Raw genomic sequence first — 144179 nt, forward strand, 5'->3', positions numbered from 1 at the left:
TAGACTGACCTAAAACATGTGAACTTACATATAACGAAGAACGCACGAACAGGTACACGACTACAAACAAACGATACAGTCCCGTGTGGTAACATATACGGACACAGGAGACAACCACCCACAACAAACAATGTGAAACAACCTCCCTATATATGGTTCTCAATCAGAGAAAAACGTACAACACCTGCCTCTGATTGAGAGCCATAGCCATAGGTCAATTAAACCTAACACTTAACATAGAACAAACAACACAGACTGCCCACCCAGCTCACGTCCTGACCCAGTAAACACAACTATACAAAAGGAAAACAAGGTCAGGAACGTGACAGTCAGGTAACATAGACTAAACAGAAAATAACTACCCACAAAACACAGGTGGGAAAAAGGCTGCCTAAGTATGATTCCCAATCAGAGACAACGATATACAGCTGCCTCTGATTGGGAAAAACACTCGGCCAAAAACAAAGAAATAGAAAACATAGAAATAAAGAAACTAGAATGCCCACCCTAGTCACAGCCGTGCCTAACCAAAATAGAGAATAAAAGCCTCTCTATGGCCAGGGTGTGACAGCACAGCAGTTTTCAGCTGTGCTAACATAATTGCAAAAAGGGTTTTCTAATGATCAATTAGCCTTTTAAAATGATACATTTGGATTAGCTAACACAACATGCCATTGGAACACAGGAGTGATGGTTGCTGATAATGGGCCTCTGTATGCCTATGTAGATATTCCATAAAAAATCTGCCGTTTACAGCTACAATAGTAATTTACAACACTTTCTAATCAATTTGATGTTATTTTAATGGACAACAAATGTGCTTTTCTTTCAAAAACAAGGACATTTCTCAGTGTCCCCAAACTTTTGAACGGTAGTGTATGTCGAGAGCAGTTCTTCCCAGGAGAACATGATTAAAAATCAAACAAGGGGCCTATGAGCGACGCTAAGGATACATAAATGTTTGTGCCCAATGTGTGATTTGTTTGAGAGATTTATTTATCTGGTTCTTGTTTGCTCTCTGTGCTTGTTTAATATATGAGCCTCTACTTTCTGCTTCATCATGTTTCAGTGCCTTGTCATGGGAATGTTATAAACTGTGGGTAACCCTTCCCCCTTTCGTTACCACCACAGCCCCTAGCACTAGCTGTTAAGGTCACATGACCTCATATTTCTGCTCACCAGTCGCTATTAAATGACCTTCGACCTTCGACAGCCGTAAGATACAACAATAGTTTAATTTCAGGGTTGATTTCATACATTTCTGAGAAAAAGTTTACATTTTTCTCCCATATTGTGTGTTAAAGTTAGCCTAAGGACTCTGCACCCCGGAGCGTACCAGAAGATATGTATGTATGGGTATATCAACTTTCCCTTTTTTAATTTTAACCAGCCCATGCTAGACTGTTAATAAGCTTTTTATCATAGTTTATTATGTCTGCGTCTAACTCAAAACATGTTTCTTCATCAGCTGACACAGTTGAGTGGCATTCACGTTGGGACCTTGTTTTGCCTTTTGGAATTGCCGTCTCGGACTGCCTGGAGACTGTCTTTTCCAAACTCTGAGAATGACCAATGATACACGATCCCATTCCAGGCGCTTCACGATCTTCCCAGCCAAAATTAAGCTCTTGTTTTATGGATAAATAAGGGCCAGGCTCGCTCTGCGGGATCACAGGAAACATGTTTTGAGTTAGTTCTCCGCAGGAAAAAACGTCAGATACTCCCGGGGAAATATGATAAGAGTAGTAATAACATTTATGAGGAAAAGCTAACCATATTGTGCATAGTCAAAACCCTGCTTAATTCAAGACAGATAAACGATGTGTATTTGAATTAAATGAAGAATGATTCTTTGTAGTACTAAAAACATGACAGTAATATCATATTATTACCTAAAGTATTATAAGTAATGAATAATTATGGATCTACAGGGAAATGCATATTCATCATAAATAGAGTAAACTCTGTCAGCGATTCAGATTGAGTTATTTTCTTTACTATTCCTATGTGAACAAGGCCCCCCAGGGTCCTATACCCCCAGACCTGTGAGGGTTCCATTGTCATGACCTTTTACCGTGACCCTCATCGCTTTCCACTTCCTATCAGATATTTTCCCACCACACATGACCAGCTCCCCCTGCCAGGACAGCCTCTGTGGCCATTTTGCACCCCACTTTATCAAAATCTAATCTTAGTTCAAAGGTCAAAGACATTTTCATGATTTCCTCTTTCATGGTATTCTGAATATAAACACTTTCCCTGCCGTCCTCGTGACGGCAGAAGACGATATACAGATGATTAAATGGAAATGGAACACACATCTTGTGAAAATGGTAATTTGCAGATAAGGATCGAGTGTTAAAGTGTGAACATTGTTCAGATTATAGGTGAAGTGTGTGTTTACAGGCCATGTTGTGGTGTGCACAGTGACACCTTGTCAAGTAAGCCTCAAGTTAAGTGTGACCATTTTACCCTAATTTCCTCATTGACCACCAGTCAAACATGCACTAGACATATTTCCTGGTTCCAGTATGCACTTCCCTTGTGAGTTTCGTATAGACATGCATACTTGTGCAACTACATTTTAATAACTACGAGTGATGAATAGTTCCTGAAAGGAAGGCTGTATAAGAACCCTCATATAACGAGGCACTGTGTGCTTTAAGTGTCTGACAAATCACATCTCTGACCGTCCACCAAAGAGAAGGAGACTCAGGAGATGTATGTACAAACAGGCTCACACGTACTGTAGGTCTTTTAAATGGTGTGCTTTTACTTGTATTCAACTGTTTCCATGTTCAAGCTACATGACAGCTATTGATTCACAACACGACTTGTTCTGCAATATTAATAGGCATAGGTTGGGCTTTATTAAAATATGTTATTGGTTTTTGAAAGGCCATTACAAGACCCATATTCACCTCAGCAGCATCAATCAAACCTAACATTGAGTTTAGGAGCCCACGTGCTGATGGAGTTTGTTTTTGTGCGTGCATAAGGTCATTTGAAATGCTATAATCAAGCGACTATGACCATATCTGGAATTGCTGTTATTGTTGTTGGCAGGCAGAGCTCTCCACTTTAGCAGACCTGAGCAGCCTATATTTAGAGGAACAGCAATGTGGTAATGGAGTGATAAATGGTGGTAGCAGGGACTAATTTCATGAGGCAGGAAATCACAGGAGAAAAGCTAAACCATGGAGACTGTAATTATCCTTGGGGATAGATCTCTCAAGAACTCCAGGACTGGAAATGGACGGCACATGAATCATGGAAAAGCAACATGTTGAATTATAAAGTCTATATTTCACGTAGTTACAACTCTAATGTGCTTATGCCTGCTCTTGAATGCCTCCCTGGACAGACGTTGGGTTTAGAATATTTGCTCTGAAGTTTGTGATTTATCCTCATACAATGCTATGTAAGCTCTATTTTAGTTCTATTGGGGTCATGTAGCCATCTTTGGTCTGATGTCAGCTGCAGACAGAGATTATTATTTTATAGCAGTGGAGACTCCTTGGGGAGGAAGGGGAGGACTATCCTCATAAGTGAATTTCATAAAAATAAAAATAGTGAAACATTTGAAAAGTTATCCTTTTTAGATAAAACTATACAAAATATATTCACCTCACTAAATAATTGATTAAAGCACACTGTTTTGCGATGAAGGTCTACAGTATCCTCAGCAGCACTCTGTAGGGTAGCACCATGGTGTAGCCGGAGGACAGCTAGCTTCTGTCCTCCTCTGGGTACATTGACTTCAATACAAAACCAAGGAGGCTCACGGTTCTCACCCCTTCCATAGACTTAAACAGTAACTATGACAACTTCCGGAAGACGTCATCCAACCTATCAGAGCTCTTGTAGCATGAACTGACATGTTGTCAACCCTGACATGTCTGTCACCTCAAATCTTATTCTCGACCTGTGTGCACCTATGTTGTAAACTTTAATTTGTGGTCTAGGTTGTAGCAACCTCATGATGGGTATATTGAAAATTTGAGTATAGTAGCCTAAACCTATCGATGTTACATTGAACTGGGTGATTGGAATAGTCATCCAATATGCTGTAATAGAAATAAGGCCATGCTTATTAAAACAAGTATCGTACTCCCTCATCTTAAACGGCACCAACTGGCACTGTTTTGTGTGATCTACAGTGGAGGACGTGATGTATCACTCAGCCAGGAGAGGGCGCCATTCTTTGCAAATTAGAATTATCCCAAATACCCCTGTTTCCCAACTGTACTACTCCCCTTCTCAGACTGTAGGTCAGTGTTTCCCAACTGTACTACTCCCCTTCTCAGACTGTAGGTCAGTGTTTCCCAACTGTACTACTCCCCTTCTCAGACTGTAGGTCAGTGTTTCCCAACTGTACTACTCCCCTTCTCAGACTGTAGGTCAGTGTTTCCCAACTGTACTACTCCCCTTCTCAGACTGTAGGTCAGTGTTTCCCAACTGTACTACTCCCCTTCTCAGACTGTAGGTCAGTGTTTCCCAACTGTACTACTCCCCTTCTCAGACTGTAGGTCAGTGTTTCCCAACTGTACTACTCCCCTTCTCAGACTGTAGGTCAGTGTTTCCCAACTCCAGGCCTCGAGTACCCCCAACAGCACACATTTTTGTTGCAGCCCCGGACAAGCACAGCTGATTCAAACCCCCAATGAGTTGAATAAGGTGAGTATGTCAGGGACTACAACAAACATGTGTGTTGATGGGGGAACTCAAGGACTGGAGTTGAGAAACACTGGCCTACAGTCTGAGAAGGGGAAGTAGTGCACGTTTTGTTAAGTGGTAATATAAAGCTTGTGCCCTGTAATTGTTATTTCCAAAGGCCATAAGGGGTATTTTCTCAGGATATCTGTTGATCTGTGTGTGTGTGTGCGTGCGTGCGTGCGTGCGTGCGTGCGTGCGTGCATGCGTGTGCGTGTGAGCAGCCTAAGTAATGCGAGCTGTTAGGGTTAGCTTGGTGTTTAGCCTTTGTCGCTCTAGAGTAAATATGAAAATAAAGCTCCTCACAGGAAGGCCCTAATTAGTCTGTCACTCTCTGCTCACCGTTTTTTTTTCCTGCTTAGTTTTTCCCCTGACAGGCACGGTCATGAGGGCAAGATTTAATCTGGCACAGGGTCGACTGAGCCCCGGGGTGTGGAAAAACCCATCCTTTTTAGGCACTTTTGTGTGTGTGTGTGTGTGTGTGTGTGTGTGTGTGTGTGTGTGTGTGTGTGTGTGTGTGTGTGTGTGTGTGTGTGTGTGTGTGTGTGTGTGTGTGTGTGTGTGTGTGTGTGTTTGATGGATAGAGCAGATAGAGTGAGGGATGTGGCGGGGGGGGGGGGGGGGGGGGGCTAAAAGAAAACAACCCGATAAATTCAATAAAACACCTCAGAGGAACACAGTCCTCATCTCCTTCCCAGAATAAATATGAGTTGGCCTAAATCTGCTGCAGAGTGCATTACCATTGTATATAATTGTCTCATTCTTTCTGGATAGTTTCTAGCCTGTTGTTTCACAGACTGAATCCAATTACAGGTGTCACCATCAGTCAGGGCCCCAGACAGGCCAGATGATGTAGGGATCTGGGGGATTGATTAGTTGTTTGCAGTGAGATCACATTGATTAGGGCTGGGAATTGCCAAGGACCTCACGATACGATATTGTCACGATATGTAGGTGGTAATAGCCTAGCGATTTGATGTTCCAAACATATTTCTCACTATATGTCTGCTACAGGGAGAGGAGAGAGCATGAGAAAATGAGTTTTGATCAGCCACAGAAATAGGAGTGCTGAAAACATGTTGGTTCACTATTTAGAAAGAAGATGGAAAACAAGCTATTGGATGAAAAATACAAGTTTTGGCGCATGCACAGCCGACTAACGCTACCTAACAAATCGATACTTGGAGTCAAAGTACCGATATTATATCCTCAAAAATAATATTGTGTTATGTAACTGTACCGATTCCCCCCATCACTATTATCCATAAGACAGCCAGACCAACAGCATCCATCACTCACTCCCCAAATGAGGCACCCCATCCCCATATCCTGCTCAAAGATACACTTAAAGCCTTAAAGGCACACTACAGGGGAAATGAGGCTTCATCACCGACCGGATTGCACCTCAGGCAATTTAGAACTGTAATTATAAGGTGGAGGGTCGGGCCAGGACAGGAGTTTGCAGGGTGGGATACTATGACATTAGCAGCATGAGAAACAACCCTTTGTGTAAGACACAGAGGTCCAATAATAAAAAAAGATGAAACTCCATTTTTGGTGATACATGCTGAGTCCCACTCCAGAGCCTTGTTGATCTCCCCTGGGGAAAGAGGTAAATGATGGGGGTAAAGCTGTAAGGGGTTGGGAGCAATGGCTCCCTCTCAACCCCCAACCAGTCCCATACTGAGGTGGGATGGGTGAAAAGGTGTGGACCCAAAAATCTGCTACATTCTTTTTTGTAGGCCTGGCTCAAATTGTAATCAGTGATCTAACCATGCTGGATAAAAGAAAAGTATCCTTGTTGTTGATCAAACACAATGTGCTATTTAGATCAGCCCTTGTTGCTCTTAAGATAGTCTCCAGACTATTCATTTTTGTTGTAATAATCAACGTTTTGATGTTGAATCTTTTCACATGAGACTTCATCCATCCTGTACCAGTAAGATAGCTGCATGAGCATAAACTATACTGAACTGTCCATCCCATCACAACAGCAGATATTTGATTTAACCTTTATTTAACCAGGAAGGGCTCATTGAGATTTGTAATCTCTTTTTCAAGAGCGTCCTGGCCAAGATAGTCAGCACCAAGTCATTACACAATTACAGACAGACAACAAGATGTATACAGATCTATTTGGTGATGTGTCTTATTTATGATATTCAGTATGCATGCAGAGATGTGTCTTATTTATGATATTCAGTATGCATGCAGAGATGTGTCTTATTTATGATATTCAGTATGCATGCAGAGATGTGTCTTATTATGATATTCAGTATGCATGCAGAGATGTGTCTTATTTATGATATTCAGTATGCATGCAGAGATGTGTCTTATTTATGATATTCAGTATGCATGCAGAGATGTGTCTTATTTATGATATTCAGTATGCATGCAGAGATGTGTCTTATTTATGATATTCAGTATGCATGCAGAGATGTGTCTTATTTATGATATTCAGTATGCATGCAGAGATGTGTCTTATTTATGATATTCAGTATGCATGCAGAGATGTGTCTTATTTATGATATTCAGTATGCATGCAGAGATGTGTCTTATTTATGATATTCAGTATGCATGCAGAGATGTGTCTTATTTATGATATTCAGTATGCATGCAGAGATGTGTCTTATTTATGATATTCAGTATGCATGCAGAGATGTGCTTGCGCTGGTCCTGGGGGGGACCAGTAATCGTCTGAAATAACTTCCAATTAATGAACCAGATGGAATTTTCACAGTAACACCTGGGATGTCCTGGCACTCACAGCCCAAAAAAATGTATTTCACTTACAGTAATATTTCAGTGTTTTAGCCCCTACATCACAGTGTCTTGTTTTTGTAAGCCAGCTGTATGAAAGCTGATAGAAATACCCTTGCACCTATCTAATACAGTATGTCTGACCTGGCTGGCCTCGTTGTTTTCTGGTCTGGCTGAGGGCGTTTTAGTCCCCTGTAATCGTGCTGAAAGACATAACTTCCTGGGATGACTTCCAGAAAAGCATAGGGGCAGAAAAATGGAAACCGCCAAATTCCGTGTGTTGGGCGGTTATAACTTAATATGCAGCTGGAGCCCTGCAGTGACTGGCCCAGTGCACAGGGTAAATCGTGTTAGCTGGGCAAACACAGCAACATGACGGGATTAGGCTGGAATGCAGGTGGAGTTAGGACCAAATTTGAGTTGTATGTCCTCTACTCATGTTCATTATTATGTCTCTTGTAAAATGAGCAATTACTCAACTTGTTGATTCCATTGGTATGTACCTATGAGAACGGACATGTCGTATGTTACATTCAGGTCATTTGATACATCGAATGTATTTAAGAGCAAAGTTAAGGTATGTTTGTTCTAGAAAACAGGAGACCACTAACTGGCCTTAATTTCATTGAGGCTTGACACAATGTGTATGTTCCAGGCTGTTAGATTGATTGGAGATAGGGGCAGCTAGCTACTTCAGGAAATTACCTCAGTATGGGTGGTATGTCAAAAACATTATAGACCAGAGAATATGGTGGAGCAAACCACAGAATTGAGGTCAGCCACTTCACTGAAGTCTAGGGAGCCCTGCTTGATGTTCACCCACCCATAGTGATTTAACATCCTCTGGCAGAGCACTGTGGGACAATTTAGGAGGATACTATGGGAGAGTCTGGGAAAACAATGTAACATCTTTCCATGTGAAAGGTCCTCCCAGGAGGTTTCAGCAGGAAATGGAGAGGGAGCTGGGTTCTATGACAAGAACATCCTGGCTTCTTCTCCTCTCAGAAAATAAATAAACCTCTCCTTTGATATGAATCTCAGTCTGGGTCACCCAGCACTGTCAATTTAATTGTCTGATACCAGCCCTTATAGAGATGGCCTTAAGTATGCCTGTAATGGAACAGGGTGGGGGAAGGGGATGACTAGCCTGACATTTCAGTAATTGGGTCGTGTAGTAATGTCTGACTGGAATCAGCCCATTTTCACCACAGCAACAGGATAGAAAGTTGGAACAGATGACTTACCTAAAGGTGATAATGGTGTAATCAGAAGTCTTATGAGAAATGATCTCCCCAAAAAAGATAATAGCTCACTCTTAAGTGGATGATAGGCTGAATGAGTGCATAACTTTTATCTCACACCCACAGGCTTTTGAATTTAATACACTTAAATAGCATGATTACTGTCTCCATGGGCTTTTCTATGATTTAAAAAAAATGTGGGGGCAGAAGGAGGACCATGCACCAGTCAGGGGTGGCCATGGGAAATCAGTAAATTGTATCACAAATAGCATTGAAAAAATATCTTGAAGTATGATGCATTGTATTGACAAAGCGTTTCAACTGTTAATTTATATCTGTCCCTAATCTATAGAAAAAAATCTATACAAAGATGAACACAGGGAAAATTTTCAAGTTAGATACATGTTAACCATGCTGGTTAAGTGTGCCTTGAATTCTAAATAAATCACTGACAGTGTCACCAGCAAAGCACCCCCACACCATCACACCTCTTCCTCCATGCTTCACGGTGGGAACCACACATGCGGAGTTCATCCGTTCACCTACTCTGCGTCTCACAAAGACACAGCGGTTGGAACCAAAAATCTCAATTTGGACTCATTAGACCAAAGGACAGATTTACACCAGTCTAATTTCCATTGCTCATGTTTCTTGACCCAAGCAAGTCTGTTCTTCTCATTGGTGTCCTTTAATGGTGGTTTCTTTGCAGCAATTTGACCATGAAGGCAGCAGGTTGTTAGCCAGCCTGCCAGCTTAGTGGAGTCTGCCACTAGCACAGTCAGTGTAGTCAGCTCAGCTATCCCCATTGAGACCGTGTCTGTGCCTCGACCTAGGTTGGGCAAAACTAAACATGGCGGTGTTCGCCTTAGCAATCTCACTAGAATAAAGACCTCCTACATTCCTGCCATTATTGAAAGAGATCGTGATACCTCACATCTCAAAATATGGCTACTTAATGTTAGATCCCTCTTTTCAAAGGCAGTTATAGTCAATGAACTTATCACTGATCATAATCTTGATGTGATTGGCCTGACTGAAACATGGCTTAAGCCTGATGAATTTACTGTGTTAAATGAGGCCTCACCCCCTGGTTACACTAGTGACCATATCCCCCGTGCTAACATTTAGGATAGCAAATTTAAATTAACCAAAAATAAAATTACGTTTTCGTCTTTTGAGCTTCTAGTCATGAAATCTATGCAGCCTACTCAATCACTTTTTATAGCTACTGTTTACAGACCTCCTGGGCCATATACAACGTTACTCACTGAGTTCCCTGAATTCCTATCGGACATTGTAGTCATAGCAGATAATATTCTAATTTTTGGTGATTTTAATATTCACATGGAAAAGTCCACAGACCCACTCCAAAAGGCTTTCGGAGCCATCATCGACTCAGTGGGTTTTGTCCAACATGTCTCTGGACCTACTCACTGTCACAGTCATACTCTGGACCTAGTCTTGTCCCATGGAATAAATGTTGTGGATCTTAATGTTTTTCCTCATAATCCCAGACTATCGGACCACGATTTTATTACGTTTGCAATTGCAACAAATAATCTGCTCAGACCCCAACCAAGGAGCATCAAAAGTCGTGCTATAAATTCTCAGACAACCCAAAGATTCCTTGATGCCCATCCAGACTCCCTCTGCCTACCCAAGGACGTCAGAGGACAAAAATCAGTTAACCACCTAACTGAGGAACTCAATTTAACCTTGTGCAATACCCTAGATGCAGTTGCACCTAAAAACTAAAAACATTTGTCATAAGAAACTAGCTCCCTGGTATACAGAAAATACCCGAGCTCGGAAGCAAACATCTAGAAAATTGGAACGGAAATGGCGCCACACCAAACTGGAAGTCTTCCGACTAGCTTGGAAAGACAGTACCGTGCAGTATCGAAGAGCCCTCATTGCTGCTCGATCATCCTATTTTTCCAACTTAATTGAGGAAAATAAGAACAATCCGAAATTTATTTTTGATACTGTCGCAAAGCTAACTAAAAAGCAGCATTCCCCAAGAGAGGATGGCTTTCACTTCAGCAGTAATAAATTCATGAACTTCTTTGAGGAAAAGATCATGATCATTAGAAAGCAAATTACGGACTCCTCTTTAAATCTGCATATTCCTCCAAAGCTCAGCTGTCCTGAGTCTGCACAACTCTGCCAGGACCTAGGATCAAGAGAGACACTCAAGTGTTTTAGTACTATATCTCTTGACACAATGATGAAAATAATCATGGCCTCTAAACCTTCAAGCTGCATACTGGGCCCTATTCAAATTAAACTACTGAAAGAGCTGCTTCATGTGCTTGGCCCTCCTATGTTGAACATAATAAATGGCTCTCTATCCACCGCATGTGTACCAAACTCCCTAAAAGTGGCAGTAATGTAGCCTCTCTTGAAAAAGCCAAACCTTGACCCAGAAAATATAAAAAACTATCGGCCTATATCGAATCTTCCATTCCTCTCAAAAAAAAATGAAAAAGCTGTTGTTCTGCAACTCACTGCCTTCCTGAAGACAAACAATGTATACGAAATGCTTCAGTCTGGTTTTAAACCCCATTATAGCACTGAGACTGCACTTGTGAAGGTGGTAAATTACCTTTTAATGGCATCAGACTGAGGCTCTGCATCTGTCCTCGTGCTCCTAGACCGTAGTGCTGCTTTTGATACCATCGATCACCACATTCTTTTGGAGAGATTGGAAACCCAAATTGGTCTGCACGTACAAGTTCTGGCCTGGTTAAGATCTTATCTGTCGGAAAGATATCAGTTTGTCTCTGTGAATGGTTTGTTCTCTGACAAATCAACTGTACATTTCGGTGTTCCTCAAGGATCCGTTTTAGGACCGCTATTGTTTTCACTATATATTTTACTTCTTGGGGATGTCATTCGAAAACATAATGTTAACTTTCACTGCTATGCGGATGACACACAGCTGTACATTTCAATGAAACATGGTGAAGCCCCAAAATTGCCCTCGCTAGAAGCCTGTGTTTCAGACATAAGGAAGTGGATGGCTGCAAACTTTCTACTTTTAAACTCGGACAAAACAGAGATGCTTGTTCTAGGTCCCAAGAAACAAAGAGATCTTCTGTTGAATCTGACAATTAATCTTGATGGTTGTACAATCGTCTCAAATAAAACTGTGAAGGACCTCGGTGTCACTATGAACGCTGATCTCTCTTTTGACGAACATATCAAGACTGTTTCAAGGACAGCTTTTTTCCATCTACGTAACATTGCAAAAATCTGAAACTTTCTGTCCAAAAATGATGAAGAAAAATATATCCATGCTTTTGTTACGGCTAGGTTAGACTACTGCAATGCTCTACTTCCCGGCTACCCGAATAGAGCACTAAATAAACTTCAGTTAGTGCTAAATAGAATCCTGACTAGAACCAAAAAATTTGATCATATTACTCCAGTGCTAGCCTCCCTACACTGGCTTCCAGTTAAGGCAAGGGCTGATTTCAAGGTTTTACTGCTAACCTACAAAGCATTACATGGGCTTGCTCCTACCTATCTTTCTGATTTGGTCCTGTCGTACACTACGGTCACAAGATGCAGGCCTCCTAATTGTCCCTAGAATTTCTAAGCAAACAGCTGGAGGCAGGGCTTTCTCCTACAGATCTCCATTTTTATGGAATGGTCTGCCTACCCATGTGAGAGACGCAGACTCGGTCTCAACCTTTAAGTCTATACTGAAGACTCATCTCTTCAGTGGGTCATATGATTGAGTGTAGTCTGGCCCAGGAGTGTGAAGGTGAACGGAAAGGCTCTGGAGCAACGAACCCCCCTTGCTGTCTCTGCCCGGCCGGTTCCCCTCTCTCCACTGGGATTCTTTGCCTCTAACCCTATTAGAGGTGCTGAGTCACTGGCTTACTGATGCTCTTCCATGCCGTCCCTAGGAGGGGTGCGTCACTTGAGTGGGTTGAGTCACTGACGTGGTCTTCCTGTCTGGGTTGGTGCCCCCCCTTGGGTTGTGTCGTGGTGGAGATCTTTGTGGGCTATACTCGGCCTTGTCTCAGGATGGTAAGTTGGTGGTTGTTGGTATCCCTCTAGTGGTGTGGGGGCTGTGCTTTGGCAAAGTGGGTGGGGTTATATCCTGCCTGTTTGGCCCTGTCCGGGGGTAACATCGGATGGGGCCACAGTGTCTCCTGACCCCTCCTGTCTCAGCCTCCAGTATTTATGCTGCAGTAGTTTGTGTCGGGGGGCTAGGGTCAATTTGTTATATCTGGAGTATTTCTCCTGTCTTATCCGGTGTCCTGCGTGAATTTAAGTATGCTCTCTCTACTTCTCTTTCTCTCTTTCTTTCTTTCTCTCTCTCGGAGGACCTGAGCCCTAGGACCATGCCTCAGGACTACTTGGCATGATGACTCCTTGCTGTCCCCAGTCCACCTGGCCATGCTGCTACTCCAGTTTCAACTGTTCTGCCTGCAGCTATGGAACCCTGACCTGTTCACCGGACGTGCTACCTGTGACAACTACTGTGATTATTATTATTTGACCATGCTGGTCATTTATGAACATTTGAACATCTTGGCCATGTTCTGTTATAATCTCCACCCGGCACAGCCAGAAGAGGACTGGCCACCCCTCATAGCCTGGTTCCTCTCTAGGTTTCTTCCTAGGTTTTGGCCTTTCTAGGGAGTTTTTCCTGGCCACCGTGCTTCTACACCTGCATTGCTTGCTGTTTGGGGTTTTAGGCTGGGTTTCTGTATTGCACTTTGAGATATCAGCTGATGTAAGAAGGGCTATATAAATACATTTGATTTGATTTGATTCACTCTGTCTCCTCTGAACAGTTGATGTCGAGATGTATCTGTTTCTTATACTCTGTGAAGCATTTATTTGGGCTGCAATTTCTGAGGCTGGTAACTCTAATAAACTTATCCTCTGCAGCAGAGGTAACTCTGGGTCTTCCTTTCCTGTGGTGGTCCTTATGAGAGCCAGATTCATCATAGCACTTGATCGTTTTTGCGACTGCATTCGAAGAAAAGTTCTTGAAATCTTCCAGATTGACTGACCTTCATGTCTTAAAGTAATGATGGACTGTCATTTCTCTTTGCTTTTTTGAGCTGTTCTTGCCATAATATGGACTTGGTCTTTTACCAAATAGGGCTATCTTTTATATACCAACCCTACCTTGTCACAACATAATTGATTAGCTCAAATGAGTTAAGAAGGAAATAAATTCCACAAATTAACTTTTAACAAGGCACACCTGTTAATTTAAATGTATTCCAGGCGACTACCTCATGAAGCTTGTTGAGAGAATGCCAAGAGTGTGCAAAGCTGTCATCAAGGCAAAGGGTGGCTACTTTGAAGAATCTCAAATACAAAAAAAATATTTGTTTAACACTTTTTTGGTTACTACATGATTTCATATGTGTTATTTCATAGTTTTCATGTCTTCACTATTATTCTACCATGTAGAAAATAGTCAAAATAGATAAAAACCCTTGAATTAGTATTTTGACTGGTACTATATATGGAGATGTTTAGTGCCTAAAATAAGTGGTTAAATACATGTAAAATATATGTATATATGTTTCCTGGTCTTTCTTATATTGCTCAGATATAGAACAGACATTTCAGAACAAACTTCATTACATTTTTTGGGGGGGACTATCTATTGTTCCATATAGTGAATCTGTTATTCAATGCGTTTGTATGAATAACAGATTCACACACACACCTTTGAACTGTTATGGGTTAAGCCTCCTTTTGTTTTATTGAAATTAGAAGATAAAAAATGCATCTCTTGGTACCATCTTTTTCAATGTCTCATGTTATGTACTTACTACATTTGTGTGACTCTGAAGGAGACTCTGAGGAAGTCCCAGTCTGTCTTCTGGGTCCCCAAGTGGTCCTTAGTGTGCCAGAACGTCTGACTCTATAGGCACCATGCAGTGATTCATGCTGGGAGCCTGAGGCATGGAGATATTGCTTAGATCATGGGAAACAATATTTTGCTTCAAACAACTTACTGAGACTGATTGAGTGGGTTGATTTCAACTTTTTCATTTTGATGATGATAAGGGAAGTTGACATCTTAGAAGACATTTGCATAATTTTGTAATTAAAGATGCTCCGGAACTTTGGCAACTACGAAGTATTTTTAAACCTCCCGCTTTGGGCAGGATGTGTCAATGTGTAGTTCATACATACACCATCTATAAGCATAATTACAGTATTACCTCAATTAGCTACGAAATCCTAGGCTAAAAAGTATACAAAAGTACCAGAGAATCTCTTTAAGATGTAAGATGAGTATTTGTCTAATGAAGCAAGAAGCTCTGAATTGGAAGTTGATACATGGACCTTGAGAAAACAAACTGCCGTATTTGCAGAGCACGGAAAAGGCACGCATGTGCTCCAGAGATTGTTCTGAAATTATTTAGCTAAATAATCAAACTGAAGCCCCACAATATAGTCCTCTCAGCATTTTGTGTCACAGCACATTTCTCCCATTGTCACTAATTTCTCATCAATTTATGGAAATGCGAGGCAAATCAGCACGGAAGAATGACTCAGAGTTAGGCTATTTATGGAAATGCTTTTCAGAGAGACCATTTGTATTTTATATGGATGGCCATTTATTAGAGGGCTTTTGTTTGCAGTGCATTCTCCACGACACTGAATATTTTCTGAATGATTCACTGCCAAGGCTGTATCTGTAAAGGTAGTCATTGTTGTTCTCCTCCTCAAACGAGGAGGAGCATGGATAGGACCAAGATGCGGATTGAGGGAAATAAGCCATCTTTTAATAAAAACAGCAAAACAAGACACTACAAAACTACAAAACAACAAAATGAGACTAACCTTCAACTGTCCTGTGAGGACACAGGAACAAACACCCACAAAAGCCTACTGCCTATGGCTACCTTAAATCTGTCTCCCAATCAGAGACAAATGAATGACAGCTGTCTCTGATTGAGACCCAATCTAGGCAGCCATAGACATAACTAGACAACCTAACAAACACTATCCCATACACATACAACACCCATGGACTAACCAAACACACACAACATACAATGCCCACCCCAACTCACGCCCTGACCAACTAAACATAATCAAAATAACATAAAAATAGGTCAGGAACGTTACAGTATCATAAAATGCCTACTAAGTATAAAGGATGTCACGCTGCTTGCCTAGCGAGGATTGCTTCCTCCTGATTCGGCTCACACCGAGGCTTAAACCCAGGACCTCTGCCTTGCTAGCACACGTGACCCCTGTCCCGAAGTGTCTTACCAGTAGGCTCCACTGAAAAGTTAACAGGTGGCGCAAGTGGCAACCCTTCAGGCGAGAGAGTAAGCTTCACACATCCCCATGTGCTTAATAAGCACATTATTTCTTGAAGACTGGAGTGTTCATTTATTATTTGTGAACTCCAATTGCAAGCACAAGGCTTTCTCAGAAATCAAAGCTTCATTGTGCTCTGAAGAGTTGAGGCACCATCATTCTCTTGAAACTTTTACTGGCATAGGCCTATAAATTTAGAAATGATTCATGCTTTAGTTCACATAATCCGTAAATCCATAGATTTTAGCAAAAATGTATCTAATCTAATCTATGAGATTCCTCTACTTCACACCTCGTTGTTAGTGTTTTGTTCCTGCCTGCTCCTTTTGAGCCTGTGGAACCAATGATTCAAGCACCAGACCTCTGCTCTATGACACACTAAAAACGGGCAGGCTGAATAGAGAGTGGCTTTGGATTACAGTATAACCCTGCCTTATAAACTGTCCGGGTGAACAGTCAAAGTGATATGCTGCCTCCACTGCTGACTAATTGCCACATTCATGGATCTTTAGATTGAAGGGTTCAGCCACATCCTGTCAATAATGCAGTCAGTAACACAGGCTTCCGTTCTGCAGCAGAGCACTTCAGCAGGTTCGGTGGGTCTAAATGGCAAGGCAGAATGAACGTTTAGCACAATGGGATTCTTAAAGCCTCAGTTCCCCATGTGGGTTACTTTGTGGTGATTAAGATGCTGATAGCTGGAGTTTAGACAGCAACACAGTGCTCAGTAGACTCAGTAATACGTCTACATTTCTATAAACAATGTTGACACCTGCAGTCAGCGGCTGGCTATTTAGAAACGTGATTTACCATCCCTCTAAAAACTCAAAGGGCTGTGGAAGCAGGAAGAGAATGGAGCCAGTGCATTTCTGTGCCGAGGTGAGAGCAGTTCTCATGAGATGGCATAATGAGCTGCGGCTGCCTGCGACCGTAGCGGCGATATCCGCCCATTAAACAGAAACCCCAGGTTTGTGTCGTTAAAAAGCAGCTGTTTTTGCGTGGGTCAGGACTGACAGAGTGCTGGCTGGCTTCTGATAGTGGCTATAAGCTAATTGTGAAAAGACTCATTATATCTGATAAAGAAGCACATAAATCACATAGCGGGGCTGACCTGAGGCCGGCCTCAGAGGCTTGGCAGGGGGAACAGGGGGAACGGGGGGAACTCTCACCGGGGCTGACTCGGAATGCCTCACATCTCATTACGTCGTCTTCTTCACAGAGTTCCAACCGTATCTTTGATTCTGTTAGGGATTCCATCTTTACATACCAGCTCTGTTTTGTCTGGATAAAAGGAAGCTGAGAATGTGATGATGGTGAATCTTAAGAATCTCATGATAGTGGTGCGCTGATATGTTCCTCATTGACATGTAATCCTACAATATAGGCCTGTGTAGGAGTCGGAAAACCATCAGTGCAAACATACCGGCCAAATGTTCCTGTCAGATAAATGGAAGTTATAGACAGTAAACTAGGTCTAGACTTTCCTTGATCATAAAAACTAAGGATGGTGGTTTGTGTTCCCTCCCAGTTTAACCTCTGTTTGTAACTCTCCACTGACATGTTCCGTCTCAATGGCATAGAGCATGTACTGTAGACCATTGACTACTCTCATATATGGAAAAACAGTGGGTTGAGAATAGAGAACACAATGATGAATGGAGTATTTTACTAGATATGAAACATTGGCTTTATTTGCTTTCTCCTGAATTTTGCACATGAGCCGTTGCCCATCTGAAGGCTGCGCTTCTTTGGCAGTAGCAGAACTGGTACAAACCCAGGAAAGATATTTAAAGGTTCATTTAGAACACATGTTGGGAGAGGAAGCTGAACTCGCTTAAAATACAACATCAGACTTGGCTCATTGAGTTATATATTTGATTATCTACTAAGGGTCTATTTCCTAAACAGATACAAATAGATCCGGTTGACCTCTGTTATTGGTTTTTATTTACGATTGAAATGTATTTTATTACAGTGCTGTGAATTCTGAATGGGCATCAATAGACTGTTTCCCCACTTGTACTGTCAGACAGCAGGAAAAAATATAACAGAAAACTAGATTTAAACATGCCTCTGTCTTAGTCATCATTCCTGTGGAAAACCTAAGGGATAGATTGAAATGTACATAATGGATACCTGGAGGAAAATGGGGGAGGGTCATGTTTTTTTAAGAGGGAAGGTTTAGTGTTTTTTTAATCTAGACCAGGAGAGGGTCATGTAATTGATGACATTTCTATATTTCTCAGTGTTTTAGAATGAGTTGCTTATTAGGCTATATATCATGTGTGCCCAATGCCGCCCCTCATCTCTGATTCTCTGCTGGGTCTCACAATATAATTTGTGCCTATAGGCTATTTCGTGTGGTCTCAATCAAATTATCCATAGCCTATAGCCTATAGGCTACGAAGTGCATGCTTGGAGAATGTCACGCCCTGACCGTAGAGATCCTTTTTATGTCTCTATTTTGGTTGGTCGGGGCGTGAGTTTGAGTGGGCATTCTATGTCTAGTGTTCTATGTTGTCTATTTCTTTGTGTTTGGCCGTGTGTGGTTCTCAATCAGAGGCAGCTGTCTATTGTTGTCTCTGATTGAGAACCATATTTAGGTAGCCTGTTTTCCCACTTTGAGTTGTGGGTGATTATTTTCTGGTTAGTGTTTGTTGCACCTGTCAGAACTGTTCGTTGGTCGCTTTGTTGTTTTTTGTTCGTGTATTAATTCTTGATTAAAAGTATTATTGATACGTACCACCCTGCACTTTGGTCCTCCTCTCCTTCACCCAACAACGACAATCGTTACAGAGAAGCACAGAGCAAAGTTATATTTCTAAGATAGCTGCTGGGAAAGTGTAAATAAAATTAGGCTGCATTACACACTGCAATGGATATTCCAACCCTGAGCCCTGGCCTGCTCTGCTCTTGCTGATCAAAACTGTTTTGTGCGCTGCCTAACCAATGGCTGTGCTGTGTAGGTCTATTATGGCAGTTCAGTAAGAGAGTCTAAGGCTTCTTCCAAAAATATTTTTTGATTAGGCCTATTCCAAAATATCTTGCGCGTGGACGAGCCTATAGCGTATGTTCTGTTCAGTTTGAGAAGAAAGAGTGCGAAGATGAGGAGGACCGGAGGTCAACTTTGATATCTTGCTACTACAATAACTGATTTAATTTAAAACAAAATGTTTCTTACCCATGATGTCTATGTATCAGAGTTATTGACCTCACAATAAGCCAGATTTGAGTAATTTGCATTGTGCTGATGAAACTTGAAGCAGCAGCTGTGGCACAATCAAACAGAAATGGACAGCTCATGGTGCTGAAAGTCGAGGCAAATTCCAGTGGGTATAATTCACTTCAACCGTCTTCATTTTAATTAGGCTTTACTAACAACAAGAGGGCTTTGTGTTGGAGCCTATTTCTTTCTGTTTAAGAAATAATAGGTAGACCTACCTGTTTAACAGACAAAATTAGGCTAACAGACAAAATTAGGCTATAAGCTGTTATATCCAAAGATTTGTTGGTCAATTCCTCCACCCACCATGCACTCTTTAAATAGCCTACCTGAGAGAACGTGAAGGGTTGTTAAATTAAAACCAAGATTCGAATTGAGGGGGTATGAGAGAGAATGCCATAGGCCTAGTTTTTATTAAAGAAAATGGCAAAAAGCACAGGCCTACCCCTTGTTAGCTTAAGATTTTGAAGAAAATAAAAACAGATTGATAACAGCGTTTTTGTCACGCCCTGACCATAGAAAGCTGTTATTCTCTATGTTGGTTAGGTCGGGGTGTGATTAAGGGTGGGTTATCTAGGGGAAATATATATCTATGTTGGCCTGGTATGATTCCCAATCAGAGGCAGCTGTTTATCATTGTCTCTGATTGGGGATCATATTTGGGCAGCCATTTCCCCTTTTGTACTTTGTGGGATCTTGACTATGTTTTTGCATAGTTGCTGTCTAGCCCTGCAGAACTTTACGTTTCCTTTTGTCTTTTGTTGTTTTTTGGTGTTCATCTAATAAAGAAAAATGTACGCCTAGGACGCTGCACCCTGGTCTCATTCCAACAACGAAGATCCCACCACAAACGGACCAAGCAGCGTGGTCAGGATGAGAGGACATGACGGAAACCCGAGAGGCAGCCCCCCCAAAACATTTTGGGGGGGGCGCCAGGACGGATTGTGCCGGCTCAGCGCTCCTGGTCTTCGAAAGCGTCTCTTCGGCCCTGGATATCCTGCGCCGACTCTGCGCATTGTGACTCCGGTGCGCCTTCACAGCCCAGTACGTCCTGTGCCAGCGCCCCACAGTTGCCGGGCTAGGGTGAGCATCCAGCCAGGACGGGTTGTTCCAGCTCTGCGCTCCAGACCTCCGGTGCATCTACACGGTCCAGTATATCCTGTGTCAGCTCTACGCACCAGGCCTCCAGTGCGTCTCCCCAGCCCGGTAAGGCCTGTGCCAGCTCCACGCACCAGGCCTCCAGTGTGTCTCTCTGGCCCGGAGCCTCCAATGGTGATCCATGGCCCGAAGCCTCCAGTGATGATCCATGGCACGAAACCTCCAGTGATGATCCATGGCCCGAAGCCTCCAGTGATGATCCATGGCACAAAGCCTCCAGTGATGATCCATGGCACGAAGCCTCCAGTGATGATCCATGGCCCAGAGCCTCCAGTGATGATCCATGGCACGAAGCCTCCACTGATGATCCATGTCCTGGAGCCTCCAGTGATGATCCCTGGCCCGGACCTTGCAGTGATGATCCATGGCACGAAGCCTGCAGTGATGATCCATTGCACGAAGCCTCCAGTGATGATCCGCGGTCCGGAGTCTCCAGCTACGGTCTGCAGTCCAGAGTCTCCAGTGACGGTCTGCAGTCCAGAGTCTCCAGCGATGGTCTGCAGTCCAGAGTCTACAGCGACGGTCTGCAGTCTAGAGCCTCCAGCGGGGTTTCTTAGTCCAGAGCCGCCAGCGAGGGTTCCCAGTCCGGAGCCTCCAGCGAAGGTCCCCAGTCCGGAGCCTCCAGCGACAGTCCCCAGTCCGGAGCCTGCAGCGACGGTCCCCAGTCCGGAGCCTCCAGCGACGGTCCCCAGTCCGGAGCCTCCAGCGACGGTTCCCAGTCTGGAGCCACCAGCAACGGTCCCCAGTCCGGAGCCTCCAGCAGCGATTACCTCGTTGACCCTCCTGAGGACATTGAACCGGGGACTTAGCTTCTTACAGGGCAGGCGGAATGGGAGGTTTCTGGTGGAGTTACAGACGCGATCACCAGGATGGAATACGGGAGCTTCACTGCAGTGGTGATCTGCCTGCTCTTTCTGGCGGTGGACTTGGGCATCGTTCCATACCTCTTCTGAGCACCTGAACCACTTGTCTATGGCTATGGATCTGAAATTCCTGATGAAGCAGCGGTAAAAGTTGTCAAACCCCAAAAAACTTTGTAGTTCCTTTATGGTGGCTGGGACTGGCCATGACCTGACTGCATCTACCTTCCTTTCCTCCATAACCCCTCCCTGCGGGATGATCTGATATCCCAAGAAGGAGACGGCGACATGATGGAACTGGCACTTCTCTGCTTTGACGTACAGATGGTTATCCAGGCGTCCCAGGACTACCCGGACGTGGGTGATGTGATACTTCAAGGTGGCCGAGTAGATCAGGATGTCGTCGATGAACACAACCCAAGCGCCCAAGCATGTCCCTCGTTCACGAATGCCTGGAACACCGACGGAGCATTGGCTAAACAATAAGGCATCACCAAGTACTCCTAGTGCCCAGACACCGTGTTGAAGGCCATCTTCAATTTATCCCCCACCCGAATGCAGATCAAATTGTAGGCACTCCACAGATGAAGCTTAGTAAAAAAAAAATGGCCCCCAAGGAGCTGTTCAATGGTGGCCGGCACAAACGGGAGGGGGTAGCGGTATTTGGTAGTGATGGCATTGAGACCTCTGTAGTCAATACACAGACGAAGACCCCCCTCCTTCTTGGCCACAAAAAAAGAAACCAGCCGACGCAGGGGAGGTGGATGGGTGGATGAAACCCTGTTGGAGCCTCCTGGATGTACTCCTCCATAGCCTTGGTTTCAGCCCCCGACAGGGCGTAGATGTGGAGGCGCAGAGTCTGATAGGAGGTCGATGGCACTGTCCCAGGGGCAATGAGGAGAAAGACAGATGTTGCGAGTCTTAGAGAAAACCTCCCAGAGATCCTGGTAAACCTCCGTAATCTCCATCCACGGCCAGGAGCTGGTGGGGTCGTGGCATTGGAGCCACGGGAGGCAGAGGACGACCTTGTTTACGGATGCCTGGATGATGAAGAAAGAGAGGCTTTCTTGGTGCAGGGGTCCCACAGTGATGGTGAGTGGTGCTGTGATGTGTGTGACTGTGCCAGGCCCCAGTGGTCGTTTATCCAGCGCTTGAACCGGAAAGGAGAGCGGCATGATGTTATGTTCAGGGAGGAAGTAAGGGCCTGGTCAATATAATTCCTGGTGGCTCCGGAGTCCACTAGAGCTATGGAAACAACACATGAGGGACAGACAACTAGTGAAATCGGTACTAAAAGGGTTTGATGGAGAGTGAAGATGAGGGAATACTCACACCTACCCCAGGAGACAGATGATCACTGGACCACTCCTCTGCTTTAGTGGCTTTTGGGTTAGAACGTAGCGGACACCGTTGAAGCTGGTGTCCCTCCTGGCCACAATGGGGACAGAGCCCCAGCTGTCTCTATGGCGTCGCTAGGCCGCGGGGGAGGTGTGGCCCCTACCTCCATGGGTTCAGGCTCTGACTCAGATCGGTCAACGAAGGAGGGAGAGAGGCGATGGGAGTGCCGACGCTCCCAAAGGAGGTTATCCAGACGGATGGCCATCGTGATGAGTGTGTCCAATGAGAGGGTGTCATCTTGGCATACCAGCTCTGTCAGGACCTCTTCACTCAATCCTCTTCTGAATAAGGTGCAGAGCACCAGCTCATTCCATCCGCTGGATGCTGCCACTGCACAAAAGGTGAGGGCGTACTCCACAGCGGTCTGGTCCTCCTGTCGTAGTTGGAGTATGCACTCACCCACCTCTCTGCCCTCCGGTGGATGATCAAAGACTCTTCCGAACAGAGCCATGAACCTCCCTTAGGAATCCAGGTCATCCTCTCCTTTCTCCCAGACGGCCGTAGCCCATTCCAAAGCCCGCCCGGTCAACAGGGAAATAGCCATGGCAACCTTGGACCTCTCGGTGGTGGGGGCTCTCGTTTTGATTAGCAAAAGAGAGCTTGCACTGATGGAGGAAGCCACTCATTTGGATGGAGTCCTGTCATGTTTTGTCTGGGACAAACGTGCCCCGCTGACTTGGGCAGACTGCTGAATGGGCTGGGGTGCTGGCTCGCTGGGTCGACTCATGGTAGAGGATCCTCCGCTCATTGGGGGTGATGCCCCTTGGGGAAGATCCAGATGTTGAAGAACACAGAGGACCTCATTCATCGTCTTCCCCAGTTGCGCCAGCTTATCGTGCTGTTTGCGAAGTATGTCTACCTGTTCGTCAACCATCTGGGAGATGTCTCGGTTGGCTCCGAGATCTCTCAATAGCTCTCAATATTCTGTAACGTAAACGCAAAGAGTCAGGAAGCAAGTGCAGTTAGCGAGATTAATTACGAAGATGACGGAACGATACAAAACAAGGAAACACGTCTAACATGGAAACATAAGCAATATTGCCTGATTGGGGATAACAAGGGAGTGCTGGATAAAGGGGGAAGTAGTCAGGGCAGTGATGGAATCCAGGTGTGCCTCATGATGGGGCGCATGTGTGCGTAATGATGGGTTGCCAGGACCGTGGTTACTAGACCGGCGACATCGAGCACCGGAGAGGGGGAGAGGGAGTAGACTTGACTCATTGATGCCTTCAGTTACTCTTTGATTGAACGTTAGAATGAGCAAAATAAGTGACCTAAATGACTTTGAGCGTAATATGATTGCCGGAAACAGCCAGCCTTCTTGGCTTTTCACGCATGACAGTGTCTAGGGCAGGGGTCTCTAACAGTTCGATAGAGAGCTACCAGTAGCTCGCAGCCCACCTATGAGTAGCTCACCAAAAAAATCTGAAAATGTTTAGCCACTATTTGTTTAAAAAAACATACCTAACACAATATCTGCCAATTAATTTTCAGCAATATTGCCCGTCTGTCTGTGTGGTGCACACGTTTGTCTATCACACATGTTTAGCCCTTTGATGTGATAACTTGTGGGTTGCCAGAAATAATTTCCCCAAAACCTTCTCAATTAAATGGTAACTGCAAAGTAGGCTTACCTGGCAGAAGTACATGAGTAAGTATATTGTTTGTATCTATTATTTGTTACTTGCAAACTGTGCCATGAAATGAGCAGCAGCAGTACAGAACCATCCTAGACCGGCACAGTAGAAGGCACATTCCTCACTGGCTAGATGCGCAATTAAAGGGGAGTTACACTCAAATCAAAATTTGTTTCGTTTTCTTCCTGACCTAAAAAGTTGTCTTCTGATGTGGTTTAAGTATTGACATGGGCTCAGAACATCCAATTTTGTTGTTTCACTATGAACAATTGTCATTTTGAGAGTGAAAAAACAATCAAATCTATTGGGAAATATAAAACATCATTTTGGGGAACAAATCACAGATTTTTTATGGCCCCCCTTAGTTGTTTATTAACCATTAGTTTTCCAGGTATATTGCCAGAATAAATAGTGCACTGCTTTCTCTTGTACACTAAGGACCCGGGAAAGAGTTGCAGAGGAGAAGAGAAGAATGTGCGCATTTGAAAGCTAGAAATAAATGTGTAGCTAGCAAAAAGTGTCATTTGTTTAAAGTAAATGTCGTGCTGGAAAAGGTTGGAGACCCCTGGTGTAGGGTTTACTTCTTGATGAGAGGTCGAATGAGAATGGCAAGAACCATGCAGACGGGCCACAAACAGACAAATAACAGCGCAGTACAACAGTGTGTGCAGAACGGCATCTCGGTCGAGCAGAAAGCCTGATCACTCATGGAGCAAAGCTTGGTCCTGGGGATGTGGAGGAACAGGCTATCGCTTGATAAGAGGATGCAGGTTGGGATATGAGATATGAGCTCGTCTTTGAGGTATGGAGGGGCATTGCCATGGATGCACTGGAATGTCAGCAGGAGGGTTTTGAATTCGATTCGGGAAGCCAGTGGAGAGATGATGAAAGTGTTTACTCACTTTCATCAGGATCCTGGCAGCGCTGATCTGAATGTACTGGAGCTTCTGGAGACTCCTGCCAGGGATCAGGAGACAAAACAAATGGACGAGTTTTTCTGCATCAGACTGGGACAATGGGACATTTCCAACATTACCGCAGAACTTTGATATGCCTTGTTATTCTTACACATGCCTAATTTCTCTCTGACACATTTGAAGCAAAGACATATTCACTTTACTCGCCTCTGTGAGCTTAGATTATTGAAGTGGTTTTGACAGCGTATAGAAAAAGCGATGGCAGACAGAAAGCGTATGCTGTGTGTACATTGCTTAAACCCAGCTGAGGGATCTTGTAGAACTAGACTTGGCCTATATTCCAGGCAAAAACTATCATTGTGTGTCTACTCAGTGTTATTGAACACCTTGGTTTCTTCATTTTCTCCTTTCCTCCTCTCCTCCTTCTTAGAATTTTTTTTAATAAACGGCAACGTTAGTGGTCTGTGTGAAGAACCGTTACTATCTCTTGTTGGACCCCTGGAAGACTAGCTGTCATCATAGCTTCAGCTAATGGGGATCCAAATTAAATTAAATAATCCCACTTTGGCACAGTAGTTCCCTCAGTAGCAACCCTCCCTTATTCTCACATCTCGTTGGCTGTGTCCATCACTCCCTACCTGCTCCCGGCAAGCACTGGGAGTTGTGCCAGTGAGCGGCAGTGTGTGAGTAATGGTAAGTCATCCATCAAACCCTATAGCATCTGTCTGCTAGCCACGAAACACTACTGATCCCCAGTTTGAACCCCAGCTCATATGAAAACGCCTCTGCCACTTCTAGGCAAGTGTCACCAAACTGTAAAGCCAAGCTAATTAACCGAACAATAAAATAATTTACCCTAATTAACAAAGAACAGGCCTATAAAAGGAAGGAATGTCAAACACTGGGAGGTCACTCGAATTCTTGCACGTAAAGGAAGGAATGCAAAGTGTGTGCGTGTATCTATGTGTGTGTCTGTGCGTGCGCGAGTGCGACTCTTGCATATTATCATTGCGAGTGATATAGACATATTTACCCCGTAACAAGACATTATAATCTGTGCTCTAATTACACTTATGGTCTAGTCCTCCTGTGTGGCTCAGTTGGTTAGAGCATGGTGCTTGCGACGTCAGAGTTGTGAGTTTGATTCCCACGGGAGAGCAATATGAAAAAGCACTGAAATATAGAGCTTTAAGCTGCTCTAGGTAAGAGCCTTTGTTGATGTGTCTATTTTCTCACACAGACACAAACACTGCAGACAGGCTCCCGTACTCAAACTCCACTGACAGTCCCATTTACCTTTGTACTAATTCTGTACAATTCTTACCTTGTACTAAGAGCAGAGACTGTGGCTGTTACTTCAGTGAACGAGTGTGTTGTTGAGCTGTCCTGTCCTCTCTGAGAGCTGGCTCCTGGGAAGTGTGTGTGTTACTGTGTAGTGGGTCAGGTGGCTCCTCGGAGCCCGAGGCTGCTGGGAACACCTGCTGCTGTAGCCTGGAGGACTCTACTATCCCATATGCCCCGGCTTGTGTAAAGCATATTGTTTGTTGTTCTTGTTATGTTATTATCTCACAATTCAATGCAAAAGTAGAATCAGTCCGGAACAGCAACTACTCATGACCACATCGCATTGTAGGAGGACTTTGACAATGTAATACCTGTGATGTTATTACAGATATCTCTCCTGTTCAAGTGAGAACTTCCTGGAATAAAAACTTTTGCACACCTGAAGTAATGCCTTGTCACAGGTATGCACCATATTAGTATCCATTTTACACACAGACCGAAATCCCACTAATTTACCATGGCTGCATTTTGCTTGCTCTGTTGTATATCTGAAAGGTGTAAGTGGTAAAAAAAAAAACATGGGAATCCCCACCTAAAGGCCTAGTCATGATTCCTGCATTTGCACAGACCCTGTAACCAAAATACAGGTATCAGGTCTGTGTGAACGGTTCTCTGCTTGTTTGCAGGTAAATTCATGAACACTATCATTGTTCAACACCTCCCTAATTTGAAATGCAAACAGCCCCCGTGGTTTATCAACACCCCCCTGCCACCACCCCTCCCAATTTGCCAGTTACCCACTGATATGTATAAAAGGGGTATAACTGCAAGAAAGTGGTAAATAAGGGGCTGTTTGAAAGGGGCTCATATAAACATTGCCTTGTATTTTTACAGGTAATATACCACATATTCTGTCTGAAATGGGTATAGGAGAATCAACCTTTTTTTTCAAAGTGAGAAACTGACAGCAATGCTCATTGATCAGACATAGGGGCCTGTCTTCGCTTGGTCAATCATTTTTCTTGTCCAGAACTACATGTGTCTGTCTGGATTATAGATTTAGAACTCGTCAATCTGAGAGCCATATTCTCCGTTTTCTCTGGCTCCATCTCTCTCCTCAGAAACCACTTTCAGCTCAAGGCCATCTCTGCCATAGAGAGACGAGAGAGGGAGGAATACTCTCAACTCCACTCCATCTTATTTATAGAGTTTTGAGTAGAGTTACAGATGGCCCATATAAATCTGAATAGGGATTCATTTCAGTAATAGGGCCTAAAATTGGCCACTGAACCATTGTGAGGTCTATTATCTGACGTCCAGTAAGTTGTCCCTAGCCAAGTTCAGTACAGTACGGCGGTAGGGTTTCTCATCATGACAATTTCCTATCACTCGGCAAGGGCCGCATCTTCAAACGAGATGATACTGTCTTTTGGGTGCTAATATCCCATCTCATTCCTGGAACATTCTTTTTCCTGTGTCAGTCAGTGAGAAACCCATCCGCTCAAACCATCAGCCAAATGAAGAGGACAGAAAGTTTGAATTAAAGCAGATATTAAAAGCTTCCCCGGGGAGATCAAATGAAGTCGCTGCGTGAGGTGTGACAGTGATACGAAGGAGAAAAACAGGACCGGGAATTAGAACACGTCAAATGTAAATCATACCTCTCCGCTAATTATGTTTCACAAACAGTTTGAATTTGATCATCAAATCCCATTTTGCCCTCAGGATACACTGTGTGTGGATCCCTCAGGCGACATACTTCAGTCAGAACATCCAGCTCCTAACCATTGAGAACATGCTCCTATGTGCATGCTCGTTGACTACTTTCCATAATACTCTCCTTCATCTATGCAGGATGCAGATCTCTAGTCTTAAGCAGCTGACCTTCCATTGCTGGGTGTGTAGACCCAACAAGGCTATAATATCATGGTGTCCCACAGTTATCTGCCAGACTAAACACACAGTACGCTTCCTGTTGTTGACATTTCTCAAGGTGGCAGGTTTTCCTTGCGACTGAGGTAATGAACGTGATGCGCTCATACCTCCCGCTGATGCATCTGCTGGGTGAGACTCGCCACAGATGGAGAAACAGACAGAAAACAGCTTCTAGGCTTACATTTCAAAGGAAGATGATCCAGCTATACCTCCTCTCATCTATTTAACCCCTCGCCTATATTTCTCTCTCCCTGTCTGTCTGTGAGGTGGTTCATATTTAATGACACATTCATAGTAATCCAATCTAACACAGATCATGTAAAATGAGGCATGTACCACACACTCCCAGGGGTGGAAACATATCCTTCGTATTAATCACTGGTGCTTCATTGTCAGAAGTTGATCCACAGAACAGCCAGACATAAATCTCTCTGCCTAATCCCATTAAAGAGAACAAGGCTGTGGATTTAACCATTTTAATCATCTCAACATGAGAGTGTATGGAAATGGAAGGTGATTATACTTCACCTGATTCTCTTTCAAGGTAAACCCCCCCGCGACGCAATACTGGGCTTTTCCGAGGTTCCTGTACACACTGTACACATTCCTGAGAGAGGATAACCCTCATTCATGGTTTACTAAAGGTAAATTATATTCTGTCTGTCTTTCAGTTAGCATACCACACCACAGTGCTGGTTGAGAATAGCAGTGTGTGTGTGTGGTCCCCTCAGGACTATGACGTAGAGTGGCGGTGGGTTTAGGTGTCACTGAATAAGGAGAGGAAGGAAGGTCAAAGAATGCAAGCAGATTCACAGGTCGCCTGCCTTGAATGACACCCAGCTCTTTTTCTCCACCAATCCTGTATAGAGTGGCTCAACTGTGTCTTGTTGTTGAAGATAAAACACATGATTGTTATAATGATTCTCTCTTGGTTGAGAACTCTGTTCTTGACCTTTAGTTGTTGTTTGGTTCCCAGGGTCTCTGTGAGGATGTAACCTAAATGTCCGATAAGGCCTCTAAAGCTCTCCCTTACATTGTAATTACACTGCTGTTTGGCAAAAGGCTTCGGTGTCAAAATTACTGTCTGCTCCCATTAGAGAGAGAGAGAGAGAGAGAGAGAGAGAGAGAGAGAGAGAGAGAGGAAGAACAGAGAGAAAGAACAGAGAGAACAGAGAGAGGTGAGAGAGAGAAAGAGGACAGAGAGAGGTGAGAGAGAAAGAGGACAGAGAGAGTGAGAGAGAGAGAGAAAGAGGACGGAGAATGAGATGGAGGAGGAAAGAGAGGAAGGTCAGAGAAAGAGAGGGAGAGAGAGGGATAGACACACAGAGAGAAAACAAGGATAATGAGAGAGAAGCCTAGCAGGTTTTGGCAGAGATCCTAAGAAATCACTCAACACATTGCAGGTTCAAGTATGATTGTTTGAAGTTGTGTAGTTTTTCTATTTGGGAATTAACTTCAGATAATAGAATGACAGCTGTTCAGTAGTAAGGAGTGTAAATAAACAACTTTGGATGCCTAACACGTACTGCTTATTGACAGTTATCTTCCATTTTTGTCAAAGAGCAATGAACAAAAGCTTGTCTCTATTTAATTTTCCACCCATTATTGAACCTTTATTCAACAAGGCAAGTCAGTTAAGAACAACTTCTTTTTTACAATGACTGCCTACCGGGGAACAGTGGGTTAACTGCCTTTTTCAGGGGCAGAACAACAGACTTTTACCTTGTCAGCTCAGGGATTCGATCACAGCAACCTTTCTGTTACCGGCCCAACGCATTAACCACTAGGCTACCTGCCGCCCCATTAGACAAAGCAGTTCAATTTACATAAAAAAGAAAAGACATTACAAATTTGAGAGACAATGACAAACAACTTTTATTAAATCATTTTTTTTTGTAGTTAGTCATAGCTGCTCCAACACGTGTATTTACAAATAATGGCCTTCGTATGAAATACATTTGCAGAAAAATCTGGTGAAGCGAGTTAGACCAGGAAGAGAGGGAGGAGTTACAACAGTCTGGGGAGGTGAGGACAATAGGTCTGGGACAAGAGGACAGGGACAGAGGCCAGGAGACAGAGGACAGGGACAGAGGACAGGGGACAGATACATACAGTAGGACAGGGTACATAGGAGGGCACAGTGACATTAGGTTCAGGCTAAATGGCTACAGGTACCAAATTCAGGTGAAGAGCTCCTCCAATCAGACTCACTGTTCACCCTGTAACAAAACTGTGTCTAATACTCTACATCAACGTTTGAATAGAAAATGACAGTTAACTGATTTAGGACATTGTAATATGCACAGAAAACCAGCACTCAACAAGCTTTACAAAAAAATGGACATTCCATCTCCTGAATTCAGGTACAACAACATCTGAATTCAGGTACAACAACATGGTGCTACTGACTACTGAAGCTTCATCTGAAACCATTGGAGAGACCACAGACAAACTAAGCAGGTACAAGAACTCAAAACATTAGGCACCTAAACCACATTCCAGATGAAAATACTACTAAGTAAAGGTCTGGTCAAAAGGGGAGAGCGATAGGAGCGTGGTCTGGTTCTTGGAATGGGCATGGGCATGGATGGATATAGTGCACTTCCAATAGCAGAGACCTTAACTTCAACCTCCACACACACACACACGCACGCACGCACGCACACACACACACACACACAGTTGATATTTGAAAAGCTTACACATAATGCTAACTGCACGGTGGATTCAGAATTGATAGATATAGACTGTAACATTGATCATGTTTCTCATACAAAAAGACATTTAGAAATGAAATCAACTGGGGTTTTTTTATCAAACATTTACATTTTTCTCACTAACAACATTAACAATGTCTCCCTTAACTCTGGTTGCCCTTCAAAGAAGTGTGAGAATCACTGCTCTAACACTGTACGTTCTATTAGACGACGGCTGGATACACAGTACCCATAAGACAAGTTGATCTGTGTTTCCCAATGTTGCCCGAAGTGAATGTCGGTGACAATGAATTTTTACTTTTCCTATCTACAGATTTGGTCAAACTGAATACCACAATGACAGCCTACAGAGGCAGAGGCTGAATGTATTTCTCACTGATAGTCCATTCGACCCTTTACAAAGGAGGTGAGTGAGTGTCAGTACACTAAATAGACTGTGTATAAGTAAGTGAAGGGACTGAGGGAAATATTTACCGAGTGTTCCTGGGTTTGAGAAGCCGATTTCTATTGATCTCAGCTGGGGCCTCTCTCTCACCTCATCACTCACTCCGGTCCTCTGGGCTGAACAGGACACCTCTCGCGTCCCTGCTAGTGAACCTATCCAGAGACTGAACAGGACACCTCTCTCGCCCATTCTAGTGAACCTATCCAGCGACTGAACAGGACACCTCTCTCACCCCTGCTAGTGAACGTATCCAGAGACTGAACAGTACACCTCTCTCGCCCCTTCTAGTGACCTATCCAGAGACTGAACAGGACACCTCTCTCGCCCCTGCTAGTGAACCTATTCAGAGACTGAACAGGACACCTCTCTCGCCCCTGCTAGTGAACCTATCCAGAGACTGAACAGGACACATCCAGAGACTGAACAGGACACCTCTCGCGCCCCTGCTAGTGAACCTATCCAGAGACTGAACAAGACACCTCTCTCGCCCCTTCTAGTGAACCTATCCAGAGACTGAACAGGACACCTCTCTCGCCCCTGCTAGTGAACCTATCCAGAGACTGAACAGGACACCTCTCTCGCCCCTGCTAGTGAACCTATTCAGAGACTGAACAGGACACCTCTCTCGCCCCTGCTAGTGAACCTATCCAGAGACTGAACAGGACACATCCAGAGACTGAACAGGACACCTCTCTCGCCCCTGCTAGTGAACCTATTCAGAGACTGAACAGGACACCTCTCTCGCCCCTGCTAGTGAACCTATCCAGAGACTGAACAGGACACCTCTCTCGCCCCTGCTAGTGAACCTATCCAGAGACTGAACAGGACACATCCAGAGACTGAACAGGACACCTCTCGCGCCCCTGCTAGTGAACCTATCCAGAGACTGAACAGGACACCTCTCTCACCCCTGCTAGTGAACCTATCCAGAGACTGAACAGGACACCTCTCTCGCCCCTGCTAGTGAACCTATTCAGAGACTGAACAGGACACCTCTCTCGCCCCTGCTAGTGAACCTATCCAGAGACTGAACAGGACACCTCTCTCCCTCTCTCTCCTGGTGGTCATTTTTTGTTTCATTCCAGAAATAACCAGCGCATGGCCCCCTAGCATGTGGTCTGCAAGGACGCTGCTCCACACGACATCAAAGACACGGCTAAATCATACCAGAGCTGCAGCTGCTATTGAGGAACCTTATGTCCGCAACGTTACCACAACCTTCCTGCAAAGTTAGGAGAACTGCGGGGACGTGTGGGTGGAACATCACTGCATGGTCGCTAACCTATCAATATCAATATCAAGGAAAGTGTGTACTGTTTGCCTGGAAGAACCCAAGAATACTACTAAAAACCTAATTGAAACTATTCGTGTTAGCTACAGAATGGTATCATCCCTGTACCTTGTCTTTATAAACGTAAATGTAGTTTGGTAAAGGTTATGACAATGTTTCCAAAAGAAGTAGTGGATTGTAATATGGGCTGACTTGTTAGCACACACATATAGTTTGTGTTTAGTGTTACAGAGAAGATCACAGTTATAACTCACATTCCTACACCCTGATACAACATGCAACTCTCTGTCCTCAATCCCTGAACTCAGCTTGATAAAAACAATCCAATTATATTCTATTTTCAGTCCAAGCCCAGATATTTTAATGTGTATGGGTAATGAAATATTAGCATACCTGTCCTAAACAAAAAGAGAGACTGGTGCTTTTTAGTGGTGGGATGTTTTGGGCTTGTCTCTGTTGTACTTACAGTGACTGAACCAGGACAGTCATCAGAAAAGGTATAGAGCACAAGGACTCAAGAATAAATAGGAAAATACATTTGCCTGACAAAATACCATATCAGCTCCCACGCTCCTCGCAAATATACACCCGTGTTGGCTGCTAAACTTGAATTATGTGATTTATTTCAAAAATACATTAATCGATCACTAATTCCCCTAAAAGGACAGAAAGTACTAAACATGAGGGCTTATGTTTTCCGGTTAATCTCAAACATCCTCTGAGTCTCTCAGTCTCTGAGTCATTGAATACAACCCCAATCACCTGAGAGGAACTTCTAATGGACTCTTCAAAGGAAAGAAAATAACAGAGCCCCCTCCGCTTGGCAATAGGATTTCTCCAAGCTACAACCATGGCTTTGGATCCTTGTTTCACCGTTGATTGGCCAGCATGCCTTGTCCTCATTTTATTGGCCAATATACCTTGGCCTCATTTGATTGGCCAGTATGCCTTGGCCTCATTGCCATTGGCTGATCTGATCAGTCACAAGCCTTCTTCAAACGATCAATTGTCATTTGCTGTAAGACTTCATCATATTCTCAATCAAAGTAATTTGGGGGTTTGGAAAATGTTTTTGTTCCGTAGTTTAATCTTGCAAAATGTTTGGTGTGGCTACAGAGGAGGGCTACAGAGGAGGGCGAGAGAGAGAGAGAGAGAGAGAGAGAGAGAGAGAGAGAGAGAGAGAGAGAGAGAGAGAGAGAGAGAGAGAGAGAGAGAGAGAGAGAGAGAGCATGTGTGTGTGTTAGTGTGTGAGAGGGTGTGGGGATGGCAAATTCAACGGCATACCATGGCCTTCAAATATCAAAATTCACAGGAAAGTAAAATGTCAAAATGAGAGTCAAAAAGGCTTTTGGCATCTTAACTCCCCAAAGCAAAGTTTATAAAAATGACTTCCACTTATAAGTCTCTCCTCTCCCTTGCACTGAGAGAGACTGTCTGTTAAAAAGTGCTCCTTGGGGGGCCTGTGGTCCAGTCAGGGCGGTCCACTCCGCTCTGTCTAAAACCCTCAGGCTGGGCGCTATGAAGACAAGATGGCCGCCAGGAGGAACAGGGAGGAGGTCACCCACAAGCCGGCGGTCTGAACCCGGCCCACGGAGTTGACGTCACCTCGGGATGGCTCAGCTGACTCATGGCTGGTGTCATCTAGATGAAGGGAGGAAAAGATGGAGGAGAGAGGAAAGAGAAGGAGATAAGAATAATTGGAGAAGAGACATCATTCACATGCAAGACTGTAACATGACTGTGTGAAATTAAGTAGTGGCTTTGTCATCATAAATTGTCTATATGACTGACTTGTAAATTCCATTGGAAGAATGGGAAAATAAGATCCTCTTCGGGATTCTGTATCAGGAAATACAATTTGTCATTCCTGGGTACACACATGCGCAGGCAGGCAGGCAGGCACACACCCAAAGACACACACTCACACACACACACTTTATAGAGTCAAACAAACCTCTTGGTTCTAGGGAATTGTCCACTCTCTCATTGACGTCAAAGACCCGATCGTGAACACTGACAGTTTTCACACAATTGTCTGCAACAAAAGGAGTTGGGACGTAAACATTCATAGTGAGCCCAAGATTCATATCAGACTTTCACATAATGCGATAAAAGTTGTCCACAGATTGAAAGAATAGAGAATGGCATGTTCTTTCAGAAATACATTTACTTGCTGGTCTGACGAACACCTTCAGTCGTAGGCAACTTCTCCTTCCATTGTCAGCAATGGTGGAAGCTGTGAAAACATTTCAGATATGTTAAGAATGATGCTTACGTACTTCAACGCTTACAGCAAAGAACTGAGACAGATTCTGTACAGACATACACCACTGGTCAAAAGTTTTAGAACACCTACTCATTCAAGGATTTTTCTTTATTTTGACTATTTTCTACATAGAATATATATATATATGTAGAATAATATTGAAGACATCAAAACGATGAAATAACACATATGGAATCATGTAGTAACCAAGAATGTGTTAAACAAATCAAAATATATTTTATATTCGAGATTCTTCAAATAGCCACCCATTGCCTTGATGACAGCTTTGCACCTGGAATGCATTTGAATTAACAGGTGGGCCTTGTTAAAAGTTCAAATGGAATTTATTTCCTTCTTATTGCGTTTGAGCCATTCAGTTGTGTTGTGACAAGGTAGGGGGGTATACAGAAGACAGCCCTATTTGGTAAAAGACCAAGTCCATATTATGGCAAGAACAGCTCAAATAAGCAAAGAGAAACGACAGTCCATCATTACTTTAAGACATGAAGGTCAGTCAATATGGAACAAGTTTCTTCAAATGCAGTCTCAAAAAACATCAAGCGCTATGATGAAACTGGCTCTCATGAGGAACACGCCACAGGAAAGGAAGACCCAGAGTTGCCTCTGCTGCAGACGATAAGTTCATTAGAATTACCAGCCTCAGAAATTGCTGGCCCAAATAAATGCTTCATAGATTTCAAGTAACAGACACATCTCAACATCAACTGTTCAGAGGAGACTGTGTGAATCAGGCCTTCATGGTGGAATTGCTGCAAAGAAACCACCACTAAAGGACCAATAATAAGAAGAAACTTGTTTGGGCCAAGAAACACGAGCAATGGACATCTTTGTGAGACGCGGTGTGGGTGAACGGATGATCTCCGTATGTGTGGTTCCCACCATAAGGCACGGGGAGGTGTTATGGTGTGGGAGTGCTTTGCTGGTGACACTGTCTATAATTTATTTAGAATTCAAGGCACACTTAAACAGCATGGCTACCACAGCATTCTGCAGCAATACTCCATCCCATCTAGTTCGCACTTAGTGGGACTATCATTTGTTTTTCAACAGGACAATGACTCAACATACCTCCAGGCTGTGTAAGGGCTATTTTACCAAGAAGGAGAGCGATGGAGTGCTGCATCAGATGACCTGGCCTCCAAAATCCCCCGACCTCAACCCAATTGAGATGGTTACGGATGAGTTTGCAGGCAGAGTGAAGGAAAAACAGTCAACAAGTGCTCAGCAGATGTGGGAACTCCTTCAAGATTGTTGGAAAAGCCTTATAGGTGAAGCTGGTTGAGAGAATGCCAAGAGCGTGCAAAGCTGTCATCAATGCAAAGGGTGGCTATTTGAAGAATCTCAAATATAAAATATCTTTTGATTTGTTTAACACTTTTTTGGTTACTACATGATTCCTTTGTGTTATTTCATAGTTTTGATGTCTTCACTATTATTCTAGGTTCTCAAAGGATGCAACTTGTGATGAATGTAGCATACTGTAGGCCACATGTACGAATTAGCAATGTCGATCAACACCTGAAACACATTTCAATTGGCTACTGAGTGAAGGCAACATCTGCGACTTAGACTTCCATTAGCTTTAAACAACACAAAAACCCGCCCACTTCAATTTTGATTGGCTTTCAAGAAACATCCGCATCTGCTACTCAAACATCCATTGGCTGAAAGAACTGTCTCCACCTGCTACTCAAACTTCTATTGGCTCCAAATGTTGTCCACATCTGCAACACAGAATTCGATTGGCTCAGAGTAACATCACCATCTACTATGACTGATTTGATTGGCTGCAGAGGCTGTCAACACCTGCCACTGGGTTCTATTAGCAGTAAAGTAGCACAACTCTGCAACACAGACGTCTACTCTGGATAACTGGAATATGACAGCTGCTTCACTAAATCCCTATGGTGGCAGGTCACTTCAACTCAGGCCGCTTCACCTTCTGACCTGTCAACAACTAGACAATGTCACCTAGGACGTAGTCACCAAAGTGACAAACTAGACTGTGGGTGTTTCACATTGTGATGTCTTGAGAAGCAGTGGTTCTGAAGTCTCTATCTCACTTCTATTCTGAAAGTAGGTTGTGACTGAGATCTTGTTCTTGTTGCTAGTTTGACAGACCCTGACCGTGACTGTATTCATCCCCTCTATAGAATGCCTCTCTTATTCTCCCACCCCATCCAGCAACCCCCAACTCTGTGGGCCCCTATGTTCTGACCCCGTCATTTCCTGGCCTGCCTGGGGTCTCAAGCTGCTCTTAATCTAGACATAAACCCCCACCCCTCAGGGCACCATCATGCTGTGTGTGTGGGTGTGTGCGTATGTGCATGTATGTGTGTGTGTTTGAGATAGAGAGAGAGCAATACAGTTTGTCTATAGTGTCCTATAGCCTATCATCTATCTTGATACACTCTTCTTCCCCGTGAATGATACTGGCAGTCAATTCCCGATAAAAACGAGCCATGTCAGTATTTCCATGACTGAAGACTGAGGTTCCAATTTTAAAGCACTTAGCGTGGCTATGAAATATGATAAAAATTGTCTTTAGAACTTGATGTGGAGAGTTATATTGGCAGTGTGGCGTCAATCATGGCTCTTCTGTCTGTGTCAGCGAGTATCGTGTAACTTACCTCACACCCCTACAGTGGCAGGCACTCAGGCCAGACTGTACTAGCTCCCTTTCTATTCCCAGTCAGTCAATCAGACAGACAGAGACAGAGCCTGGACTCCACAATATACCACACAGCCGTGAGCTGCTTTTCTATGACCCCGTCTCACGCGCTGCGACACTAGATCCCAGGTTAGTCATGCCATGCGGCCCAGTGGAGGAGATTAGCATCCTCTCGTGAACACACACCATCCCATAAACGTCTCACACGTCCACTAACACTATACACATGCAGACACTCCCGAACACACACACCACCAGACACACACACGCAGACAAACACACCACCAGACACACACACACATGACCAGACACAAGCTAGGGGCTCAGATGCCGTGTAACTTAAGTCTGGGGTATAGACCGGAGATGAATTGGAGATCTGATATAAATACGATGGGATCAGATGATTCCCTTGTGATCAGTTTGTATCTGTCGGAACAAAGCAAAACCCTAGACAGTGGAACAAACACACTGTTGAACAGGGTTTATCTCATTATCTATGTAGATCTTCAGACTGTGTACGTAGTAGGACCTGGGCTTTTGAAGCTTTACAGCATACAGTCAGCCCCAGTCACACAGAGAGAGACAGACTCCCCACTGTCTCCCCAGATAATTGGATTTCTATCCCCTGAGATTTGGATCACACTTCCCCATTGGCTATTTTAGAAAAACATGCAGCTGTAGCCTGGGAGAAGCCCGGGTTCACATCCAGCCATCAGGACATGCAGAACTTTGACCCCCCCGGGACGCCCCTTCTGATCCCCCTGATAGCTTCCTGCAGACGTCTGTCTGCCAGACGGACGGACAGACCCAGGGCCAACCGCAGGTGTCAGCCATTTGATTTAACCCACCCCATGTCCCACCGCACCCGTTCCTTTCCTCTCGTCGCCTGGGGGGTTAACTATCCACGGGGGGGACAAAGGGTTGTCTGTCTGTCCTCTGCGCTGAGTCGTTGTCACCGGCACATGTCAACCCCCAAACACTTGACTTACTTGCTCTAAGTTCTCAGCTCTATTGTCCAGTAGTGTTACAACATGTGCTAGTATCATCTGACAATGTAACTCTTTAGTCATACTTGACAGATCAGACACATGCAATGTGATACTGAAACTGATATCACATGGTTTATTGTGAGATATCCTGCTTTTCTGGAACTACATAGACATGATGTTGGAGCAGATTAGTGTACAGCTCGGTATGTTCCCCAGGGTGTGATTACGTACACGCCTTTTTGTTATTTCATCCTCCTCGCAGGTGACGTGTTCTTGGTAAAAAACTATTTTCTGAGTGAATCTCTAACTGTTGAATAATAATTCTGAGTCAAGGAAGGAAATGCCTTCAGGCCATGTGGCCAGTCTCTCTTTCTCTTTCTCTCTCCCCCAGTTTCACTGTAAAAGCCAGTATGGCAATATATACTTGATGGCTATTTTGACACCATCTTGGCTCTCCTATTAGCACATTAAACAGAGCCTGAGAGACATCCTAACGTAAAGTCCAATACCTGCCCCACACCATCCTTTATTCAATCTATCCAATCCAGTAGAATAACATCCTAGGAGATTGGGCAGGTCAGCATATCATTTGCCTTTAAGGACTGCCGATTCGTCAGGCAGCTTTCTCCTAAATCACATGACGAGGGTCTGAGGCATGCAGCTGAGGCCGAGGCTGAGGCTACTGAGGAGTAGGCCTAAGTGAAGCCATCTCTGTAAGAGGAATCAGATATACTGTAGCCTAGCAGGCCGCCCGGTGCTATCTCTTATTTAGTCTCAGATCTCTGCCTTGTAGGGCTCCGACTCGACTTGTAAAAACATGGCTTCAGATGCTTGTGTTCCAGAGGCCTTCTCATGAGCAGTAGAAAGTTGAGCCTGGCGAGTTAAGTCTCTTCATATGGAGACCATGAGAATGGAGATGTTTTCCCTCAGGCAAATGTTGGGGTTTGAACCTCTTTGCCAGGACTTGCAAAACAAATTTCTACTTTGCTATTGTTTTTTCCCCCGCAGTCAGTTCCATGCTTGGACTCAAATGTTTGGCCTCACATCACACCCTTGAATCGTCTAAGTAGGTTGTGTTTTTCCATAGTAGCCTGAGCCCACAACATAATAACTCTTCACTGATATCATAAATGTCCATGCCATGCAGGAAAACTGTGGTAGCTCTCTCTCTGCCTTTAAGCAAAGCATTCCTGTATTCCTGTACTGTGGTATCAACCATGTTTTTGTATGATATGTAAATGAGTGGTATTCAGGCATACATGGCCCTGATAACTCAATTTCTTGGGGCATGGTGCTTGCACCAGCAGAGTTGTGGGTTTGATTCCCGCACTTTATACTGAATGCTTTTGTTAACTTTAAGCTTATTTGACTATAAGCATGTGCTAAATTACCATAAAGATGACCAATACTCACAGATGTAGTAGTACTCTCTGCCGGGGCGGAACTCGAAGCCCAGAGAGAAGGGGGTGAAGAGCTGGAACTTCTCGGAGAACTTCAGGGGTCCGTTTGGGGAGTGGGGCCTGTTACACTCCCAGCGTTTGAAGCCCTTGGCCGTGTGGTCACAGGAGCTGTAGCCATCGTAGTTGACCATGTAGAGGACGTAGTGCTCTGTCCGCTCCTCTGGGACAGAGTCCAGGTAGTGGGGACAGAAGACGTCCAGGTAGTCGTTTATACACACGTCGATGTGGTAGTCACCCCGGTAGAACCTGGGAAGGAAAGCAGAAGGGTTATGGAGTAGGAGTCTTCAAGACTACAAGGTCTAATAGTATTAGACCTCACTCATATCCATGACTCTACCGGTCTTGATGTCGTCACTGATCTAACACTGTTGGATAGGTAAAGTATACGCAAGAGCTTCATTATGTAGCTCTCACCTACTGTGTCATGTCAGGTCGGTGATGACTTTGAAAAGGGGAATAACATAAGATACACTAAAAGTTTGTGAACTAAAGCCCTAAACAAGAGAAAATGCATCCAGATGTGTTGTGAAAGACAGAGACACTTCAGACTGCCAGGTATGCCAGGTATTCATTCCTGGGGAGTGATGGGAAACACACATTCCCATAGGCGCCATATACGGTTGCATTTCTGATGCTTTTAGTGGAGACAGATTGGGTTAGGATGGCCGGCACGTCTCAAGAGTCGCTAATGGCCCGAGCTCGGTATCACTGACATACTGCGGATGTCTTCAATACTCCACCTCTGTTCATTGACACACTGGGGCCAGGGGGAACAGGCTGGAGACCGCGTCTGTGCATGCTGAGCACTGATGATCCCATACGGGTGAACTCACTCTGGCTCTGTGGGAGGTTTCTCAAGTAAGGACTGCGACTCACAGGCCAAGGAGCAGATGTTACACCCACCTAACAACCTTTCCAGGGGGGAAAGGACCACTCAGAACTGATTCAGGGTCAGGTGAGAGAGGAGCCTGCGTTGGACGGCAGTGCAGCTGTTCTCACTGACACGTACATTTCCAGGCTTTAAGAGGCGTATGAAGGGTGGTGTGTGTTGGCTGGGACCTGCTGGGGGTATCAGGTTGTCATTATACGGATTGCAAATGTGCTGCAGGATTAGTGACTGTACTACTGGGTTGGGTGGGCCACAAAGGAGAGTGTGTGTGTGTGTGTGTGTGTGTGTGTGTGTGTGTGTGTGTGTGTGTGTGTGTGTGTGTGTGTGTGTGTGTGTGTGTGTGTGTGTGTGTGTGTGTGTGTGTGTGTGTGTGTGTGTGTGTGTGTGTGTGCATGCGTGTGTGTGCATTCCATGTGTGTCCTATATTATGTGTGAGAGTGTGGCAATGTGTGTGATTCTCATCATTTTCTCTCAAGTTATAGTCTGGTCAAACACAAACCAAAGCCTTGTTTTCTCTCTAGTTATAGCCTGGTCAAACATGAAACCAAAGCCTTGTTTTCTCTCTCAAAGGCCCACGTTTCTCATGCTCCAGCTGAGTGCTGTGGCTACAGGCAGACACAGCAGGGCTTCCATCAGCCTCAGTTTCAGAGGCGTTCACTGATACCATAACTGACAGAGGGCAACCAAACCACAGAAAGCCACCAGTAAGTATCACTTCCTCAGCCAGAGGCACTGTGGGATAGCCAGCATGGTCTGTCCATCTCCTTAAGCTTTTAATGCTACCTTTCAAGTCAACCTGTGTGTACATGTAGATGCTCTCACCTAACTGTCACTCAAATCTGTCCTGGGACCTGCCATAAAGATTAACACGAATTAGAGAAGAGAGTTCCGCTAGATTTTAGTCTGACCGAGAGGTGAGGAGTGGTCACTTTTCTGAACATGACGAGCGGAAGATTTACGTCAGACGAGCAAACAGGGACAGCAGAGAGGATTACTCTGGCCCTCCTAGAGAGTATGCCCACCACAGATACACTGAGAGAGCCTTCCTTGTGAGTGATAGTACCCAATATCGATCCACACTGAGCCATAATCTTGAACCATAATGCCGAGACATATGTCTCAGTCTGAAACTCATTAGCACCTCGAGTGTAAGTTTTCAATCTTTTTGTGAATGTCTTCAGGCTAGAGTAATGCTTCACGACGCACAGACAGAGCTCATCTGGGACATCAGCGTTTTCTCAGAGTTCTTTTGGGAGTTTGCACAAAAACAATGATGAATGAGGATGTGTACAAAGTCTCTTACAACGAACATAAATGTAGCAGACAAGGAAGTAAATAACTCAGGCTTTAAAACTGATAACAACATGATTAAGAAATCGACACCTTCATTTGTTAATTCAGTTGTTCATGTGACGCGATGAGCCAATAGAGTTCAAAAATAATAAAGACACCCAAATCCTAGCACTATCGTGTTGGGATTAATTGCGCCTGATTGGCTCACAGCCACTTAGACAGGCTCATGTCTGATTCAGGGGCAAGTACTCTTAACAAAGCACACTCATAACGATAATCCTTCGTTTTACTCCTCTAATCCTATCTTTGCTTCTCTTTCTCCCGCTCTCTTTTGCTCAGGTGACCAAGCACGGGTAATGAATGGTTTGCACCCTGGTTCAGAGGAGGAGAGGAGGAGGGAGAGAGAGAGAAAGTCTTCCTGGTGTTTTCTATAACACATGATTACAGTGGGGTCAGAGCAAGGTCAGATTCCAATGGTTTTATAACAATGGGAGAAAAGAGGAGACACTTTCCCTGCCCAGACCACATGAAACTGCTGACCTGTCCCGAACCACATAATGGGACTATAACAACTGTCTAAATACAAACTAAATGGTCATGGGAGCAAACATTTCAAGGTTCAACTGCACTGTCTCTCACATAATTACATTGTTTTCCATTGAAAACCTATGAGTCAACAATCACAGCTTAAAGCAATGTGTATTACAGACCACAGTCTCTGTGCTTGGGTTTTAAAATATTTCCTTGATATCTATTCTCCTGACATTTGTTGTGGGTTCTACACACTCGCACAAGCACACACCCCACACGGTATGTAGTTCATATCCTTGACCTCTAGGGGGAACTCTTTAGGTAGATCATTTCACTACTGTGGCCCCACAGGGTAGAGGCTAATACATCTGGTCATTTGACCCTGGGCTCTGATGTCACCATATGGAGTCTATCTTTCCCTCTGCCTGGTGTTCCCCCTCTCCCTCAGGGTAGGAGGACCTGACCCCCATCCACCCGGCCCATCATTCATAGCACTGGGAACCTGTGCCAGCAACACCACCAGCACCATCAGCCATGGTTCAGACATCATTACCTCCACTGATCAGTGATCACACACATCTGTGCAGACAAACACACAGAGAGAGAGAGAGAGAGAGCGAGAGAGAGCGAGAGAGAGAGAGAGAGAGAGAGAGAGAGAGAGAGAGAGAGAGAGAGAGAGAGAGAGAGAGAGAGAGAGAGAGAGAGAGAGAGAGAGAGAGAGAGAGAGAGAGAGAGAGAGAGAGAGAGAGAGGGAGAGAGAGAGAGAGGGAGAGAGAGAGCTGTCGGCCAGGGTTCAGAGTCAGACTGGGTGTTGACAGCAAAAATGGATGAGAAAAGAGAAGCTATTTAAAAAAATACACTTCTCTTTTTTCTTTGTGGTAAATTTCCCTGGGAACAAAAGGTTTTGTCTGAGCTTGTCAGACAAGGGCGAGAGTAACTGAGTTATAGATTGTAAACCCATTGCTGTTCGTGGGAGGTAGGTCCTACATGGCAGGAATAGTACAATGAGAGCAACAGAGAGAGAATATAGAGAACCAGAGCGCTAAGGAGAGAAACAAAGACAGAAAGAGAAGTTTACAGTGATTCTAAGCGGTTTACCCTGAATAAAATAAGAAGTTAAATCACAGTACAGGACAGGTTAATGAATGATGATGCTATTCTGGTGGTCAAAGGGTCAAATAGGCAGCATGGAGTGAGTGTCACTGAACACACACACACACACACACACACACACACACACACACACACACACACACACACACACACACACACACACACACACACACACACACACACACACACACACACACACACACACACACACACACACACACACACACACAAAGACACAGCAGGGCTCCATCACTCACTCAGTGCTTAACCCCAGGGGCTGACAGCTCATACCATAAACCCCTGGTCTCATGGCAGACCCTCACACTGGTTGCCATCACACTGACTTATGACAGAGCTGTGCTCTACCTCTTTTACACGCATAGGATGCTCAAATTCAAGGACACACACACACACATAGATCTCAGGGTGTTCTCCATCTAGCTCAGAAGCCACATAACTGGAGAAGCCCCAAGCCTTGTTAAAATAACCCTACTAAATATGGCACACTCAGCACCTTGGACAGAACAGGTGTAACATATAGCCCTAGATCATAGAAACAGACGCCTAGATCTACAGAAAACAGAAACATCAATGATGGAGCATGAGCTTGGATTCCAAATAGATTGCCTGTCTAGATGGCTAGATGCTCCCTATCACTATCAGACATTCCACTCAGGAGGATATCAATCTGACACATAAGAGCCTGGCCAGGGGTGAGAGGTCACTGACAGACCATTATTCATCTAGGGCCTCAGTATTTGGCCAATGTCTGAGCCAGGTGACGGGGATGACTCCAGGGTCGTCCATCTTAGGAGCTGCTGTGTAGGTGGCGGGGCTGCTAAGGGACGGAAGGGGAAGTTTAAAATGGTGGATCCATGAGGCTTAGAGCAAACAGAGTGGCCCAGCCCTCTCATTAAACACAAACTCACACAAACACACACACACACATGAATACATACATACACAGACACAAAGTAATGGTATAAGCATCTGTGAGTTATACAGGAAGGGTCTACCTCAGTCCGTGTTTGACTAACATGACCCTGATCCCCCTCACCGAGCTGGAGTTTTGACATTTGACCCGTCACTCCGGGGGCGATTTGAACCCCCCGCGCCGCCCTATCACTTTACTGCACCCCAGGGAACTCCAACCCGACCTGCCCTGGGCCAAACCAACCCTGTATAGCGGTGAGAGAAGAAAAACACAACGTCTGGACTCAATCACCCACCCATGACAAGGCTCCACAGCGTTCACACACACCACCAGCCATCCACTAGTGAGCTCTTACCCATATCACAGTGGGGTAACATTGATTAAGTTGAGTAATAGTGTTCTGTGGGAAGATGGTAAAAAACAAAATGACGCTGTTGGATATTTGTTGTGTTCAAGGTTGGGAAAAGTCAGAAAGGCGAAAGACGAGAACAGAAAAGAGAGAAGCAAGGCGAAAAAGAGGGCGAAAAGGAGAGATGAGAAAAGTGGCAAGAAGGAGCAAAGTGGGAATGGGAGAGGGAAGGAAAGAGGGATGTGCTCAGGTCAGATGTAACATGGGTAACTTAGAGCCAGAGAGGGGTCGGTAGATGCCTGTTAGAGTGTAAGAGGGGGAACCATTCTGTTCTGTCAACAAACAGCAGCAGGCCCAGAAAAAACAGCACATGTAAAATCATGTAAGGGCTAAACATAGAGCGCCCCTCAGAGTGCCAGGCATGCCAGCTCCAAGTCACAACACCTGCCCCCCTCAATCGCACCCCTCTAGGCCCCATAACCCACCTTTCTTCACCCCCGCCCCGCCCCACCCCGACCCCTGTCTGTCAAAGCCTCCTCCATCAGTCCACAACCAGAGCTCCACACATCCCTCCACATCCACACACACCACCTTAAGAGGCAGTTCCACTTCTGCAGCATTTCAGGTTCATCAAATACACTCTAACTACCTTAGTAGACCACATTGACAATACTATACCACTCCAGGAGAACATCATCTCAAACTCAGCCATTGTGACTTTTCAAAGGGCAAGTTTTATATCCAAGTGTAACATTTATATAAAACGGCAACCCACAGCTAATATTCACACAGTGGTCCCATTAAAGAGTTTCATAGCCAAAAGCTCACACACAGAAAGTTTAGCGATGCAGCTCATATTGTTCTGAGATCAAGGCCAAAGGACAGCAGGAACAAAAGCCAGTCCTGAATCACAGGCCAAGATCCAGCAGACAAAAGCAGCCCACCCCCGATGTCATGGATGGACCAGCCCAGACATTCCCTTTACCAGCTGGTCACATGCCCCTACAGCACCTGCTCAGGCCTCGCTGAAGCCAACACTGACTCAACCTCCCCTCTCTGTCCTTCAAAACTGATTTCAGATCAGCTGTCCCAATCCCAGCCCTAACACTAACCATTAAAAGAAAATAAACAAATATATAAACAGCCACATGTCACTGGCTGTTTATATATTTGTCCAGGGATGTACAGTGTCTTTCTGGTGATAGAGTAGGTAATAACAGAGCAAGATAGCTTCTTTTGATAGATCACCTCATGACAGGCCAGTTTCCATCCCAAAGAACATTGAGTCAGACACTTCTCTGTCTGAGGTACGACGCCAGAGGAATAGAGACGTATAGTAAGACAGATGCTCTGTCTCCCTCAGACCATCCATCCACTCAGTGTTGGATCAGTGTATGTGTGTTATTAAGCCTGGCCCAGCAGATTGGATCTCATCTCAGTATCGTCATGGACGGCAGAGCTGAGCACATGTTCAGGTTAAAGAGCCTTCATTTCATCTGGGCATGGTTCCATCTATACCCATTTCATCCACACAAAAAGCTGTGTGAATGTGCATGCGCGAGTGCATTTATTTGTGGGTGTGTGTGTGGGGGGCAGGCTTTTTGGCTATGTGCTGCTGCCAGTGCAGAAGGAGGGCTGTGTGCTGAATCATTATCACTGTGTTTTAGTGAACCGACTGTAGTGATTAGCCCCAGACACTGAACCATGGGCCACCTCATTTACCACACCACTTGATGTGATTGTTATTGGAGTGGAGATACTACCCTGCTGTGCAAACGCCACCTTTCCTCTCCTCTCACTTCCGCACAGTCACTAAGTGTCCTTGCCTCAGAGAGAGAGGGAGGGAAAACGAGAGAGAGATAGGCGAGTTAGCAATAAAGCGTGAGGCAGAGAGAGATAGAGGAAGGTGAAAGGAGAGAAGAACAAGTAAGCGAGAGGGAGAGAGACAAGAAAGAGAAATAAATAGAGGGAGACAAAGTAAGAGAGAGAAAGAGAGGGGCAAGCGAGAGAGAGACAGGAGAGGAAAGAGAGCTGTGCAGTTCCAGCAGGCCTGGAGCACAGTAGTGTGTACATAAATACACCCCCCTTGTGAATGACAGCCATGCAAGTCTCTCATCTACCCCATGTGGAGAGAGGAGCAGGGAGGCTGCAGCCATCTTAACCCTTACTGTCAGCTCACTTTACAGCCCGACAGAACAGAACACTCTGCTGCAGGCGCTCACTGTCATGGCTATTGGCTAACCTCTACCCCATCTTAAAACCCTAACTGCCAAGTAACCATAGTGATCCTGAAACAGTAAGTGCATAAAGCCTGTACGTCATCATCTCGACACATAACCATTCGTGCCTTCTAAATGTTCTATATGTTCTTCATGTTCTATATGTTCTGCATATTCTATATGTTCCTCATGTTCTATATGTCCTACATGTTCTACTTGTTCCACATGTTCTACTTGATCCCCATGTTCTATATGTTCTGCATGTTCTATATGTTCCCCATGCTATATATGTTCCTCATGTTCTATATGTTCTGCATATTCTATATGTTCAACCTGTTCTTTATGTTCTGCATGTTCTATATGTTCCTCATGTTCTATATGTCCTGCATGTTCTATATGTTCTGTTCTGCATGTTCTATATGGTTTGCATGTTCTGCATATTATATACTGTATGTTCCTCATGTTCTATGTGTTCTGCATGTTCTATATGTTCTGCATGTTCTATATGTTCTGCATATTATATATGTTCCTCATGTTCTGCATGTTCTACATGTTCTATATGTTCCTCATGTTCTATATGTTCTGCATGTTCTATATGTTCCCCATGTTCTATATGCTCCTCATGTTCTGCATGTTCCATTTGTTCTGCATGTTCCATATGTTCTTAATGTTCTATATGTTCTATATGTTCCTCATGTTCTATATGTTCTGCATGTTCTATATGTTTGTCATGTTCTATATGTTCTGCATATTCTATATGTCCTACATGTTCTACTTGTTCCCCATGTTCTATATGTTCCTCATGCTATATATGTTCTATATGTTCCTCATGCTATATAGGTTCTATATGTTCCTCATGTTCTATATGTTCTGCATGTTCTATATGTTCAACCTGTTCTATATGTTCTGCATGTTCTTTATGTTCCTCATGTTCTATATGTCCTGCATGTTCTATATGTTCTGTTCTGCATGTTCTATATGTTTTGCATGTTCTGCATATTGTATACTGTATGTTCCTCATGTTCTGTATGTTCTATATGTTCTTCATGTTCTATATGTTCTGTATATTCTATATGTTCTGCAAGTTCTATATGTTCTGCATGTTCTATATGTTCTGCATATTCTATATGTTCCTCATGTTCTATATGTTCTGCATGTTCTATATGTTCTATATGTTCCTCATGTTCTATATGTTCTGCATGTTCTATATGTTCCTCATGTTCTATATGCTCCTCATGTTCTATATGTTCTGCATATTCTATTTGTTCTGCATGTTCCATATGTTCTATATGTTCCTCATGTTCTATATGTTCTGCATGTTCTATATGTTCTGCATGTTCCATATGTTCCTCATGTTCTATATGTTCTGCATGTTCTATATGTTCTGCATGTTCTATATGTTCTTCATGTTCTATATGTTCTGCATGTTCTATATGTTCCATGTGTTCTTCATGTTCTATATGTTCTGCATATTCTATTTGTTCTTCATGTTCTATATGTTCCGCATGTTCTATATGTTCTTCATGTTCTATATGTTCTGCATATTCTATTTGTTCTTCATGTTCTATATGTTCTGCATTATTCTATAGGTTTTTACTCTTCTTCATGTTCTATATGTTATTCATGTTCTCTATGTTCTGCATATTCTACATGTTCTTCATGTTCTAAATGTTCTCTATATTATATATGTTCATCATGTTCTATATATTATATATTTTCTATGTATTATATATGTTCTATATGTTCTTCATGTTCTATATGTTCTATGTATTACATACAGTATGTTCTATATATTATATATATTATATATGTTCTTCATGTTCTATATGGTCTATATGTTCTTTATGTTCTTCATGTTCTATATGCTCTATATGTTCTTCACATAATGGAATATAGACTAACAAAGGTAAAATCATGGAACCCACTGGACAAAGAAGTTGGATAAAAAAGTCAAATTTTGGTTGAAGTAAATTTGACTGAAAATAAAACAAGCCTTTAAACTCTAGCATGGATTTGTGGTTTGAAAAGAGACATGTTTCATCCAGGAGAGAAGGGCCTTGTGTGGAGTGTCCCTTGGATTGTTCTGTGAGTCAGAGAGGGTGGTGGGGCTTACTTTAGGTTTGCGCGTTTCCGTGTAAAGCTGTCACTTTATTAGCATACACATCTGTCCTTCCTTTCAGGGGCACAAGGTAGGCAGTCATATGCGTTAAAAACTGTAGCAGAAAGCTTCAGAACAAGGGTCTCGAAGACCAACGTACAGTATCCATGACCACCAATGAAATAGAGTGTGTGTGTCCACATGCGTGTGTGTGTGTGGAAGGGGGAGTGGGTAGGGTATAAAAACACTGCGAACCCACGTCAGTCAACGTACACATTGAAAACACATGGCTGAACACACACGGCACCCATTGCACACACAGGAACACACAGTGCACACTTAACGTGCTCAACACGTCGTAGATAGTGTGTTCATCCTTATAACAACACCCAAGTACATAAACATAGAGGCTTTTCAGCAGCACTGCTGGCATCTATCTGTGCTGTATCCATGTCATACTGATGCATAGGGTGTGTCAAAGGGTGGCTACTGTGTCAACTATAATGATTGTTTCAAAAGAGGAAGTTCAATCAATAGACCCCAATATCTAATTTGAAGGCCTATGAGTTTTTCCTGATCATGTGACCTGACCATGAAGATCTCTGGCTCTAGCTCAAAGCTATAGCAGTTTTATACATTTGATACCCCAGAAGAAGAACGAACTCTACAGCCACAGGTCAAGAGGTCATCATTAATGTCTAATCCAGCCTAACCCTGTTAGTAACCCTAACCCAGCATAATCCTCCCTCACAAAGCTCCTCTCTCTCAGACAGCAGTGAGTGATGATCTGCCAGGTAGAATAGACTCTGCTGGTCCACTCTATTCACAGGAGGGATTACTGACCGAGGTGTGTTACTGGGAGACAACCCAATGGGGGCAGGTAGGAGGAGGAAGTCTAATGTGTGTATAACGGGGTTCAACATGATCTGTGACTGTGTGTTGAAGAGTTATGGTTTGTATGTGTCAGGGGTTGGACGATGGCTGTGTTGTGTGTGTTATTTTAATGGATTGTGTGTGATCAACTGGATTCAGCCGCGGGCCGGTTTCTTCTTGAGCGGATGGTCAGGGGGCTGGAAAACATTATTTGTAGACTGCAAATTGACTGCAAGAAGCCCAAACAGATAACATTTGAATAAAACATAATCATTTCAATCCTTGCTTAGTGTGTAGAGTGTACAATCACACATACAGCTCTATTTTGCACGGGAATACTTTGGAACAGATTTCCAAAATTAAAATGTTTTTCGAGTCTTTTATATTATTTATTATTTTTCTCAGGGGCTACATAAACTCACCAGCAGGCCAATTTCGGCCCGCCTCCACCAGTTGGGGAACCCTGAGGTATGGTTATAGCTTTACAACGGCAGCAGACCATACCCTGGGACTGTGTCAGGGCTGTCACAGGTAGACGGATGATGTTGCCTTTTCTCACCACAGGTAAAGACACTAATCCCCATAATTCCCTCAGTGATCCCACCCAGGTCAGGAGTGATACCACACACACACACAACAATGAGGAATAGAGAATTTGTCATACAAAGTAATTGATGAGGGACCAGTCTGCTGAACGCAAACAAGCAGTACCGCAAACCAAACAATCAGTCAGTACAATTCCATTTAAACACCACACTCAGAAAGAGACGAACACACACACAACCACACACAAAGTGGAGTCTGCGCTGCATTCCTCTGTGCCTGCTGGCTCTTTTCCCTCCACACTTGTCACCAGGCAATTCTGGCCCTCGAGCGTGTTAGAGTTGTGTGAAGAGCCTCTCACAGGCCTGTTAGCATGCGGGGGGCGTCGGCTGAGAACTCTTGCCTTGAGGACACACAGGACGGGACACTATGGCAGCCTCGGCCCCTCCCAGTAGACTCACACACATACACAGGTAACAGCCAAAATGAAGGAAACACTTGAGTAAATAAGGGATACAAAGTACATTGATAGCAGGTGCTTCCACACAGGTGTGGTTTTCTGAGTTAATTAAGCAATTAACATCCCATCATGCTGAGTCATGTATACAAATGTGTGTGTGTGTGTGTTTCTGTGTCTGTGTGTGTGTGTGTGTGTGTGTGTGTGTGTGTGTGTGTGTGTGTGTGTGTGTGTGTGTGTGTGTGTGTGTGTGTGTGTGTGTGTGTGTGTGTGTGTGTGTGTGTGTGTGTGTGTGTGTGTCTCAGTCAGCAGATCTCAACCCAATTGATTCTGGAGCGGCGCCTTAGACAACGTTTTCCATCACTATCAACAAAACCAAATTATTGAATTTCTTGTGGAAGAATGGTTTCACATCCCTCTAACAGAGTTCCAGACACTTGTAGAATCTATACCAAAGAGCATTGAAGCTGTTTTGGTGGCTCGTGGAGGCCCAACGCCCTATGAAAATATTTTATGTTGGTGTTTCCTTTCTTTTGGCAGTTACCTATACACACTGGTCGGACACACACATGTGAACACACACCCTGCAGGCAAAGACAGTCGGACTCTTTAGCTATATACACAGTTCTGTGAATCCTACACCAAATGAATCCTGATTTGGGCCCGTCTGGCAGTGTGTATACAGCATACAGGCCTCTGGTGCATCTTCCTACATACCTGTGTCTTCCTGTCCAGGGCCGAAGCTGTCAGAATTAAGACAGATGGTTGGATGGGGGGACAGAGACGGACGCAGGCGCTGAAACTGAGACGGCATGTTTGGTTTGGGGCTTAATTGGAAGAATAACAGTGCCCTTTCCAACTCCTAACAGATCTGGAGTAAGGCTCTCCACTCAGGCAGGCAGGCAGAACGTGAAGAGAGTGCAAATGACCACAGTAGTGGGATTTTACCTTATCCCTCCTCACCCCTTTCTCACCTTCTAAAACACATGAACATCTGCCTCTGTGTCTCTTCTCTGTCTCTTCTCTCTTGTAACATTGCCTCAACTGTTCTTCCTTCTCTTTTTATTATCCCTTTCTTCTACCTACATCCATTTCCCTGTCTCACTCAGTCTGTTCTTTACATCTACATTCCTCTCAATTCCTTTTTCCTCCTTCCTTCTTTCTGCTCTCTTTGTCTCTCTGTCACTCCCTGAAGCCATTATGTGTCTCATTGATTGAGGCAGTCCTTATTGAATCCTGTGTTCGTGTGTGTCCGTGTGTGTCCGTGTGTGTCCGTGTGTGTTCGTGTGTGTGTGTGTGTGTGTGTGTGTGTGTGTGTGTGTGTGTGTGTGTGTGTGTGTGTGTGTGTGTGTGTGTGTGTGTGTGTGTGTGTGTGTGTGTGTGTGTGTGTGTGTGTGTGTGTGTGTGTGTGTGTAGGGATTCTTTGGATGGGCTTGTTTTCTCAGCAGATCTTGGTACAAATAGAGGCGGAATGGAGAGGGGTTTAGGGGATTCCAGGAGCAAAGAGAGACCCTGGTGAAGGGTTACAAAACAGCTGTGTCCACTCTGCCCAATATCACTCTGGAAGAGAGGGAGACCACGAGGGAGTGGAGAAAGGAAGAGACAGATAGGGAGGTAGAGGTTGGGGAAGAAACGTTGACAGACGTTGCAAAATGAAGAGATCTTACCAAAAACAACTAATCATCCCAAAAATGTGACAAGGGACTTAATTCAAGCAAGTTTGAAATATTACATATGCGATTGCAGAGGCAAAGAGATAGAAAACAAGAAAGAAAAAGCGAGCGAGACTGATCCTATATAAGCCTTTGCACAATCACGTCTCTCTATTATGCGTGGGAATACTATGTGTGGGAATATTAAATTAAAATCACTTGGAGCTGATTTCCTGGTGTTTTTGCAGTCTTTTATGTCCAACGCTAATGTTTTTTTGCCCACCCAAAAATTGGGGGGCCAAATAAAACCACCGTAGGCCAAATTTGTTCAGCGGGCCACCAGTTGGGGAGCCCCGACTGTACAGTATATCTACTGTATCCTGAGCTATGCTGATTCATATTTGTGTCCAAGTTGCGTCTGTAATTTAGACGTTGAGTGGTGTTTCATCCCAGATTCCTCTTTCTGAAGGGGATGTCCCTGTAAATGAGAGCCTTGTTTGGAGTAAACATGCAGCCTTCTGTTTACATTTTTACATTTAGCAGACACTCTTATCCAGAGCGTCTTACAGCTAGAGCATTCATCTTGTGGGACAACCACATATCACAGTCACAGTAAGTACATTTTTCCTCAATCAAGTACAGTAGCTATCAGCAAAGTCAGAGCTAGCTGGGAAAAAGTAACGTGCAAGTGTTAGTTCACGAATGGCTTTTTTTTTCCCACCATCATCTCCCTCTCCTATTTCTCTCTCTCTCTCTCCTGCAGGATCTGACACCGGAGATGAAAAGCAGAGACACCGTTAGGCTGGCACCACATCTCATTAACACACTGGTAAAACGCTGCCACATCCACATACACGTGCATGCACGAAAGGTACGTACACGCGCACTGCCACACCCACAGCCATTGCAATCCAAGAGTGACTGTAAACCCAAGCAGAGATCAGAGACACCGTGACTATACTGTAACTGACTGACAGTTTACCTGAACAAAGTCAGGATGGGGCTGCTGGTCAGTGTTACTGTAGGACTGAGGATTAGATATGTGTGTGTTGTCATAACACAGAGTAGATTAGACCAGGAGGCTGTGGATACTCCGCCCAGGTTTAAGCCAGCCTGCTCTACCCTGGGTTTATCCACGGCTCTGGCTTTATCACCAACCCCCCGAGGGATGGAAGACAGAGGAAAGAGAAAGAACAAAGCTTCACTGTAACAGATCCAGGTGTGAATATTTCCTAAACAAACTCGTGGGCTCCCGCCCGCGGTGCCGGGGCTACATTATGCGGAGGTGTCGGGCTGTGGTGAGATAACTGTGGTGAGATAACTATGGTGAGTGGATGGTGTTGACAGTTTACAGTATACTCCGGGATGATATTACATTCAATGAGATCTTAAACACCCTCGGGTGGTTTCTGAAACACACAGGGCGTCACTGTTTAGGCTCAGGTTGCCATGACACTGCAGATGGACACTGTTAAGGGCACACATGGAGGCGCTATCAGGAGACAGGCCAGTACATCAGGAGACGTGGAGGAGGCCGTAGGAGGGCAACAACCCAGCAGCAGGACCGCTACCTCTGCCTTTGTGCAAGGAGGAGCACTGCCAGAGCCCTGCAAAATGACCTCCAGCAGGCCACAAATGTGCATGTGTCAGCATATGGTCTCACAAGGGCTCTGAGGATCTCATCTCGGTACCTAATGGCAGTCAGGCTACCTCTGGCGAGCACATGGAGGCCTGTGCAGCCCCACAAAGAAATGTGCCCCACACCATGACTGACCCACCGCCAAACCGGTCATGCTGGAGGATGGTGCAGGCAGCAGAACATTCTCCACGGCGTCTCCAGACTCTGTCACGTCTGTCACATGTGCTCATGTGCTCAGTGTGAACCTGCTCTCATCTGTGAAGAGCACAGGGCGCCAAAGGCGAATTTGCCAATATTGGTGTTCTCTGGCAAATGCCAAACGTCCTGCACGGTGTTGGGCTGTAAGCACAACCCCCACCTGTGGACGTCGGGCCCTCATACCACCCTCATGGAGTCTGTTTCTGACCATTTGAGCAGACACATGCACATTTGTGGCCTGCTGGAGGTCATTTTGCAGGGCTCTGGTAGTGCTCCTCCTTGCACAAAGGCGGAGGTAGCGGTCCTGCTGCTGGGTTGTTGCCCTCCTACGGCCTCCTCCACGTCTCCTGATGTACTGGCCTGTCTCCTGGTAGCGCCTCCATGCTCTGGACACTACGCTGACAGACACAGCAAACCTTCTTGCCACAGCTCGCATGATGTGCCATCCTGGATGAGCTGCACTACCTGAGCCACTTGTGTGGGTTGTAGACTCCGTCTCATGCTACCACTAGAGTGAGAGCACCACCAGCATTCAAAAGTGACCAAAACATCAGCCAGGAAGCATAGGAACTGAGAAGTGGTCTGTGGTCACCACCTGCAGAATTACTCCTTTATTGGGGGTGTCTTGCTAATTGCCTATAATTTCCACCTTTTGTCTATTCCAGGGGTGTCAAACTCAAATACCCAGTGGGCCAAAATGTAAAACCTGAACAAAGTCGCGGGTCAACATTGAACAAATGAACCTTTTAATATGGACCCAAACAAGTTTTGCTTTAACATTGAATATGGAACAAGCATCGCTTATTACTGTCACGACTTCTGCCGAAGTCGTTGCCTCTCCTTGTCCGGGCGGTGTTCGGCGGTCGACTTCACCGGTCTTCTAGTCATCATCGATCCATTTTTCATTTTCCATTGGTTTTGTCTTGTCTTCCCACACACCTGTTGTCAATCCCATTCATTACCTGTTGTGTATTTAACCCTCTGTTTCCCTTCATGTGTTTGTCAGAGATTGTTCGTTGTCATGTGTTGTGTTAATTGTGTATAGGTGTGCGACGGGTCTTCGTACCCAGATTTGTTTTTATATTTTTTCCGTGAGTGTTATGGAGCAGATTACTAGGACTTTAATTAAAGTACTCCATTCTACACTCTATTTGACTCTCCTGCGCCTGACTTCCTCTGCCACTTATACACGCCATTGTGACAGAATCTCTGACCTTAAAAAATGAAGTCAGCAGGAGGAGGCACTTCACTAATGGAGGTTGAGGAACGCGTCCTGGAACATGCGGCGGAGATTGACAGTCTGTGCGCTGCCATGGATCGCATTGTCCAGAGTATGGATCGCTGGGAGAGACAGGGAGCGTGTCCAGTACCTCCACCACCCCCTGGAATTCCTTCGAACGTTTTTTCCCCTCCGGAACAGAACAGGATCCAGTTATCCCTACCCACGGGATACAATGGAGATACTGCCAGCTGCCAGGGTTTTCTCCTAAAACTGAACTTGTATCTGGCCACGGTCTCTCCAGTACCATCAGACCGTGAGAAAAGCTTCGCCCTCATCTCCTGCCTTACCGGGAAAGCCCTGGAGTGGGCCAACGCTGTGTGTGGAGAGGATAAGGCGTTGGACCATTTTGAGGAGCTCATCTGCCATTTCCGGAAGGTATTCGACCACCCATCCGAAGGCAGAGCAGCAGGTGAGCTCCTCTATCATCTGAGGCAGGGGAAGAGGAGTGCTCAGGAGTTCGCGTTGGAGTTTAGGACTTTGGCTGCCGGCGCTGGATGGAGCGACAGGGCCCTGATCGACCACTACCGTTGTAGTCTACGCGAGGACGTCCGTCGGGAGCTGGCCTGTAGAGACACCACCCTCAACTTCGACCAACTGGTGGATATGTCAATCAGGCTGGACAACATGCTGGCTACTCGGGGACGTCTAGATCGGGGTCTGGTTGTTCCATCCTCCCGCACTCTCTCTCCCGAACCTATGGAATTGGGAGGGATGGTGCGCAGGGAGACCGGAGGGGGTACCCGCTCGAGCACCATCTATGATCGCAGAGATCACACTGCTGATCGGTGCCGGGTTGGTTCCTCTGGGAATAGAGAAGGCAGGCAGGGCACTCTGGCATCACCCCAGGTGAGTAGGCACCATTCTCATCCAGAGCCCTCTGTTGCACTTATGTTTGTCTCTGTCACTTTTCCGGATTTTTCCCTGCAGTCCCAGTATAAGGCGCTAGTAGATTCAGGCGCGGCTGGAAATTTCATTAATAAAAATTTAGCTCATAGTTTAGGGCTTCCTATTGTGTCTGTGGATATGCCTGTTCCTATTCATGCCTTAGATAGTCGACCATTAGGGTCAGGTTTTATCAGGGAGGTCACCGCACCGTTGAATATGATAACGCAGGAGGGTCACAAGGAGAAGATTAGTATTTTCCTTATTGATTCCCCTGCGTATTCTGTGGTGCTAGGTCTACCCTGGTTAGCTTGTCATAACCCCACTGTTTCTTGGCCACAGAGGGCTCTCACGGGGTGGTCGCGAGAGTGCTCAGGTAGGTGTTTAGGGGTTTCCGTTGGTGCTACTACGGTGGAAAGTCCAGACCAGGTCTCCACCGTGCGCATTCCCCCTGAATATGCCGATTTGGCACTCGCCTTCTGTAAAAAGAAGGCGACTCAATTACCACCCCATCGACAGGGGGATTGTGCGATAGATCTCCTGGTAGACGCTGCATATCCCAGGAGTCATGTGTATCCTCTGTCGCAAGCGGAGACAGTGGCTATGGATAATTATATCTCTGAATCCCTGCGTCAGGGGTTCATTAAGCCATCCATTTCACCCGCCTCTTCGAGTTTCTTTTTTGTGAAGAAGAAGGATGGCGGTTTACGCCCGTGCATTGATTATCGAGACCTTAATAAAATCACGGTAAAATATAGTTACCCGCTACCTTTGATCAATACAGTAATGGAGTCAATGCGCGGGGCCCGCTTCTTCACAAAATTGGATCTCAGGAGTGCGTACAATCTGGTGCGTATTAGGAGGGGTGATGAGTGGAAGACGGCATTTAGCACCACCTCAGGTCATTATGAGTACCTGGTCATGCCATATGGGTTGATGAATGCTCCATCAGTCTTCCAATCGTTTGTAGATGAGATCTTCAGGGACCTGAACGGGCAGGGTGTAGTGGTGTATATCGATGATATTTTGATATACTCTGCTACACGCGCTGAGCATGTGTCCTTGGTGCGCAGGGTGCTTGGTCGCCTGTTGGAGCATTATTTATATGTCAAGGCTGAGAAATGCTTGTTCTTCCAACAATCCATCTCCTTCCTAGGGCATCAGATTTCCACTTCAGGAGTGGAAATGGAGAGCGACCGCATTACAGCCGTGCGTAATTGGCCGACTCCAACCACGGTTAAGGAGGTGCAGCGTTTTTTAGGGTTTGCCAATTACTACCGGAGATTTATCCGGGGTTTTGGTCAGGTTGCAGCTCCCATTACCTCACTGCTAAAGGGGGGACCGGTGCGCTTGCAGTGGTCGGCCGAGGCGAATAGGGCTTTTGGTAAACTGAAGGCTCTGTTTACCTCGGCGCCTGTGTTGGCTCATCCGGATCCCTCTTTGCCATTCATAGTAGAGGTGGACGCATCCGAAGCTGGGATAGGAGCAGTGCTCTCTCAGCGTTCGGGTGTGCCACCGAAGCTTCGCCCCTGTGCTTTCTTTTCGAAGAAGCTCAGCCCGGCGGAGCGTAACTATGATGTGGGGGACCGAGAGCTGTTAGCTGTCGTAAAAGCCTTGAAGGTGTGGAGGCATTGGCTTGAGGGGGCTAATCACCCTTTTCTCATCTGGACTGACCACCGCAATCTGGAATACATCCGGCAGGCGAAGAGACTAAATCCTCGCCAGGCAAGGTGGGCCATGTTTTTCACTCGTTTTGTGTTTACGCTTACTTACAGACCAGGCTCCCAGAACGTCAAGGCAGACGCATTGTCTCGGCTGTATGACACAGAGGAGCGACCCATGGATCCCACTCCCATACTCCCAGAGTCGTGTTTGGTGGCGCCAGTAGTGTGGGAGCTGGACGCGGACATTGAGCGGGCGTCACGTGCAGAGCCCTCTCCTCCTGAGTGTCCAGCTGGTCGTCTGTACGTTCCGTCTGCTGTCCGCGACCGATTGATCTATTGGGCTCACACATCACCCTCCTCTGGTCATCCTGGGATAGGTCGGACGATGCGCTGTCTTGATGGGAGGTACTGGTGGCCCACTTTAGCTAAGGACGTGAGGATTTATGTTTCCTCCTGTTCGGTGTGCGCCCAGTGCAAGGCTCCTAGACACCTGCCTAGAGGTAAGCTTTTACCTTTACCCGTTCCTCAACGGCCGTGGTCGCACCTGTCAGTGGATTTTGTGACTGATCTTCCACCTTCACAGGGTTACACCACGATCCTGGTCGTTGTGGATCGGTTCTCTAAGTCCTGTCGTCTTCTCCCTTTGCCCGGTCTCCCTACGGCCTTACAAACTGCGGAGGCTCTGTTTACACATGTTTTCCGGCATTATGGGGTGCCTGAGGATATAGTGTCTGATCGGGGTCCCCAGTTCACGTCAAGGGTCTGGAAGGCGTTCATGGAACGTCTGGGGATCTCGGTTAGTCTTACCTCAGGTTTTCACCCCGAGAGTAATGGGCAGGTGGAGAGAGTTAACCAGGATGTGGGCAGGTTTCTGCGGTCCTATTGCCAGGACCGGCCAGGGGAGTGGGCGAAGTTCGTGCCCTGGGCAGAGATAGCCCAGAACTCGCTACGTCACTCCTCCACTAACCTTACCCTTTTTCAATGTGTATTAGGGTATCAGCCGGTTCTGGCTCCTTGGCATCAGAGTCAGACCGAAGCTCCTGCGGTGGACAATTGGTTTCGGCACGCTGAGGAAACTTGGGAGGCAGCCCACGTCCACCTTCAGCGTGCCATAAGGCGCCAGAAAATTGGCGCAGACCGTCGCCGCAGTGAGGCCCCGGTGTTCGTACCAGGGGACAGGGTCTGGCTCTCGACCCGAAACCTGCCCCTCCGCCTGCTCTGCCGGAAGCTGTGTCCGCGGTTTGTGGGGCCGTTTAAAGTCCTGAGGAGAGTGAACGAGGTATGTTATAGATTACAACTGCCCATTAATTACCGTATTAACCCCTCGTTCCATGTGTCTCTCCTCAGGCCGGTGGTGGCTGGCCCGCTCCAGGAGGCTGAAGTGCGTGAAGTTCCTCCGCCTCCTCTAGACATCGAGGGGGTCCCGGCGTACGCTATTCGATCCATTTTGGATTCGAGACGTCGGGCGAGGGGCCTTCAGTACCTCGTGGACTGGGAGGGGTACGGGCCGGAGGAGAGATGCTGGGTTCCGGTGGAGGACGTTTTAGATCCTTCTATGTTAAAAGAATTCCACCGCCTCCATCCGGATCGCCCTGCACCTCGCCCTCCGGGTCGTCCCCGAGGCCGGTGTCGACGCGCTGCTGGAGCCGCGCGTCAGGGGGGGGGTAATGTCACGACTTCTGACGAAGTCGTTGCCTCTCCTTGTCCGGGCGGTGTTCGGCGGTCGACTTCACCGGTCTTCTAGTCATCATCGATCCATTTTTCATTTTCCATTGGTTTTGTCTTGTCTTCCCACACACCTGTTGTCAATCCCATTCATTACCTGTTGTGTATTTAACCCTCTGTTTCCCTTCATGTGTTTGTCAGAGATTGTTCGTTGTCATGTGTTGTGTTAATTGTGTATAGGTGTGCGACGGGTCTTCGTACCCAGATTTGTTTTTATATTTTTTACGTGAGTGTTATGGAGCAGATTACTAGGACTTTAATTAAAGTACTCCATTCTACACTCTATTTGACTCTCCTGCGCCTGACTTCCTCTGCCACTTATACACGCCATTGTGACAATTACCATACAATATATAATTTAATAGTGGAGACATGCAAAATCGAATTTCAAATGAAAAAACACATCAATGGCATTCATTTATTAAATAAATAAAATTTAAATAAAAATCGTATGCCTCTTTTCTATTTGCAGCCTTCTGATTTAAATACCAAAATAAACTTTTTCCACTGGCTAACAATTTTACAAATAAAATGATAATAAATAAATCAACCATTCAAGCCCATGCCTTGTAGCAAGAAAAAGTGCACAAAGAAAACGTTAATTATTGCACACTGATCTAATCTGATGTGCCCAAGCCAGATACCTGGCATCTCTTCTTGGATGCTAGTTCATCAATGTCTGGGCTCGGGCTCTGAGCTGAAGAAATCCTCAGTATCGAGCGAAGGTGTTCATCAGTCAGACGTCTCCTGTGAGTTGTTATGGTCATCTTCATCGAGGAGAAAAGTTGCTCGCATAGATAAGTGCTGCCAAACATGGAGAGCATCTGAGCAGCTTGGGTGCGGAGCTGAGGCATTGTGTCAGGGATGAACCGTGGAAACTGTGCGGCGCCCAAAGCATCATACTTTGACTTCAGCGTGTCGTTGCACTGGAGTTCAATCAGCTCCATTTGGATGTTGGTTGGTGCATTTTCCACATCAACTGCGAAGGGATTACTAAGCAGTTCAAACCTACATTTCTGGACATCGAAGTCGGCAAATCGCCGGCTAATCTCAGCGGCCAGAACACTGAGTTTTTCAGCAAACTGTGCGCATGGGAACACGGTGGTAGAGATCTGCGCTTTTATGGTTTGGCAGCAGGGAAAATGGCAAGGGTTTCCTTGCAGCATCTGATTCTCCCACAGGCACAGTTTAGTTTTAAAGGCCCTCACTGCAGCGTACATGTCTGTGATACTGTCACAAAGGAGAGGGCGTTTCTGGGTCCTGACCTGATTGGCGCGCGAAAACAACAGCAGAGCATTATGGGATTCGTAGTATTAGCGGTGAATGCGCTGTATAATACCGGCGGGCCAGCTCTAGTAGTAATTTGGTATTGTCTCGCGGGCCAAATATAATTACCCCGCGGGCCAAATCGCGGGCCAGAGTTTGACACCCATGGTCTATTCCATTTGCACAACAGCATGTGACATTTATTGTCAATCAGTGTTGCTTCCTAAGTGGACAGTTTGATTTCACAGAAGTGTGATTGACTTGGAGTTACATTGTGTTGTTTAAGTGTTCCCTTTATTTTTTTGAGCAGTGTATTATACTGGGCCCTAAATCAAATAGGCCCTAATCTATGTATTTCACATGACTGGGAATACAGATATGCATCTGTTGGTCACAGATACATTTTTAAAAAAGTAAGGGCGTGGAAACCATTCAGTATCTGGTGTGACTACCACTTGCCTCGTGCAGTGCAACACATCTCCTTTGAATTGAGTTGATCATGCTGTTGATTGTGGCCTGTGGAATGTTGTCCCACTCCTCTTCAATGGCTGTGCGAAGTTGCTGGATATTGGCGGGAACACGCTGTCATACACGTCGATCCAGAGCATCCCAAACGTTTTAAATGGAAATTTAAATTTCTATTGATTAAATGCAATTGTGTTTGTTTTCCGTAGATTATGCCTGCCCATACCATAACCCCACCGCCACCATGCCTCTGTTCACAGCATTGACATCAGCTAACCACTTGCCCGCACAACGGCATACACGCTGTCTGCCATCTGCCCGGTACAGTTGAAACCGGGATTAATCCGTAAAGCGCACACTTCTCCAGTGTGCCAGTGGCCATCGAAGGTGAGCATTTACCCACTGAAGTTGGTTACAACACCGAATTGCAGTCAAGTCAAGACCCTAGTGAGGACATGGTTACACATAGTCTGCGGTTGTGAGGCTGGTTGGACGTACTGCAAAATTCTCCAAAGCAACATTGGAGGCGGCTTATGGTAGATAAATGAACATTAAATTATCTGGCAACAGCTCTGTTAACTTCTTTGGGGTAGGGGGCAGTATTTTCACGTCCGGATGAAAAGCATGCCCAGAGTAAACGGCCTGCTACAAACCCATAAAAGCTAGAATATGCATATTATTAGTAGATTTGGATAGAAAACACTCTGGATAGAAAACTGTTTGAATGATGTCTGTGAGTATAACAGAACTCATATGGCAGGCAAAAACCTGAGAAAAAATCCAACCAGGAAGTGGGAAATCTGAGGTTGATCGATTTTCAACTCAGCTCCTATTGAAGATACAGTGGGATATTGGTAATGTTGCACTTCCTAAGGCTTCCACTAGATGTCAACAGTCTTTAGAACCTTGTCTGATGCTTCTACTGTGAAGTGGGGCCGAAGGAGAGGGGAATGAGTAAGGTCTATCATGACCTGAACATGCGCTGACCATGCGCGTTCACGTGAGAGCGAGCTCTGTTCCATCGCACTTCTGAAGACAATGGAATTCTCCGGTTGGAACATTATTGAAGATTTATGTTAAAAACATCCTAAAGATTGATTCAATACATCGTTTGACATGTTTCTACTGACTGTTACGGAACTTTTTGACATTTCGTCTGCTTTTAGTGAACGCGCTTTGTGACTTTGGATTTGTTTACCAAACGCGCAAACAAAAGTAGCTATTTGGACATAAATGATGGACATTACCGAACAAAACTTACATTTCTTGTGGAAGTGGGAGTCCTGGGAGTGCATTCCGACGAAGATCAGCAAAGGTAAGTGAAGATTTATAATGCTATTTATGACTTTTGTTGACTGCATAATATGGCGGATATATTTGTGTCTTGATTGGGCTCTGAGCGCCGACTCAGATTATTGCATGGTTTGCTTTTTCCGTAAAGCTTTTTTGAAATCTGACACTGCGGTTGCATTAAGAAGAAGTGCATCTAAAATTCCATGCATAACAGTTGTATCTTTTAGCAATGTTTATTATGAGTATTCCTGTAAATTGATGTAGCTCTCTGCAAAATCAAAGGATGTTTTGGAACTTCTGAACGTATGGCGCCAATGTAACCTCTGATTTTTTGATATAAATATGAACTTTACCGAACAAAACATACATGTATTGTGAAACATGAAGTCCTATGAGTGTCATCTGACGAAGATCATCAAAGGTTAGTGATTAATTTGATCTATATTTCTGCTTTTTGTGAATTCTCTCTTTGGCTGGAAAATGGCTGTGTTATTCTGTGAATAGGCACCCACCTAACATAATCGTTTGGTTTGCTTTCGTCGTAAAGCCTTTTTGAAATCGGACACTGTGGCTGGATTTGAGGAATTTTAATTATGGGATTTCTGTTGTTTTGAATTTGGCGCCCTGCAGTTTCACTGGCTGTTGAAGAGGTGGGACGCTACCATCTCACGTACCCTAGAGAGGTTAAACATTCCTGCAGTACGCAAACCAATTGCACGCTACTTTAAAACTTGAGACATCTTTAGCATTGTGTTGTGTGAGTGGTCTATAATTGTCCCCAGCACAAGGTGCACCTGTGTAATGATCATGCTGTTTAATCAGTTTCTTCATATGCCACACCTGTCAGGTGGATTAACTATCTTGGCAAAGGAGAAATGCTCACTAACAGGGATGTAAACACATTTGTGGCCAACATTTTTGAGAAATAAGCTTTTTGTGCATAGGGAACATTTCTGGGTTACTTTATATCAGCTCATTAAACATGGGACCAACACATTACATGTTGCGTTTACATTTGTGTTCATTGTATATTAAAGTGAGTTATGCTATTCCATATGTTACAGCCATTCTGTCACGCATGTCTTCATATCCCACAAAAGAAAGTGTTCTCTCTCTCTCTTTCCTCTCTCTTCTCTGTCTCTTAGTCGTTCCAGTAGCATACCCTGAGCTGTCAAGGCCAAGTCTAGGGAACAGATCAGAAACAAATTTTGTCTGGCACTCATGAGGAAGGGAAATATGCCTTATCTTAGCTTTAGTGGGGGCTTTAGGAACGCACCTCAACTCACACGCTTCCCCAGCCCTTAGCCCCGTTCCATCAGCCCTGAGCCCGGAGGAAGAGCAGCTCCCAACCGCTTTATCTGAGGAATGTGGGAATGTGGTCTGTGGAGGCTTGGAATAGAAGGATAGGAGAGAGCGACAGGGCTTACTGGGAGAGAGGGATCAGGGGTGGATGGAAGATCTCTATATGTTGACAGCCCCCTTCTCCAAATGGACACCTTCCCCTGAGCGGGAATGCCCGGGTGGATTAGAGGCCTGGTTAAGAGCCAGGCCAGAGCCCTCACCCCCCACTCTCCCTACACACAGCCATGCCTCCACCTCTTCATGTGCCCGAGACAGAGGGCAGCTGTTTCAAGAAGACCAAATGCTATCATAACCCTCAGCTTGGATAACCAACTATTAACAGAGAGAGCGGAGGGGGAAAGAGAGGGAGCGAGCCTCTATACTGGTTTACGTGTGAGTGAGCAGTGAACAATCCCTTCCCTCTCTCCCTCTCCCTCTCTCCCCCTCTCTCCGCTCTCATTCCATTTCAGTCGATCTCTGCCTCTCATCCCTCGTAATCCGTTATCCAAACAGTGAAGTGTAAGTATTGACACACAGCCACATCGTCTGTCTCTGCCCTGTCTGCCGGGGATTCACTTCCTAAACAATGGCCCAGAGATAGAAGGGACGGACTAGCCCAACACACACTTCCCGCACACACACACACACACACACTTGCAGTTTGCAAACACTCACGCAGTCACACATTCACATGTGGACACATTTGGAGAAGGGGGCCACAGATGGGCCCTTCCCCGCATACATGGAAACTTATTCCCATACACACACACAGGTGTGCTCAAAGCAATCCTAAAGATCCTATCTCTCATAGCTTAGAAAGCAGCAGGACTGTGTGCAATTGTACAGGCTTGGCCGTATTTCTCCTTAAGGATTCTGTTCCAATGGAATAAACAGGTCCTGTAGTGACGAATGGCTCCCGAGAGGGCTACTTTTCCTTCACTGTCTCTCTCTCGCTTTCTCTGTATCTCTATCTTTCACTCTCTCTCCCTCTCCTTTGTCCAGTCCTCTAATAACTGGGCCGCTTGCCGGCACACAGACCCCGGCCCATCCATAACCAACCATCTGTCAGATCGAAACCATCATGTGTTTGCGTGTGTGTGGGTGCTGCGCGCATGTGTGTGTGTGTGCAGTGTGTGCGTGTATGCCTGCCGTGCGTGTGTATTTCTGAGTATATAAACCATGTGTGTGAATGGGAGTGTGTGTCAGGCAGCTTCACACCACACCTGCCACACACACACCAGTGCCCAGTCTGTTAGATCCTCTCAACACATCGTATTCATGTATGAGCCAGCGTGGCGTTGCTAATCCATACCGTTAAGGGTCAGCTAGCGGCTATGGAGTTGCTGCTGTACTAACAGGATCCTCCACATGTCTGAATGGGAGCGGAATGCATCACAGATGTTAGCCTTATGCATAGCCTACTGTACTTAGCCATGGAGGCCTAAACCTGTGAGACTGGCGATGTACAGTTGGCCTGTATTAGATGTGCAAAATGATAGAAGAGTCACATGCATGCTAAAAAGAAATGCAATTTCAGTTGTGAATGGCCACACTGTGTGCACGCTTTTACACCAGCCCAGATTTATAGTAACACTAATTGTTTTCAAGATTGAAGACCATGTCTAATCCCAATTAGCTGAATCAGGTGATTTAGTGCTGGGATAAAACAAAAGCCTGCATACACTGCAGCTCTTAAGGACCGGAATAGCACCACTTAAAAAGACATGAAGACAATGGGAGCTATAACTCTTCTCTGACTGTTTGAGTGTAGTTATGGCAGGAGGTCCATTAGCTAAATGGAGAATATGCACATAGCAGTAGCCTTAAATGACCAGTAGCCCTAACCCTGACCCTGACCCAACAGCACTCTGAAGAATCGACCCGGACTAATTCCACACATCCCATAATAACCCCAGAAGGTCAGGCCACAGTAAATCTCAGGGTGATTAAACTGAGGTGACACCCAGGAATGTCCTAGCAATGACATGATGTCACACACTGAGGCATTCCAAGGACTTCTGGTGACCAAATGTGATTAGTAGAGGAGAGTGGTCAATGACTCACATGGGCCATTGTTCTCAGTGTCGATTGAAGACAGTGGACTGCTGGGCACTGTCTCATTCATATAAGGTAGTTAGAAAATGTTGCTAAACGGGTCACATGTTAAAACATGCCCTCACATGTTAGAGACAGGTGGGGAACGTACATGCACAGAATAGCACACACCTCTGTTTGATAAGCCAGTGCCCTGACCAAGAATATGGTCCTAAGTTTTTCCTGACCACAGGAACTGAATGAGAAAAACTCAGTGCCCTAGAACTCTTGGTCAGAGCACTAGAATACCAAAGACAGAAGTCTAATATTCAGTGGTCTAACTGCCTCACAACACGACCCACCACCAGCACTATCTTAGAACCCACAGGTCAATGCTGGGACCAATCAAGCCACTGCTCTGGCCACATTGTATTGAAGCCCAGCTGTTATCAATATCAGCTGTCTGGCTGGCTTTCCACACACTGCCAGGTATCGTGTGTTCTCAAAGAGCGTCACCCTATGATGTATTGAGCTGTTTGGGAGTGTTGCCTCTGATCTAAGGTAACAAAAGAGGCACATGAGCCGCCCAGTTTGAATGTGTGTGTGTGTGTGTGTGTGTGTGTGTGTGTGTGTGTGTGTGTGTGTGTGTGTGTGAGTGTGAGTGTGCGTGTGCGTGTGCGTGTGCGTGTGTGTGTGTGGAGAAGGCAAAGTTACTCCCTATGATAAGGTCAGGCCCTCTCATCTCTGTGTGCTGATAAAGGGAATACACACACCCCCACACACACTGTCTACACAGCCATACCAGGCATCAAAGCAATGATAAGACACCTCATATATCTCCCTGTTGTTTTGTCCAAGACCACAATAAAATAAATTGTGTCTTGAAACGGGAAAGGCATTTCAAATCAGCTCATTACATGAGGAGACAATCTGGTGTTATCCAGCCCAAACTGAGGTAAACACAATTCTGAAGGAACAAAGCTCGGTATCTGTCAAAGTTGATCTGTTAACCTTTTACTGCAGTGAGCTAAATCAGGGTCACACAGAGTGATTCTTGGTAGTCTTAAACAAATCTACTTTGAAACAAAAGTATACACCTCACACACTTGGTTATGGGCTTAAAAAAAAGAAGACGCCTGTACCATGTCAGATATAGAGTTGAAATGTATTACATTTAGAATTTGCATCCCAATATTACACTTTGTATACACCACAGAAGACTGAAATATAACAAAACCGTTTGACATAGAAACACCCGATTTTTCAGCGTTTAAAATAAAAAGATGTTTAGGAAATTATGAAAACTATTAATACCATTCCACCCATGAGGCCAGTAGAGGGGGATTTGGTCATTTGACTGCAGGAAAGAGACCCTGGTCTGGGCTTGTACTAACTAAGGCCTATATATATTATTATCCTCGAGTAGCTTTGGATTGTGTAACATTTTCCTATTATTATTTTCAAAAGAATTCAAGCTCTGTCAAATTGGTTGTTGATCATTGCTAGACAACCATAGATTTTAAAGTATATTTAAGTCCAAACTGTAACTCGACCACTCAGGAACATTCACTGTCTTCTTGGTAAGCAACTCCAGTGTAGATTTGGCCCTGTGTTTTTATTGTCCTGTTGAAGGTGAATTCATCTCCCAGTGTCTGGTGGAAAGCAGACTGAACCAGGTTTTCCTCTAGGATTTTGCATGTGCTTAGCTCTATTCCGCTTCTTTTTTATCCTGAAAAACTCCCCAGTCTTTAACCTCTTTGGGCTCAAGGGGCAGTATTGAGTAGCCAGATAAAAGGTGCCCATTTCAAAAAGGCCTCGTACTCAATTCTTGCTCGTACAATATGCATATTATTATTACTATTGGATAGAAAACACTCTCTAGTTTCTAAAACCGTTTGAATTATTTCTCTGAGTGAAACAGAACTCATTCTGCAGCACTTTTCCTGTCAGGGAGTGAGATTTCAGAAATCCAGGTCCCTGTTCTGAGATCAGTTTATAAGTCCCCATGCAAGCTATGAGGGTACATGCACTGCATACGCCTTCCTCTAGATATCAGTAAGCGGTGAGACTTTGAATGGAGTCGATTGCGCAATCTGGGACCTTATATTAGACCGTGGAACAGGAAGTACCGTTCTTTTCAACAGTGCGCTTGACGCATGAAGACATCAGAATGGCGTCCTGTAAACGCTTTCGTTTTAGTATTTCTATATCTCCGGTCATGTTTTTATTCGTTATAGGTGTTAAAAACATCATAAGGTAGTTAATTTAAACCGACTTATAGCAGTTTATTGCGATTTTCTGGGATTTCTTTGCCATGCGCTTTCACGAGTTGGACACCACTCCAGTTGGCGGCTAACGTTTAGCGCCTAATTCGACCGGACAAGAGGACATCTTTCAACCCAAAGACGATTGTTTTGAACAAAGGACACCTTGCCCAAGATTCTGATGGAAGCTCAGCTAATAGTAAGCAGTCTTTATGCTGATAATTCATTGTTCTGTTGAAAAATGTCAAATGCATGAAACGCCATTGCTTGCAGTGTAGCATTGTGTTATCGCAGCCTGTATTGCGCAGTAAGGTTAATTTTAAAAATGTAATTCGGCGATTGCATTAACTTCTTGCGAATATACGGGGTGCTGTTTCGACTTAGCATAAATTCGTCTCCAGATTAAACTGCCTAGTACTCAATTCTTGCTCGTACAATATGCATATTATTATTATTATTGGATAGAAAACACTCTCTAGTTTCTATAGCCGTTGGAATTATGTCCCTGAGTGAAACAGAACTCCTTCTACAGCACTTTTCATGACAGGGAGTGAGATTTCAGAAATCTTGGCCCCTGTTCCCAGGTCAGTTGTAATGTCCCTGTAAATGCTATGGGGAAACAAACACTGCCTACGTCTTCCTCTAGATGTCAGTAAGTGGTGACGCTTTGAATGGAGTCGATTGCGCAATCAGGGCAAGTATAAAACACCAATGACCGGAAGTAGCTTTCTTTTCGCCCCTGCGCCTGACGCACGATGAACGTCGGACTTGCCTCCTTCCAAGCTGTTGTTTAGCAAGTAATATTTCTCCGGTCATGTTTTAACTCGTTATAGGTGTTAAAAACATCATAAGGTAGTTAATTTAAACCGTTTTATAGCAATTTATATCCGTTTAGGGCGATTTTATGGCATTTCTGTGTGACGCACCTCGAGGAGCTGGGCACTTTTCGAGTGCATGGTGAACGTTAGTGGCCATTTCGACGGGACAAGAGGACATCTTTCGACCAAAAGACGATTAGACCGGAGAAAGGATTCATTGCCCAAGATTCTGATGGCAGTTCAGCTAATAGTAAGAACTATTTATGATGATAAATCGTGTTTCTGTCGAAAAATGTTAAACGCTTATGACGCCATTTTCTTTGGGGTAGCTTCGCTTTGGCGCAACCTGTATTGAAAAGTAAGGATAATTAAAAAAATGTAATTCAGCGATTGCATTAAGAACTAAATTGTCTATCAATCGCTGTCCACCCTGTATTTTTTAGTCAAGTTTATGAGTATTTATGTATAAGACTAGATCACTGTCCAATATGGCGCCCGACATTTTCTGACCAGCTTGGCTACTTTTCTCATTGTATAACCACGATTTTGGTGGCTAAATATCCACATTTTCAAACAAACTCTATATGTATGATGTAATATGATGTTACAGGAGTGTCATCTGAAGAATTCTGAGAAGGTTAGTGAAAAAATTTATACATTTTGGTGGTGATAATGCTATCGCTATTTTTGCCGTGAATCAATGCTGGGGTAATGTTTGCACATGTGCTATGCTAATATAACGATTTATTGTGTTTTCGCTGTAAGACACTTAGAAAATCTGAAATATTGTCTGGATTCACAGGATCTGTGTCTTTCAATTAGTGTACGCTGTGTATTTTTAAGAAATGTTTTATGATTAGTAATTAGGTAATACACGTTGCTCTCTGTATTTATTCTAGTCGAGTTGTGATGGTGGGTGCAATTGTAAACTATGATTTCTACCTGAAATATGCACATTTTCTAACAAAACCTATCCTATTGTCAAAGCTGTCGCTCTCCTCATCCTCGGAAGAGGTGAGGAGAGAAGGATCTTCTGACCAAAATGCGGAGTCCGGGAAATATGCCATCTTTATTTATTAATAACGAAAACTGATGACACGAAAACAAACACTTTCAAAACTTACAAAATAACAAAACGACGTACAACGGAACCTGAACATAAACTTACATAGACAAACGTAAACTCACGAACAGGAACGGACATCGAAACCTACGAACAGCCCAACAGCTCCAAAAGTGAATATATCGAACACAAACGAAGACATCACAAGAGACAATCACCCACAAACAAGCAGTGAAAATGCCCTACCTAAATATGACTCTTGATTAGAGGAAAATGCAAACCACCTGCCTCTAATCAAGAGCCATACCAGGCAAACCGAAACCAACATAGAAACAGATAACATAGACTGCCCACCCAAAACACATGCCCTGACCATAAACACATAAAAAACAACATAAAACAGGTCAGGACTGTTACAGTACCCCCCCCTCAAGATGCGCACGCCGGGCGCACAAGCACAAAGTCCAGGGGAGGGTCCGGGTGGGCAGTTGACCACGGTGGTGGTTCCGGCTCAGGACGCTGTCCCCATACCACCATAGTCACTCCCCTCTTCTGTCTACCCCCTCTAATGACCACCCTAACACTACCCTCCCCTAAATAAACAGCTAGCACCGGGACAAGGGGCAGCACCGGGACAAGGGGTAGCACCGGGACAAGGGGCAGCACTAGAACAAGGGGCAGCACCTGGATAAGGGGCAGCACCGGGACAAGGGGCAGCACCGGGACAAGGGGCAGCACCGGGACAAGGGGCAACACCGGGACAAGGGGCAGATCCCAGCTGAAGGACTCTGGCAGGTCCTGTTTGGACGGCTCTGGCAGGTCCATGCAGGCTGACGGCTCTCGACGCTCATGGCAGACTGACGGCTCTCTACGCTCATGGCAGGCTGACGGCTCTCGACGCTCATGGCAGGCTGACGGCTCTGGCTGCTCATGGCTCTCTGACGGCTCTGGCTGCTCATGGCTCTCTGACGGCTCTGGCTGCTCATGGCTCTCTGACGGCTCTGGCTGCTCATGGCTCTCTGGCGGCTCTGGCAGATCCTGTCTGGTTGGCGGCTCTGGCAGATCCTGTCTGGTTGGCGGCTCTGGCAGATCCTGTCTGGTTGGCGGCTCTGGCAGATCCTGTCTGGTTGGCGGCTCTGGCAGATCCTGTCTGGTTGGCGGCTCTGGCAGATCCTGTCTGGCGGGCGGCTCTAGCGGCTCCTGTCTGGCTGACGGCTCTAGCGGCTCCTGTCTGGCGGATGGCTCTGTAGGCTCATGGCAGACGGGCGGCTTTGCAGGCTCATGGCAGACGGGCGGCTTTGCAGGCTCATGGCAGACGGATGGCTCAGATGGCGCTGGGGAGACGGATGGCTCAGATGGCGCTGGGGAGACGGATGGCTCAGATGGCGCTGGGGAGACGGATGGCTCAGATGGCGCTGGGGAGACGGATGGCTCAGATGGCGCTGGGGAGACGGATAGCTCTGTAGGGAGGAGAAGGAGAGACAGCCTGGTGCGTGGTCTAGGCACCGGCTGCGCTGGAGCGGAGGAAACAGCAGGAGAGAGAACCCGGAGAGACAGCCTGGTACGGGGGGCTGCCACCGGAGGACTGGTACATGGAGGTGGCACCGGATATACCGGACCGTGAAGGAGGACACGTGCTCTTGAGCACCGAGCCTCCCCAACCCTACCAGGTTGAATGAACCCCGTAGCCCTGCCAGTGCGGCGAGGTGGAATAGCCCGCACTGGGCTATGCAGGCGAACCGGGGACACCACCTGTAAGGCTGGTGCCATGTACACCGGCCCGAGGAGACGTACTGGAGACCAGCTACGTTGGGCCGGCTTCATGGCACCCGGCTCGATGCCCAACCTAGCCCTCCCAGTGCGGCAAGGTGGAATAGCCCGCACTGGGCTAAGCACGCGTACTGGGGACACCGTGCGCTTTACCGCATAACACGGTGTCTTACCAGTACGACGCCTTCTACCTCCACGGTAAGCACGGGGAGTTTGCTCGGGTATCCTACCCGGCTTTGCCACACTCCTCGTGTGCCCCCCCCCAAGAAATTTTTGGGTCTTACTCACGGGCTCCCAACCGCGTCGTCGCGCTGCCTCCTCATACCAGCGCTCCTGGGCTGTGGCTGCCTTATTCTCCTCCTTTGGACGGCGATATTCCCCTGGTTGAGCCCAAGGTCCTCTACCGTCCAATATCTCCTCCCAAGTCCAGAAATCCTTATTGCTCCGTCGAGCATTCCCATACCGCTTGGTCTCTGTATTTTGGTGGGTGATTCTGTCAAAGCTGTCGCTCTCCTCATCCTCGGAAGAGGTGAGGAGAGAAGGATCTTCTGACCAAAATGCGGAGTCCGGGAAATATGCCATCTTTATTTATTAATAACGAAAACTGATGACACGAAAACAAACACTTTCAAAACTTACAAAATAACAAAACGACGTACAACGGAACCTGAACATAAACTTACATAGACAAACGTAAACTCACGAACAGGAACGGACATCGAAACCTACGAACAGCCCAACAGCTCCAAAAGTGAATATATCGAACACAAACGAAGACATCACAAGAGACAATCACCCACAAACAAGCAGTGAAAATGCCCTACCTAAATATGACTCTTGATTAGAGGAAAATGCAAACCACCTGCCTCTAATCAAGAGCCATACCAGGCAAACCGAAACCAACATAGAAACAGATAACATAGACTGCCCACCCAAAACACATGCCCTGACCATAAACACATAAAAAACAACATAAAACAGGTCAGGACTGTTACACCTATACAATAAATATGTTATCAGACTGTCATCTGATGAGATTTTTTCTTGGTTAGTGGCTATCAATATCTTTATTTGGCCGAATTGGTGAAGGTACTAATGCAGTAAGAAAATGGTGGAGTAAGAAAATTGTTGTCTTTTGCTAACGTGGTTAGCTAATAGATTTACATATTGTGTCTTCCCTGTAAAACATTTTACAAATCAGAGATGATGGCTTGAATCACAAGATCTGTATCTTTCATTTGGTGTCTTGGACTTGTGATTTCATGAACATTTTATTTTATGATATCCCTGTAACTTTAGGCTAGGCTATGCTAGTCAGCTTTTGTGTTGGGGGGTTCCCGGATCCGGGTTAGGGAGGCGTTAGAGGTTAAGAACTCATTTGTCTTTCAATTGCTGTCCAACCAGTATTTTTTTAGTCAAGTTTATGAATAGTTTTCGATTAGAATAGGTGGCTTTCCAAGATGGCGCCGGACAGATTGCTTGACGTTATGGACACTATTCTCATTGTATAAGCACAATTTGTGCCGCTAAATATGCACATTTTCGAACAAACTCTATATGCATTGTGTAATATGATGTTACAGGACTGTCATCTGAAGAATTCTGAGAAGGTTAGTGAAACAATTAATATATTTTGGTGGTTTATATGTTATAGCTATTTTTGCCTTGAATCAATGCTGTTGTTATGTTTGCTATTGTGCTAAGCTAATATAACGCTATATTGTGTTTTCGCTGTAAAACACTTGATAAATCGGAAATATTGTCTGGAATCACAAGATGCCTGTCTTTCAATTGCTGTACACTATGTATTTTTCAGAAATGTTTTATGATGAGTATTTAGTTATTTGGCGTTGGTGTCTGTAATTTTTCTGTCTGCTTTCGGTGCAATTTCTGACTGTAGCTGCAATGTAAACTATGATTTATACCTGAAATATGCACATTTTTCTAACAAAACATATGCTATACAATAAATATGTTATCAGACTGTCATCTGATGAGGTTTTTTCTTGGTTAGTGGCTATTTATATCTTTATTTGGTCGAATTTGTGATAGCTACTGATGTAGTAAAAAACGGATGGAGTAAAAATAGTGGTGTCTTTTGCTAACGTGGTTAGCTAATAGATTTACATATTGTGTCTTCCCTGTAAAACATTTTAAAAATCGGACATGTTGGCTTGATTCACAAGATGTGTACCTTTCATCTGGTGTCTTGGACTTGTTAATGTGTGAAAGTTAAATATTAAAAAAATATATCTTTTGAATTTCGCGCCCTGCACTTTGAGCTGGCTGTTGTCATAAGTGTACCGACGTCGGGCTTGCACGCCAAACAGGTTAACGATTACAAGCACACCCATAACATGATGCAGCCACCACTATGCTTGAAAATATGGAGAGTGATACTCAGTAATGTGATGTATTGGATTTTCCTCAAACATAACACTGTGTATTCAGGAAAAAAAGTGAATTGCTCTGCCACATTCTTTGCAGTATTACTTTAGTGCCTTGTTGCAAACAGGATGCATGTTTTGGAATATTTGTATTATGTACAGGCTTCCTTCTTTTCACTCTGTCAATTAGGTTAGTATAGTGGAGTAACTACAATGTTGCTGATCCATCCTCAGTTCTCATATCACAGCCATTAAACTCTGTAACTGTTTTAAAGTCACCATTGGTGTCACGTTCCTGACCTATTTCTGTTAGTTTGTTGTATGTGTTAGTTGGTCAGGACGTGCGTTTGGGTGGGCATTCTATGTTGTCTGTTTCTATGTTGGTTTAAGGGTTGCCTGGTATGGCTCTCAATTAGAGGCAGGTGTTTGGCGTTCCTCTAATTGAGAGTCATATTTAGGTAGGTTGTTTCACAGTGTTCGTTGTGGGTGGTTGTCTCCTGTGTCAGTGTCTGTATGTTACGCCACACGGGACTGTTCCGGTTTTTGTTAGTTCGTTCGTTTTATGTAGTCTGTTTTCCTGGTTCATGCGTTCTTCACGTTGTATGTAAGTTCGTGTCTAGGTCTGTCTACATTCGTTTATTTATTTTGTAATTATTCAAGTGTTTGTCGTGTTTTTCCGTTTTGTCTAATAAATCATTATGTATCCACAACCCGCTGCACGTTGGTCAAATCCCTGCTACTCCTCTTCGGATGAGGAGAAGGAGGAAGCCCGTTACAATTGGCCTCATGGTGAAATCCTTGAACGGTTCACTTCCTCGCCAGCAACTGAGTTAGTAAGGACGCTTGTATCTTTGACTGGGTGTATTGATAGACCATTCAACGTGTAATTAATAACTTCACCATGCTCAAAGGAATATTCAATGTCTGCTTACCAATCTATGCAAGCCATTGGAAAACATCCCTGGTCTTTATGGTTGAATCTGTGTTTGAAATTCACTGCTTGACTGAGGAACCTTACAGATAATTGTGTGTGTGGGGTACAGAGATGAGGTAGTCATTCAAAAATCATGTTAAACACTATTATTGCAGACAGAGGGAGTCAATGCAACTTATTATGTGACTTGTTAAGCACATTTTTACTCCTGAACTTATTTAGGCTTGCCATAACAAAGAGGTTGAATACTTATTGACTCAAGACATTTCAGCTTTTCATTTGAATTCATTTGTAAAAAATGTAGAAACATAATTCCACTTCAACATTATGGAGTACTGTGTGTAGGCCAGTAACAAAACATTTCAACTTAATACATTTTTAATCAGCCTGTAACACAACAAAATGTGGAAAAAGTAAAAGGGTGTGAATACTTTCTGAAGACTTTGTATATATGGTATTACAGTACCATGATCCGATTGTAACGTTCTTCCTCATGATACTACACTGAGATACAGTATGCCTTGCCAGACCACTTCTCACAGTATCACCCGACCCAAGCCATTACGACCCTGACAGGATATATGGTTGTCTCTAGGAGATAAGGTTGGACAAACTCCACACACTCACATCCTGCCCTTAACAACTGATCTCACATCAGCTTTGCCTCTACCAGCCCCAACCTCCTTCATTCTGAGATTCAACAATAAACCTGGCACCAGGCCAGTTATTAAGGGCATAAAGCAACAACATTAGTGAACCTAACACCTAAGGATTCCCTGGCACACACAGGGGCAGTGCCACCCGATCCTGGAGCCACCGACCCACCAGACTGTAAATCAGGAGGGCTGTGAGACGCTGATCTGGCCGTGAGAAGAAGACGAGACAGACAGGAACGCTGATCTCGGTCTCTGATAGCACAACTACACAGAGCCCCCGACTCTTCCCAGTTCTCGCACGACTCACAAAAGGCCGGGCGCAAAGAGACCAGCAGGGAGATCACACCAGGACTGACATGGTGGTGTACACACTAATTATCTCCACACCATGCTTGCGGGGGCACAATGGGCTTTTCATAGCCACCTCGTACACTACACAGGAGACGCTGGTATCAGGGTCGGGACCGCTGCCATGTATCTGATACCCCCTTTGATCTAATGTGAGTGGTACTCTGCCCCCAAAATACTACACTACAGAGAGAGGGGGAAGAGAGAGGTGGCTGGACTTGTTTGAGGAGATGACTGTCACAGTGTGAAAGGCTGATGCTGGGTTTTGTTTGGGGGTTGACAGGCGTGTTATGAACAAGCGTTGCTGGTTTTGTTCGGCGAGTGACATTCTCTCAAAGAGAGGGGCCAGAGGGGCCTTTGTTGTCCATGTCCAATGACATGAATGACGTTCAGGACCTGGCCGACTGCCAAAGGGGAGTGGTCAGCAGATCACGGCCTGATGACATCCCTGCTGACCTACAAATCTGACACTGATACACTCTGAGAAACATTTCCAAATTATGCTCTACTAGTATGGCAAACACACACACACACACACACACACACACACACACACACACACACACACACACACACACACACACACACACACACACACACACACACACACACACACACACACACACACACACACACACACACACACACACACACACACAGAGATACCCATGCTCATCTGTGTATACAAGACTGTGTGTGTTGAGTGACACCCTCCCAGCTGTATTTCTGTATCTGTTAACCAGACGAGGCTGATGGTTGTGATAAGCTCATACTGTTCCATCACACACCCAGGTGGCTGGGATTACACATCAGACTTAGATCATCTTAGATCAGAAACTCACACAGTGAACAGCTTGGATGGATAGACACGTTGATAAAGGACGGGGTCTGGATTTGGAAAGCTCAGACTCTTTCCACTGTGGATGATTCGGGCAGCTAATAATGAATGTGTTTGTTTCCACAGACAAAATCGAGATGAAAAGATCTTGGGAACAAGAAAGAAAGAGACATATACGCGTAGATAGAAATATGAGGTGAGTTCCTATCCCCCTCCTCTCCTCTCCTCTCCTCTCCTCATCTCCCTCCTGAGGTAACGTCAGTCCACTAGGGGTGCAGAGAACATCCAGCGGGGCCCTGCTCAGCCTCGGAGCTCCGCTGATTTAAAACACCCTCATCCATCTGGCCTTACACCCCCCCAAAATAGCCAACTGTTTATTTTATTTACTGCTCAAGGAAAATAGCTGTCTGTGAGCCTCCAGCGCTAGGTACCCTGGGTTATCATTGCACCAGCATTAAGGAAAAGCACATGTTTGGCCTGACATGAGAAAGGCCTGTCAAAAGGAATGGAGAGACTGACTGGGGGAGAGAAAGAGACACAGAGCGAGAGAGTGGAGGAGTGCAGACTGGTTTCACTGGTCCCAATCCAGCCAACTGCCGACAGGCATGCCTCTTTTCAAATGGCTGCTTCGCTGAATTTGACCAGTCTTCAAATATTTCAAGGTAAACGCAAAACACATTTTATACGTTTTTTATTGGGTGTATAAAATACTGGGTGATAATAAAGAGAAGCTTGGCTCAAGGAGATGGCTTTATGTTAGCTACTGATCTAAGGTCAGTTTTCCATCAGTTTCACTCTCTTAAATGACCATTAAGGAAGACTGAGGACAACAGAGAGAGAAAGCTGAGAAAAGGCATCCATCTCCCCCACCTCTTCAAAGCCAAGCACAAGAGATACACACCACAGAGAGGGCTAATGAAAGTGTGTGTGTGTGTGTGTGTGTGTGTGTGTGTGTGTGTGTGTGTGTGTGTGTGTGTGTGTGTGTGTGTGTGTGTGTGTGTGTGTGTGTGTGTGTGTGTGTGTGTGTGTGTGTGTGTGTGTGTGTGCGTGCGCGCGTGTGTGTGAAATCCTATCAATGTCACAAAGGTCACGCTCCCTCAAGATAACCCGGGGAGATTGCTGTGGGCTCCTGTGGGATTTTTTCCCTCTCTCTTTTTGTGATTAGGTGTCACGATAATTTCCTTGGTGTAAAGACGAAGCCTTTCATGTTGCGGGTTTCTCAGGGTTTACTGGGCCATGTCGCAGGCCATTCAAACCCATACAAAGCAGGGTCGCAAAGCAAACTACACACTGTTCATTCATTATACATTTGCACAAAGACAAATCCATATTTACCTAAGGAGGTGTTCTGCATCCTAATAGGGTTTTTGACCTGTTTTGGCTGTCAATGGGTGGCTGTTTGTGTTATTTCAAAGGGAAGCAAAAGAAACTGGGCTAGTAAAAACAGCATCATGTGGCATTTACTGAGCACCATGACTAGGATGAGCTTATGTTGAGAGTGTCCTGTTTGTGAAGGCTTTTTAGGGGCCAACGTCAACAGTTAACACAGGACCCACTGTAACGGCTGTCTAATTCCTCCTCCTCGGATGAGGAGAAGGAGTAAGGGTCGGACCAAAACGCAGCGTTTTATGATGACATAATGATTTATTTAAAGACGAAGACGAACACGAAAAACACTTTGAAAATTACAAAACAACAAAACGACGTAGACAGACCTGAACATGTGAACTTACATAAACACGAAGAACGCACGAACAGGAACAGACTAACCAAACGAACGAAAACGAAACAGTCCCGTGTGGTGCGACAGACACAGACACAGGAACAATCACCCACAAACAAACAGTGAGAACAGCCTACCTTAATATGGTTCTCAATCAGAGGAAACGTCAAACACCTGCCTCTAATTGAGAACCATATCAGGCAACACATTCAACCCAACATAGAAACACATAAAATAGACTACCCACCCAGCTCACGTCCTGACCAACTAAACAAAGTAAAACAAAGGCAAATAAGGTCAGGAACGTGACACCCACACACACACACGCAGGCACACACCAACAAACACACACAGCGGCTTTTCAGTGACAACTGTTTACAGCTGATATGTTAATGGCTTGTGTAATGCCATTCCGGCTCTTCCATCCCCCAGTGCCAGAACTGGCCTTTTAAAAACCCTTGCTCATCAGGAAACTAATTTACACGTTGGGCCCAGATTTGGCAAGCAGCTAAAAACTTGAATGACATTCCATAATTAAAGTGAACCCTTCCAATTACACACCCCCCGCTGAAGATATTTACACCTCATCTGCCTGTGTGTGTGTGTTACTGAAGCTCTGCACAAATGTCATCTGTGAGCATCGGTCCTAGTTCTGAGATGGACAAACTAACAGAGCAGGATGAGGGGATTTCAGAGAGAAGAAAGGAGTGAGTGATGGGGATTGGGTTGAGATGGAGAGAAGGAGTGAAATATTGAACTAGAAAGATGAAAGGAGGAATAAGAAGGATTAAGAGAGAGAGAAAGCAGGACTGAACGAGAGAGGAGAGAGAGAGAGAGAGAGAGAGAGAGAGAGAGAGAGAGAGAGAGAGAGAGAGAGAGAGAGAGAGAGAGAGAGAGAGAGAGGCGAGGATGGAGAATCTACGGAATGAGGGTGAGAGGAAGATAGGGCAGGACAGTAGTGATAAAAGGAGGAAGTGAGGAAAAAGGAGAGTGAGAGTGGGTTTCCTCCGTGTGTGAAACAGTTGGGACTGGCTGGAAATCACACAGGGCTGGGGTGGAGCGGTTGTGGCTCTGCTACGTGCCTTTCTGGCCTCCGATCCCAATCATTCATAATCCCCAGCAAGGCCACAAGCCCACAGGGAGCGACCCTGCCCTGCCCTTACAGTGGTTCAGACTTCCTGTGGGTTCCTTCCTGCCGAGAAATGCACTCCTGCTGCCGCTCCTAAAACGAAGGAATGTCCCAGCTAAATAAACAGAGTGATATGACTTAGAAATCCAAATAAATGCTGTGATGTTTTACAGTGTAAACGTACATACATTGGAGTGGGGATGTAGCCCCTTGGTGATGTACTGAAACATCCAGGCCGTGCCACTGAGAAAAGGTGTCAGACCCCGTTAGAGGCCTTAGGTTGGACGCAGCTCAAGTACAACTTGGACAAAAGCGCTGCTTGTCTCCGCTCATTAAGTGATTTAAGTCCCGTGTTCCCAGGTTCCTTTCATCGGCCGCCAAAGTGAACACACTTTTCTTTCTTTCTTTTTTACAAGAATGCCGGGCTGCGGAGATGAATAGAGCGAGGGGGAAAGCTGGACGTTAGGGCCAGGGAACTGGGTCAAAAGCTGAGTGGCTACGCTAGCCATGCCTATTAGCGTCCCCAGTATGGAGGGCCATATGTGAATGAACAGTAAGGGCCTACACTGGGAAAACAGCCCCTCACTGGGAAAAGGAGCAGCCACTTAATCCATTAACAGTTCTCTCCCCACAGAACCAGCTTTTCCCATGGAGGTTTAGTTCTGTAAAGTGCTGCTATTTTCACATTTCTTGCTAACGAGACATAGCTGTCATGGGGGAAGGGGGGCTACTGCTCAGTGCTCTGACCAGCCCCAGGGGAGTGATGCTTCAGCAGACTGGCGTCATAATTATATCTGATAGCCTATTGGATATCACACAGTTTGCATATTTACTCTTAAAACACCATCACGGTGCGTTGGGATGTGAGTGACGCCCCTGGGCTTGGCGGGAGGAAGGAATGTGGCCAGAGAGAGAGTGTTAGCGTTCGCTAGCTGGGATGAGCTCTCTGGCAAACACGCACTGTTTCAATTTGCACCTGAAAGACAGCAGGCTCTTCTGGGCCATTATGTCATCTGTTTGTGAGCTCTCTAATTGGAGAGCTGTGGAAGGAAGGCCCCCTCTGTTCAGCACGGACGGCCTCGCTGATGCCTGTTCTGCTAGCCATGCTGCTGCAGTACAGTCCTCTGCTGTACAGGGGGTACGAGCAGTTCTCATAATGAGCTGGGTTGATCTGAGATCAGTTTGTAGAGGAAAGGGATGTATTCAGAGTCTCAGTTTGTGACACATAAGTCGCAGAGGGATGATAAATGATACAGTGTGAAAAGCAGCACTTGCACATTGTCAGTTCTCTAAGTTTCCATAGCCAAGTCTCTCCAGCAGGGGCCCTAGCTATCGTCTGTAATCCTGGGGAGAATCTCAATTGCATACTTCTCGCGTCCTCTCTCCTCACCTCCTTCTCAAAACCCATTGCAGGCGGTTAGTATGGGCGGGACCTCTGTCTTTCTCATCCAATTGGTTTTGAGAAGGAGGTGAGGAGAGAGGCCTTGAGGAGTATGCAACGGAGATGCTCCCCTAGTGGGAAAGACAGGCTATGGGAGGGTTCCACAGTTCATCAGCCCAGTGGGTGTGGCTACACCCCAGCAGACAACCTCAACCTCCTGACATTACACCACAGCCATGAGGTCAGAGGGAAGCTCTTTCCTCCTCTTCACAAAGAAGTGATTTTTCTATCTCCCCGTGAGAACAGCAGCGGAAAATGAACCTTTGGGCTGGGGATATCGCGTTCGCTTTCACACGCGTCAACTCCATTCTGAACCGTAACAAAAGGCTGCAGGAAAACATTGGTAGGGAGGGACCGGGAGTCGGGGTACGCTAAAGCGCATTTCTCCATCTTAGATGTGAGGGATGTGGAGAGATAATGTGGCTACTACAGATCTGAGAATTGTATTACATGTGGGGCAATACAAACAGATGAGGCCACTGTTAACATTTAAACTGCACTTTATTCACGGCTATCGACGTTCATTAATCACAAACTCTGGTCAAAACACTTATTTACAGTGGGATAAAGTAATGTATGGCATGATGTGCTTGGCAGTTCTGTGTGTGTGTGTGTTTTAAGACCTCTGTCTCCACACAGCCTGCAGACTCATTTCCACACCAGATTAGATGAGAGTGTCTGTCTGGGCCAGAGTGTGGTTTCAAATTAAAATCATGCAGTGCCACACAATCATCTGAAGAGCATCTGTAACAGCCATGAGCACTGAGCACAATACGAGGCCCACAAACAGTGAACATCACACCCTGCTGCTTACTGTGGTACCGCACATCAAGCTGTACACACAGCCTGGATACTGATAAAATAAAAACAAGCATCTGCTATATGCAGTCATATCCAATCACACATTCACATCCATTAACAGATGCAGAGGAAAGAGTACGGGTATACAAGTTGGGAAAACGCCTACTAGAGATCCATACGATACGATGCATAGCATCAGTCCTGTGGGGTCACGCCAAGAGGGGAGGAAATGACATCAGAGGTAAACTCTAGCCGTTCCAGTATGGGGGAGTCAGCTGGGTCGGAGGTGGAGGGTTGAGGGGTGGGGGAAGGAGAGGAGTGAAAGGCTGTGAAGTCCCTCTCCTCATATCTGATATCAGCCCAGGACTGGGAGTCAGCATATGTGACAGACGTCTGGACACCAGGGCAGGGAGGGAGGGAGAGGAGGGTGAGGGGTTAGAGAGGGAGAGACAGAAAAAAGAAAGCAGAGAGAGAGATGTGGAGAGACAGGGATACAGATAAATAATTCTCAAGAAAAAGGGTAAGAGAGAAAGAAAGTGAGGAACAGAGAGAGAGAGAGACGGGTGGTTATAACCTTCTCACATTTACTTCAAATGTCTTGGGCTAAGGGAAGGCACCTGTGTGTGTGTGTGTGTGTGTGTGTGTGTGTGTGTGTGTGTGTGTGTGTGTGTGTGTGTGTGTGTGTGTGTGTGTGTGTGTGTGTGTGTGTGTGTGTGTGTGTGTGTGTGTGTGTGTGTGTGTGTGTGTGTGTGGGTGGGTGGCATGGACACTATGTTGTGGGTGCTGTTTTAAAATGATTGCTCTGTGCTTTTCAGTGGTTATTATATGCCCCAAAATAAACTAGCACTGCCACACAGCATAAATCCAACAGTGCATTAATGGCCTCCCTTTAGGCATGGGTACAGATGGAATACGATTTCCACATGGTGTATCTGCCACACTTTTGGTTATCAGTGCTAATCTCCCAATGAAAACGCAGCTGCTCTACGCCTCATTGGTTGCCACAGGTTCTGGCTTAATCCTTATTGGTGAGTTTCTGACTGATCACACCTCTCGCTTCCATTGTCTTTGAGCTTCGATTTGCATAATTCCTATCCCTTACACTAGCCTAGAGGATTTGTAATTCGAAATGGGATTGGGATTTAAATAACAGGAACAAAGCTACCAAATGGAGGAGATCATTAGACCAGCACAGGCAAGCACTGCGAGCCACACTGCCAGCTGAAACTGAACACCAAAATGATTAACACAATGATATAGATTTATTAAATGAAGCCTTGAGTTTACCTAAACGTTTTATCAGAATTATCAGTTATTTCTATGTTTTCCAGAAACAATTGGGGCAAAATCCAGTTGCACACGGTCAATTTTTTAACCAATAGAAAAGGAGAATTGTAACCAGCAATATTAGCTCAGCCCACCATATTTCCTATCATGTTGATGGGCAAAATTTCTAATGAGCCTGCCTCCATCATACTATGGTAGCTTGGTTGGTGGTTATTAAACGTGTGTGATGTGTTAGCCGGTGCACTTCTTTGGCCCCCTGTGTATCGTGTGTCTGACCTCACTAACAGAACTTCTGCATTGCCCAAAGTAGCAGTCACAGGACTTCAGCACCTAACAGACCAGTGGCTTTTTTTCAATCAATTCTCTTTTTTCCCCGTCTTTAATCATTCGATATGCTCCAATAGGCGAAACAGAGGAGTAGTGACAGATTTGGAAGCCGTCACGAAAGACCCATGGTTGGATCAAAGGTCCATCCAAGCACTGAAATGCCAGCTTCCTAAATAAAACTGCACTTTTCTCTTAGACTGAGAGATAAATAACCATTATATTTAGAAAGCACCATTCACCTTATTTACTCATTCCACAAAATATGGTTAGGGCCGCCTTTACATAACTTATTAACTTATCAAATAACTAACTCAGCACGAGGATCAAAATGAAAATACTTGATTGTATTTCAAACAATTCAAATGTAATTATTTTGTATTTTCCAGTTTTTGATCGATTTTGTCAGAAGTTCATTGTACATTTTATTTGATTTATACCCACCACAAGACACTTATGAAAATGTTTTGTTTTTTAGTTAAATAATATATATTTCTCATCTATCTATCTAAAAAAGAGTTGGCGATATTTCATTTATTTGCTTAAAAGTTGCCTTTATATTTTTCTAAATCCGTTGTTTTTTAATAAAATATTGTACTTCAATTTTGGAGCATAATTGTTGAAATATAGCTAGCACAGTCCAACATTTATTTATTTTTTGCTTCACTTTAGTGAATGCCTTGATTTAGTTTTTGCTCTTAAACATAGGCTACAAACAAATGCCCTAAGCGAGTGAAAACACCGATATTGCAGTAGAATATTATATGTGACAATTTACGACTGTTTCGTCACCATGTGAGTATGAACATATGAAAACCAACATATGAAAACTATAAATTCTAGTAAATATTACTAGTAGTGCCTCTGTATGAGCTCTACCTGGGTTGTTCCATGTCTGGCCCTAAAACATCTCTGCCCAGAAGTGCACTTAAAGGACCTGGGCTTTGGTCATTAAGATCATAAAGTCCTGCTCATAAATATGTTTTATTTGTTCCTTGAGTGTGCTCACTGCTTAGGAAGTCTTTATAGCAGAGCGGTAATATTTCTTCTCCAGACGGACCTGCCCATTGAGGTATTATGGAATACTGTAACTGGCCAAATCATAGCATGGCTCAGAGTTTATAACTGAAATATAAAAAATATTTTCTCCTCTAATAAGCTGCTATAATATTCAATCCCGTGAGAATCTTGATTCTTAAAATGTATAGTAATAAAGATACAGTACATTGCTTGGTCTGATAGATTGATTCCATGAAATGGATGTTAGGTTTTAATTAATACAACTAAAATATCATCACTTTATTAGATGACTGTTGGTCGTATTCAAATGTTATAACGATGGAAAATAAATTGCTATCTATTTCTAACAACTAAAGGATTTCTTAAATTTTTTAAAAAGACGTTAATTTATCAATTGAAAATTAAGGCATTTTCGTTTATATATTTTATTGCCGACTAGGCTGACTTACATTGAAAAAAAACGACATTCTTTTTTATTTAACTTTTAAAATATATATATATATATATATATATATATATATATAGTTGTAATTGTCTCACATCTATCCAGTACATCTGGTCCCTCTTGTCTGTCCCATAGTACTATAATACTATTGGGAATGATGCTGAGTGGTTTCAAGCTCTGATCGCAGCATCGTAACCAGGAACACAGGTATTTCAGATGGGTTTCAGGGGAAGTCCTGCAGCTTTTATTGCAGTTTTATGTTGAGAAAGGTAGTCGACTGCTTCGAAGTGGGACAGGACAGGTTATCTGTGACCTGGCCTCTTTGTTTAATAGACAACGGAGGGTTATTTGGCCATTAGTGTCTCTTTGTAGTGACTTGTCTAGGTGTGATATACACCCTGTCACTAGAGATCCAGCACAGCCAATCTCTGCTACATCTAATGCATGACAAAGGAACAAAGATGGTGGAGACAATGCCTTGTGACGCAATGTACCCATAAACACCACAATCCAGGCTCATTCACATGACCAGTAAAATGCCAAATTACTTTAATTATAATCAATGTAATGTAAAAGCGTAATGCTACTCATTCTCTATTTCAGTTTAATTTAATATGAGAAAGGGCTAATAAAACCTATGAAAAACGTAGCACGTCATCTGCAGACTATAGACTGCTAACTGCGGTCGGTTGTCTGATTCACGGGGAACGTAGTATTCTGCTTCGGCGAAGACGTCTTATTGGTGGGAAGATGTTGAGCTGTGATTGGCTGGGAGGGTGACATTCTGTGTCGAACTCCACACACCAGAGGACAGGGACCTGTTACTCCAGATGTCCTCTCGTCGTCCCCTCCAATGTTTGCAGCCGCACGCACGCGATCCCCCGCTCTGCCTGGCTGCACCCTCTCATCGCATTACTTCTGCTATTCTAACTCCGCCATCAATTATGCACTAGAATAACTGAGGGACCTGGCGGAGCCAAGACATAAAGGGAGATCATCAGCCCGGGCCCTGCGAGCATCTGCCTGCTTGTTCCCACTGTGTTGCCGTGAAGAGTGATACGGGTGCCAGGCCGCCAGCTCAGCTAGGGCACCGGCAACCACGGCACAGATACAGCTATGCTAAGCTAGGCTAGGGCACAAACGCAACATGGCTATGACACAAACACAGCCAAGCCATGACTATGTTGCTTCTACCATTGTTTTCACTCTAAACTAACGTTGTACATGTTTTTGGAGAAATGCATTAAAATTGCAATCAAAAAAATGTTGGTTAATCATATCTAAAGCTGTTTGTTGTCTCCTAGGGATCTTCATGTTGAATTAAACAAGGGGCGGAGCCTGTTCAGTAAGGCTCCCAGGATTCTCAACCGACTTTATTTCTTGAAAAGAAAATGGAGTCGAATTTGGAGGGAAATGGCGGTCTCTGCTTCCCTCCCTGTCACAAGACATAGCTGGGAGTCAGGCAAAGAGGAGAGAGAATATGAAGACAGAACAAATCCTAGCAGTCTGAGATTTCAATCAACAGTGCTAAACTTGGGGTGATGATAAACTCAAATGATTTCATCGAAGTCTCTTAACATCAAAGAAACAAGGGGTGGGTGAGAAAACATGTATGTATTATGGAGTGAGACAAAATGTCGACCCCTGCATTAAAGTCATGGCGGTCCTGACCTGGATTTCTTCTGGTTGCGTGTGAAGGTTTGCTGTCCAGGCTCTACTGTGAGATCGCAAACAGCTTTTTAATATTTAATGGGTTCCAAAGCACTGAGCATGCTCAAAGCCAACAGGAGGAAATACTCTGTCTCCATGGGCCAGAAAGCCACACTAAAGGTCCTGCAAAGTCACATCAAGTTCATGAAAAGAACGCTGTTCTTCCCAGATATCTAAATGTCACTTTTTTTATTGACTCAGAAATCACATTATCAATGCCCTTTACCTAATCTGTCCACGGGTGCCTGAAATGCCACAACTATGCCAAAGATCATTGCATACACTAAGCTAACCCAAAATACAAGACTTCGCTTAACATGCTATGAAAAATAATGAGCTTTCATCAGATAAAACAAAGTTTCATCAGACAAAAGTAATATTTACTTCACTTGAACCAAATTAATTAGAGAGGAGCACAGTACATTCAACCATTAAAAAATGTAGGCCAATTTCGTTTTCAGAGTGTATCAGTAATTCAATATGATCTAAACAGCAAATACAATGGGGTGAAAAAATAATACTACACACTTCATCTACCCTGCTTGTCTGTAAGTCTGATGCAATCACAGAAGAAATTCGGTAGAAGCAAAATGTCTTAATCTCCCCACCCCCTCAAAAAAACACAAAATAATACACAAGACCTTGAAAGTTAGTCACTAATGAAACGAAGAAACGTTGCCTCTTAGAGAGGGATATTTGCTTTTTCTTTAATTTAAAAAGCCACATTGACCCAAATAAAGTTCCAGAAGCATTACACGGATGCTTGGCTGTAATCACATTTGTTTTATATCGTGCATACTTTCCGGCCAATTTGGATTCATTTGGAATAGTATATACTAAGGTCTGTAAAACACAGCTCCCTGTGCCAATGTGCCTGGTGGGAGCCACAAGCATGCCTGCCAGGTCTGTGTGCCATAGACCAGAGAGTAGCACTGGTGGAATTCCAGTTAGCAACACTAAAACAGCCAAACTGTCATGACCACACCCTTCTGGAGCTATCTCAGACTGAGCACTACTAACAGCAATCATGACTAATTACTAAAGACAGAGGACGAGCCAATCCTCTGTAAATAACCAGGCTTTAGGCCAGGGGTGTCAAACATACGGGCCAGATCGAGCCCACGAGGTAGTAGAAAATGTAGGTCCATTAGAAGTGATAATGGATCTACATACATACAGTTCCATACAGTTATTGCCAGCTCGCTAATAATCACCAGAATGAAAGACAGTCAGGGAGCATCAAAAGTTCCAAAAACGATGAATAGAGCACAATTTTTTATACATCTTTTTGACGGTGAGGAAATATAACACATTGAAGACCGAACGCAGCCCTGGGCAAAATGAGTTTGACACCCTTGCTCTAGCACTCCAGCTGCAGAGAGCTCTGCTATAGTCGACAGAGGGAAAGGAGATCATTCCAATTCTCTTTCTGCCTTTTTCTCTCTCTCTGCCCATCTTTCCCCTGATTTGCACTGAGACAATTTGTTTTCTCCATTTACTTGATCCGTTTAAAGTCTGCAGTGCAAAATGAATCCTTAATTTCCTTTCCTCAGAGAACGTTCTGCAGTAGGGGGCATGCAGTAGATAACACAACGTTACTGTAGCTCACCGCAGTAAAAAGTGTTCAGACCCTACACTTTCTTGGTGGATTCTGTTTGTGGAGTCCATTTTCATTACCTTGGCCTTGGCCTACTGTACATAGTCCTCTTTCATTGTGGGCTTGTTCTGCTAAAGCGTACTGTAAAAGCGTACTGTAAAAGGAAGCTCAGATAGCCACTCACCACACTACTGCATAGAGGCCGTCAATACAGAAGCCTTCCCAGCACACCACTACACTGTCTGTCAGGAGGCTTTAGGGACTCTTTAGGGCCTTCAAGCGGCAGTTCCAGAGGCTTTACTGCAGTCATTAGGGGCTGTGCCTGATTAATGTGAATGGTCAGGCAGGCCCTGGCTTTCTGGGGGAAGAACAGAGCGGGGTGAAGGGTCCCACAGGAAGTGCTTTGTGTCTCCACACAAAGGGAGGCTGACCTCTTAAGCCCCTTAGAGCCTCTCTGCTAATACCCTCACTGGTGCCTACAAAGACACAGTGGACGCCATTTCACCACTCACATTTAAACAGCACACAAAAAGCCCCGCCGAGACATAAACCTTAAGAAACAGCAGAAAATGAACCTTGGGAGCGCTGAAGTGAGACTTGGAGATTAGGGGCTGGAGGGTTGGCTCTAATCCACTGACTGGCCCGCGCATATTAAATGACAGATGCCGACTTGCCGAGCTATACCACCGATCGGAAAATTGACTGAAAACAAGTTTACGGAAGTTGCTGAGAATGTGATCTGCACAAAGTTGAACAGAAACAGCATGGTAAAGGCTTTCTATCCAAAAAGGGATTAATTGTGTGGTGCTCTGAATATTGAGTATTCCTGTAAGGTAACAGAGAAATCCCTACTTACACACAGTTAACACAATAAATGTTCACCAACAAGACACCCACTTAAAACACCCTCCTCTTTTTAGTCCCCGTTAGTCAAGCAGTGGCAGCCTTGTTAGTTTGAAGAGAATGACAGGGCCAAGGCACCTTTCTCTGTGTGCAGGGTCACAGAGCAGTGGGACAGGCTGCTTTCTCCACAGGACTATTATCCCCTTCAGAGAGGGCCAGGACAAATCACCTCACTCTCTGACGCCAAGAGTTCCCTGAGAAGATGGCTGCAACACATGCGGCTCCATCCACGGGCTAATTAAGGATCGGGTGTGGAAATAGAGGTTTTGACCTCATGCAGGGGGCCCATGGCATGGCCACTATTTCCCCGGGTAACCCTGTGTCCCATCTCCGGAAGCTTCTGTTACCTCTGTGACTGTGTCTCGCTCCCGTTGTGTGCCCCTTCGCCTCCTGACATACTCACCCTCGCAAAAGCCTGCCACAACTCTACTCTCCCACTCCCCTCTCCTCCAACTCTCCCTATATGCCTATCTCGCTTTAAGAGCATGCATAGTTTAAAGACGGCTATGGGGCCGCTGAGTACGATAGGAACAATAGTGTCCTTTCACGCGGTCTGGGCTGGGAGAGGGTTGCGGTCCTGAGACCCAGTCAATATTTGGACGTGGCTGCTTTTTGTTTCCGTTTTGTATCCAAGCGGAACCCAGCAGCAGGGAGCCGGGAAAAGGCTGAGGGGGAAAACAAAGGTAAACACTGAAAAATGCAAACGGAGCAACTCACAATGCCACTGGGAAACTATCACAACATCAACTTGTCACAAACTGGAAAGTGGTGTATTGTTTCTTAAGTGGAGATTAAAAATGTTGCCAGAACAGAGAAAGCAAACAGCCAAGGTCATTTCGCTGAGAGAACTATCTGTATCTGTAAGGGCAAGGATGTTATAAGGTGGAAAGAGAAGCCACTGAGTCATTTTCACATTTCTAAGGTGTCCTCACAAGGACTGCAGAACCAAATCATAGTATACCAAAGTAGTGGGCCGCAAGACAGACGAAAAAGTAGTTTGATTGTCTTTGATAAATATGTCACATCTGTTGTAGAAAGATTTGAGGGGCATTAACGAAGCTTAAACTGCAGTCCCTAGGGTGACAGTGCTCTTGTAGAATGCTGAAATCCCTCTCCCCAGCTGTCAGGTCGTTAGTCCCACCCAATGAGCCTCTTTGATGAGGAAGAGTATCAGTTTCCATGGCATCGGAGACACAAACAGCAGGAAGATTAGGGACGGAACTCAGCCCTGATTCTCCACTGATCCCACCTATTAGCAACAAATAAACACCTTGCCACAGCAATGGTTGCATGTGTCCCATATGGAGCCTGACGGTTTTAATTAAGCAACTATCAAACTAAATACAGTCCGGTGGGGATTTCTCTAATGCTAACTCATCAATGGGCAATAATCTAATCGTTAACTTTACTTACAAATTGTGTTTTTAATTACACATGTGTTAACACAGTATTACTGAAGAAACTGCATGACTAGCCTCTCCACCGTGTTTACACAATCATTCACGCATGTATGTTAACCAACAGCCATCCAAAGATACCACAGCCCTTCTCCTCCAATCTTTACAAGACATTTTATTTTGTGGCCGAGCAATTTCTATAGCTAATTACTACCAATATAGCACATTCTTATAAGACGGGCACTTAAAAATGATGCTCTCTTAAAATTTGTCATCGAACAAGTCAAACAAAACACTCTGACTCATTATAATATAGGGTCATTCCATTTTATTTCAATCACTTTTTGGCTGCACCCCTTTTGATTTGAATGAAACTTTCCATACATATTTGACCATGGTAGAAGTGGTCAGAAAGTGACTATTTAGACCTGACTGCCAAAACATTCAGGAGATATAGGTGCCCAAAGCTGACCCATTTTTCATACCCCACCATACCATGAGACATTCATGTCTTCATCACTGGAAAAGATAAACGGTTGAGTTTGATAGCATTTAAACGCTCACAAAAACAGTTGTCAAACTATTCCATCATTTTGTGATTATATATATTTTTTTACTTTTTTAGCCTTAAACGTCAAATATCTGAAACCGCGGTCAACAACAATTTTTTTCATTTCCGCACATGTAGTTTAGACCCTATTTTACATAATCTGAGGTATTTGTGCTGTGCCCACCATCAGTGGTCTGAAGGGATAGGTCCATTCTATGAATTATATTTCTATGATTTAAATGACACCCGCCCTGTATTCAAGAGTATGCTGAGTCTCAACTGATGGCGGGCACAATGCATGCACTTCAGATTATGCAAATTAGGCTTTAAGGTACAACATATGTGAAAATGTAAATAATCGGAGTTGACACATTTTTAGATCATTGACATTAAATGTCAAAAAGTTATAATAATTATTGATTTATTTTTAATTCAACAAATGATTACATTTTTTGACAACCCTGTTTGTAAGCTGTTACATTGTTTTAAACTGAACCTTCAATCTTTTCCAGTGATGTCTTATGGCATGGTGGGGTATGCAAAACCTGTCAACTTTGAGAATCTGTGTCTCCAAAAAGTCACTTTCTTACCACTTTTACCATGGGCCAGTATGGAAAGTTTCATTCAAATCAAAAGGGATGCGGTCAAAAGCGGATTGAAATCAAATGGAACGACCCTATATCCATTGTAGCTCAGAAATGTTATGTCTCCTCAACAAGCACTTCATTTTCTTTTAATTAAGGCGATTAGAATGACTTGAGCGCCTCACTGTCACTGATTGAGGCATTTGTACCTCCGAGCATGGCTGAATCCTTATCATAGGTACACTACTGTTCCACTGCTTTTGATTCCCACTGTTGGAGTGTATCAACAAAGTGCGTCAGAATGCTGAGAGGTTTTTCTTGAGAGATATTGGGAGGGAAATAGGAGCAACATTTATTAAGTGCGCAACAAACATGACACCATCAACCTACATGAGTTTTAAACAATAGAAAATGTCTTCACCATTTACATTTTTCACGAGTCACTTCCCATTTCAATTTCAGAGTCCCCGTAAGGGATTTCATGAATGGCTGAGTATGGAGTGCAGGACTGCAGGGCTGCCGCGTTGGGTGCCGTTTTTCTACTGTGGTCAGGAAAAAAGCCTCATCTGGAAGTTGTGACTATACCCCAGCAGGCTTCGGGCTCTGATGGCTGAGTATAGTTACATTACCCAGCAGGGGCCATGGGTCCAAGGTCTAACACAGAGCATGGTTATATTAAACGGCAGGGCCAGGGGCCCCTGAGTCTTAGCATGGTGCATGGTTACATTATACAGTGGGTTGGGTTTGGATTAGGCCCCTGAATGAGAAAAGGAGAGTCAATTTAGAGTTAGTCATTTATTTACTCGAGGAGCCCTATTCTCCTCAGACAAAACCCAGGCAGGGTGCCATTGCATGGCCGTCGCAGAGCCTCAGAGAAGAGGCAGGCTCTGCCCCGGGCTTAACCCTGACTACAGTCCCCTCTGTGCTGCTCTGTGATGGTTAACCCAGGGCCTGCTTGGTTACCACAGAGTGTGTGACCTCAGCATGTGTGTGTCTCTCACAGGAGCATGCACCACACTGGGCCTGGGCACTGCTGAAATACCTCTCTGTGTTACCCTCATTGTCTACCCCAGCATGTGGTTGGGGGGCAGGGGAGCCGGGACGGGGGGCTTGGCTTTGGAGGAGCAGGACTTGGAAATATATATATTTTTTTAGGCAGGAGCTGTTGGAATGAGCTGATGACACTATGGGAGTGCATCAAAGATGTTATCTGTTCCAGGAAAAGAGGCAGAGAGCCTTGCCTTTGATGCCACCATATTTGCGTTAATATCTCAACCGCTGTCTTTCTTCTCCTAACTAGCTCATTGCACACACTTTGCCTCAGGGTTACCACAAAAAGACAAACAAGTACAGCATCATCTGTTGATTCCGTGCAAAGCAAATCACCCCAACGGACCAGTTTCTTCTCCCTAAGCATAAATGTTGAGGAGTCATCCCGAAACTGTAAATGTCAGGAAAAACCTGATAAGGTACAAAGGTGATATGTTATGCATGACACGAAGTGGTACACTCATACTACAAACTATTTTCTGAGAATCAAGCCATCCAGTGTGAATAACAGTTAGTCACCTGGGGAGTCAACTCAAAGCTGTAGGCTACTTGAGAATAGTATTGCACAATTAGCATCTCTGTCAAATAGCAGTCACATCTGACCATTCCATTACAGTGGGTAATTACAGCCATTGCTTTACCCTTGTGACCACACTAATTGGCAACTTTGACCAATTACAATAAAATACAAACGGCAGGTGGAAACCTAACTGAATATTTATTGTATTTTATTGTACAACCATAAGCAAGGGCTTTAACATGTTATAAGCAGGCACAAGTGTTGTGGGATATTGTTGTGCGTCATATGGAAACGCCTTATCATTTTTCCAAATAAAACTGGCAGATAATATTGAATCTTATTCAAGGCAACATTTTAGATGTGTTGAACAGACACTTGGATACATTCGTAGCCAATTCTAACAGAAATCAATAGCTACTGCTGCTACAGAATAATTTTCCTACTGCCGAATCCGTAAAAGTGAACGCGTTAAGAATCCGACTCACACACAGAATATTTTAAATGATTAAACTAACACCCGATTTCCCTCACTCGAGAGATAAGCCACATCATTTTCCATTAGCTCAATTATAAGCCTACCTAAAATGAAAGCCTTTCGCGGCAACAGATCTGTGGACGCATCCAGCAGAACCAGGATAATATTCATAATCATTCTGGTGTATTTACAGTATAGGATATAACAAACTTATTGATGAGAGGTAGATAAGATATATGTCACGCAACATACACGTTCGTCTTTGGAAATGATTGCCGAAGTGCATCAATAAAATTTATATTTAGGCTATAAACAAGTGAATATTGGTCAATGAATCATGGTCAGCATAGTAGGGCAGAATATTTCAAATTCACATTGTAACAAATATTATATGGTCTACGGGCCATCCACCTCCAACCAATGTCATCAATGAAGTTGATCCCGCATGAAGTTTGTGACCGTGGCCCATCCCTGACACACATTGCGGTTACGCACGAGACTCACCTGGGGTTGGTCCGGTTCCAGTAGACCGCATAGCGGTCGGACACCACCTTGGAGGCCGGCTCTTGGCCGTAGACACACGTCCACAACACCAGCGAAACGCATAGGATCATTTCCACCTGCGGCATGGCTCCCGAACTTGGACACGTCAAGGTCCCTCTCGATGCAGCGTCTGGCGCGGTAGAATTCTTCAAATTAACAGAGTGAAATTAGATTCACATCTGAAGGCTTTTAAATTATAATTGCCTTATGTCTTAGTTGACTGCTCGAGTATAACGCATTGATTGGATTATTACACGAGGCAGTTGTGCTGAGGCTTGAATTGATATTTGTAAAAAGTTTTTTCATTCATTAAAAAAAAGCACTGCCATTTTGTGGAATACAAAAGTATTTCAATTGGTGGGTAAATGTCTTGATTATGAATTAGTTGAGGATCCGTTTAAAAGACATACTATTTCAGTCAATGTTCTTGTCGTGTTTTCATAGCAACACGCGCATCCTCTTCAACCGCAGAAGATGTGGGATGTCACAGCTATTATAAACATGAATTTTTAGCTTTATAATAGTTTTCTCCTGCAGTCGGTCTACAGCAGCCTACACAAATGAATAATTATTCTCTCGGATCAACTCTTCTTTGGGCACCAATAGTTTCTGTAACTATAGGCCTACGCAGCGTTGAATTGTTGATTTTCAAGTTAATAACAGCGTGGTCCATGCATGAATATGCTATGAAATGTTTCTATAACATTTGAATAATAATTAACTCCACAGAACCAGCCGGCTACAGACAGTGCCAAATCTTCCTTGACGCTGTACTCGCTCGGATCTGTGTCCGTGTCTTCGGCGCTGTCGCTGTCGCTGTATTGTCACGGCTGAAGAGCCGCTGAAGAACTAGGAGCAGCTCTTTCCTTGAACCGGAGTCGTTCAAATGTGCCGTGGCAAAAAAAAATGTTTAAAAAATCCTTAGCATGGACACAAATACTTCTAAGTGTCGCTTGAAACGAGGCAAATATAAGCAGGAGCGGTGGAAAGTCGTGTAGTTCAGCATGAAGAAATCAACCCATGTCAGAGCAGCGCTCGCTCGGCTATGCATGATCCCCCACTGTGCCAGCGCGGGTACAGTTTCAGGCTCACGCACAGTCTCATTGGTTTTCATTTTGAATGATGGGCGTTTCGCTTACAAAAACAACATCCCTCCTCCTGAGGAGGTGTATCTGCTTCAGTGCTTCCTCAAGCGACAGATAATTTATTTCACAAAGTAGACCTACTGGGCACGAGGGCCATGGCCCCTAAACGAGATGATAAAGATGTGATACCAGCTCCGCAGGTCGGTTACAGGTTTACACCTTTCACGCAGGTTGATGCTGTCTTTACCCACACATACAAGTGTTTTGAAATAACCATGTTTTTTATTATACAGCATTGTGGAAACTTATGCTGCAACTAACCACTGAGTCGTATTGCTCGCTACTGTATTTTATATCATCCATTGAGCTCAAATTGTTAATTTACTACACCTTTAGCAGTTAAACATGTGAATAAAGTGACATGTATGTGGCACTCTGCATTATTTCCTAGTTTTTGTCAATGTATTCAACATTCAAACATTGGGCAAAGGCAATTTCTACCTGTTCTACCCTGTCTTGTAGGGTTTGCTGTCTTGTAGGCTTGGCTACAGACTGATGCGCCGTATCGGTTTTTGCTCATACCATGCTTTACGCAGTAGCCTTCCAATGTTTCTTGGCGCCCCACAGTGGAGGTAAGGAGAATCGCTTATTAGAAGGCAGGAAGGTAGGCTTTAAAATAAAGTAATTCGATTAAATATTAGGTAATGTGTTATGTTTTCTATATTTGTAATCAATATGATTATTTTAGGATTAACATCATAGGCATGTAGTAGGGCCAATTGTTAAGGTATTTATTGTGCATTTTACAATGGGTGGGTCTAATCCCGAATGCTGATTGGGTAAAACCACATTCCCGCCAGTGTCAATTTAAGAAATAAGGCACGGGGGGGTGTGGTATATGGCCACTGCTAAGGGCTGTTCTTATGCACAACGCATCGCAGAGTGCCTGGACACAGCCCTTAGTCGTGGTATCATGGCCATATACCACAAACCCCTGAGATGCCTTATTGATATTATAAACTGGTTACCAACGTAATTAGAGCAGTAAAAATGAATGCCTTGTCATACCCGTGGTTTACGGTCTGATATACCACTGCTGTCAACCAATCAGCATTCAGGGCTCGACCCACCCAATTTCTATTCCACAAATTACCACCGGCTAAATCTATGACGTTAAAATGCCTATTTACTCTGTTCCATCTGACTACGCAATCCACTGTCTCATCAGCACAGCCCAGTAAGCAATATATAAGCATCTAGACATTATCTCAGATTTCTTTAGTTTTCAACAGCAGAGATTTGTATAAATCTTGCTGTCTGTCTCTCTTACATTTGCAAGATTGTTTCAATATTCAAATTAGATCTCCAGCTGTCCCATAGTAATGAGCGTGCCGGGAATCGGACCGAGACAGACAGGCAGCGTTTCTCAGCCAGTCGAAATCGTGAATCAGCTGGCATAATTTTTATGGATATATACAAATAGATGTCAATTTAAAAAAGGTCAAACGAAATAAAGTGCAGCTAGTTTGCAGTTTTTCCAGCTTCAGTTTGAAGTGATTGTGTTAGCTGTGTTGTTGGCTAGCTCCTCTGAACAAGAGTGTCCTAATGAGAGAGCACATTTTCAATGGCAAGTGAAATCGCGCCTTATTAGCTCATTATTATGGATGTATACAAATAAATGTCACTAGAAAACAGCTTAAGCAAATGCAGCTACTGTTGTTATGCTGGCTGCACGGTTTGACTTGACTGTAAATTGGCTGTAGTTGGCTAGCTAACAAGCAAGGGGTGAGAACGTTGCCAGCCAGTATGTCAATGAGACATTTAGAACGAACGACCAGGTCGCTTCCACAGATACAGAACAAAAAGACTGAACAACTGTGTAGCATCTCCGGCAACCGAACCGATAGAACGAACGACCAGCCGGCTTTGGTAGCAACCCTAGATTTGTGTCGGGACTATATGTTGTGGAAGGATGAAATAGTATGAATAAATTAATCAAAATAACGTTTTTAATGAAAATATGTCAATCATTAACCCGTCTAAAAGTGATAATGCCCTCGAAGATGGTTTTTGGAGGATATATCCTCCAAACAATGTCTTTTTGGGCATTATTACTTAAGTATAGGCTAACATACCATCGAGCAGACAGGATGGCAGTACTAGACACAGGAGGGTCTGGTGCGTCAAAGATAATCCCTAGTATAACAGTACCACGGAGGAACCTCACCTTAAACCCTGGATATTCAACCAGAACATGAATCATTCAAGATTCAGAACATCTCAACATTCCTAACCCTAATATTTGCTCAAAACAGTCGCCAACTCCTCAGTACCTTATTAAGTTCAACCATCCAGTGGTTTGGAATTGAACTTGGCTCTTCGCATAGCGACACACTTTCCAAGGCTGAGATCCCGAAGACATCTGTTGCTTAGTAATACAGTAAACACTATATTTTTGCAGAACAAATAGCCTGTGTTGCATACAAATACACATAGAAAAGGCAATTATATTGATGAAATCTGAGAACCTAGTTTTGTATGTAGAAAAGAAAGCATTAGCATAATCACACAGGACAATTAGTGTAATATGTTCCTTAGGTTGTGTTTAACTCAGTCTCACACTGTGTTTGTTTGGGTGGCCAATCTGGCTATGTGTGATGTGTGTGAGCTGGTCACCAACAGGCCCAGTCTCTCACCCAAGCAGACTAATCCATGAGCCTTAATCACCTCACCATCTCCCCAGCTAAAGCGCCTGTCCTACTTCATTCATGCACCATATACATCCATGTCACGAGAGACAATGGAGTCATTATGAATTAGGGTCAGTAGAGCCGCAGTGTGTGCCGGCGCGATACACAGCGCCGCATTCTAATGTGCCCTCTTTCTCGTGGCCTTGCGCGGCTGCCTCTGTCACACATAAAGAAATATAATCTCTATCTGCCTCCACATATGAGCTACATATCACACACATACAGAAGGAGAAGGAGGAGATTGGATCTGCCGTGCACAAATGAACAAGAAATTGCACGCAAAAAGCAGTGATGGGAAAATGGCTTGTTTTTCCCTTTTTTTTCCTATGGGTTATTCATATTTCTCATAACCCATTGGCATCAAACCGTCACTGTGTTTGTGTTATAACACACTCATAATGCCCCTAGAGTCCTATTCCGTTAGCAAGGGATAATAAGGCAGTAATCACATTGTAGCTGTGTGTGAAACCAGATTCCCTCTACACATCTGATAATCTCCACTGTAATGGTTATGGATTCACTGAGGGTCAACTACCTGTTCACATTTTAGTGGGTATGGAAGATGTAAGACACAGCATAGGGGTGCTTTATCCTGAGTTTGGTTTACTGCTGGTTGTTCTGGCCTGGCTAACACCTGGAGAGTCATTAGAAAGGATGATGTTATGATCTATGCTAGAAACTGAATGATGAATGGAAATGTCTTTCTCTTCCTTTCTTTCTCTCCCCCCTCTATCCTCTTTGACCGCATGTCATGCTAATGCTAACTCCTCATAGAAAAGTAAATGTTTATCTCTCCCTCGGTGGAGCAGTTTATTTCTCTGTCTCTCCCCGTCACTCCTCTGTCTAAAAGTCCACTGTGACCCATTCCAGCTGGCCACTTTGCTAATACAAGACTATAACAGAGCTAAGGTGAAGGATAGCTCCTAATAAAAGAGAGATGCCGAAAAGTGGTAGAGTAACATAAGTTCAGAAAGAGACGGATAGAGAGATAAACTCAAACAATGCAGTTCAAGAAATAGAGTTAAGAAAATATTTACTAAATAAATAAATGCAAATAAACTAAATAAAAAGTAAAAAAGTAAATAAAAAGTAACACAATCAAATGACAATAACGAGGCTATATACAGGGGGTACCGGTACCGAGTCAAGGTGCGGGGGTACAGGTTAGTCAAGGTAATTTGTACCTGTAGGTAGGGTAAAGTGACTATGCGTACATAATAAACAGCGAGTAGCAGCAGGGTAAAAACAAAGTGTTAATAGTCCGGCTGGCCATTTGATTAATTGTTCAGCAGTCTTATGGCTTGAGGGTAGAAGATGTTAAGGAGCCTTTTAAACCTAGACTTGGCGCTCCGGTACCTCTTGCCGTGCGATAGCAGAGAGAACAGTCTATGACTTGGGTGACTGGAGCCTTGAAAAATGTTTGGGCCTTCCTCTGACACTGCTTAGTATGTAGGTCCCGGATGGGGGGAAGTTTGGCCCCAGTGATATACTGGGCCATACGCACTACCCTCTGTAGCGCCTTGCGGTCGGATGCCGAGCAGTTGCCATACCAGTCTGTGATGCAACCAGTCAGGATGCTTTCGATGGTGCAGCTGTAGAACCTTTTGAAGGTCTGGTTACCCATGCCAAATCTTTTCAGTCTCCTGAGGGGGAAAAGGTGTTGACGTGCCCTCTTCACGACTGTCTTGGTGTGTTTGGACCATGATAGTTTGTTGGTGATGTGGACATCAAAGAACTTCAAACTCTCGACCCGCTCCACTACAGCCCCGTCGATGTGAATGGGGGTGTATTCGGCCCTCCTTTTCCTGTAGTCCACGATCATCTCTTTTGTCTTGCTCACGTTGAGGGAGAGGTTGTTGTCCTGACACCACACTGCCAGGTCTCTGACCTACTCCCTATAGGCTGTCTCATTGTTGCCGGTGATCAGGCCTACCACTGTTGTGTCGTCAGCAAACTTAATGATGGTGTTGGAGACGTGCGTGGCCAAGCAGTCGGGGGTGAACAGGTGGTACAGGAAGGGGCTAATCCCGCACCCCTGAGGGGACCACGTGTTGAGGATCAGTGTGGCAGATGTGTTGTTGCCTATTCTTACCACCTGGGGGCAGACCATCAGGAAGTCCAGGATCCAGTTGCAGAAGGAGGTGTTTAGTCCCAGTGTCCTTAGCTTAGTGATAAGCTTTGTGAGCACTATGGTGTTGAACGCTGAGCTGTAGTCAATGAACAGCATTCTCACATAGGTGTTCCTTTTGTCCAGGTGGGAAAGGGCAGTGTGGAGTGCGATTGAGATTGCATCATCTCTGGATCTGTTGCGGTAGTATATGAATTGGAGTGGATCTGTGGTTTCCGGGGTGATGGTGCTGATGTGAGCCATGACCAGCCTTTCAACGCAGGCTACCTTCACTTTCTTGGGCACAGGGATAATGGTGGTCTGCCTGAAACATGTAGGTATTACAGACTTGATCAGGTAAAGGTTGAAAATGTCAGTGAAGACACTTGCCAGTTGGTCCACGCATGCTCTTAGTACACGTCCTGGTAATCCATCTGACCCGCGGCCTTGTGAATGTTGACCTGTTTAAAGGTCTTGCTCACATCGACTACGGAGAGTGTGATCACACAGTCGTCCGGAACAGCTGGTGCGCTCATGCAAGCTTCAATGTTGCTTGCCTCGAAGTGAGCATAAAAGGCATTTAGCTTGTCTGGTAGGCTCACGTCACTGGGCAGCTCGTGGCTGGGTATCCCTTTGTAGTCCGTAATAGTTGGCAAGCCCTGCCACATCCGATGAGCATCAAAGCCGATGTAGAAGGATTCAATCTTAGTCCTGTATTGAGGCTTTGCATGTTTGATGGTTCGTCTGAGGGCATAGCGGGAGTTTTTATAAGCACGTCGGATTAGTGTCCTGTTCCTTGAAAGCGGCAGCTCTGGCCTTTAGCTCGGTGCAGATGTTGCCTGTAATCCATGGCTTCTGGTTGGGATATGTACATACGGTCACTGTGGGGACGACGTCGTCGATGCACTTATTGATGAATCCGGTGACTGAGGTGGTATAGTTCTCAATGGCATTGGATGAATCCCGGAACATATTCCAGTCTGTGCTAGCAAAACAGTCCTGTAGTGTAGCATCCACATCATATGACCACTTCCGTATTTCGCGAGTCACTGGTACTTCCTGCTTTAGTTTTAGCTTGTAAGCAGGAATCAAAAGGATATAATTATGGTTAGATTTGCCAAATGGAGGGCGAGGGAGAGCTTTGCATGCAGTCCTGTAGTGTAGCATCCACATCATATGACCACTTCCGTATTTCGCGAGTCACTGGTACTTCCTGCTTTAGTTTTAGCTTGTAAGCAGGAATCAAAAGGGTATAATTATGGTTAGATTTGCCAAATGGAGGGCGAGGGAGAGTGTGGAGTGAAGGTGGTCTAGTTTTTTCCCTCTGGTTGCACATGTGACATGCTGGTAGAAATGAGGTGAAACGGATTTAAGTTTGCCTGCATTAAAGTTCCCGGCCACAAGGAGCGCCGCTTCTAGATGAGAATTAACTTGTTTGCTTATGGCCTTATACAGCTCGTTGAGAGCGGTCAGACAGCAAGCATCAGTTTGTGGTGGCAAATAGACAGCTACGAAAAATATAGATGAAAACTCCCTTGGTAGATAGTGTGGTCTACAGCTTAACATGAGGTACTCTATCTCAAGCAAGCAATACCTAGAGACTTCCTTAATATTAGACATCACGCACCAGCTGTTATTGACAAATAGACACACACCCCCACCCCTCGTCTTACTAGACGTAGCTGTTTTGTCCTGCCGATGCACGGAAAACCCAGCCAACTGTATATTATCTGTATCGTCGTTTAGCCACGACTCAGTGAAACATAAGATATTACCATTTTTAATGTCCCGTTGGTGGTATAGTCTTCAACGGAGATCATCCAGTTTATTCTCCAGTGATTGTTTGTTGGCCAATTGAACAGACGATAGAGGTGGGTTGTCCACTCGCCGACGAATTCTCACAAGGCACCCCGAACTCTGCCCCCTGCATTGTTGTCTTTTCTTCAAGTGAATGACAGGGATTTGGGCCTGGTCTCAGAGAAGCAGTATATCTCGTTAAAAATATATAAATTTAAAAATATATATATTTCTCCAGTTCGAGGTGAGTAATTTCTGTCCTGATATCCAGAAGCTCTTTTCGGTCATAAAAGAGTGTAGCAGCAACATTATGTACAAAATAGGTTACAAACAATGCGAAAAAACACACAAAATAGCACAGTTGGTTAGGAGCCCGTAAAACGGCAGACATCACCTCCGGCGCCATTATCCCTCAAGATAGAGATAGCGAGAGAGAAATAGAGAGAGAGAGAGATAGGGAGACGGAGAGAGTATATGAGATGCAAGGAGGCAGGGTGATTTAGATTCAGCAAGCTGAAGTTCCGTCCTTGATCTGTTCTTGTCTATTAATGTTCTATATTATGTCATGTTTTGTGTGGCCCCCCGGAAGAGTATCTTCTGCTTTCATAATAGCTAATGTAGATCCTAATAAATACCAAATACCAACGCTGTAGGAATAGTATACATGACCATTGGAATACAAACATACACACAGAAACGCACACACACACACACACACACACACACACACACACACACACACACACACACACACACACACACACACACACACACACACACACACACACACACACTGAAACACATACACACACACAGAAACACAAACACAGAAACACGCACACATAAAAACACACACACACACACACACACAGAAACACACACACACACAGGCTTGTTTATGGCCGGAATAATAACTTCCCTCCATGCATGTTTTCATAATTTATGTTTTCATAATTTATGTTTCCCTGGTCCAAAGTAAGTAATGTCTGTGACCCATGAAGACTGCACTGTTTAAAGTCATTGTAAAGAAAGTGAGGACTGCTGACATTTGAATGCCAGCTATTTCAGCTGGGAAAGTTCTCACCAGATTTCTACGTTTCCACATACAGTATCTTGCAGAGCCGTAGAACGAGGATCAGAGTCGCGGTCGTGACACGGAGAGAAAAGAGTCACAACTGTGGGTGTTCACTGTTGGAGAATCAGAGTGGGTCAGAGCCAATCAGCCTCAGGCAGTCACATAACAAAATCAATGGGGTGGCAGGTAGTCTAGTGGTTAAGAGTGTTGGGCCAATAACCAAAAGGTTGTTGGTTCAAATCCCAGAGCCAACTTGGTGAATAATCTCTGTATGTGCCCTTGAGCAAGGCACTTAGGCCTAATTGCTCCTATAAGTCACTTTGGATAAGAGTGTCTGCCAAATGCTTAAAATTTGAAAATGTCCAATCAGCTCATCCATCTGTTCATATTGCCCTCTCAGTCCACTGATAACATTGTTCTCTCATCAGTCACATAGTTTGTTATGTGAAATAAGCTTTGTTCAAGGACACAAGATAAGATCATCTTTGTTCTAAGATAAAGAAATAATCTAAAATGGTGCTCTATTGAGTGGTGTTACATGGCCACCTTAAGCACTAGGAGGCTCTGCTGATCCATAGCCGTCTGGTTCAGTACAGTATGTCTGGCCTTTTGGTTGTTTCTGTGTCTGCTTCTTACGACTGAATAGAGATTGATCCAGTAACCAAACTAAGCACAAAATGGTCCAGCCTTAGAAGCAGCGTTTGTGATTGTTAATCTTTTTAATAACTGATTAATTATGCATCATATACTCAAACACACATCTAAACCCCCTAAATGAAAAGGTCTGGAAATGAGTTTTGCCCGCTTTTATTCATTGGCCTTTGATCTGAAGAGTTTCAAGTTGAAGTAGGTGCGTGTTCATAACAGGACTGAAGGGAGTTGTCATGAATTGGATGTGTAAAATGAGAAAGCTCAAAGCGGTGTAAAATTGATCTGAGGCCACTAGTGTTGAAGGGACATCAGTTCACGTCTCCCGTCCAATGAAAGGAGTGGGCGGCATGGGGTCGTGATCCAGGCCTGACAGGGTCTAGGGGAGAACAGGAGGGAATACATGGAGGAAAATTAATGTCTGGCTTCACTTCCAACAGACACCTGATCCCCTGTGGGGATGGGCGATCGTTTGTGTGTGAATGAAACAGGCACTTTTCAATAAAGATGAGAAGCCAAAAGGTGGCCTTTAAAACACGCTCGGAAAACAAACGCCTTGTCAAACATGTGTAGGGAGCCTGAAATTGGTAGTGAAACATCTAATAATAATGCCTATATAAGGGTACACTGCAAAGCACAAGATATGTTGATGTAAGGAAATGATACAGCATTGCTGCACATGTGTTACATGGTTTGGTGTAAGAGTTGACCAAGTATGCTACAAAGTTCTTATAACTACACAAGCTGCATGTAGAGGCATATGGTTGATGCAACAGCACTGGGTAGTGTTGGATCCTGTGCTTTAGTCTAAGGCTAGGCAGTCCAGCCGCACTGAGGAAGACCTCATAGGACTGTGGATCGAGTCTTCTGGTATGGCCTTAGGATAGTTTAATTAAAGCCTTGAGATGGAACAGCCTGCCAAGTGAAACACTGAATAATCCATATCGAAAGGTCAGACTAGCCCTTTGGAAGTCAATACTTATCTTATCTTATTCATGAGCTTATTTGATTTTGTAAGGTACAAAACTATAAACTATCAAAATAAAGAAAGTCGCACACTCCATGTATAAACTCCCAGCAATTTAATGGGTATTACTAGCGTTTCGGCATCACTGTGCCTTCCTCAGGGTAATGTCATGAATACTTGAACCAGGTTATATAGACAAACAGTGCAATTAGTGCAACCAATAACAATAGTGAGGAGTGTGTCATAATAGTTAAGTTAATTAAAATTAATTAGTGAAACTGTTTTTAAAAAACAATAGTTTATGGCATATTAAATATATTACACTATTGTTATCATATAGAAAAATAATTGAATATTGTACATCATATTAGCATCAACATACATTATTGTTAATTCAATTTTGCAAAATTGTTTCATATTTAATTTCATATTTGTTACATGTAATCTTTTGGTTCAACCATAATGTATAATTAGCATCATCAACAGGGGGAACATATTAGGTGTACGCTAATAAGCTGTAGCAAGAATATATCCATTTATAAGACTTGACTTAAGAGGGTAGTGCGTATGGCCCAGTAAGAATGAATAATTTCTAAGACTTGTTCATAAAAGAATGTTCTTATGAACAAATCTTTTTCGCCGTTAGTCAGCACCTCCACACAAACACATTTTTCTGGGTGTACGCCAGCTCATGTTTTTTAAGGTACAAAACTGACATACTTTCCCATTCACTAACGAGGTACAACCCCATGCTTGTTTTAGTTGGTTTTGCACATCAAATAATTGGGATTGGTTGTTTGGAATTGGATGTCTTTAAAGGCAAATCCTTTATACGTCTTTAACTCTCTTTAAACACAGCTTTAGTCCCCCAAAGGTGGTGTATTTGTTTAGTTAATCTCCCAGGGAATCCTAAAGCCGCTCACTATGGTGAACAGTCAATGGGGATTAAGGGGCAATCCGAGAGGAGCTGCTTAAAGTATACACATGAGGGGCAGAGTTTTTGGGAGGAGGACTCATACTTAACGTACACACAGTGAACAAATTCCATTTCACCCCTGGTTTGTGTCCCACAAAATTAATAATAATAATAATAATAATTGATTTATATAGCGCTTTTCTACCAACTGAGGTACTCAAAGCGCTTTACATAGTAGGGGGAAACTCACCCCATGACTGTATGATGCAGTGAGAGGTGAATAGGAGGAGGCAGCAATAGGACCCCAGTCATAGGGAAAGGGAGGGCCTGGATAGTGTAACATGCTATGAAGGAATTCCCATAGTGGGCTTTGTTAGCTAGTTACATAGAGCAGATTTCTCGCCTACACCCCCATATCTCTGAGAAAACGGCGTGCCTGTGTGTGAAGTAAATGGGTCAGACTAGGTTGCGATAAATTGGCATAGCAGTGTTGCATGGAGAGTTCAATGGGCATTGCGATGAGAAATAATGGAAGGTTTCAACTGTGGCAATGGAGCACACATCCATCCTTTTAACTTTTCCAGCAGATGCATACAGTAATTTTCATGTATTCACATAAACACACACACACATTGTGAGAGAGTGACACACCACACACATGACCATCACTGTGTCACTGTAAACACATTTTATAACCTGTGGGTCAGCAACAGTCTGAGTAGGTTGGTTCACCTCCTCCAGCTGTGCTCCCCACTGGCCTCCACACACACACACAAGGTGCTCTACAGAGCTGTGTTTTCCTTTTACAGGATACTGTGAAACCTGCTCCCCTGGGTTTGAGAGAGACTTTAATGAAGGTAGGGTGAGAGCCAGGTCACAGTGACTAGTCACTCTGGCCCGGCCCAATCCCGCCTCAACAACCATCTCAGTTCTGTGGTGGGAGAACTGAGAATAATCATAGAAATTTGGAGTGCCTAGCCTAATGTTTGTAGTAAGAAAAAGTCTTTGGGTGCTGGGTTCAAAAGGCATATACTTGAAGAAAGGAAAAACCTGCACTCACTGAAATATACGTTTTAATGTATTTTTTTAGCAGCAGAGGTCTGAACAAACTGTCGTGTTTCGGCAGCAGCCTTCATCACCATTAAATAAATATAACAACTCTGAAATCATACATTGTTATTTTCTGGTCTCAGTTTGACAATGCTTTAACCCTGGAGGTCACACTTCATCATTTGTACATCTGTAAATAGAAATATAGATATGCTAATGTTATGCAATTACAGTCGTGGTCAAAAATATTGTCACCCTTGCAATTTTCCCTAAAAATAAGTTGAAATTGACCAAAGACTTTGATCTCCACACTTCTTTATTTCACTGTTAATATTACAAAACCTTTGTTCTGTAATAAATACATTTAAATCAGAAAATAAACAGATTTTTTGGGGGGGGGGACACCCTAGACTTAATATTTTGGAGCATATCCTTTGGCCAAAATAACCGCAATCAAACAATTTGTATAGCCATCGATGAGCTTCCTGCACCTCTGTACTGGCAGTTGGTCCCAATCCTCTGGTGCAAACTGCTCCAGTTCTCCCAGATTTGAAGGATGCCTTCTCCCCACTGCTGTTTTCAGATCTCTTCACAAGTTTAATGGGATTTAGATCTGGACTCATTGCTGGCCACTTCAAAACAGTCCAGAGTTTTGTCTTGAACCATTCCTGGGTGCTTTTGTGTTGTTTGGGGTCATTGTCTTACTGGATGACCCATGACCTGCGACTGAGACCCAGCTCTCTGACACTGGGTCTGACATTGCGCTCCATAATGCTTTGGTATTCTCCTGATTTCATGATGCCATGCACACATTCAAGGCATCCAGTTCCAGAGGCAGCAAAGCAACCTCAAAACATCACTGAACCTCCTCCATGTTTGACTTCAGGGAAGGTGTTCTTTTTTTAAAGAGTTTTTTTCTCTTTCTGTAAACATAAAGATGGTGTGCTTTACCAAAAAGTTGTAATTTGGTCTCATCTGTACACAGGATATTCTCCCAGAAGGATTTTGGCATGTTCAGGTGTGTTTTGGCAAATTGCTGTTGGGCTTTCTTATGTCTCTCTCTCAGTAGTGAAGTCCTCCTGGATCTCCTATATATAACCCCCTTTCATTGAGTTGGAGACGGATGGTGCGAGTTGAAACTGTCGTACCTTGTGTCTGAAGGTCAGCTTGAATCTGTGTGGCAGTTGATCGAGATCCTTTCTCCACCATTCGAACAATCCTCCGCTGGAATCTTCCATCAAGTTCTCTCTTGCAGCCACGCCCAGGGAGGTTGGCTACAGTGGCATGGGTCTTGAACCTATTGATAACATTACATACGGTGGAAACAGGAACATCAATGTCTCTGGAGATGGACTTGTAACCTTGAGATTGTCCATGCTTGGCTACAATATTGTGTCTGACCTCCTCAGATAATTATCTGGTTTTCTTTCTTTTCTCCATGCTCATTGCGGTACACACAGTGACACAAAACAGAAGCATGGTTGAATGAGTGATTTTTATATTACAGGCACCTGCAACTCAAATTCCAAAGTAAAAAAAAATAATAATATGTCATAAACCCTCAGTTCCAGAATGGATTGAAAATGGCAGCCATATTGGTCAGGGAGAATTCCAAACCAGTCTAATTGGAATGAATGGCAGTTGAGGCATAATCCTGATTTTACTTATGTCGGAAAATAAAAGTAAGTCATGTGATATATCAGAATTTGTGTAATTTTTGTTAGTCTAAATATTGTCATATAATTGTTTATACAGATTTTATACAAATGTTCTATATAAATAGCCTCATTTTTGTTTTCTTGGAAAGCTGTAAATGCTATTATATGATACAATATCAGTACTTGTTACATTTACAACTTGTCTAAGTCTTGTCATCAACTGATTTCATCAAGTGTATGTCTGTGGATAACCCATTCATAGACGCTAACTACCTTTAGCGCCTATTGACGACAGTAACTTCTGGCCCAGGGAATTTTGTTAAGCGCCCCGATTCTCGTTCTGAATGTTAAAACGCATCGCTTGCGGTATTGGATTTGGATACATAAGGAATGTATCTTTCATATCAGCTAAATTACTACACACCTTTATAGAGTAAGGGTTAGGGTTTCCACACAGCCATATTTGCATGTTAAAGTGCTTGTTTATGATAAACAGACGGGAGACAGAGGCGAACCTGTGCTAATTAGCTATGTGCGTCTCCGAACACCTGTGTTTAGATGGAAAACGGATGCCACAAACGTGTTGTCACTGGAAAATACTGTGGCTGCAACTGTGTTAAAACCGGTTGAAACAGTATACATGTATATTTTGCATTTGTGAAATTATTTTGATGTGATATGAAACTATAAGGCTATGTGAAACTATTTATGTTTCTAGAGCCATACTGAAATTGTGAACCGATAAAAGTTTAGATGGAGTATTTGGCTGTTTTGGTTGGCTGAACCAATTTGTCGTTTTTTTATTTATTTTACCTTTACTTCAACAGGGAAGACGTATAGACCCCTTTCTGTTTTAGCGAACATTTCCACAGGAGGTCGACGCATGCAAGTAGGTGGCTGAACAAGTGGGAGTTCTTATAGAACACCAGCAAAAAAAGCCACTAAGTACATTTGCTTATGGGTGCATTTTACACTACTTTTGGATTATAATTGGATTTTAAGGCCCGTATGAATGTCCTGCTTAAAATAATGTTTGCGTCATCAATGCAAATTGACTGCATTATACTTTAAAAACACTTCAAGCAGTAAAATGGCTCTTTGGCAAGCTTTTGCAACAGCCTACATGAATGAGTATTAGCATTATAGCTAACAAATGCTGCATCCATAATAGTTATTTTCCAAAGATCACAACCAAATACAATATTAGCAACTGAATCAAAACATAATTGTAAGTGTATGAGAACCCCAAAAAGTTATTTTGTTTAGAAGTACTAAAAACTTCAATCTAGGCTATGTTGAATGGGCGCAGATGGCGATGGCTCTCATACTGCCGCCAAGAGTCGCACGCATCCGTTCGTGACGTGGAAACGGTCTAAATTTGAGACCTAGGTCTCATTTTCCAATGCGCCCTGTATGATACAACATAAATATACACATGATACACTATATATATATATATATATATATATATATATATATATATATATATATATATATATAAACTTATATATATATACAGTGCCTTCGGAAGTATTCACACCCCTTGACTTTTTCCACATTTTGTCACGTTACAGCCTTATTCTAAAATGTATTCAATTGTTTTTTCCCCTCATCAATCGACACACAATACCCCATAATGACAAAGCAAAAACACGTTTTTAGAAATGTTTGCAAATGTATAAAAAAATTTAAACTGAAATATCACATTTACATACACTACCGGCCAAGGTTTTGGGTCACTTAGAAATGTCCTTGTTTTTTGAAGAAAAGCACACTTTTTGTCCATTAAAATAACATCAAATTGATCAGAAATACAGTGTACACTTTGTTAATGTTGTAAATGACTATTGTAGCTGGAAACAGCAGATTATTTTATGGAATATCTACATAGGCGCACAGAAGATCATTATCAGCAACCATCACTCCTGTGTTCCAATGGCACGTTGTGTTAGCTAATCCAAGTTTATCATTTTAAAAGGCTAATTGATCATTAGAAAACCCTTTTTCAATTATGTTAGCACAGCTGAAAACTGTTGTTCTGATTAAAGAAGCAATAAAATTGGCCTTCTTTAGACTAGTTGAGTATCTGGAGTATCAGCATTTGTGGGTTCAATTACAGGCTCAAAATGGCCAGAAACAAAGAACTCTCTTCTGAAACTCGTCAGTCTATTATTGTTCTGAGAAATAAAGGCTATTCCATGCGAGAAATTGCCAAGAAACTGGAGATCTCGTACAACACAGTATACTACTCCCTTCACAGAACAGCTCAAACTGGCTCTAACCAGAATAGAAAGAGGAGTGGGAGGCCCCGGGGCACGACATTTCTAAGTGATCCTAAACTTTTGAACGGTAGTGTAAGTATTCAGACCCTTTTCTCAGTACTTTGTTGACGCACATTTGGCAGCGATTACAGCCTTGAATCTTGCGTATGACGCTACAAGCTTAGCACACCTGTATTTGGGGAGTTTCTCCTATTCTTCTCTGCTTATCTTCTCAAGCTCTGTCAGGTTGGATGCGGAGCGTTGCTGCATAGCTATTTTCAGGTTTCTCCAGAGATGTTAGATCGGGTTAAAGTCCGGGCTCTGGCTGGCCCACTCAAGGACATTCTGAGACTTGTCCCGAAGCCACTCCTGCGTTGTCTTGGCTGTGTGCTTAGGATTGTTGTCCTTTTGGAAGGTGAACCGTCGCCCCAGTCTGAGGTCCTGAGCGCTCCGGAGCAGGTTTTCATCAAGGATCACTCTGTACTTTGCTCTGTTCATCTTTGCTTCGATCCTGACTAGTCTCCCAGTCCCAGACGCTGAAAAACATCCCCACAGCATGATGCTGCCACCACCGTGCTTCACCATAGGGATGGTGCCAAGTTTTCTCCAGACGTGACATTTGGCATTCAGGCTTCATAAATTGTTTGGTACCCTTTTCCAGATCTGTGCCTCGACACAATCCTGTCTCTAAGCTCAACGGACAATTCCCTCATGGCTCTGACATGTGGGACCTTATATAGACAGTTGTGTGCCTTTTCAAACGATGTCCAATCAATTGAATTTCCCACAAGTGGACTCCAATGAAGTTGTAGAAACATCTCAAGAAGTATCAATGAAAACAGGATGCACCTGAGCTCAATTTTGAGCCTCATAGCAACGGGTCTGAATACTTATGTAAATGTCATATTTCAGTTTTTTTGTTTTAATACATTTGGAAAAATGTCTAAAAACGCGTTTTTTTTCGCTTTGTCATTATGGGGCATTACGTGTAGATTGCTGAGGATTTTTTATTTATTTAATCAATTCGAGAATAAGGATGCAACGTAACAAAATGTGGAAAAGTCAAGGGGACTGATTACTTTCCGAAGGCACTGTATCTCCAATGGGTTATATGCTCTGGGTTTACTGTTAGAAATGGTTTTAGGACTACAAAAATACCGTTAAAGTAACAATGCATAGGCATAGAACATGCATTGCTGACTTTGCTCCTAGAGATCAAGCTGCTGGGTGTGCAGGTTTCTGTTCCAGCCCAGCCACAACACCTGGCATTCTGCTTATTATTTGTATAAGACACTATTCATTCAACTATTCAAATCTTGTTTTGGAGTATGGATGTCTTAACCTACTAACCATTTACATAAGCGTTCTTTGTATGATATGAAATGAAGTGTTGATAATTTGAATTAAGTATTGTGTATTTTAATCATTCCCTGTCTGTCTGTTTTATTTGGTTGTCACACACTCTCATTTTGTCTGATGATATCGCACCGATTTGTAGCTGCAGCTGGTGTCCTTGATCATTGGTGTGGGTGTAACAATCCCTGTGTGGCAGATCTGGGATGCAGCTCCTGTCCACAACATCACTTTATACCCACAGAGCAACGTCCATTATCCTACAAAAACCAATGATCTTGGTTCGGCTAGGATAACAGTACATTAGGTCTTGGGGCAGGTGACATCACCACACGATGGCTACTAGGGCTTTGTCACACTTTTTCTTTCCATGATTCTTCGCATCCCATCTCCTCACCTGTATTGTCTCGCAGCTGTATTGGAGAAGGTACAAGGTCCCTCCCCTCTGACCTTCTTCTCCAGTGGGTTTGAGAAGGAGGCGAGGAGAAGTTTCGAGGAGGGGTGAATTGAGAAAGAGCCTAGGATTCACCTGTCAACTAGCTCACATGGGCTGAACACTCACCCCTCTGCTACACTCACTGACTTACTCCTTCTCCACATCAACCTCAGCGGCCAGTAGAGCAGACTGTGTGAACTCAGTCATTCTAGCACCCACATAATTCATGTTGTAGGTATTTAATTCTGCTACATTGACTCAGACCACACAGTCGGCCTCTGAGTTATACTGTCGGCGGCGTAGGAGGTGAAAGGGGTGTGACTGGAGCAGAGGTGAGCTGCAGGTGAGTTCTAGTAGCCACTATGATGTGATGTCACCCCTTCTGAGACTTGAAATAGTGTCTCCTTCTGTCTATCATGAATTGATCTATATTTTAATACTGTAACTTCTCAGCTGGGGGACAATCTCAAATTTTGCACCAATTTGCTTAATTCTGCTACACTCACTGTTCTCCTTCTCCAGTGGTTGGCATGCTAGCTTCAAGTTTAATTTGATCAGGGTTTGTGTCCTGGCTCGGTCAGCCATACATGGATGAAACTCATACATTACATGACTACTTTGCAGCTAATGTAAAGTGACCCTTCACTGTGGTCACTCTCCAGGGGATTTTTCTCTTGCCTCCACTATCTGTGCTCTACCCTTTTGCTTCTATAGTTTACAGTGGATGTGAGATTATTTATGGCATGCATGCCCAATGCAGACATATGGTGGGATTAGTATTTGCCTCATGGGCATGTGCAAAACATTTGAACATGTGGCTTGTCATATATATACTCAAACAGGATTATCAAATTCTCACACGTTGTTTACTTTTTGTTGAGATGTTTTCTCCATTTGAAATGAAACTATTAGAAATAGTAAAAGCACTCACAAATCTGAGGTAATTTATGTGAGTGGGAATCATTTGATAATAACTTGAAAGAAAAGAAAAGGCTGTCAGTGAAGAGGTGACTCCGGGATGCTGGCCTTCTAGGCAGAGTTGCAAAGAAAAAGCCATATCTCAGACTGGCCAATACAAATAAAAGATTAAGATGGGCAAAGAACACAGACACTGGACAGAGGAACTCTGCCTAGAAGACCAGCATCCTGGAGTCGGCTCTTCACTGTTGACGTTGAGACTGGTGTTTTGCGGGTACTATTTAATGAAGCTGCCAGTTGAGGACTTGTGAGGCGTCTGTTTCTCAAACTAGACACTAATGTACTTGTCCTCTTGCTCAGTTGTGCACCAGCGCCTCCCACTCCTCTTTCTATTCTGGTTAGAGCCCGTTTGCACTGTTCTGTGAAGGGAGTAGTACACAGCGTTGTATGAGATCTTCAGTTTCTTGGCAATTTCTCACATGGAATAGCCTTCATTTCTCAGAACAAGAATAGACTGGCGAGTTTCAGAAGAGAGTTCTTTGTTTCTGGCCATTTTGAGCCTGTAATCGAACCCACAAATGCTGATGCTCCAGATACTCAACTGGTCTAAAGACGGTCTGTTTTATTGCCTATTTTATTGCTTTTCAGCTGTGCTAACATAAATGCAAAAGTGTTTTCTAATGATCAATTAGCCTTTTAAAATGATAAACTTGGATTAGCTAACACAACGTGCCATTGGAACACAGGAGTGATGGTTGCTGATAATGGGCCTCTGTACACCTATGTAGATATTCCATAAAAAATCTGCTGTTTCCAGCTACAATAGTCCTTTACAACATTAACAATGTCTACACTATATTTCTGATCAATTTGATGTTATTTTAAAGTACAGAAAATGTGCTTTTCTTTCAAAAACAAGGACATTTCTAAGTGACCCCAAACTTTTGAATGGTAGTGTATATAAGTTTGAATGGTAGTGTATATAAGTTGTCTGTTCAGTTTTTTTGGTTGGATCAAGAAATACAAACTTGTAATTTTGTGCTAGCTAGCAATTATGTCGCGCTGCAGCGCCGGGTGTTTACTGGGGAACTCTTGGATGTGCATGCGTATAGAACACGTTATTGTTTTAACAGTTGAAAAGGACTATAACCAATATTAGGATCCATTAGTCCATTATTGCACAAGGCTGTGGATTGACTGCGTTGTTTGAATGGAATGTAGGCATATTGGCAGTTAATTAGAACATTTTATGGAATCATTCCTCTAAATCTGTCTGGATAGCTAGCTAACAAACATACAGTGAAGATTAATTCTTAAAAATGCATTATTTTACACTATCTTATCACAGCACTGGCAAACCGTGGTTGACCAACTCCCTGACCCAAATGGTTGACACTTCTCCCACCATAAGAAGGTTCATGTCCATTCTATATTCTAATTCCTAATTCTATGGGTGAGACAACCACATATTACAGTCAAATATACAGTATACAAACATTCCACTCCAGCTAAACAATGGATATATAGCATTTATCCCAAAAAAATACAATGTAATATATATCTAAAATCTATGAATAAACAATCTGAGAACAGTAATATTTTACAGATACATGAAGGTACAATAATCTCTTAATTTCTTTGTGTTCGTTTGTCCTTGAGTGTCTGTAGCTATATGTCTGTACTGTAATAGAGACCTACTCAGACACACCGTGGAACAATCAGTGGGGCAGCAGTACTATTATGACTGCCTTTCCTCCCTCGCCTATTGGCAGTTTATGAATATGGCGGTTATTTTGTTTGCCAATTTGGTCAATTAATAAAATTACAATACATTGAGCAGGCTATTGTTGTTTTCCCCCCTGCCAGCTGTGATGGAAGATCAACACTGTCGTAATTTCAATCTCCCGCTTATAAATGGTTAAACTAGATCTGAGCATGGTTATGATACACTCTTTGGTTTCATCAGTACATGTCTAGGTTACACGTTTGAAATTGCAGAAGGGCATGTTTATGTATGTGTGCGTGTACTTGGGTCAGGAAAACAGAGTGTGCATTTGCACATGATGTATATTTAGCACATGGGGAGGTGTGAAACATACTCATCAGCCTGAAGTGTCCCCACTTGTGCTAGCGAATAGCTAGCTTTTCATGTGGCGCTGACTGGTAAGATGCTTCAGGAGGGCGGTCAAGTGTGCTTGCAAGGTAGAGGTCCTGAGTTTGTGCCAGGTATTGGCCAAATCAGGAAGTAATACTAGCTAAGCAAGCAGCGTGATGTCTTTTACATATGCACGTCTCACTGTCTCCAAATTGCATGAAAAATAGTAGCTCAGACAGAATCAAGCATCACTTTGCACTCAGTATTCTCAGAAGTTTTTCTGGTGCATTTTCTTCCGAAGCCATCTCTGTCTCTAAAGCCAGGAGATTAGAGAGACAAGCAGATGAAACATCACAATGATTAAAATAATATGCCTCTTATTGTGGGGGAGAGAGAGACACAGCTTCTAGTGAGGAGTCAGTCTCTCTCCGCTCGATATCACCTCTGTGTTAAAAATGAAAAGTATTGATCCCTTTTACCTCAAGCAGCTTGGCTGATTGAGCCTGAGAAAACCTGCATCAGCTGCCAACACTCACAACCAGGCACCAGAATGATAAACGGACCAGGTCGACCACCATCTCACAGTTCATTTCAAGCAACACATTTCCAGTCCATATGATTTGGGTTGAGCCCTGTCTGCTCCTGTCCTATACCATGGACAGACTTATCTGGGGATCACCAAGGCTTCTCACGTCACACCTGGACATCCATGGTGGTTGAGATAGTGGCTTGCCCAGACGTGACCCCTTGTTTCCCCCTGCATACCTCGTTGGTGAGATCTGGTTCTATGTTGACTGGAACTGGGTTCCTCCCACTGTAATCTCTATGGGAAGCAGACAGGGCTATGTGAATCAGCTCAAACAGAGCTTGTCATTGAGGAAGGTAATGCGGTGAGTCGGTGACAGGCAAGTCTCTGTTCTTTCCAGATCTCACTCCTGACTGTCATATGGCTGTGGCTGGGCTGTGTGCCTGTTCTCCAAGCTCACTGGCTGCCAATTACATTTGTGGACCTGTAATCAAATGACAGGGTCTGGTGACCAGCAGCAAGCCTTGCACACATTCCTGGTCCGGTGAATGAGTGAAAAAGTAATGTCTCTGTCAGTCTATGAATGTCAGTCTGTAAAGGAGTGTATGATGGAGACATTACCTGTTCCATACTGATGAAGTGTGTGGTTCACAGTGTCATACATAGGCCACAGTTCAGTGTCTGACCAGCAGAAGTAACTTATGGAGTTTGCATGGTGTGGAGATGGTATACCCATTAGGGCTCAATTCCAGTCCAATTCAGTCAACTTAGTAGATTAATTAAAGTTTAATGAATGAATTGAAATGTCCTCATTCATTGAATACACAAAACAGTGCACAAAACATTAAGAACACCTAATATTGAGTTGCAGCCCCCCCCCCCCCCCCCGCCCCTTTGCAATCAGAACAGCCTCAGTTTGTCAGGGCATGGACTCTACAAGGTGTTGAAAGCGTTCCTCGGGGATGCTGGCCCATGTTGACTCCAATGCTTCTCACAGTTGTTTCAAGTTGGTTGGATGTCCTTTGGGTGGTAGACTATTCTTGATACACACGGGAAACTGTTGAGTGTGAAAAACCCAACAGCGTTGCAGTTCTTGACACAAGCCACTTAAATGTTTTGTCTTGCCCATTCACCCTCTGAATGGCACACATACACAATCCATGTCTCAATTGTCTCAAGGCTTAAAAATCCTTCTGTAACTTAAAATCAAATCAAATGTTATTTGTCACATGCGCCGAATACAACAGGGGTAGACCCGTGAAATGCTTATTTACAAGCCCTTAACCAACCACACAGTTTTAAGAAAATGAGAGTTAAGAAAATATTTACTAAGTAAACTACAGTTAAAAAAGTAACAATGTTCCCTCCCCTTCATTTACACTGAATAAAAATATAAATGCAACATGTAAAGTATTGGTCCCATGTTTCATGAACTGGATAAAAGATCACAGAAATTTTCCACATGCAGAAAAATCTTATTTCTCTCCAATTTTTTGCACAAATTTGTTTACATCCCTGTTAGTGAACATTTCTGATTTGCCAAGATAATACATCCACCTGACAGGTGTGGCATATCAAGAAGCTGATTAAACAGCATGATCATTACATAGTTGCACCTTGTGCTGGGGACAACAAAAGGACACTCAAGTTTTGTCACACAAGACAATATCAAAGATGTCTCAAGTTTTGAGGGAGCGTGGAATTGGCATGCTGACTGCAGGAATGTCCACCATAGCTGTTGCCAGATAATTAAATCTTCATATCTCTACCATAAGCCGCCTCCAATGTCGTTTTAGAGAATTTGGCACTATGTTCAACCAGCCTCACAACCGCAGACCATGTGTAACCACGTCAGTCCAGAACCTCCACATCCAACTTCTTCACCTGCAGGATCATCTGAGACCAGCCACCGGACAACTGATGAAACTGTGAGTTTGCACAACCAAAGAATTTCTGCACAAACTGTCAGAAACCGTCTCAGGGAAGCTCATCTGCGTGCTCGTCGTCCTCACCAGTGTCTTAACCTGGTGAGATACACAGAGATACTGTGATGAGATCCTGAGGCCCATTGTCGTGCCTTTCATCTGCTGTCATCACCTCATGTTTCAGCATGATAATGCACGGCCCCATGTCGCAAGGATCTGTACATAATTCCTGGAAACTGAAAATGTCCCAGTTCTTCCATGGCCTCTATACTCACCAGACATGTCACCTATTGAGCATGTTTGGGATGATCTGGATCAACGTGTAAGACAGCGTTTTCCAGTTCCCGCCAATATCCAGCAACTTGGCACAGCTATTAAAGAGGAGTGGGACAACATTCCACAGGCCACAATCAACAGCCTGATCAACTCTATGTGAAGGAGATGTGTCACACTGCATAAGGCAGATGGTGGTCACACCAGATACAGTACTGTCTAGTTTTCTGATCCACGCATCTACCTTTTTTTTAAGGTATCTGTGATCAACAGATGCATATCTGTATTCCCAGTCATGTGAAATCCATAGATTAGGGCCTAATTAATTTATTTCAATTGACTGATTTCCTTATATGATCTGTAACTCAGTTAAATCATTGAAATTGCTGCATGTTGCGTTTATATTTTTGTTCAGTCTACATTGATTGAAGTGGATAAATAAGGGATCATAGCTTTCATCTGGATTCACCTGGTCAGGCTACGTCATGGAAAGAGCAGGTGTTCCTAATGTTTTTTTACACTGTATATGTGTCATTTTGAGTTGACACAATGGAATTGAACTCAAACCCTGGTACCCGCACACTCTGACTGGTGGATAGTACATTACTGTCAACTGGATGTTACACTGCACACCATGTGGCTGATGTAGCTGTGCATGTGTGAGTGGTGTTGACATACAGCAGTCTGATTGTGCTGGACAAAGTAAAGAGGAGGAGAAGGAGGAGGAGGACAGATTAAGCCCATTTCAGGCTCTGTCGGAGGCTTCAGACACTAGGTCAGAGAGGTCACAGCTGAATCCACAGATTACTCTACTGCTCAGTGAGACGGAGGGATTTGATGGTGATGGGGATGGTGACCACCTCCCTGAAAGAGGAGGTGATTCATCATACAGGCTATAAATCAGGCAGGCTGACACACCCCCCCAACCCACACTCACACCACCTCATATCCGCCTATTTATTTTACCGCCCCAACTATCCATAATACTGCAACTGTCAGAAGGACCACGGCTGAAATACATGGACCAGCCAGACTAAGATGTGAGTCACTGCATGTGAAATCATGCGTGTGTGTGTGTGTGTGTGTGTGTGTGTGTGTGTGTACGTGCACGTAGGCATTGGTGACTCGGTGTGTCTGTGTGTTTGTGTGGGTGTGCACGCGTGTGGGAGGAATCTTCTCGCAATAATAAATACAAAAGGCTTGTTTGGACCGTCTGTGTGCTCAAAGTGCTAATTTAGATAAACTATAAGCGAACACACTTGAGCTAGTCAACGTTTATTGCCTAAGAAACGGAGGAAGTTAACAAACACTTATCTCGTGGCCAAAGGGGTTAGTTTGTGTTCAGACGGAGAATGGCTCTGCTAGTGACTGTCTGCTACCTTTGTCCTCATTGTCATCAGGGACTTCAAGTAAACGCACTGAAACCTTCCAACAACAAACTAATAAAGGCACAGTTTATATCATTTTTTGTCTCCTAATCAACTCTAACAGAGCGTTCACCTGAGGCTGTGGAGAGAATTCAAATATTTACTCCATCAATAAAATCCTCATTGGCACAGTAGGCTCTGCTGAATTTGAATCAGGTGAAATAAAATAAAGAAAATAGGAGTAGAACATTAAAAAGAGAGTCACTGTTAGTTCACAGATAGTTCACCCAAATTATCAAAAATGTATTGTGAAGTTCAACAATGTCACGTATAGATGTTTTGAATATGATGCATGAAAAATGCTAATATCGGTCCCATGACTTGAATGGGATTTGTGCCACAAATGCTAAAACGTTAGCATGTGGCCTACACAATGGCGCCGACAGAGATGGTCGCCTTGCTTCAGGTCCTTAGGAAACTATGCAGGAATCTGTTTTTTTATGTATTATTTCTCACATTGTTAGCCCAGAAAATCTCAAGTGTTATTACATACAGCCGGGAAGAACTATTGGATATTAAAAGCGGCGTCAACTTACCAACATTTCGACCAGGAAAACGACTTTCCCGAAGCGGATCCTTTGTTCGGACCTTCACCCTGGACATGGGATCTGATCCCAGAGCCGACCCAAAACTACGCGGTCGCGGCAGGAGAGGCAAACGGAGCGGCCTACTGGTCAGACTTAGAAGGTGAGCACACCGCTTCCAAGCATATTATTCGCCAATATCCAATCTCTAGACAACAAGGTGGATGAAATTAGGGAACGAGTTGCCTTCCAGAGAGACATAAGAGATTGTAACATTCTCTGTTTCACAGAAACGTGGCTCACTCGGGATATATTGTCAGAGTCAGTACAGCCACCCGGTTTCTTCATTGCGCCGTCAGAAACAAACATCTCTCTGGTAAGATGAAGGGCGGGGGTGTATGCCTTATGATTAACATCTCATGGTGTAATCATAACAACATACAGGAACTCACATCCTTTTGTTCACCTGACCTAGAATTCCTTACAATCAAATGCCGACCGCATTATCTACCAAGAGAATTCTCTTCGATTATAGTCACAGCCGTGTATATCCCCACCCCCCAAGCAGATACCTTGATGGCCCTAAAAGAACTTCACTGGACTCTATGTAAACTGGAAACCATATATCCTGAGGCTTCACGGCTTCATTATTGTAGCTTGGGATTTTAACAAAGCTAATCTGAGAACAAGACTTCCTAAATTCTATCAGCATATCGAACACGTGACACGAGCTGGTAGCATTCTGGACCATTGCTACTCTAACTTCCGCGATGCATACTAAGCTCTCCCCCGCCCTCCCTTCGGAAAATCTGACCATGCCTCCCTTTTGTTGCTCCCAGCCTATAGACAGAAACTAAAACAGGAAAAGCTCGTGCTCAGGTCTATCCAACGCTGGTCTGACCAATCGAATTCCACGTTTCAAGATTGCTTCGATCACGTGGACTGGGATATGTTCCGGGTAGCCTCAGACAACAACACTGACATATACACTGACTCGGTGAGCGAGTTGTTTATTAGCAAGTGCATCGGTGATGTTGTACCCACTGTGACTATTAAAACTTTCCCTAACCAGAAACCGGGGATTGGTGGCAGCATTTGTGCAAAACTGAAAGCACGAACCACCGCTTTTAATCATGGCAAGGCGACTGAAAACATGACCGAATACAAACAGTGTAGCTATTCTCTCCGCAAGGCAATCAAACAAGCAAAGCGTCAGCATAGAGACAAAGTAGAGTCGCAATTCAACGGCTCAAACATGAGATATATGTGGCAGGGTCTACAGTCAATCACGGATTTAAAAAAGAAAACCAGCCCCGTCGCAGACATCGACGTCTTGCTCCCAGACAAATTAAGCAACTTCTTTGCTCGCTTTGAGGACAATACATTGCCACTGACACGGCCCGCTACCAACGCTTGTGGGTTCTCCTTCACCGTGGCCAACGTGAGTAAAACATTTAAACGTGTTAACCCTCGCAAGGCTGCCGGCCAAGACGGCATCCCTAGCCACGTCCTCAGAGCATGCGCAGACCAGATGGCCGGTGTGTTTACGGACATATTCAATCGCTCCCTATCCCAGTCTGCTGTGCCCACATGCTTCAAGATGGCCAACATTGTTCCTGTTCCCAAGAAATCTAAGGTAACTGAACTAAATGACTATCGCCCCATCAAACTCACTTCTGTCATCATGAAGTGCTATGAGAGACTAGTCAAGGATCATATCACCTCCACCCTACCTGATACCTTAGACCCACTCCAATTTATTTACTGCCCCAATAGGCCCACAGATGACGCAATCGCCATCCCACTGCACACTGCCCTATCCCATTTGGACAAAAGGAATACCTATGTAAGAATGCTGTTCATTGACTACAGCTCAGCATTTAACACAATAGTACCCTCCAAACTCGTCATTAAGCTTGAGACCCTGGATCTCGACCCGGCCCTGTGCAACTGGGTCCTGGACTTTCTGACGGGCCGCCCCAAGGTGGTAAGGGTAGGAAACCAACGACTGCGTCGCTTCCAACTCAATCATCAAGTTTGCAGACGAAACTACAGTGCCAGGCTTGATTACCAACAACGACGAGACGGCCTACAGGGAGGAGGTGAGGACCCTTGGAGTGTGGTGTCAGGAAAATAACCTCTCACTCAACGTCAACAAAACAAAGGAGATGATCGTGAACTTCAGGAAACAGTAGAGGGAGCATCCCCGCATCCACATCGACAGGACAGTATTACAGAAGGTGAAAAGTTTTAAGTTACTCGGCGTACACATTACGGACAAACTGAAATGGTCCACCCACACAGACAGCGTGGTGAAGAATGCGCAACAGCGCCTCTTCAACCTCAGGAGGCTGAAGAAATTTGGCCTGTCACCTTAAACACTCACAAACTTTTACAGATGCACAATCGAGAGCATCCTGTCCGGCTGCATCACCGCCTGGTACGGCAAATGCTCCGCCCACAACCGTAAGGCTCTCCAGAGGGTAGTGAGGTCTGCACAACGCATCACCGGGGGAAAACTACCTGCCCTCCAGGACACCTACAGCACCCGATGTCACAGGAAGGCCAAAAAGATCATCAAGGACAACAACCACCCGAGCCACTGCCTGGTCACCCCGCTATCATCCAGAAGGCGAGGTCAGTACAGGTGCATCAAAGCTGGGACTGAGAGACTGAAAAACAGGTTCTATCTCAAGGCCATCAGACTATTAAACAGGCATCACTAACATAGAGTGGCTGCTGCCAACATACAGACTCAAATCTCTGGCCACTTTAATAAATGTAATAAATGGTTTTAATGAAGGTATCACTAGTCACTTTAAATAACGCCACTTTAATAATGTCTACATATCCTACGTTACTCATCTCATATGTATATACTGTATTCTATACCATCTACTGCATCTTGCCTATGCCGCACGGCCATCGCTCATCCATATATTTATATGTACATATTCTTATTCATCCCTTTACCTTTGACTGTATAAGGTAGTCGTTGTGAATTTGTTCGATTACTTGTTAGATATAACTGCACTGTCGGAACTAGAAGCACAAGCATTTCGCTACACTCGCATTAACATCTGCTAACCATGTGTATGTGACCAATACAATTTGATTTCATTTCATTTCATTTCATGTGGAAACCGTGCCAGGGAATCTAAACCAAAGCATGGATTGCTGTCATACCTTTTCCATAGACTACTTACAGGGTAGGAAACCAATTTGTCATTTGTAATTTGGGTGAACAATCCCTTTAACTCTGTAGACCTCCTCAACAAATCGCTTAACTGTTGTAGCTTATGTCAAATCAAATCAAATTAATTTATATAGCCCTTCTTACATCAGCTGATATCTCAAACAGCAAGCAATGCAAGTGTAAAAGCACGGTGGCTAGGAAAAACTCCCTAGAAAGGCCAAAACCTAGGAAGAAACCTAGAGAGGAACCAGGCTATGAAGGGTGGCCAGTCCTCTTCTGGCTGTGCCGGGTGGAGATTATAACAGAACATGGCCAAGATGTTCAAATGTTCATAAATAATCAGCATGGTCAAATAATAATAATCACAGTGGTTGTCGAGGGTGCAACAAGTCAGCACCTCAGGAGTAAGTGTCATTTGGCTTTTCATAGCTGATCATTGAGAGTATCTCTACCGCTCCTGATGTCTCTAGAGAGTTGAAAACAGCAGGTCTGGGACAGGTAGCACGTCCGGTGAACAGGTCAGGGTTCCATAGCCGCAGGCAGAACAGTTGAAACTGGAGCAGCAGCACGGCCAGGTAGACTGGGGACAGCAAGGAGTCATCATGCCAGGTAGTCCTGAGGCATGGTCCTAGGGCTCAGGTCCTCCTCCGAGAGAGTGAGAGAGAGAGAGAGAGAGAGAGAGAGAGAGAGAGAGAGAGAGAGAGAGAGAGAGAGAGAAAGAGAGAGAGAGAGAAAGAAAGAAAGAGAGAATTAGAGAAAGCATACTTAAATTCACACAGGACACTGGATAAGACAGGAGAAGTACTCCAGGTGTAACCAACTGACCCTAGCCCCCCGACACAAACTACTGCAGCATAAATACTGGAGGCTGAGACAGGAGGGGTCAGGAGACACTGTGGCCCCATCCGATGATACCCCCGGACAGGGCCAAACAGGCAGGATATAACCCCACCCACTTTGCCAAAGCACAGCCCCCACACCACTAGAAGAATATCTTCAACCACCAACTTACCATCCTGAGACAAGGCCGAGTATAGCCCACAAAGATCTCTGCCACGACACAACCCAAGGGGGGGCGCAAACCCAGACAGGAAGACCACGTCAGTGACTCAACCCACTCAAGTGACGCACCCCTCCTAGGGATGGCATGGAAGAGCACCAGTAAGCAAGTGACTCAGCACCTGTAAAAGGGTTAGAGGCAGAGAATCACAGTGGAGAGAGGGGAACCGGCCAGGCAGAGACAGCAAGGGCGGTTCGTTGCACCAGAGCCTTTCCGTATGTGTCCAGTGACTGTGACTTCCCATGACTGTGAGAATGTGCCACACTACTTTTTAGTAGCTCTTTGTAACTTTTCCCATGGGAACGCATGGCATGCGCATGGAGTGATTACATGGCTCTTCCACTCTTTTTCAGCTGGAGCTCCTCAATAATACAGTATACTGTACACATGCAGGATTCTTTCCATTTGTATTCAGCCTCTGCTACCGAGCCAGGACATATGTGCTCTGAGCTCATGAGAACGATCATCATTGTCTTCATTCTGGTAGTAGTCCCCATAGACTCACAGTGCAAGCAGCACCTCCTGGTGGAGAGAACAGCTCACTGCAGGGCAGGACAGAGTTCCCAGGATCGTATTAGTGTATAAGCAGGATTGGGTAGGTTATTTTCTAAATGTAATCTGTTACAGTTACTAGTTACCTGTCCAAATTGTAAGCAGTAACGTAACTTCTTGATTACCCCAACTCAGTAACGTAATCTGATTACATTCAGTTACTTTTAGATTACTTTCCCCTTAAGAGGCATTAGAAGAAGACAAAAATGTATGTTACCAATTGAACAACATCTACTGCACGATAAACCGATGTTAAAGTTCACATAGCTGGCCATATATGGATGTAAAATGTTACTTTATGGGTTGGTTATATAGGCTTCTTCTAACCCATCACTTTCTACTACATATAGTAATATTAATAAATTATATCTTTACATTAAAAACCAAAGTCTATCAGAATTCCAGTCATTCCAATAAATGTTATACCTCTTGATCTTCAAGAATAGGACTTGGAAATATGGAAGTATTTATTAGTCATATTGTTTTACCTGAGCATAACCCCCAAAACAAAGTACTTATTAGCCAGCTGGGGGATGGGCCTGGAGAAGTGTAACCACTCTCAGATTAATAGGCAGAGCTATGGATGCAAGGACTGACCATCCATGATATCAAAATGATTGTTTTAACCATGTTATGAGGCTATACAGTGTTTGTTTACATTTCCAATATAAAAGACATCAAAACTATGAAATAGCACATGTGGAATATTTTAGTAACCAAGCAAGTGTTTAACAAATACGAATATATTTATTCAAAGTAGCCACCCTTTGCGTCTTGGCATTCTCTCAACCAGCTTCAAAAGGAATGCTTTTCCAACAGTCTTGAAGGAGTTCCCACATGTGCTGAGCACTTGTTGGTTGCTTTTCCTTCACTCTGCGGTCCAACTCATCCCAAACCATCTCAATTGGGTTGAGGTCAGGTGATTGTGGAGGCCAGGTCATCTGATACAGCACTCCATCACTCTCCGTATTGGTCAAAAAGCCCTTACACAGTCTTGAGGTGTGTTGGGTCATTGCCCTGTTGAAAAACAAATGAATGCTGTGGTAGCCATGCTGGTTAAGTGCGCCTTCAATTCTAAATAAATCACTGACAGTGTCACCAGCAAGCACACCCACACCCTCACACCTCCTCCATGGTGGGAACCACACATGCGGAGATCATCCGTTCACCTACTCTGTGTCTCAAATTTGGACTCATCAGATCAAAGTACAGATTTCCACCGGTCTGATATCCACTGCTCATGTTTCTTGGCCTAAGCAAGTCTCTTCTTATTATTGGTGTCCTTTAGTAGTGGTTTCTTTGCAGCAATTTGACCATGAAGGCCACACAGTCTCCTCTGAACAGTTGATGTTGAAATGTGTCTTACTTTATTTGAGCTGCAATTTCTGAGGCTGGTAACTCTGGGCCTTCCTTTCCTGTGGTGGTCCTCATTAGAGACCTTCATGCCTTAAAGTAATAATTGACTGTCATTTATATTTGCTTATTTGAGCTGTTCTTGCCATACTTCATGAAGCTGGTTGAGAGAATGCCAAGAGTGTGCAAAGCTGTCATCAAGGCAAAGGGTAGCTACTTTGAAGAATCTCAAATATAAAATATATTTGGATTTGTTTAACTCTTTTTTGATTACTACATGATTGCATATGTGTTTTTCATAGTTTTGATGTCTTCTTTATTCTACAATGTAGAAAATAGTAAAAATAAAGAAAAACCCTGGAATGAGTAGGTGTGTTCAAACTTTTGACTGTACTGTATATACACTGCTCAAAAAAATAAAGGGAACACTTAAACAACACAATGTAACTCCAAGTCAATCACATTTCTGTGAAATCAAACTGTCCACTTAGGAAGCAACACTGATTGACAATAAATTTCACATGCTGTTGTGCAAATGGAATAGACAAAAGGTGGAAATTATAGGCAATTAGCAAGTCTCCTGGTAGGGTTTCCATGCTCTGGACACTACGCTGACAGACACAGCAAACCTTTTTGCCACAGTTCGCATTGATGTGCCATCCTGGATGAACTGCACTACCTGAGCCACTTGTGTGGGTTGTAGACTCCGTCTCATGCTACCACTAGAGTGAGAGCACCGCCAGCATTCAAAAGTGACCAAAACATCAGCCAGGAAGCATAGGAACTGAGAAGTGGTCTGTGGTCACCACCTGCAGAATCACTCCTGTTTTGGGGGGTGTCTTGCTAATTGCCTATAATTTCCACCTTTTGTCTATTCCATTTGCACAACAGCATGTGAAATTTATTGTCAATCAGTGTTGCTTCCTAAGTGGACAGTTTGATTTCACAGAAGTGTGATTGACTTGGAGTTACATTGTGTTGTTTAAGTGTTCCCTTTATTTTTTTGAGCAGTGTATATATATATAAATCAAAAAATTGTATAATCTTTGGATGCCGACAGCAGTCTCACCATTGGAAGACACAGCTTGGACTGTAGCCTACAAAAGCCTATTCCTGCTCTTTTCCCGCGATCCATCAAACACATTTGGTGTGTCATTATAGTGGTATCTGACTTGTGGTCAGACTCGCTCAGGTGGAACAAACTTAAACTTGTGCCTTTTTTCAATGCTGATTTGAATGTCATTGAGAAAGCAGAGAAGGGTCAACAACAAAAAAAATCTCACAAACATCCTTTCTGAATTTTAAAGTAATCCTCAAAGTAATATATCTAGTTTTTGAAAAGTATCTGTAATCTGATTACAATATTTTAGCTGGTAAAGTAACGGATTACAGTTACAGTTTTTTGTATTCCCTTACATGTCCCGGATTACATGTAATCCTTTACTCCCCAACCCTGTGTATAAGTATCCACACTCATGCAAAACGCAAGACAAGAATCACACATAACCAAACCATTGGAAAAATAAAAAACCCTAAACCCCAGTGGCAGAAACACACAGAAATCTAATACATAGACCAATCATTCATCTAGGAATTTTATTAACTCATAAAAGTTGATCCTCATAACTTTTCACCTGTTTGTATGAAAAGTCCACATTCCACAGCCAGGTCTCTCTCTGTCAATGCAGAGAGGGCTCCTCATTAGCGGTGACCCTCTTGCTAATAGCTCTTAATTTCACATGAGTGCAGCGACCTTTAGCACCACCAAGTCAGGGGTCGCGACCTGCCTCTCGTTAGCTCTCTAAAGGGACATTGGCTACGTTTTATATACCAGTGATTAAAACAAAGCCTCGGCTGTTGCCATTTCAAAAGGCTCTTTCTGGCAATCAGGTGCTCTCTGTGAGTTTACCCAACCCTAACACTCAGCTCTGTTTAGACCCACAGAGCCTTCAGAGGGAGATGTGACCTCAAAGCCTAACCCCAGCGCATGGAGAGACAGACGCATCGCTGACCCTAACCGTACCCCGTAACACTTACTGTCAGAGTGGGATAAAATCCCTAACGCGAACACTTTCTCACACAGATGGATATACCTTCAAACCTAATGAACATTTAAATGTCAAAGACCCACACAGCCCTTATACAGACGCCCACTCACAATAATTGCATTGTCTCAAAAGCTTATGCTTTCATATATGGATAACGGTATTTTTCTAATTCTTATCCTTAGCTGGAGGGAGAGTGATATGAAAAGAAAACATAATACAGTCAAAGAGCATTTGAAGTATTATTTGGGGGATTGATACTAGTCAAGAGTGCATATCTACAGGGTTCATGACTGGTTGGAATGGGTTAACATTTTTACAGGTATGATGTCATAACAAGACATGATCTTGGGCGTAACAGCATAACTTGGTGCATTATGGAAATAACTGGACTTCAAATAGAGCCCAGATAGCTCAAATAACTCAAGAGACAAAATAGTTCTAAGAATGTAAATCTAGAGATTTGGTTGCAGAAAACAAGCAGGTGGAGGAGAATCAGGGCTTTTGTGATTTTGTGTGAATATTCCTGCCCTCTTTTGCTCAAACAGGTTTGTTTGATTTGTTACAGTATCCCTACACACACACACACAGAGAGGGAGAGAGATATATACAGAGAGAGAGAGAGAGATACAGAGAGAGAGAGAGAGATATACAGAGAGATAGAGATATACAGAGAGAGAGAGAGAGATACAGAGAGATATATACAGAGAGAGAGAGAGATATACAGATACAGAGAGATAGAGAGTGAGAGAGAGATACACAGATATAGAGAGATACAGATACAGATACAGAGAGTTTCAGATACAGACAGATACAGAGATAGAGAGAGAAATAGAGAGATACAGATACAGAGAGAGAGAGAGATACAGATACACAGATAGAGAGAGATACAGAGAGAGATAGAGAGATACAGATACAGAGAGAGGGAGATACACAGATACAGAGAGATAGAGATACAGATACACAGATACAGAGAGAGGGATACAGATACACAGAGAGAGCGAGATACAGATACAGAGAGAGATATATGCTACTATATGAACAGAGAGAGTTGTCACAACCTGACCATCTATAGCCCTCATCCATATCCACATGTTACTGACATTGATATGAACAAAAACTGCATCATCAGTGTAGACATATATGATGGAGAGAGTTGAGGTTGGCAGTAGACGTGAATCTTAGTTGATGGTGCTTAGGAAGAACCAATATTTTTCTAGGGCTGATAGAGGACATGCTTTTGCATACACAGCGGTGATATTAGTGAACGCTCGCCTGCGCCTCCGCACAGCAGGTTTATAAAACACTAATGATGTATGCAAATGCAAGCCACAAAATTATTAAACATTGTGACAAACACTGTTTGTTCTATTTAATCTGTACACATCAGATAGGGGGATTTTTATTTGGTCCAAGTGATATTTTATGCCCCAAACTGTGTAGAAAGAGATAATACAAGCAGGCTTTGTATTTAGAGCTGTGTGACCTAATTGTAGCCTAATTATTGAATTTCAGACTAACATCATTGATATTCAATTTAAAGTTGTCACGTCTACACCTGCTACCCCGCTCCGCCGTTCGACATCACCGGTTTACTAACCACCGGTCCTGGCAACCGATCATTAAGCACACCTGGACTTCATCACTACCCTGATTACTTCCCTATATCTAGCACTATGTAGGTTTTCTTACCAGGCAGTATTGGTTCTGTTTTCACGTCAGGTGCGGCTCTTTTGTATCGCGCCATGGTTGTTTATATTAAACTCACCAACTGCACTTGCTTCCTGTCTCCCTTTGTCTCCATTACAAAAGTAAGATGGAATTATCACTCTGCCCTGACCAGTCAATGTTTTGATATTCCATTATCCTTCTGATGATTACTGGTCTTTGTGGATCTGGCACACGCAGTGAAAATGCGTTCTCTGTAGTGACGAATCACACTTCACCATCTGGCAGTCCGCTGGACAAATCTGGATTTGGCAGATGCCAGGAGAACGCTACCTGCCCCAATGCATAGTGCCAACTGTAAAGTTTGGTGGATGAGGAATAATGGTCTTGGGCTGTTTTTCATGGTTTGAGCTAGGCCCCTTCGTTCCAGTAAAAGAAAATCTTGACGCCACAGCATACAATGACATTCAAGATTATTCTGTGCTTCCAACTTTGTGGCAACAGTTTGGGGAAGGCCATTTCCTGTTTCAGCATGACAATTATTATTATTTTTTTCACCTTTATTTAACCAGGTAGGCAACTGGCCAAGATAAAACAACTGGCAAAGATAAAACAAAGAAGTTCGACACATATAACAACACAGAGTTACACATGGAGCAAAACAAACATACAGTCAATAATACAGTAGAAAAATAAGTCTATATACAATGTGAGCAAATTAGGTGAGATAAGGGAGGTAAAGGCAATAAATAGGCTATGGTGGCGAAGTAAATACAATATAGCAATTAAAACACTGGAATGGTAGATTTGACAGTAGATGAGTGTGCAAAGTAGAAATACTGGGGTGCAAAGGAGCAAAATAAATAAATAAATACAGTAGGGGAAGAGGTAGTTGTTTGGGCTATTTATAGATGGGCTATGTACAGGTGTAGTGATCTGTGAGCTGCTCTGACAGCTGGTGCTTAAAGCTAGTGAGGGAGATAAGTGTTTCCAGTTTCAGAGATTTTTGTAGTTCGTTCCAGTCAATGGCAGCAGAGAACTGGAAGGAGAGGCGGCCAAAGGAGGAATTGGCTTTGGGGGTGACAAGTAAGATATACCTGCTGGAACGCGTGCTACGGGTGTGTGCTGCTATGGTGACCAGCAAGCAGAGATAAGGCGGGACTTTACCTAGCAGGGTCTTGTTGATGACCTGGAGCCAGTGGGTTTGGCGACGAGTATGAAGCGAGGGCCAGCCAACGAGAGCGTACAGGTCGCAGTGGTGGGTAGTACTGTATATGGGGCTTTGGTGACAAAACGGATGGCACTGTGATAGACTGCATCCAATTTGTTGAGTAGGGTGTTGGAGGCTATTTTGTAAATGACATCGCCGAAGTCGAGGATCGGTAAGATGGTCAGTTTTACAAGGGTATGTTTGGCAGCATGGGTGAAGGATGCTTTGTTGCGAAATAGGAAGCCAATTCTAGATTTAACTTTGGATTGGAGATGTTATATGTGAGTCTGGAAGGAGAGTTTACAGTCTAACCAGACACCTAGGTATTTGTAGTTGTCCACATATATAAGTCAGAACCATCCAGAGTAGAGATGCTGGACGGGCGGGCAGGTGCAGGCAGCGATCGGTTGAAGAGCATGCATTTAGTTTAACTTGTATTTAAGAGCAGTTGGAGACCACGGAAGGAGAGTTGTAATGGCATTGAAGCTCGTCTGGAGGGTTGTTAACACAGTGTCCAAAGAAGGGCCAGAAGTATACAGAATGGTGTCGTCTGACAATGCCCCCGTGCACAAAGCGAGGTCCATACAGAAGTGGTTTGTCTAGGTCGGTGTGGAAGAACTTGACTGGCATTCACAGAGCCCTGACTTCAACCCCATCAAACACCTTTGAGATTAATTGGAATGCTGACTGCAAGCCAGGCCTAATCACCCAACATCAGTGCCCAACCTCACTAATGCTCTTGTGACTGAATGGAAGCAAGTCCCCGCAGCAATGTTCTAACATCTAGTGGAAAGCCTTCCCAGAAGAGTGGAGGCTGTTATAGCAGCAAAGAGGGGACCAAATCCATATTAATGCCCATGATTTTGGAATGAGATGTTCGACGAGCATACTTTTGGTCATGTAGTGTATGTTGCCTAAATGTTTTTTCACGTCTTGTGCAAGACTTCTTAACAGGTGAATGATAATGGCAAAGAGAAGTAATCAACATTTTAAAATGAATAGATTTGGTGGATAGTTTTTCATTATTTTGACCTCCCCACATAACTGGAAGAGGAAGTGTAAACTCTAACATGCCTTTCTAGCAAATAAGCTAACTGCAAATACATGTTTCACTAATAACTGTTAGAGTCTAAGCTGTTGGGGGGGGGGGTTCTTTATCGCCCATTGATGCGCATTGAATAAAATAAGGAATACGGTTTTTAAGTGTCTGTCCTATATCTAGGAGATTAAAAAAATCACAGATGACCTGGCCTCCACAATCACCCGATCTCAACCCAATTGAGGTGGTTTGGGATGAGTTGGACCTCATAGTGAAGTAAAAGCAGCCAACAAGTGCTCAGCATATGTGGGAACTCCTTCAAGACTGTTGGGAAAGCATTCCAGGTGACTACCTCATGAAGCTGGTTGAGAGAATGCCAAGAGTGTGCAAAACTGTCATCAAGACAAAGGGTGGCTACTTTGAAGAATCTCGAATATTTTAATTTGTTTTACACTTTTTTGGTTACATGATTCCATATGTGTTATTTCATAGTTTTGATGTCGTCACTATTATTTTACAATGTAGAAAATAGAAATAAAGAAACCCTTGAATGAGTAGGTGTCCAAACTTTTGACTGGTACTGTGTATATATAGTTCTACACATATAACCTCTTTTTTGGCTAGCCACAAAACTACCTCCATACTTTTAATCCAGTTACCTACAAACGAGTCCCCTGACACTTGTAGGGGTCATAGAGCAAAACAGCATTGTGTCCGTGTCGTGAGATTCTCCCCTAACCACAGTAGGGTCATGTTAGTTTGCATGCCAAACTGGTACTTGCGGTTCCTTTTTCAAAGCCTATGTCAGAAACTGCAGTGACTGTAATTAGCTTGACATCTTTAGAAAGATACGCTCATATTTTATACAGAAACACATTTGTTTCTGATGTTGCTAGTGTTATTCATAAAAACGTTATATTCAGTGCATTCAGACCCCTCGACTTTTTCCACTTTGTTACATTACAGCCTTATTCTAAAATGAATTAAAGGATCACAGTACACTCGAAAACCAACAAACACTAAGTCTCGCATCCACACACAGTAAACAATTTAAGTTTTTGCAAAGGAAACCAGACAACACACCTCTTTTAACAGGTAGATCATAATGAGTAGTAGGACACACCTGAGTGTCATTAATGTCTCTAGGGCGGTCTCTGCTGCCCTCTGGTGGCAGGTGGAACCATGACACTTAGGGGGTTGAATACTTATCTAATCACGATATATTAGTATTTATTTATTTATTCATTTTTCATGATTATTTTTTACAAATGTTAAAAATGTTCTTCCACCTTGACATTGCAGAGTATTTTGTCTAGATTGTTGACAATTAATGACAATTAAATCCATTTTAATCCCACTTTGTAACAGAACAAAATGTTGAAGAAGTCAAGTGGTGTGAATATTCTCTGAAGGCACTGGATATTTTTGCGGGCCCCCTGCAGTACCCTAGGGGACCACTAACCACAGGTTGAATACCCCTGCACTATGTGATTGGTACTGATATGCCTTATTCATACAGCTCTACTCTACCATAACACATAGATGAGACTTGTTCATATTACGAAAATACATATCCCTAGAAATACCAGACAAAAATCAAAGGCAGAAATCCTGTTGACTGCATTGAGAGAAATCCCATAGAACATCAATAGCCCTGGGGCTTTTGGGTTTAACTCTGGAGGGGACAGCACTGTGGACAAGGGTAATGCATTTACATTGACCCACTTCAATATAATGTTGATCAAAACATCCAGCTGTACTCAATGTCAAAATGGATTTCTCAAGGAATTTTACAATACCTCATATGCAAACTAAGGCTAATGTAATCTTGTAAAAAGTGTTAGATGATATGGCAAATTACTACGATGCTAAGGGGGGAAATCTGTGCAGAAAAGCAAACAAGAGGCCTCCCGGGTGGCGCAGTGGTCTAGAGCACTGCATCGCAGTGCTAGCTGCGCCACCCGAGTCTCTGGGTTCGCGCCCAGGCTCTGTCGCAGCCGGCTGCGACCGGGAGGTCCGTGGGGCGACGCACAATTGGCTTAGCGTCGTCCGGGTTAGGGAGGGTTTGGCCGGTAGGGATATCCTTGTCTCATCGCACTCCAGCGACTCCTGTGGCGGGCCGGGCGCAGTGCGCGCTAACCGAGGGGGGCGGGTGCACGGTTTTTCCTCCGACACATTGGTGCGGCTGGCTTCCGGGTTGGAGGCGTGCTGTGTTAAGAAGCAGTGCGGCTTGGTTGGGTTGTGCTTCGGAGGACGCATGGCTTTCGACCTTCGTCTCTCCCGAGCCCGTACGGGAGTTGTAGCGATGAGACAAGATAGTAATTACTAGCGATTGGATACCACGAAAATTGGGGAGAAAAGGGGATAAAAAACACAAAAAAAAGAAACAAAAAAAGAAAGAAAGGCAAACAAAAACAAAGTATTGGATTTTTTTAGGAACAAAATCTTTGGGACTGTTGGCACATAACAAACCATTAGGCGCCCACCTGTATTTAAGAACAGGAAGCCATTTTAGGAACACATCAGTGCATCATAGCAGAAAATAATCCAGCGTGAAATGGAGGGGAGTCCACCATCCTTATAAAAGCTTGGTGTACACACTTTTACACACATGCCTACACAGTGCACACACACAGCCTCTTACTGTAGGCCTTACAGTAAGTCTCATCCGTTGCTCTGAGAGCCAAATCCAAAAATCTCCTCTGTGCTGGGGCGGTCAGCAGTATAATGAGGCCCTGTAGAAGCAGCCAGCCCTACTGTAAGCAGTAGTTAGAAAGTAGTAGCTTTGGATGTGTGCTTGTGTTTGCAAGCCAGCACTGCTCTTCTCAGGCCTTGGATCTCACACTCTCAGCCCTAAGCAGGATTCAAGGCTTTAGGTGAGTTTACTTTAGCCTGCTGTGTAATGCTGAGAAGACTGAGGAGACATTCCATTGGAAGCATAGAGCAGCGTGGTGCTGTATATGTGGTTGGGTTCTATATAATGTAAAACCATGCAGGAACATGACAGGGCCTTCATAGATATCTAGCATGAGTCTTCAGTGAAACATATTTTCCAACTTCATGTACAGTAAATCCCAGCAACAGTCTGCTCACTGCTTTCCATGTGGACCTGAAGGTCATTTACATTGTACTGCAGCATAACAAGCTCTCAACTAGTGGTTTACTTGCGTGTGGGCATGAATGTGTGTGCCTCGTGCATGCATATAAGCGTGCATGTGCATGAAACAGTGGCAATGAACTGGGCACTGTGCTGTATGCTGTGCTGGTCCATTTACAGAAAGTGTGTGTGTGTAAGTGTGCTCATTTTTTAAAGTAACGAGCATAAACCATCATTATAATGGAACATAATAGTCTCTCCAGCACCGCTTACTTATGTGTGTGTGACTCCTCAGTGTTAATGACCAGAGCTTCTCCCCTCCCTGCCTGCCCCTGACAAAATGGCACCACTGTGTGAGAATAACAATGATCATTACTCATATGTACACTGCATGCATACACTACACATGAACCGGTAGGGGATTGGAATCATATGTTTTCAAGGTCTCATGTCCAGTCCAGTACTCTACTACACATGAATAACATCCTCAGGCTAGCATACGATTTGGCCTGTCATTCAAAATGGCATGCTCTCAAAAATGTACATTTTGTGTTAATCCAGAAGTCTTCTTTCGCTATCATTTGTAAAATTCAATGTGTAATTGACAAACATGAAGTCTAATTCCTTATCCGTCAGTAACTTGACCTACAATGTTATGACTATTCAACCAGATCTTTCTCTTCTCTCTAATCTACTGTCATTGTTATGCAGTTCCGCCCATGTAGTGCTGTGCTTGTTACGCTCTGTGTGAGTCCTCTAGTCCACTGTAGTCCTCTCAACGGTTTAGTCTTTGTTCAACACTGACTTCTAGCCCTCTTCTGTCACGCCCTGATCTGTTTCACCTGTCCTTGTGATTGTCTCCACCCCCTCCAGGTGTCGCTTATTTTCCCCAGTGTATTTATCCCTGTGTTTCCTGTCTCTTTGTGCCAGTTTGTCTTGTATGTTTCCAAGTTAACCAGCGGTTTTCCTGTTCTCCTGCTTTTTGCATTCTCCTTTTTCTAGTCCTCCCAGTTTTGACCCTTGCCTGTTTCTGGACTCGGGACCCACATACCTGACCATTCTGCCTGCCTTGACCACGAGCCTGTCTGCCACTCTGTACCTCCTGGACTCTGATCCGGTTTTGACCTTTTTGCCTGTCCACGACCATTCTCTTGCCTACCCCTTTGGATTAATTAACATTGTAAGACTCCAACCATCTGCCTCCTGTGTCTGCATTTGTGCCTTGATATCTTCTCTCTGGTGCCCTACTTCGACTATTTGTTTGTCTCTTCACCTGGCCTGGCTCTCTCTAGGCCTCTCGCAGCCCAGTCACTCTTCATGTCTAACTCCGCTCTCTCACAGCACAGGAAACTAGTCAGCCTGTTATTCCTGGCATCCAATTCTGCGACAGTGTTTTAATATTTATTCACCAAACCCCTTGTACCACATAAATCAGCAGCGCGGCAGGGCAATACCAGCTCAATCACACCATTACACAGACCACAAAATGAATGTCCTTGGACAAGCAGGGAAGGTAAATATTTGAACGGATTGGCAAAGTGGAGGGAGTGGCTGCCAAGATACAATTCTAGTTGGTAAATTGAAGTGAAGGGAAGGGGGGGAACATTTTGTGCTAGAGTGATTGAGAGATTCTCCATGCATCTTGATACAGACTCAAACCACATGTGGACTCAGGACATTCAGGTAACACCAAGATCCACGGGGGCAAGATAACGGAGTAGCTCTGGGTGAATCAAGACTTTAATTCCACACCGCACGTAATGGACTGGCTGATTCACTTAGTTTATCCATCATACTCAATGTGGAGACTTTCTGAGAGGCAGAGCCAGCCAGGGTAGGAATAGGATCTCAGTCGGCCAAGAATTTCACACACACCTGTCCTCTGAGTATCGGACTCATAATGAAATGGTACAGTGTCTGTAGGTTAAACACATAAAGCCATTAGCATGTCATATGTCAGTTAACGAGTCCCTGGATCCTATCCTCAGTGTCAGCCGGTGCCGGGATCAGGAGCCTTGAATGTATAAAATGGAGCCTCAACATGGACCCTGTCACCAGGTAATATGTCCTTCACTGCCTTTAAATCCTATCCTTAACTGAAGGGTAAAGGCTCTAAGCATTAGCCCTCAACAGACCAAAGCTGAAGAAACTTTTTGTTTTTCAGGAACCTCCACTTCTCTCTAGGTTGGTGAGGGGCCAGTGTATCAGAGAATCTCCAGAAGTGTGTAATATTGTGTTACATAGAGTAAGTAATTGATAAAGAAGGCAGACAGTATATTTTTAGTCGTATATACATCATATATGGAAGGGGCAAAGGTGTACGGAAACACGGTGCACATTTCCCCCATAAAAGGTTAGCCAGAGTAACACTGGGGCTGCTGAACCAATCAGATGGACAGGGAGTGCTCCTAGGTGTCCTTAAGCCTGTGTGTCAGAGGGAGTATCAGGTATCCTGTACACGGTCAGCCAGACACTTTTATATAAATCCCAGATGTGTATGGCTTTTAGCTTCAACTAAGGTTCTAAAGCTGACGCTGGACCAGACTCGGCCATATCCAGTCCTCCATGACTGTTTGGCGCATGTAGGGCAGGGAGCTTATTGGGAGCCGAGAAATGTAGCAGCCCTGGGGAGAAATAATATAGAAAGCACCCATGATCTAACTCTCAAATAGGTACATGCAGTATCAAATGTGCAGTGTTTGTAGGTGTATGTATGTATGCCTGCCTGCCTGCATGTGTGAGGAAGAGAGAGAAAGAGACAGACAGTACATGTGAGCCCATATCTGACAGTTGGTGTTGGAGAGGTTTCCCCCGGAGATGTGAATCTCCCTAAATCTGGACCTAACAGGTTTAGCCATGTGATATAAACACTTCATGTCCATTACAGCACGCCAAGCGTGGAGATGTACCGAGACGAGAAACCTCTCCACCTTTTTCTTCACATCTCTCTGCCCTTCTCTCTTACTTTCTTTGTCTCTCAGCCTAGCTTTCCATTTGCTCTCTCTCTCCCTCTCTCTGTCTTTCTATTTCTCTCTCTCTTTCTCCTTATCTCTCTCCTTCTCTCTCTCGCCTTGTGCTTGGAGAGGAGCCTTCAGATATATAATCAGCCTCATTTCACCATGCAGAGAGAAGCTTGCTTTCTCACCAAAAATGAGTCTGCCTTTCACAGAAAAGTGCTCTCTCCCCTGAATACAAGGTATATTAATAGAAGCACCAAGCATGCATTCACCATGCTGTGGCATAAATGGATATGTTTGGTTGGGAGAGGTGCAGCGCTCACGCTCTCAAAGGTGTGAGTGGCGCAGTACTGTGCTGGAAAAAAGATCCATTATAAGCATTGACACATGTAACCTATTTTAATCCATGGCAAAATTATTGATTCATGTCTGCCTAAGTGACAGCTCATATCAATACCAGCCTTTTAAGCTAACTAAAGCTCTATTGTGTGAAATACTGGTGTTCTCTTGACTGTATTTGTGGATATGGTGCTAAGAGTACTCTAGCAGGATCTCTATAGAACCAGACCCCATATCACAAGTCTCCATCTCCACCAGACCAACAAATGGCCTTTTAGTGGTCCATCTAAAATGACTCATAGCCTATTAGTGTGACCCCTGATCCATTTGGTGACACAGGTACCTGCCTATAAGAGCAGCTCTTAGTGATGTCTGAGTGCTGCTCTATTAGTTAACCCAGAAGCAGGGTTGTTAGTGTAGTTAGTGTTGACTGCAGCCTTGCTGGTTCCTGTAATACTGGGATGATTTCTCTCCCTGGGCTAATGGAAGCTGAGGCGAACCCAGCTCTGAGGAGCATCCGCCAGTCATGACCGATAGCCCTCCACATACCACAATGGCACTTTCATGTTGTTGCCATGACGACGACCACGCTCCCCAGCCGAGTGGAGGGTTTGCGTGCCACTGCGGTATGGCCGGCTCCTTGGTTACGGGAGCTCCGAAGGGGTGCATCCGTGGCAACCGCATCTGAGTGAGAGTCGATGAAAACAGACTGGTTTCTGACTGAACATAACAACACTACAAACAGCTCCAAAGCACAACTGACAATGACCCAACAAAGAAAAACGCACGCCTTTCACTAGCAGTATGAGCAAAAACCATGAGGATTGTAAACTGAGCACAAGTACACAAACACATACCTGACCGAGACGGCTGTGTTATCTACACAACAGTGAGGGGTCAAGGGGTTTGCTTTACTAAGATTGCCCATGATCTTGATTCCATTTTGACTAACTAGCAGTGCATGAAGCTTAGTGTGTGTGTGTGTGTGTGTGTGTGTGTGTGTGTGTGTGTGTGTGTGTGTGTGTGTGTGTGTGTGTGTGTGTGTGTGTGTGTGTGTGTTTCTGGCCTCAGCAGGGTTCCATCAGCCTCGTGGATCACAGACTGTGACCAACACAGTGGCTGGGAATCTGCTGCTCTTGTAATGAGCTGCATATGAAAGCAGAGGAAACACCAGCTGTGGCTCATCCACACTCCATGGCTCTAGTATTGGGATTACTTTTTTTGTAAGATTTTATTTATTTAAACAATTCTAACAACATACACATACAAAAGACAACATACAGACGTACACAAACATACGCACACAGACCAGTAGACGTGAAACATGAGCTAAACGTTACAAATGGTTGAAACGCTAAGACCAGAAAACGTGTAGCTGTTGCTACACGGCTGAAAGTGGTTATAACTTTGAATCTCCACAAGAGTTGAAGAAGATAAAGACTAGACCTTGCCAGTCTGCAGCTGGGCATGTACAAGTGGTCCTAGTACTTAAGACTAGGACTCAAGCTGCAGCTAGGTCTCCATTGGTCAGGACCCTGAAAATCAACACGAGGGGAAGACGACAAAGCAGCCTCTAACAATCAATGTTACGGCTGAGTAGCTATTCTAAGTACTGTATCTAAGAAAGTTAATTTAAGTAGGACTATCCGGTTATTCTCTTCAAATCATTGTCGACTATACTGCTCTCATCACAACTCTGGGGATCATTGATACGGCTGATTAGCTGTCCTCAGAATGAGTGAAAGTTAACACAGACAACTAAGACGAAGGGCATTGTGACCTGTTGTGGACAATCAGGGGAGAAAGGAGGAGAAAGCCCAATTGAAACCTTTTCGCAAAGTGGAACCCTTTTCACAAAGGCCTGGATCCAACCGAGATACACGACGAAGAAAGACATTCGACATGTAAATACATGCATTGCTTCTTACCCAAACGGTCGGCAGTTCGGGACAAGATATTAGGATTACTGTGAGTGTAGTTCCCAAATGTATCCAAGTGTTGTCTTTCTTTCTCTCTCACTTTCTCTCTCTCTCTAACTCTCCATCTTTTCCAACAAGTGTCATATTGTGTTATCCCACTAAGGACCTGTTTTCATCATATTAAGTTTCTATTCAATAGCCTATACCGTGTGTGTATCCTGTGTTATCATAATAAAAATAATCTAATCAATTGGTGTGGTACGGAATGATCAGTAAGATTCGGGTTTGTGCAGATTCAAGAAGTCTGCAACGTTCAGAATGAGACTGATATGAGTTAATGATTAATAAGTGACTGTTATCGATATATAACATATCTTTTAGAGTAATTCGGGAGATGGTAACTCTATAAACAACTTCTTCCATGGTGCCCCATATTCCTAATGAGTTAGTTGTTACATGATTCATTTAATCGGGTAACAATTAAACATAGTTAGTTGATTTGATAAATAACAGTCATCACATTAAAATAAGTCATGTCACGACACTGATAACTACTTTTTTGAGGAAAAGTCTACTTACTATGCCTGTTATTTGTGGTTGTTCCACAAAGCTATCTTAAGATGGAGGCACTAACTGTAAGTAGCTCTGGATAAGAGCGTCTGCTAAATGACTAGAAAATCAAAAGATGAGAACACAGTCATTTTTTTCAATGATTTATTGAAATTAGCTGTCATACATTTTTGCAACACCTCCACCTTTGCAGGATGAGCATGGGATATGGTCACTAGTGTAACCAGGAGGAGAGGCTTCATTTAACATAGTCAATTCATCAGGCTTGAGCCATGTTTCCGTCAGGCCAATCACATAAGGTTTATGATCAGTGAGTTGTTTTTTGACTACTGCCTTGGAAGTGAGGGATCTAACATTAAGAAGTCCTATTTTGAGATGTGAGGTATAATCACAATCTCTTTCAATAATGACAGGAATGGGGGTCTTTAATTTGAGTGAGATTGGTAAGAACACCGCCATGTTTAGTTTTGCAAGACCTAGATCGATGTACAGACATAGTCTCAATGGGAAAAACTGAGCTTTGTTATTATTTTGTTGTCGCAAATTATTCAATTTAGGGATCTGTAATCAGCAGAGCACCCCTGATTTTCCTGATTTTAAAATAACGGAAATAACTATTTGATACATGGAACTAGGAGGTACTGAATTGAGTGACGTGTGTTTACGTTTCTGTAAATAGGGGTGCTACTTTGTCCCAAAATGTTCAATTGAGCCGTCAATTCCTGGTGCTTTTCTCCGCGTGAATGTTTTAAAGGTGTCTAATGTTTTTTTTGGGTGGTCTCTGTTTTTAGTGATTATTTTTTGGCTGCTGATATTTGCTTCAGGGTTGTTGAGTCTAAGAAGGATGTAGGATCAGTCCAATTGTTAAATTCTGATATATATATCAATCAATCACATTTATTTATAAAGCCCCATTTACATCAGCCAATGTCACAAAGTGCTATACAGAAACCCAGCCTAAAACCCCAAACAGCAATCAATGCAGATATAGAAGCACTTTCATAGAATCTATATATTGTGTTGTTGTTGTTTCTAATTAATGCATTTCTATCTTTATCTTTTAAAATTAGAACTGATTAGGTGTGTATTTGTTTTGTGAGGGCTGCAAGAGGTTTACCAGGTTTATTGCAATTAAGTAGTATGCTTTATTTGAGTTTAATCTGTAGTTGTTGGCAATCTTCAAAAGTAAAAGATCATATTCCTGCTTAAATTAAAAACAATTGTATGTTCTTCTTTACCGTGTGAAGAGTTTTGATGGTATTTTTCTAAGATAGTGATTTATTTTCCTTTTACTTACATTTTTATTTCTAACTCAAATGTAACTTTTTGCCGAGTATGAGATTATCATTTCCCTAATGTACGCCTTAAAAGCATCCCAAAGTAATTTGGGGTTCGGCTTTTTTCTGTCCTCTATGTTTATATTTGTAATGGTAAAGGTTGACATTTTTCATTTACATTACGGATCTTCATTCTCCATATTCTGTCATTAAGTGTATTTTCTGTTTGTGTAATTAATCAGGTGGATGATCCGATATCATTATGTCATGGATTTTTTTAATCCAGCAAATTGTTGAGTGCATTTTTGGAAATAAAAATGTAGTCAATTCTTGAATAGCTTTTCCTACTTTGAGAAAAAAAATTGTAGTCTTTTGTAGGTGTCCTGGAAATCATTTGTAGAGATGACATTTTTCAGCCTCTTTAGAGGTTCCTTGAATTTGCCTTTTTTATTGCTACGTCTGTCAAATTTATCGAATGTTTGATTT

General features: G+C 43.9%; 1 protein-coding gene across 2 annotated transcripts; it reads right to left on the bottom strand.

Moving 5' to 3' along the window:
• Positions 1-30293: 30293 nt before the first annotated feature.
• Positions 30294-96703, bottom strand: LOC129863895 (ephrin-A5-like). Of its 2 annotated transcripts, none has more exons than XM_055936287.1 (5): positions 95582-96703; positions 40257-40549; positions 35061-35132; positions 34851-34931; positions 30294-34537 (listed from the first exon to the last, which is right to left on the bottom strand). In XM_055936287.1, the coding sequence occupies exons 1-5, from the start codon at positions 95704-95706 to the stop codon at positions 34413-34415; spliced, it is 696 nt and encodes a 231-aa protein (XP_055792262.1). In that variant the 5' UTR covers positions 95707-96703; the 3' UTR covers positions 30294-34412. The 2 variants fall into 2 exon arrangements, with proteins under 2 accessions (XP_055792262.1, XP_055792263.1); XM_055936288.1 differs by having other exon boundaries at positions 35067-35132; positions 95582-96701.
• Between the last annotated feature and the right edge of the window lie 47476 nt (positions 96704-144179).

This window comes from Salvelinus fontinalis, chromosome 10 (genome assembly GCF_029448725.1).
Source record: "Salvelinus fontinalis isolate EN_2023a chromosome 10, ASM2944872v1, whole genome shotgun sequence".
Taxonomy (NCBI): Eukaryota; Metazoa; Chordata; class Actinopteri; order Salmoniformes; family Salmonidae; genus Salvelinus; species Salvelinus fontinalis.

Coding starts and splice junctions, on each gene's coding strand:
- LOC129863895 (XM_055936287.1), bottom strand. CDS start 95,706: ATGCCGCAGGTGGAAATGATCCTATGCGTTTCGCTGGTGTTGTGGACG. Junction 40,550..95,581: donor TGGAACCGGACCAACCCCAG/GTGAGTCTCGTG, acceptor TTTCCTTCCCAG/GTTCTACCGGGGTGACTACC. Junction 34,932..35,060: donor CGTCAGACCAGCAAGTAAAT/GTATTTCTGAAA, acceptor CTTTTGTTGCAG/ACAATTGTGTGAAAACTGTC.